Here is a 144,179-nt window from a genome sequence, read left to right as displayed (position 1 = left end):
GTGGCCCACTGTTAAGTGTTCTCTAGTGACACGTATCCACAAGACCCTCAAGACCCTTGAAGACTCGCCCAGCAACGCACTCAGGCCCTCACGAGTCACTCATTCCGATTACATTTATCCTCAAACCTCAGTGCCCTCGTCCCCGTTCTGTCTCTCCTCCATCCCCTCCTGTTCCGAATCCGTGTCATCCTTATTGGTAGCATACGTCAGGTACAGGTCCCAGAAATTTTTCGGTCTACTGACAGGTGGTAGAAGCTCGCTATAGAGCTGTGACTGGGTGCACCCATACAACATATCTCTGGTCCAACCACCTTTAGTCGGGAGAGGTCCCCGCATCCAGCACCGTGCCATCTTCCTCATTTAACTGTCTGTACTCTCCTACCATTTCGCGAATTCCTCTATCATGGCTTCGCTTTCTATCTCCTGTACACTTTCAACTGTATATTCAAACATAGCAACCTCAGGAACCCACCTAGCTGGACCTGCAACAAACATGCATTTCATTTTACTACGGGCCGTCTCCTTGGCTACCTGATCTGAGAATGCATTTCCTCTACCCACGTCATCGGTAACCTTCCTATGGGCACTGCACTTAATATCACCAATTTCTTGGGGAGCGTTAAAGAGGACAAAAGCCGCAATATAATGTGCCCATGTTGGATTTTGGTACCATGGGAGGTAAGTAATCCTCTCTCTGCCCACAGTCACCCAAAGTTATGCGCGACCCCGAATACGTACTGGCTGTCTGTATAGATATTGACAACAAGCTCTTCACTCATTTCACAAGCTCTGATAAGGGCAGCAAGCTCATCAGCTTGAGCCAACTGATAGGAGACCTGTGATGTCTCTACCACAGTCCGCAATATGGTAATAGCATAGGCTGCTGTAGTAGTGTCATCTGATAATTTAAAACAAGAGCCATCAACATATATTTCCCTTGGGGGGGTCAGATAAGGGAAAATCGGTCAGGTTTACCCGTCCTTTTGTCTTCATCCGTCCGGAAAATGCAGTCATGTTTGTCAACTGCATCGTTCTCAGAAGGGAGGGGAAGTAACGTGGCTGGGTTCAGAGTGGCACATCTTTTGATCGGAATATGTTTCGCAAACAATGTCAATTCATAACCAGTAAGACGTGCACTGGTGAGGTGCTGTGTCTTTGTCTTATTCAAAAGTGTATCCACAGCATGGGGTACCATAACTGTGAGTTCTGTATCAAGTATGAGTCCAGCCTATTGCCTGATTGACACAGCCGCGACAGCGCTGACAGCTCGGAAGGTCCCTAGCAACAGGATAAAGCACAGCAGAAAAATATGCACAAGGCCTCTGTTTATCCCCAAATGTCTGTGTTAAAACAGAAAGTGCACAACCAGCCATCTCATGAACATAAAGCACAAACGGTTTCCTATAGCTAGGTGTGCCAAGCACCGGACCCGAGCAAAGCGCAGTTTTTAATTGCTCAAAAGATTGCGGACATTCTGGCGTCCAAGGCAAAGGTTCATGCACTGCTTTCATTGTTAATGCAAGCAAAGGTTTAATAAGAAAAATAATGATTTGGGAACCAATGGCGACAGTAGGAAGTAATACCTATAAAAGCGGGTACATCTTTTTGAGTTTGCGGTATGGCCATTTTAATAATGATACTGATGCGCTCAGGTGTCAACCTCCTACCCTCCTTCGAAAGTAGGTGACCTAAATAGGCAGGTAACCTCCTGTTAACAATACTGAAATTTCAAGAGACCTTATGTCCATTATGTGCCAAATGCAACAACAATTTCACTGTACTGTCCTTGCAACCTTGTTCTGTATCAGAAGCAATTAACGAGTCATCGACATACTGCTCCAATACATTACCTGGGAAAAGCAATAGTGAATCCAACTGATTCTTTAAGGCTTGACTATAAATACTAGGACTCTCCGTATAGCCTTGAGGAGCACGACATTCTAAAGCTTCTGCAGGCCAGTGTAGATCTAAACAAATACCTACTGTCCGGGTGTATAGGAATACTGAAGAATGCATTTTTCAAATCAATAACATAAAAGAACTTAGCACTAGATGGGATCATCGTTAAAAACCTAGTGATGTCAAAAACCACTGGAAATTGCGGAACTACAATTTTATTAACCTCTCGCAAATCAATCACAAAGCGAAAGACATCATCAATAGTTTCAGAGGAACCTAAGGGGGTCCTCTTAAGGACTGGAGGAATAGGACTATAGCAAATGTTGGCACACGTTTCTTCAACTACTCTCTTCCGTATCAAATCCTGAATAATCTGAAGGGCCTGTTCCCCTGCCTGCGGTATTTTATACTGAGGAATACGGGGCAAAATAGCATTATCTTTGACATGTATAGAAACTGATGGTATATGCAACAGACCCACATCTGTATCACCTGTGGCCTATAGTGTGGGTACCTGAGCAAACTCATCTGGAAGGGGCGCATCCTGAGACAAACACAGTCTGGTGCTCACATCCGGACCCATAGTAATATAGACACCAGCAGAAGAACAATAGATAGTAGAATGCAGCTTCTTCAACAAGTCCAAAGCCATCACATTTTTGTCAACAATTAGATGTTGATAACCGGTACACCAGAAAATCCTACTGAAACATTAGTTTGGCCAGACAGGGCTGCCCCAGGAACAACATGTCGAGAAACAGAACTTTTTTGTCACACCTGTATCCACCAATAATTCCTTAGTTAAACCTTGCAAATCTACTGTGACATAAGGATCACTCTGATCTACAGCTTTCTGAACTGGTCACTCACCCTGTCCCTGGCTGTCCTAGCTGTAAGACATACCTGTCACATCATCAATATCATACTCATCATGATAATACTGTCCATCTCTGGAGTCACCGAAATAATTATTATCAGAGCGGCCCACAGGAGCCACAGCACTCAGATTTATTTCAGTCCCACTTGCCTCTAACACCAGAACCACAACTTCTAGGGGACGAAACCTTCTGTAAAAGCATAAGGCACTGGATACGCCAATGTCCTTCCTCCTTACAGTACGCACACTGAGTTTGTCCGAAAGGTGTCATGGTAGGCTGCTTAGTAAGTGGGAGTTGTCAAGAAGGACCGCGCCATCCCCTATTATTTCCCCGAAATGCCTGCTTCAATAACACTTTCTTCTTTAAATCCTTATGTTTTTTAATCAATTTTACCCTTTTCCTCTTGATCTCGATGCTCATAATATTGAGCCATGTTCAAAATAACAGAGGGAGAAGACGTAGACCAAGTACTTTCAGATGCCTGCAAACGAGTCATTATCTCAAACAAACTCCTCCCTCTGTGGACATATCCTGCCCACTATAATCCAAAAACGTATCTTCAAACCTAGTAAAGAAATCAGATACACTCTAATCCTTCTTCTGTCAACGGGCCGTCAATCTATCCCAACTTACTCTTAGGTGGAATAAGGGTATGCGTATATGCAATAATACGACCAGGCAAAGCGAGTACCTCCGCACGTGGCTTATCTCCAGGCTTCCTTTCTTGATCTCATCCCTTACTCACATCCCATGTACCACCCAACTCAGCAACATGATCTTGAGTGTGCACCTGCCGCCAAATATAAAATGGAACAAGAAGACCAAAAAACATTTCAATATCAGCAAGAGTCATTACGGTAGAATGGGCAGCTTCTGTTAATTCCTTATAATAGGCTGGGGGATTTTTCCTAGGATCGGGCAGAGTAGCCTTAAGGACTAAAATCTCACTTCTTTTCCATGGAGAATAAACCCAGAGCTCCTGGAAACGGGGAGCCACGGCCGGTCTAGTGGTTACACCATGCGGATCCGTCAGTGCAGGTGTTTCTGGATGATAAATTGGGTGGACTTCATGCATAGGGAACTGGGTTATATGAGTAGGGCTCTTACCATACAACCGACCTCTATAAGAAACTATGGTAGAAATATTACCAAACACCTGTTCCGGCGCCAAATCAGTAACATTAAAGAGGTCTCTAATACCAAATATTATTTGGGGAGCCTCCGACTCAATGTGTTTATGCCAAAAATCAATCAATGCAGCAGACATATGTTGAAGAGCATACTGTTGTAAAAAGGGCTCAAAATCGTGTATAACTCGCCAAATATCTTCCACGCTATAAACTGCATTACGAGCCCAGCGCATTGCCTGACTCACTATTGTCCTCTTCTCATCCTCTCAAACTTCAGATCACATCAATGGACCGTATAACTCGGCAAATATCTTCCACACTATGAACTGCATTACGAGCTTACTGCATTGCCTGACTCACTATTCTGCTCTTCTCATCCTTCCAAACTCCACATCACATCAACGGACCGGCTAGTTCCCTAAATCTCGCCAAATAACTATTTTCAAAACTGCCTTTGCTTAGCCTCCTTCTGCCAAGTTCGAAGAGTGTCAAGCATTAACTGTCTACTTCATCTCTTAAACAGCTGTTCCTATAAAATTTCTGTTCATCAAAAGAGCCTGTCAAAGGCCACTGCAACTCAGCATTGTCCCTTGTATATTTGTGCCATAATGTACTAAACATAATAGGGCCAAGACCATGTTTTACATACATATCAATGTTAGGGCTGCCTTCAGGAGGCAGAGGCTGGGCTTCTTCCAACCGAGCATCTACAGAACGACAACAGAAACTCCAAAGTTTACTTAGGCCAGGCATTGCAAAGTGAAAAGCAAAATTGTTATAGTTACCTGGCAAAGTATTTGCAAACACTTTTTATCAACACAGTCCTTAGACTATAACAAACTCAAACCACTATGGTACAATATCCACATTGAACCAAAACAAACTCACCTGATATCAGTAGTACAAACGAACCAGTTCTCCACTGCCAACTCCTCAGATCAATGACCACTGGGTGAGACACCGTCCGACGGGACAGAAGGAGCAGCTGCGAGTAACAAACTCTTTGAGCAGGGATGCCTGAGCCGTCAGTCTGACACGACGATGTACTCGTCCTCCCCCCTTCTAGGAAAGGGGATGGATTAATCACTCAAGAGAGTACCTGTTCGGGTGCCAACTGAAGGAAGTGACCTGCTTGGGGCCACCCGGGTCACCTTGGCCCACCTTTCCGCCCTCCATACCAAATGAAAAGTTGGAAGAACAGTGGAGACTTGTATTGGATTGTAAATGCATTTATATAGCGCTTACAACCCATGATGAGGCTTCTAAGTGCTTTTTCGGCGAGTAGCACGCTACTCCAGAACCCATAAAGGAGGAATGTTGAATTAGTATAGTGAAATATGAAAGTAAGAGAATATACCAATAATTGTTTTATTTGGATACACTCAGAGTGGAGCCCCGTCTGCACAATCTCCATGAGTGGTACAGAGGGAACTGAAATCAACAAGCTTAGAGATACATTATGTACATCTCATTGCCAGGCAAAAACATGTCCACAAGGGAATTTTCCAGGCAGATGCATCTGGGCAGTGAAATACAAAGAAAATAGGTTTTGGTTCTCGTATCTCACACAACCTACCACAATCCAAGGTCCTTTCACTCTGTGACCGCCACAGACAAGTGGCAGAGGGCCTCTATCTAGTGAGAAAGGTATGCGTTAATATGAACAGTCTATTCATTACTGAGGCAAAAATTCAACATTTCAGAAACAAAACTTAACAGAGGCTTTTCTCGTAAAAGGCAAAGGATCAGTTTCAATCGTCATGCAAAATGGCGTCTGGACAGAAAATGGTGCCGCGAATGCTAACTTACATAGGGTACTGAGTAGGCAGTCTCGGGTCTATTCTAAACGGGTCTATTCTAACAACAGTACCCAGACAGGCTGCTGCCATGAATTATTGACTGCACCAGTACTTCAAGAAAAGCCCCCACACAAAGTAATTCCACAAAAAGAACAAAAGCATTCCTTACTCTTGGGCTCAAAAGGCACATATGTAATCTGGAGGGACGCAGCAGCTTGCCTGGGTCAGTGGCAATCAGCATGCATGGCTGATGGGAGACAATGAATAAGCCACTTGCACAGGAAGGCTGAACCATCGTAGCTCTGCTTCCTCATCTCCTGCCTTTGAAAAGGGTCATCTTTAAAGCTTGGCAGTGGCAGATACAACCTATTGAGACAATTCTCCAACTCAGGATATGCAATTAGCTATTAGAATCAGACTGGCTGAAAATAAGTATACAATTTTTCAATTTCCTTATTTCAAAGACATACACAGATACTGAACATGCTTCAGACTTGGGTGTTAGGGCAGAATTATACAAACATTTCAGAATTTGAGTTATTGAAACTTTCCTTTATTGCGCATATGCTACAGCAAAGGTCGTTATCCAATATGGCAGTCTAGGTAAAACAAATATATTCACTTACCTATTCCAATAATTACCCTCACTTTACGCACATATTTAACTGGGCACAGCAGTCTGTATTTGCATAGCTACATTAAAGTGTCTCATTTATGAATGTATTTCACCTCCCAGTTTCAATTTCTTATTCTAAATTCAAATCATTACAATTTCACAATGGCTCTGCCACACTGAGAGTGAAATGCTACTGTGCAAGACAGATACTTTGTCCAGTTGCACAGTAGTGGCCCGTAAAATTTCCTGCAGCACCTCAATCAATGACAGCCACGTCTCCAGTGTCATTTCTGTTGTACCACAAAAAGCAATAACCATTAGGAATTGTTGTTTGGAGAGTTAGTACGAAGTAGTAATTGACATGAGTTCTAGAATGCTTGGGTGGTTCTTGTTTCACATGCTGCATGTTTATTTTTTATATTTGTGAAAAGAACATCTTTTGATACACTTTGAGGAAGTGCATTCTGAATGCTCAATTTCTTCTCCATAGAAGACTACACATGGGAAAAAAACATTAGCTCTGGAGTGCAGGGAGAAATAACAAACAGTATGTAGTGTACGGCTTAGTAGGCCAAGTTCTGTTTTTTTTACTGTTCTGTTTTAACCCAGCCTTTGATCAATTTTAATACCAATAAAATTGGAACACTTGGGTTTCTTTTCAGCTTGAACCAGTTCAGCCTTTAGTTTGTACCATAAACTACACTGAATATTGACTTATTGTCAATATAAGTATCAAGGTTAATACTCAAACCACCTGTTACTTCCCTTAAAGCTAATAGTTAATTCTCCACATTTAAAGATGGCATTACTCATCCAATGGCCTTGATGAAGCTATTAAGCAATCCATAATAATTCAAAGTTGATTAGCTTGAGCTAAGAGAAAGATCAGCCAAGTTGTGACAATACCTGCAAAATGACTCAATACGTTACTGAATTTGCTGTGATTACTAATGAAGGCTGCACGTTGGTTTGAGATCTGAAACTTGCGCTGCAAAAAGGATTGGACATTCTTCAGACTTTCCCCCATCTCCTTCTGGTGGTGAGTGTAACCACAGAAGAGGTCCTTCGTTTCTGAAGAGTATTTCTCATATTTTTAAGTAGTATCTCCATGAACCTCTACCTCTAAGACTTAGTGTGAGAAATTCCCTCAGCTCGTGGTTGGCTCCCGGTGTTTTTTGTTGCTGTTGTACCTCTTGGTATTGGTCCACAACTATGCCTTGAGACCCCCTGAAAAGGTCTCAGTCACTTCTTGCTATATGCAAATGGAGCCATTCCTTCACAAACTGAACCAAAGACAAATATTTTATCCTATAACATACTAGTCTAGTCTTCTGAAAAGGATTTATATAATGTTGAGTAAAAAAAGAGCGTCTTGTTTGCAAAGAAGCTTCAAGAAAATGGAGACACCATCTTAAAGGGGTCAAATACCATTAAGGATCATAAACATTTTACCTATGAGCAGTCAAGTACATATTTATTTAGGTCTAGCTGTCTGTTGTGAAAGCTCTTGTCAGCAATACATCAAAATGAAGTATAGTGATGAGAAAGATAGAGTGGAATTTGGGACAACCCTATTCAACTACTGTCTTCCATGAGTTATCTAAGGGTCTTCATTGCTTTGATGGGTGGTCTGTTAAGGCAATGGCAGTTTGAGAATGATTACTTTGTTCCACTTGTATTCAGACTGACTAGGAGATCAAGTAGTTATTTTCTTAAACTGCAGATGCAATATGACATGAAGTTTGCAATTGTGTGTTTTTGATTGATTTACGGTTGTAACAAAAAGATTTATGCATTTACTGCTTGAATGACTAAGTCTGCCATAAAATTAAGGCACAGTACTAGTCTTTAATTGCCATTGAGCGTTCATTTGTTTTAATTTCTGTCAGCTTCTTTTAGTTCTTAAAGTAAAGATGTACTAGAAAGCTTTTATTAAAAAGCAACACAATGCTGGTCCTTTGTCAAATGTGTCAACTATGTAATAGTGTGCCATGTATGCCCTTTAAGTACATCAATTTCAATGCGAACTACAACTTCTGTCTCAATTTGATAGCAGTTTTGTTTCAAGGATGAAACCTAACTATGCTAATGCAGCGATAAGTCTTTTTCATCGCCTACCGGACTTGATTTTTTTTACATTCTATGCTGTGAATTACAAGAAACAACCAGTTTACATCATTGAAATAAAAGAAAAAAACAATCAATCAGCAAAAATATGTGTTAAATAACTACACACTGGTCTACACACACGCTATTCACATTTCAACTTGTACTTAGTATAAACTCATTCGTCAGTATACCCAATAAAAGGAAATGGCTGAATGAGCTCTTTAAATAATCAAAAGTCGTTCTGATGTTCTCGTGTTCTTTAATTCTAACGATTTTGCCCAGCCAACAAGAATAGGAAAGTTATCAGAAAGCTTAAATAATATGGTTGACGATGATATATGTTTATTCATTTAAATACCAACATCGGGCCATTTGTAACCTGGGCCCTTAAGATGTTGAAGATGTTATAAGGCTAATCACACAAACTAGGATATATGTACACATTGACAAAAATATGTGAACTTTTCATCTGCCCACCCTTATGAATGTGATCGTAATGCTACAGTACCCTAAAATCTGAAATCCCATTAATTACCCCGCTTTTCCGGAGACCTTCATGGTTATATGCAGGAGGAGAACCTCACAACATTCCTATTTATTACAATAGGACCTAACATAGACCACAATAGATTTCTAGAATGTATGTAGACATGGGTGCAATTGTGTGCAACTACAAAGTGAAGGGGTAACTCAGATACATAAGGGAGTAAACCTTACAACACACCTTTAGCACTATAAATAGTACGTCACATGATCTTACAATTTGATATTAACATGTGTTATTATTTCTGTGGTACAATTGAGTTATCACATAATTCACAACCAGGCATCAGTATTAAACACACTTTCGTTTTTCTCAGCTCGACCTACGTTATTGTAGGATCGTGCTCTACAGATTGGATTGGCCCTGACAAATAGGAAGTGATTTTAGCACGACCCATATATTCTGTAGGTTCGCGCTCTAGTGTTGTATACTGAGCTTTACTCCTATAGACCGGAGGATTTGTTTTGCCTCTGACAAACAGGAAGTAACTTTTAGCACGACCCACGTACTCTGTAGGTTCACGCTCTAGTGGTTTTGGATCGAGCTTTACTCTTATAGACCGGAAGATCCACAATGGAACACTTCCAGGTTATACGGGTGCTAGTGAAGACGGGAGAAGGAACAGAGCGTACTCGCCAAGTCAAGAACGCTTGAAAGTAGATTTGGAATTTTAAACATGGGTGGTGGAAATGGGGAACAGATCAGTGCCCAGGATTTAGACTAAAACATAATTATTTTATCGCCAGATTCTAATAATACGCAAAATCAACTGGAAGCAAATTTCAACATTGAAGGGAGAGATGCCAAAATAGAGAGCAGCCAAACGAATATGAATATACAGTTAAGGTAAGAACCGGGTCAGTCTGTATAATAAGGACCATTTGGGAGTTCTCAGTATTCCCAAAGAATTAGACGAGATATACTCAATGATATTATCCTCTATCAACGCAGGTTGATCGGCTGACAGAAGATAAAAATTAGCAGAGTATAAAAGGAATAGCTCAGTAACAGCTGGGACGGAAGTAGAACCGGCGGGGAGGCGAGTGACCCACTCACCTGGTCTCTGTTCTAATTGAATACTATAATCTCTAAGAGATCCATATACTGACATATATATCCCTTTATATTCCCTTTCTCGGAAAGCACAAGAGTCTATATTTTGCGACGGGTACTGCACTGTCCCATGTCCATTTTTCATCACCATTGGCACTAGATGAATAAGCACATTTATAAACATGAATGTTCAGCTTGACTAATGGAAATTTTGAGGTGTGAAATCTTTGTTTTGCACCGTCTAGCCTCCCCACACTGATGCATGATATATTTTGCATATCGCATCAACTTTTGTGAGTAGAGTATTGAGAATAACTATGCTCTTGACGCAGTTGTGATTCAAGAATTGGAGATTTTTTTCACATGATGTAGTACAGTCTTGCATGTCACCCTGATCCCACCACAATGTTCTGACATTTTAAGGTTGTTACAGTGCACATAATCTCAATAAAAATATTTTTTTTTAAAGAAAGACTTTGAAATTTTAAACTAGTGGGCATTCCATCGAGATTTGTCTAGTTGGGCAGTCACAAAATGTTCACTATTGGGTGAAATTGGTGATCACCTATGGAGAAATGTTGGATTGACTGATCCCTTGCATACGATTGTTTTATAGCCCTGAAGAAGTCAAGTGGGTAAGTCCCTATGACAAAATATGTGTTGGCTGGGCAAAATCGTTAGAATTAAAGAACACGAGAACATCAGAAATTAATTGATTATTTGAAGAACTCATTCAACTATGTCCTTTTATTGTATATACTGACAAATGAATTTATACTAAGTACAAGTTGAAATGTGAATAGCATGTGCGTAGACCAGTGTGTAGATTAGAATTGTGGGCTTTTGGGGTCCACCTAGAGGGCTCAGGGTGTTTTTCCCTCATCTACTGCACCGCTCAAACAAGACTAGTGTTACGATTACGCTTAATCGAGAGGCGCCAGCACCCCACAGTAAAGAAGTTATGTGTTTCATAACAGTGCACATTTGTACTCGTCATTAAGCCTGCCAGGATTTGAAGCAAGAAGTCCAGAAAGTGTTTTAACAGTGCACACCTTTAAATATTGGACACAAATGTTATACTACACATAATGTTTTTAATCTACTATACCTGACCTGCCTCCGCAGCTATACTGCGTATATGTTGCACCTGCCTAAGGGGTCAGTTTTGTGAAAAACAGACTACTTATAGTCATGGGACCTCTACCTTAAAGTATTGCAGCCTACTAGAGAAAGCACTTATGTCTAACTTGGGGGCCCCTATTAACAGTCTAAGGTAATGGGAACTTGCCTCTGGAAAGCGTTGATTGCACTTTTGAAGGACATGAAATTGTGAATGCCATTAGTTCTTTAAAAAGAAAATAAAGTGAAACCTATTGGCCTTGTCCATGTTTGCCCCTTCATTTTCACCAGCCATGCAAGTTGCTTAAACAACATGTGAATCCTGTTTTGACTGACCAATACCAAAGAAAACTCATTGTTATTTCCCGCATGTGAATGACCTAAGAATTGCTAGACCTTGATAACTCTGTAAATTTGAAGAACAATGGCATGAAGGACTCCAGTTTTTTCAATTATAAGCTCATTTAAGCACTAATTTGTGCATGAAAAAAAGATTTGATGGGGTTAATGATGTAAATTTCTGGACAATATGGAGATAAAAACAAGTTACACTTTCTGGACAAAGCTGTAATCTTACAGTCACTATGCCCTGCAGAAGCAATGCACACATTATGGTTTAAGCAATAGTTGGTAGCAATGTCTAGCGATAAATATAATTTGCTTTCTAGTCTTAGTAAGAGAAAAATAGGTAGATCTGTGCTTCTTTGGAGGACTTTTGAATATCGGAGCTATGGTGGCCTCTAGAGGGATTGAGAACGCTGTGGGCATTCACCTGATTGGTTAAAGATAGGTGCTCTTCAGAGAGGTATGTGCTACTAAAAAACACTATTCATGGCATAGCAGTGATTAATTGTGATTTAAACTACAAGAGGTTCACAGCCTGGCAGCAACAAATAATTAAAGCAATTGAATCTTTGAGAGAATCCATGCTGCTGGAGATGTATAGTATGTTCGAAGTGTTCTCTTTAGGTTGCTGGTGGTGCTTTTTTGTAGCTGGCTTGATGACAATGAGGTACATGTCTTATGTGCACTAGTACAGTGGTTTAAGAAGCACTAGCTGTTGCTATCTGGTGTGATTTTCGGTTACGAGTTCAAGTCCTATCAACCTTTCACTAAATGCCAAAAGCTGTGGTACAAATTGAGACAAAAACAAGTTACAATAAAGTCCCATCTTTGCTCTGAATCCAAAATAAACAATGCACAACGGCCTCCCTTTCACCGACATGCTTGTCACAAGACACTGAGAGCACCATTGTCTGCATGCTGAATCACAACAGGACAAATTAATAATACACAGAATGTTGCAATATATAATTTCAATATACAACAAAGTTCGGACTGTGCTTTCCAGTGATGTTTTGCATATCAATGTGTTCGAAGCAGGACTCTCATCCTTTCATCTACAATACACTTTTCAGCAAAACAAAAGGGCTTAAAGATACCCACATGGAAACTTGGACGATTTGCATTATTTTAAATTGGCCACAAACGAACAATTTGATCAGTAAACTTTAGTTGTCTTTCATCTTCTGCGCAGTTTCCTCATTCCTTACCAGCACCCTACATTCCCTTATCTTGAAATTCTCTTCAAATATTTTCTCATATTAATTGTGCAGGAGTATTGCAGAGACAAGACAAGAATGGGTGCCTTCAGAGATGCCTGCCTCATTAGCTTATCACCAATGAATATTTGGAGCTGAAGAAGGGGCGTTAAAAATCTAAGAACCTCACGGGTAAATATTCTGTAAAAAAATGCACAAAAATCATAAACTGCACTAAAAGACAATGGAGGCTGTGCACAGAAAGCACTTTATACATCCTCGTGGGGCTGGTGTTTTTCTTCGTAACCCTGGCACAGAAGCCAGCCTGAAGAACAAGTTACTTACCTTTGGGAATGGTTTATCTGTAAGAGACATATGTAGTTATAAAGTCCTTACTTTTAGAATTACCCCCAGGTGTCAGACAGGATACAAAGATTTTTCTTTAGCAGTACCCCTTGCGCATCGGTAGGTGTCGTCGGTCGACTTCGCTTCTGTCGTTGGCATTGTGGTCACCGGAATGACGTTGCTGTGTCTACTTAGACACCGCCTCGCAGCACGGACGTCAGTTCTGACACGACTTTCCACGCCAGAAGCGTAGAGCCATGCACAACACTGACAACTGGTGCACATGACTAGGGCCCTGGAAGTGAGAAGGGAGTCCTTATCCCTAGAAGTCAGTTCCCAAGACAGGGAGGATGGGTGGGGTGGTAAGGAAGCTATAACTACATACGAAGGTAACTTGTTCTTCTGAAAGAGACTGTAGTTATAAATTCCTCATCCTTAAAAATGGATATCCCCGCAACGCCAACCCCCGGGATGGGTCTGCGAACTAAGTTCGCAACAGAAAGTCCTGGACAACAGAATGGACAAAGTAGCCGTCACTCCGGACTTGGCAGTCCAGGCAATTATGTTTGCTTAACATGTGCAGGGATGACCATATGGCCATCTGACAGAGGTCAAGGAGTGAGACTCCACACCCCAAGGCAATAGTACCTGCCGCCGCCCTGGTGGAGTGGGCACGCAGTCCCACTTCGGCTTCCTTCTTTGCCAAGGAGTAGCAGATGTTAATGCATAGGACAACCCATGGAGACATGGTGCGTTTTTGCCCGGCCTGACCTTTCTTGGCACCCACACAGCCAACGAAGAGTTGATCTTCCACCTGGAAATCTTTTGTGCTGTCTACATAGAAAGACTGCGCACGTTTTGAGTCCACACGGTAGAGTCTCTTATTCTCCTAGTAAGGATATGGAGGCGTGAAAAAGGTGGGCAGAGTGATGGTCTGTTCTATGTAGAACCAGGTAACCAATTTGGGAAGAAAAGAGGCCCTTGTGCGAAGGTCTAGTTTGTTTGGATGAAGTGCAAGAAAAGTAGGTTTTGAGGACAGAGCTTGAAGCTCACTCACTGCGAGCAGTGGTGATGACGCCAAGGAAGGCAGTCTTCAGAGTAAGGAGTCTGACAGTGCAGTTATGTAGAGGTTCAAAGGGAGCACACATAAGGAATGTCAAGACCAGGTTCAAGCCCAACTGGGGCAATACAAAAGGAGAAGGAGGAAAGAGAAGAGTAATGCCCTTTCGAAATCTATTTACAATAGGGGTCTTGAAAAGAGAAGGCTGATCAGGAAGGCGAAGAAGGGCAGAAATGGCCGCAAGGTAGTTTTTAAGAGTGCCCAGGGAAGAGCCATGCTGGGCTAAAGAGAGGAAGAACAAGAGTACCTCCGAAAAGGGGGCAGAAAGGGGATCCACAGCCTTTGTTGTGCACCATGCCACAAACTTGCTCCTTCTACAGGCCTATACAGACTTGGTGGAGAGACGCTTGGCTGCCAAGATGACATTACATACTTTAGGCGGAAGGACAAAAGCTGTCAACTGCTGCGGCTCAATCTCCACAGAAGGAGGTGGAGGCCAGACAGGTTAGAGTGGAGGACCGTCCCCTGCTGTTGCGACAGAAGATACTCCCGAAGAGGCAGTCTGATCTGAGGATCTATGGTCATGCTCAAGAGCTCAGGGTTCCACACTCCTCTTGCCCGGTCCGGAGCCACAAGAATGACTTGGGCCCGGTCGTGCTTGATCTTCTTCAGCACTCTTGGCAGAAGTGGTACCAGCGGAAAGGCGTACAGGAGGCCGCAAGTCCACTTGTGACAAAAAGCGTTGCCGAGCAAGTGCCGCCTTGGAAATTCCAGCACGCAGAACTGCTGACATTGCGCATTCCCTTCAGTGGCGAACAGATCTAACCAAGGCTCTCTTCACTGCTGAAAGACAATTTGCACCACCTCCGAGTGAAGACGCCATTAATGATCCATCATGCACCAATGGCTGAGCTTGTCTGCCATGGTGTTCAGATAACCTGCCAGGTGTTGAAACACCAGAGACATGCCCTGATGTTCCAGCCATGTCCAAAGGCGAAGAGCCTCTTGACATATGGACTCCGAACCCACCCTGCCCTGTTTGTTGCAGTACCACAGGGGTGATGTTGTCAGTGAACACCTGCAGTACACTTACTTTGATAGGAGGGAAGCAATGCCTTCAGTGCCAGACGAATCGCCCAGAGCACTAAAAGGTTTATGTGGAGGCCGGACTCCGCCGGAGACCAGAGTCCTCTGATCTCCGCCTCTCCCATGTGGGCACCCCATCCCAGGAGTGACACATCGGTCACCACTGTTAGCTCTGGTTGGGGAAGGGAGAGGGATCTGCCACCTACCCAATCTTGGTTTGTTAACCACCACTGCAAGTGACGTGAAGTCCCCTCCGGGAACTGGACAATATTGGGAAGATTGCCCCGGTGCTGCGCCCACTGGAACTTCAGGTCCTACTGCAGAGTCTGCATATGCCACCTGGCATGATCCACCAGCAGGATGCAGGAGGCCATGAGGCCATGAGGTGTAGCAGCATCAGGGGAATTCTCACCAAAATCCAGGATAGAGGTTGAAGCATCGGTATCATTGCCTGAATATCCTGGACTCGCTGTTCGGGGGGATAAACCCAAAACTGCGCTGTATCCAGAACCGCTCCCATAAATGGAGCTTCTGAGAGGGAGTCAGGTGTAACTTTGGCACGTTGATAGTGAACCCCAGCGAATGCAGGAAGTCTACCGTATGGGGAGGTCCGCCGTATTCTTTAGGAGGGAGAAGACAGTCTGGGGCGAACTTGCCTTTAACAGCCAGTCATCGAGATAGGGGAAGACTGGGACCCCTAATCTGTGCAGATAAGCTGCGACCACCGTCATCACTTTCGTGAACACCCGAGGGGCACTGGCAAGGCCAAAGGGGAGCACTGTGAACTAAAAATGCTCGTGGCTCACCACGAACCGTAGGTAACGCCTGTGGGCCGGCAGGACAGGAATACAAAAATAGGCGTCCTGCAAGCCCAACACTACCATCTAGTCTCCGGGGTCGAGGGAAGACAGGACCGGAGTCAACACGAGCATTTGAACGTCTCCTTCCAGAGGAACTGGTTGAGGGCCCAGAGGTCTAAGATAGAACACAGGCCTTTGTCCTTCTTGGGTACCAGAAAATAGTGGGAGTAGCAACCACGACCTACTTCTGGCACAGGAACCCTTTCGATAGCTCCCTTGGCCAAGAGAGCTGCAACTTCCTGGTGGAGAAGAGTCTAATGATCCTCCGACATGCGATGGAAGGACGGTGGCATGGAGTGTGGGGTAGTCTTGAAAGGGAGGGAGTAGCCCCTTCGGACTATCTGCAGAACCCACCTGTGTTTGTGTGCCAGAGGGGGAGATGATGACGAATCCTGTTGCCCACTGGCTGCTGGTGGTCCTGAAAGGGCAGACTAGGATGGTTTGGAGGCTGCTGCAGGGGCGTTATGGGTGGACTAGCCCGCCCACTGGCCCCACATCCGCGACCACGCACAGGCTGGGCAGCTTGCGTGAACCGGTGGTTAGACTGGGCCGATCGTGGTGGGCACCCCTTCTGTAGCCACGAAAGGGGCAAAAAGCAGACTGCGTTGGGCGAGAGGTAGCTGCGAGGCCCAAGGATCTGGCCGTAGCCCTAGTATCCTTAAAGCGTGCAAGCGCGGAGTCTGCCTTATCACCAAAAAGGCGGCGGCCATGGAAAGGCATGTCCAGTAAGGTGGATTGGACATCCCCAGAAAATCCAGACATCCTCAACCAGGTGTAGCGCCTCAGGGCTACTGATGTGGAAACCGTTCTGCCCAGTGAGCTGCAGTATCCAGCCCACATCTAATTGAGCATCTGTGTCTCTACCCTCTGCTACTGCGTAGGTGAGAACGGCCAGGGCTTCCTCTGGGCACTGTGGGAGTACTTGCGCAACCGCATCTCACACTGTATGGGTAGAACTGCCCAAGATGCATGCGGTATTCACAGACTGCAGCACTAAGCTGGTGGAAGAAAACATCTTCCCAAGATGGTCCAGCTTCTTGAAATCTCTACCTAGTGGAGCAGTAGGGAATGCGCCCTTAGACGACGAGGATTGGACCACCAAGCTCTCAGGGGTCGGGTGTTGGGAGAGGAAAAGTGGGTCGCCCAGAGCCAGGCGGTGGCATCGGGCAATCATCCTGTCCACAGGAGACCCTGAGCTGGGCTTGGACCAAGTGCCCAGAAGGACGTCTGTGATGTCCTCATTGAAAGGCCGAAGGGGTTCCGCAGAAACCACTGCCAGGTGAAGCACCTCTGTAAGGAGGTTAGTCCTGACTGCCACTGCAGGAAGCTCCAGGACCAAGGCCTCAGCTGATGTACGCAACACCACTGCATAGGACGACCCCTCCTCCGTAGCCAAGGTAGGGGCAGAAAGCATGCCAAGGTCTGGGGAGGTATCCAGACCACATGGCGTAACCCAGGTTCTCTTGCCAGTGCGGCTCATCAAGCTGATCAGCTAAAGGGTCCACAGACCCCTCCCAGTCCTCCTCACCCTCCTCTGGTTGCCATTCAGGCCTATAAAAGGAACACCAGGGATGAAAAGCGGCACAAAAGTGCCCTCCGGCACTGGTGCCGATGTCGGTCAGGCGCCGTGTCCAAGTCGGGGTGGGGCTTGGGTCGTTGCCGGCCGGGGCACCACCAGCACCAAGTGAGTCGTTGTCGGGCTCGGCACCGGGGAAGGTATCATGAGGTCGACTGGCATCAATCTGGATCCAGGCCGGGATCCTCGAGGGCCACCGGCATAAAAATCCCAGGTCCCTCAGTCCGTGGGGCACAAAGGCGCTTCAGCGGAGTTGGGCTGTCCAAAGATGCTGTGGAGCGCCTCGTAGAAAGCTCTAAGCTGATCAGGGGATAATACGGCAATGGGAAAAGGAAGGAAGCGCAGAGTCGTCCCAGAAGCAGGCTCCGAAGACTGAGTTGGAGAGCGACGATGCTCCGGGTCCCAAGTCACGTCGGCCACGAAGAAGGCGAAGGTCGATGCTGCTTCTTCGCCGCCTTCTTGTGCATCGACTTACCCAAAGACTTGGAAGAGGAATGATGGTGGTGGCGCTGTGACCGATCCAGAGACCCTCCTTTCGACCGGGACCTCGAATGACGTGGAGCAGACTGCCGTGTCTCCAAGACCTTTCGGGACCGCTCTGGCAAACACTTCGGATTCATAGCCCGGCAGTCGGGGCACGACTTCGGGTCGTGCTCCAGGCACCAGAGCAACACTAGGTGGGGGTCCGTAACTGACATCAGCCGGTTACAGCCGGTTACAGGTCTTGCATGGCTGGAACCCGGTCCGTCGGTGGGACATCCCTCGTACACCAGGCGTTGAAAGACTAAAAAAAGAATTCAACAAAAGTCAATAAAAGCTTAGTCAAACAAGCATTGAAAATTCAATAGGTCACGCCTTTGATTAAGTTAAAGCCATTTGCTTGCTAATGGTATTGTATAGCAAAGCAAATGGCTTTAAGTTAATAAAAGGCGAGACCTATTGCATTTTTAATGCTTGTTTTTCCTTGCTTGCACCAAAGCACTGTTTGGCTCGGGAACCCCTCTCTCTAGTATCAGAGACCCCATATTTAGAAACAACATGTTTTTGCGGTTTCCTATATTTTCTTCAGGATGAGAGTGAGTTTCGCCTCCTTGCTGTTTCTAGGAAACCGTTCCTTTCCTAAGCACAACACACGTTTCCCAAATTAAGGCAATGCAGTGTAGAATACAGAGCCTGGGTCCCCACTTCTCCCTGTCCAGGCTGTTGGCAGATTCGGATGTATCAGGGACTGTGGTCTGAAATATGTAGGAGGGCCAGTCTTTGATTCCGGCCTTTGGTCACTCATCCTGAACTTGGCTAGCTTATGTCCAAGAACTGTATCTAATGAGTGATATCACAATAGCTTTAACAAGCCAAAAGAGGCATCAGGGAAACAGAGACGGTCCAGAACCCTTATGGTTGGTGACCGCTGATGATGCAAGACTGAGTAAATGAACAGTAGTTTTTTTTTTATTTCAATGGATGGCCCCTATAAGAACATTTTGATATTTTGCAGCTTTCTAATCTTGTGCCTTTTATTCGAAGTAGCCGGGCTTGTTCCAAGACCCTCTGTCCCTAGCAGGAGGGCTGTACACCTCTGCCCCCAGGTGTGACCGCTAGAAGACTACTTAATTTCCCAGCAGGGTCCCGCAGTCAGCCCAACAACACCCTTGGTGTGTCTCGCAGAAAGCTAAATAATTGTATTTTGGGGTTTTCTGGGCAATTTCTATTAATTTATTTGGGTTTCTTGATGTAATTCTGGCTGACAGCTTCTACGGTGGGAGGTCATTTGTTGGCTCAGTGGGCAGCAAGCGGTGCTGTTGTGAATGGTTGGTTGTTGGTATTGGGGATTCTAATTAATGCTGCAGTGGGGTGCCAGGGCTGTCGTGCGGTGATGCTTGGAGGTTTCCAGCGGTACTCCTGAGCTGGTGGTCACAGAGGAGGGGGTCAGGTCTGTTTCCAAAGACCTCTGCAGTGCGCTGTCAGGCTGCACTGCTACTGGGCCATGCTGGGCTGTCCTGGCTAAGGACGCGGTAGATGTAGCTGCACTTGGAAGAGGTTGCGCTGGAATATAGGACTCCAGACAGTCCTTAATGACACTGATTATATGAGCACGTAGCGTTTGGTAGTAGAAGTTATTTGGGTCACTCTTCTTAATAAAGCCCCAGCACATGAATAGGTGTGGCGCTAATCCCTGGCGCAGAGGGCCCCTCCCTGGTTCGGATCTGGATGTGACCTTTCTGATCCGTGTTTGTGGACAGTCTGACCCTACAGATGTTCCCGTCAAAGACGGTCGACTTCTATGTCTGCATACCACACCCATGCTATTACTGAGCTGTCTAGCACAAGCCTGTCACCTTCCCTTCCATCTTACAAGCACCGCGATCACCCCCCTTCTTTTGCCATGTTCCATCTTTAACTTACCTTTGTTTATTTTCTCTTTCCAATTGTCCATTCGTTTTCCTACTTCCCCTCTCCACACTTGCCTCAATTTCCAATGCAACACAAGGCACTTTGTCAGCATGGTAAGCCGATATCCTCAGGGGAATTGCACCCAATATTATTGTTAATTTATTAAATTTTGGCGCACATATTAATGAGAATATAGCAAGCTACAGGTGATGGAATGATACAAATTAAATACTGCGTCGAATTTACAAATCGACATCGTGGGAGAATGTCTATAGGAAGAGCATATTAAAAGTCATGACTGTCCGCAGAAGTTATATTTGCTGTTCAGAATAATGGAGATCGTAGCTGCTTAGTGAGTTAAGAGCCCTTATTCCAGGAGTATACATTCTTTCATTCCTCTTTTAAAGTCGAGGTTTGAGGGGGCTGTTGGCTCTTTGGAAGGTTATGCAACCTGTTGTGACTATCCCGCGCTTCTCTACACGGAAGAACTTCCGGGAATGTGAGATTATAAATACAGTAGTGGAATTAGTACTTCACCCCTAGTTTCCAAATAATTGTTCTCCACTGGAACATCTCTGAGCCTGCTTGCATCACTGCCATCCCCCAGTACGTAACGAAACAACGTATTTCACTGGCAAGAAAAGTCAAGCAAGTATTGGCAAAGTAAATGCGCGCAGTACACAAAGTAATACATTGAGTATCGAGGATGCTTCTGAACTAGGCCGCATTTCTTTCAGGCTATTCGCTCTCTGGTCCACGCTGTTTATGGCATCACCCCGACGACACGAAGACAGCGCCTACCTTGTGGCTCTCTTGTGCCTGCCTTTCCACCACCTCCCGACTTCCCTCCCCCTTCCTCACTCATTTCGAGCAGTTTGCTCCACCCCTTCAAACAGACAGGTTATCAGTATGGATAGGGTTCCAACAGGAAACAGATGTGGGTGAGAGGTTGGAAGAAGCAGAACAACAAGACACAGCACATGCTGAGTCAGCACAGAGAGCGCGGGCTGCTGCGTCAGTGTAGGCGCGAGCTGTCTCAACAGATCCACGCCCGCTCTCCCACGCCAGGCCAGGCCTGTGAGCTCGAGCTGTGTTGGTGATGAGCTGTGCCGGGCATGTGCTGTGCTTAGTTCTGCTGGGCCTGGGAGACCATAGACATTGACGGGCTGTGTTAAAAGCAGCTCTGTTTCTGTATCTTAGTCCTGCTAGTCCTCTCTCGGTCATTATTTGTGAAGTGACTCCCACCCAGAAATAGCAACATCAGAAGTGCTGAAAATATACGCCCCTCAAAACTAAAGCGTGGGAGTTTTTACCCTTTCAATAGAAATTACTTGCAAAATAAAAAATAAAAAAAACTAGCATCTTCTGCACATTAGATGGATGCAACCAGACCTGGAAAGCCCTCCTTTTTTTCAAGTGCTGCTCAGTGCTCACCGCCAGGATGTGTGAGGTTGTCGGTGCCTTTGCAAAACAGTTTGGGATTAGGTGGAATGCTGTGCGCAAAACAGGCGCACAGCACCATAAGTGGACATTCCCCCGACTGATTTATGCTCACGTTTGAATCCGAGCAAACCACCTCTGCACAAATATTGAGTGCTTCAGAGTATTTGCAGTCACAGTTTGTCCTGGCTGCTTGGCAAAGAGCTGTGGCACCAGCAAAATAGACAAGAAATGCCTCGCTCGTTCATATTTACAAGCACAATACCAGCAAAAAAACCAAGCTGAGAACGGAGAAATAAAAAGCGCATCAGCCATTGTTGAAGGCAAACGCGCAATACGAAATAAAAAGTGCTTTGCGGCTAATTGAGAGACACCGTCTCCAACCGCAAGTAAAAGATCAAACCCCGGTGCGCGGGCCAAAAGAGGACAGGGTGGCAACCCTCAGTGTAATGATTGCCTCCGGTGCAATCATTACACTGTGTTTTGCCTAATCTATGATGCAAAACGACGCGCACAAATCAAAACTGGAGGCGGAGCCGCGACGCGACACAACACTACTTCTGGAATCATATCTATTCCAAGAAGCCCTCATATGACGAGAGCAGCGCATGTGCTGCTTTCACCAGGCCGAGACCTAAAGATTACTAAAGGTGTAGCTCTCTCCGGATATGTGCAAGGTTGGCACGGAAAAAGAAAGAACAGATGTAAGCGCGCAGGGGCGGTGTTCTAAGTAGACACCGCAACATCATTCCGGCAACCACAACGCCAGCGACAGACGTGGAGTCGACCGATGCCACCTACCGACGCACAGGGGTACTGCTAAAGAAAAATCTCCGGATTCAGTCTGACGCCTGGGGGTAATTCTAAAGGTAAAGAATCTATGACTACAGTCTCTTTCAGATAACTCTCGTTATGCACCGCAAATACAAAGTCTGAGCCCTGAACAGAATCTCCTTAGGTTTTTAGAAACCTGTGTTCTGCTATCAGAGTACAACAAGATGGATTCTAGTCACAGCAAGAGAGCACAAACAGATGAAAGGGGATTATTCAATGCCAGAAAAACAAGAATGACTCGTACATATGAAAACATGTTATTTACATTAATACATATTTTTTTCATAGCTGTGCAGTTATTTACAGCGAACTGCTTCTGAAGGGTGCATTTTAAAGTCAATTGCATACATCTAGACACACTACAATTGTTTTTATGCCCCATGAGAGAAACTGTAGTAAATACAGACATGGCATTTTCTACATGACCTTTTCAAAGTAAGGAAGCAGGCGCAAGTTACACATTACGAAAAAAGACTGTGCGAGCACGTGCGCTCTCCTAAAAAGAAGAACATTAGAGAGCCCAGCATGGAGAAAATATTGAACTTCAAAACTACAACCCGTTAAGTTAAACCCTTGCAAAAGATTTATTTTTCTATCTGCCAAACAGAGCTTGAGGGAGGAGGAGCCTTGCTGAAAGGTGTTCCACTCAGTGCATGAGGTGCAAAATTATTTAAGCTAGTCCGGACCATTAAGAAATGAATCTGATTACGTAGAACCAATTATACGCTATGAATAGATAACCGATGTATGGCTCTCAACATGTAAGCAGTTTTCTCCTACTGCACTATTTTCTAATGAATTCTAGGAAAAGGTAACATTAACATATGTCCAAGTTTTAAAACCTCCTTATTGTTGTTGGTAAAACTGTTCTTCAAAGGAGTCAAAATCTCAAGAATTTTGGTATGCAGATTGTCTTGGTAATTGAAAGTTAAATATATTCCTTCTTATTAATGCTCATAAAGGTAATAGCTGGAGTGAACTCTGATCCGTTCTAGACAGTTGCTGTTCAAAGGAAAGCAAGGTGCTAAAGGTTTAATTTGTAACAGATTGCATTTAAAAATCTGACTTTTAAATAGAAGAAGCAAGAATATATAGAATGGTCACATTGTGCTTTGATGCATCGCAAATATGTGTTTGGAAACATGTTGCTTTTTAACTCTGCCCAATTAGCTCACCGACTAATTTTGTATATTGATGTTCAGGGTCCAAATAGATCTATTGAATCCATAGGTTAACCTCAAGAGAAAGTTGGCAATAAAAGTTTTGTTTTTTTATTGATCCAACGTGCTCCCAAACTATCTGACTTCTTTAAAACTGACTAACATGAAAATTGATTGTGTTATGGATTGTATTGTCAGTAATTGAGACAACAAGATTTATTGATTGACACTGATAAAGCTGAATGATTATTGGAAATTTACATTTTCTTATATGTTTGCCATTATTCTGATTTGGATGTATGACGGTACAACGCGCGCTTTCACAACGCGTACCGTTACCACACAGGTTTTACAACGCAAGTCGTTACAACGTCTTGCGTTTGGGGGGCGCTGGATAGTGAATAGTTTAATTTACTATTCCAACACCAGTCCCTGTGGAAAGTAGGGAAGGTGTTGGATAGTAAATTAAACTATTCCCTATCCTACAGCGCCTTCCAGCGCATGTCGTTGTAACGACTTGCGTTGTAAAACCTGTGTGGTAATGGTACCGCGTTGTGAAAGTTTCGTTCTAAAGGATGTTTCCCTTCTGATTTAGAATACAAGCTAATACATATACCTGAATAGAAATGTACATATTTTTGTCATAGAAAATGTTACTATTTCATTCTGGGACATTTCTTCCAACTGTCATCAAGTAATACTGCTTTGTACAAACAGAGCTGAGTAGGTGTGGGCAAAAATTAAATTACGCCAGAATAATTCATATAATTTTGCACTATACTTGTTATGTGAAATTCCACCATTATCCTGGGGCACATAACTACCTGCCATTTATAACAAAATGTTACAACGGATGCAGGGGAATAATGCTAACGGCCAGAACACAAGCGGAAGTTGCTTGCACCACTTGTGTTATTTACTTTTTTTTTTTTTTACTGCAAACTCAGTCTTTACCTCACAAACTGACATGAGGACACATTATGAGCTAAAATATAGAGCTAATTGACAATTTGCATTTCATGTGATTTTACCCAAATTTTGCATAATTACGCTAATGCACATTACGAACATTTCATAAATACCGCATTGCAGAGTCATGCTTATGTAGGTTAAGTGTATGAACTTTGGAAAATATTAAAGGCTGTGCTATCCTGATAAGTAAACTGAATATCTAAACCGAATTCTAGAGGAATGGCTGACTCTGGCCCAAATCCACCCCCATTTTCTACATACATATTTCTTACATCTCATCCCGGTATTTTACTCTTCTCAGAAATCTATCAGCGTCCTTTCCTGTCTTCTGACAGATTTGTACTCCTACCTCATTTAAATAAATCTGATCCATCTCTGATTATTCATGACATCAAACATTTTTCCACAGAACATAAAACACCAAACACAAATTGTTGAATTCTGCTGCTAGCTCTGTGCTACAGCTCTTTTGAATGCCAAAAATTAACAGACAAGAATACACCATCTGAATAACCAAAGGGATTTATTTAGAGCATACATGGGCATTCAAAACGTGCAGGGTTAAAAAATAATGGCTTGAGGATCGAGGAGTGCTCAGTCTTACAGGATCTCTTTTAGGAGCCCCCACTCCCCTGCATTGAAATGTTAAAGAAAACAACAAAAATCAAAACTCAAGTGTTTACAATTTTTGGAAGCCAAGGACTGCTTACAATAAACCTTCTGGTGGTACACTACATAATAAACGGATTCACAGGAAGAAGCCAGCTTAACTCTAAAAGTGTACTTTTTTAATGAAATGAATGTGGTAAGTAACAATGAAATAAATAAGCTCGCTCCCATTAAGCTGAACTACAACAGAAATATTTACAGAGCACTTTAATGACAGAAGAATACGCTTAGCATGAAAAAAAAGTCATACAAGTCGCTTTCATTACAAACTCAAGTTTTGTAATAAGTCCATCTTTGCTTGACTATATCCTTTGTCCATTTACAGAGCATGAGCTCAATTTTAAGTAAAGAAAACGTTTGCATAGGAAATTAATTAGTAGCCGCTTCATGTTCTGAACACTTTGGGAGTAAACAGCACACACATGCAACGCTGTAACTTAAATAGAACAAGCACAACTCCTATGTAATGTACACATAGATCTGCAGTTCAATGCCCAATGCTATATTTCAGGCAATGAACTCAGCCTGTCCTAGCAATTTATCTAAAGTCTTCTACAATTCTCTTTAAACACTGGAACGTTACACTTCAGATATCAGTGAACCAATTTCAGTGAATTACATTTTAACCTAGAAGATACTTTGTCTCTGTAGGAAAGGGGCCCATTTTGACATGGTCACCCCCACTTTTTGCCTGGTACATGATGTGATTTTGACTGCAAATGCATTGGGTTCCTGCTTACCAGGTCCTCAGTGCAAGGGCTCTTTCCAAAAACTGTACAATTGTTTCCACAATTGGCAAAACCTTTAGCACCATCTGCAAGTCCCCAGTAAAGTCCCCAGAAAATGGAACCCTTGTACCTAGGGCCGGAGGTAATAAAGAGGGTCCCCAAAGGCTGTAGAACAAATTGTGCCACCCTAAGGAATCCCTCACCACGCACATGCAAGACTGCCATTGCAGGCTGCTTGTCTTGGTGCAGACAAAAGTGAAAACACAACATGTCACACATCCCTGTGTGCCATGTCCCCTACCACTGCATGTAATATTTTTAAGTCACCCTGACAGCAGGCCTAACAACCCTAAGGCAGGGTGTTGAATATTACATGTGAGGGCATACTTGCTTGAGCAGATATGACCGTGTGCTGGTCAGTTCTAGTGCTGCCAGAACAAGTGACAAGGGAAGCCATTTTAAAACATGTGCTGAACACTGGTGAAAATGAGTTCCCCAGCTACATGATGACTTCACTGAAAATAGGGATGTTTGGTATCAAACATCTCATATTGGTAAAGCCACACTGATGCCAGTGTCAGATTTACCAACACATGCACCCATAGAGCACCTTAGAGATGCCCCTGAATACCTAGCAGCCTCCGATGTCCTTGCTGACTGGTTTCTGCCAGCCTGCCACCCAAGACACTGTTCTGATCTCCTAGGGTGATAGAGTTTGCTCTCAGGAGACCCAGAACAAAAACCTGTTCAGGAAGAGGGTCTAATACCTCCTCTGACAGGATGATCTGCTGATTAGCCTCCTTGGGCTGGCGAACTTTAAAGAACCTGCTGCTTTGGAACTTGAATCTGGTTCACCTAATAGGAGAGGACGCCTCCCCCTGTACAGAGCTCCCTTGGCACCTGGACAGGTGATACAATTAGTTAGTCAAGCAGGTGTGCCACCACCAGGCTAGTACCACCCCAAAGGTGGGCTACTGTGAGGTGGGCATGATTTTTCATAAGTAGCCATCTTTGTGATGGCATGCTTAGGAATTCTGGGACAGGGTTATGCCCACTTCCCACAGGAAGTGTTCATATAGGGGGCGTAGTGACCCAAAGGGTCAGTAGCCCATTGGCTACTACCCTACACTCCGCTAATGTCCCTAAATTCAGTATTTAGGGGAGCCACTGGCACCAAAGAAGCAGATCCTGATAACCTAAGAAGAGAGAGAGGACACTTAAGACCTGTGAAAGCAGAGACGTGAGAAGAAGCAGCTGCTGACTCCAGGAACTTGGGAGGACTGCCTGCCTTTGAAAAAGACTCAAGACCTCCTGTGAACAGCAGACCTGTTCTGAAGAACCTCCACAAGAGGAGACTCTGAGGCTCTGGATCTGCCAAAACCAGATACCTGAAGTCACCTCTGCACCAGTCGTCTATGGTCAGAGTCCAAGTGGGCCAACAAGGTTTCCTGGCCCTCCAGAGCTAGAGTCCATTGTAGTTTCACCCCTCCTCGACTCCCCGACGTCACCTGCAGCCTATGCACACCAACCCCCTTGACTGCTCCGGTAAGGAAAAACCTGGTGCCTAAGGACACATCTGCACCTGTCGCCCCTGGGTCTTGGAGAAGAGGACCAACAGTGTTAGCCCTTTCCAGAGCATCGCAAGGCTTGAGCCCACTTGCTAGTTCAGCCCGGCTGACTTCCTAGCCAGAACCTGCAGACTCTTTTCACAGTGACCAATCCCCATTGAAACGCATTGGGCTCCAGACGCAGTTTACACCCTGCGCCCAGCCGCCCTCATACCGGTGATGGTGTACTGCTGGAGCTGCCTTGGACCTTTCCCACCACTCACCTTAACTCCTGGAGATTGGTCCTGTAAGTCGATGTACTGAACCTGTCTGCAGAACAAGTTCTTCCTTCAAGAAGTATCCACATTTTAAAGTGAAAAGAATTTATATTTTAAAGCCTACTTACCTGAACGATTTTTCTCTGATGCCTAAACATACATAAAGGTACTTGGTATTTTTATAAATTGGTATGGATCTCCTTCTTGAGTTGTGTGTCTCATTTATTAATCACTGTGTTTATCTGCAAAAGTCTTGCACTCCTCTGTGTGAAGCCTAAGGCTGCTTGATCACACTACCCCCTAACAGAGCACTTTGGGATTGCACAGTAAGCCCAAAGCCACTCATAAGGTAACCCCTGGACCTTTTACATGGTATATCAGATTTGATATATCACATGAAGAGCCAGCTTCTTACAGTCTCAAATAATGACAAGCAAAGTGTAGTAAGGCCTATTCCTGGGCTATGTGACAGAACCGATTGGAAGCTAAAAAACTCCTCAACTATGAAGAGATGAAGGTGGAGGGAAGATTAGTGGACCAATGGCAATGGCAGGTGACAGTGGTGATAAGCAGTTGTATGTCTAATGTATTATTGTCATCTGTAAACAGGGCCAGAAAGGGGACCCAAAGCGACCCTGGCAATTTTCTCCAACCAGCCCCTGGGGAAGCACTGCTTGGCCCCAGGAAGTTGGAAACGCTTGCTTGCTGCTTTTGTTACTGGAGGCCAATATTGCAGCACTGCAGCAAAACCGTCACCCAATAACAAAACCAGTGTTGCAAACCGGCCCCCACCCTTCAGCCACCAAGTGAAATGCCCGATGCCCTGTACAGCCAGTACGGCCCCATCAGCAAATAGGGCTATATAAAATGAGGTTACGGTTATTGACATAATAAATTCATAGGATCAATAAGCTTTCATGGTGGCCTCATGAAACATTGTTTCTAAAGTAATTCTTGTAATTTCACCATAGATGAAAGCCATTGTTCAAACTTGGGTCCAAAAGATGGTCAACCACAGTCCTTGATTTTAATGAATTACTCTAGCATTACATACATTCTAGAGAACTAACCATGATACCATGCTTTTTGAACCTACATTGATGCCTATGTGCACAGCATCAAATCAATACAATACTTACTCTGTTCATTCAGTTGAGACATGGGAGATTTGATCGATAGATCTTTGTAGATATATTATGCCCAGTGTAAAAACAGAATTACAAAGCAGAACAGATCAAATACAACATACATTTATTCCAGGGTATAAAACTGAAATGATTTCAGGAAAAGACAGTATGGAAAGCAATAGTGCATTATTATATAACAAGAATGATTTCTGGTGTTACCATAAACATGGGATTGCCTAGAACGGTCATCTTCAGCCTGTAATTTCAACATGTTATTTGGGAGGTTGAGTGATTTGGGTGACATCATCCACTGACAGTAATGATCAATATACAGACTTGGACAGTATTTTCACTGGCTGTCCTACTTTTCTTAATTCACATATTTTGCGGACAAATAGAATAAGAACCACAATGGAGCATGATCAACTACACCCCACAAAAAGAAAAACAAAGTAATATCCTGAACGCAGGTACATTCAAACATACAGCTACATAAAAGAGTGCATCAACAATTGGCATAGATTTTCTATTTACAGGAGTATGCAAAAATACATTATAAAAACAGAACACGCTCCCCTTTCCAGATTTATCTTTGTAACCAGACTACATATACTTCATTAGAGAAAAACAGTTTGCTCTTAAGTATCAAAGTCACAGTAATACTGAAATGCAGAAAGAATAGGATGTACCAGATTTAAGGACCGGTGAATGTAAACCAGCAAAACAACATCCTGCTTCAATGTGCCCCAACACGGTGATGGTGCAGCCATTTGCTGAACTGCAATAAGACTTTTCACAGGCAACTGAAAAACACATTCCAGTTTCGAGTTGATGCTAAATCGTAGGCTGCAGAAATACTATCCTCATGGTAGTGTAGGTGGATAGTCTTAAAACAGTGGTCACTGGACATGAGGCCTTGGTTTTAAAATAAGCTTCCCCGTCTGCAAAATATAAAAGTCAAGAAAACAAAAAATGGGATTATTATGTATTTCACAGACAAGCATGCACACACCAATACCAGCATAGAATGATTTACCCTTAAAAAGTCAGTGGATGTGTTGGATGTTGAGCCTTACGGACTGAAAAGCTTCTTTAGATTACCGCAAGGAACCATTCGAGGTCACAGTGTAAAGATCAACCTTAATCCTAAAACAAGTGCTTTTTGCACTTTAAAAAGCTAAATATGGTGAAAGATTTTGTCTGGCAGTCATGTGAAGGTTAGGCACATAGTGAAACCCAAATTAGTTAAACACAGGCCACAATGTCCAGTGTGGAGTCTTTATTGACTTTTGTTCTAGTTTGCCATCATGGAAATTTTAAATGCAATAAACAGTAATTGTCTCTGCCAACGTGCAAGATACCGAAGATATGTCCTGTAGCTAAAATGAAGGGTTGTATGTGATTTCATAGTAAAATGATTTAATGGAAAAATTATTTCATGGAATACCATTACTGAGAAACCATTTCATCGAAACTTTTTAATGGAAATTTTCAGTATGAATTGCATTTACCTTTTTGAAGAAACCTATTCATAGAAAGTATTTTTGGTCGAAATTGGCTTTTGAATCTTTATTTAGTTCACGTAAATGCAATGGTTAAAGGTCTTCACTTTAGACACATTTTTGTCAGAGATATTTATTTCAGTGCTTTACTTCAGCGGATATTTCATATTTATATTGTCTACATTGTCAGACAATGACTTCAGATGCTTTTAATTTTCTGACCTATCACCACCAGTAAACAACATCCATTGCTGACCCCTCAATACCACCCCCCCCCTAAAGCGCCTCACCACACCTAAACAACAATCATCCATAAAGTCTAAAAGGCCATTCCCCACAAAAAAAGTCACCATCATTGAATCCAAAATGACTCACTACCCTTAACCCCACCCATTCCAGAACCCTAAAACCCCTTTCTACGTCTAAACCCCACCAATCCCATACCCCTTAAAACAGCTCAGAATACCCAAACTCCACCCTTTTTTACCTCTAAAAACCCCTCACCATCTTTAAACACCAGCCATCCATGGCCCATAAGAACTCATCACTCTAAACTACTCTTCCTTGAACCCTAAAAACCCCTTACTACATCTAAATTGCACCCCATCCCTGAATCCTTAAACCCCCTCACCACCCTAAACATCACCCCATTCTGAACCATAATAATTCTTCACCACCCCAGCCGCTACACATAATTGAACCTTAAAAACTCACCAACCCTAAATTCTGCCTATCCATGAACCCTAAAAGCTCTTGACACCCATACACTACACCCGTCCCTGAAACCTAAAAACCTCACACACCTAAACACCACTCATCTGTGAACCTTCAAAAGCCCTCCCCACCACTGCACTCCACCGAACTCTGAACCCTAAAAACCCAATTCTATGTCCCAACTTCAATTATTTCTGACCTCTAAAAACACCATTATTACCCTCAACAGGATCCATCCATCACTGTGCCCAAAAACCCCACAGTAGTTGTAGACTCCACCCACGTTTAATATAATTTTGGATTTTCATTAAAGGAATATGCTACTTACCAGTATGCATCTGTTCTTGGCATGTAGGGCTGCTGACATTTATATCTATGCATAGATCGCCGCCTAGTGTTGGGTCCGGATGATTGCACATTGTTGTCCTGGAAGAGTCTTCGAAGTATCACGAGATAGGTGGCTCCTCCCTGGACTACAGTGCGCATGGGCATCCCCTCCATGCTCAGATTGTTTTTCGCCATTGTGGCAGAGATGGAGTGTGATATAGTGAGTGATGGCCATGCGTGAGAATAAGTATGTAAATTTTGAATGCTACAGCTGCGACAGGCACCGGGGAGGAGGGCGGGCGATATAAATGTCAGCAGCCCTACATGCCAAGAACAGATGCCTACTGGTAAGTAGCATATTCCGTTCGAGGCATGTGGGCTGCTGAATTTATATCTATGCATAGAATAAATAGTAGTACCCTCCTTAGCGGCGGTTGCCCGTGCCAGCTGCAGCAGTCTGAAAAAGAGTTTTGAGAACAGCCTAACCTACAGCAGCTTGCTGTTTGGAGTGTACATCCACGCAGTAGTGTTTGGTGAATGTGTGTATGGTGGTCCATGTGGCTGCTCTACATATGTCCTCTAGAGGGATGTTACCTAGGAAAGCCATGGATGCCCCCAACTTGCGTGTGGAATGCGCTCTTGGGGGAACTGTTAATGTGCGTTTAGCCTTTTGATAACAGATTGGGATGCATTCAACAATCCACCTGGCTATGCCGGTTTTAGAAATTGGGTTGCCCTTGTGCTGTGGCGAGAAGGCAACGAACAGTTGTTTAGTTTTTGTGAAATCTTTAGTCCCGTCTATGTAATACAGGAGAGCCCTTTTGACGTCTAGTGTGTGCAGTGCTCTGTCGGCCACTGAATCAGGATTTGGGAAGAATACAGGTAGTTCAATAGTTTGGTTGATGTGGAACTGTGACACTAGCTTGGGCATGAATTTAGGGTTGGTGCGCAGCACAACCCTATTAGCATGTATCTGAATGAAAGGTTCCTGAATAGTGAGGGCTTGCAGCTCGCTAACTCGTCTTAGCGACGTAATTGCCACCAGGAAAGCCACCTTCCATGTAAGAAATTGTATCTCACAAGAGTGAAGAGGCTCAAATGGTGGGCCCATGAGCCAGGTGAGGACTATGTTTAGGTTCCAGACAGGCGAAGGCGGGTGTCTTGGAGGAATAACCCTTTTAAGTCCCTCCATAAAAGCTTTAATGGCCGGCACTCTGAAAAGGGATAGATGCTGTCTATTCTGAAGATAAGCTGCCATTGCTGCCAAATGTATCCTGATGGAACTATACGCTAGATTACACTTGTATAGGTGCAGCAAGTAACCTATGATGTTTTGTGTGGAAGCATCAAGTGGATTTATGTTATTATTGGAGCAATAGATAACAAAGCGCTTCCATTTTGCTGCGTAGCATGCCCTGGTGGTAGGTCGCCTAGCCTCCTTTATGATGTCCATGCAGTCAGGAGGCAGATTTAAGTAGCCAAACTCTATGACTTCAGGAGCCATATTGCAAGGCTCAACTGCTGCGGATCTGGGTGCTGAATGTCTCCATGGCTCTGAGTGAAGAGACTGGGAGTGAGTCTGAGGCGCTCGTGGGGAACCACGGAGAGTTCGAGGAACGTGGAGTACCACGTTTGCCTTGCCCACGTTGGAGCAACTAGGATGAGTGTCATGGAGTGTTGCCTCAGTTTGCGTGCCACTAGCGGTATGAGTGGAGCTGGAGGAAAGCCGTACACAAATCTGTTCGACCAGTTCATCCATATCGCATTGCCCTGAGACTGCGGGTATGGGAACCTGGCGGCGAAGGTGCGGCATTTTGCGTTTTTGTGTGTGGCGAAGAGGTCTATCTCTGGATGACCCCACCGTTGGAAGTAAGGCTGGAGCACTGAGGGGTGCATCTCCCACTCGTGCATCTGATGGCTGTGCCTGCTGAGCAAGTCCGCTATTTGGTTGTCCTGCCCTGGGAGGTGTTCCGCCATGAGGAACATGTTCCTTTGAATGGCCCACTTCCACATGCATTGCGCTAGGTGTGACAATTGTGGAGAGTGTCCCCCCCCTTGCTTCTGGATGTAGTACATCGCAGTCATGTTGTCCGTCCGGATCAACACAACTTTGTTGCAGAGATGCAATTTGAACGCCTTCATCGCTTTAAGATCGCCATCAGTTCTAGCAGGTTGATGTGCATCTTTTGCTGTTTCGGTGTCCAGAGTCCCTGCACTGTGTAATGGAAGACATGCGCTCCCCAGCCCTGGAGGGATGCGTCCGTCGTCAGTACTATTTGTGTTACAGGTTTTTGGAACAGTCGTCCCCAGCAAAGATTTTGTGTGTTCCACCAATGCAGAGTTGTATGCACGACCGGTCACCAACACTAGGTCTTTTAGTTGTCCTTGAGCCTGGTTCCACTGACGCGCTAAGAATTCCTGGAGCGGACGCATGTGTAGCCTGGAGTGCGGGACTATAAAGATGCAAGAGGCCATCATGCCTATCAGCTGCATGAACACTTGCGCTGTGAGGTAGTGTTGTGGCCTGAATCTCTGAATCAGCACCTGCATGCTGTTGACTCCCGCCAAGTTGGGGCACGCTGTGGCAGCGAGCGTGTTTATTTCTGCTCCCAGGTACTGCTGCACTTGTGCGGGCTGTAAATGGGACTTTTGGTAGTTGAGCGAAAATCCCAGACTGTGTAGGAGGTGGATTGTGCGTGACATGTGGTCGGCACACTGCTGGGCTGACTGTGCTTGCACTAGCCAGTCGTCTAGATACGGATAGACATGGATGTGCTGTCTCCAAAGATGCGCGGCCACTGTCGTTAGACACTTTGTAAACACTCTGGGGGCTGTAGTGACCCCGAAAGGCAGGACCTTGAACTGGTAATGCTGATCGTTGATGGTGAACCTGAGATATTTCCCGTGACTGGTGTGAATGGGAATGTGGAAATAGGCATCCTTTAGATCTAAGGTTGCTAGGAAATCTCCTTGCCTGAGCAACGGCAGAACTTGCTGTAACGTGAGCATGTGAAAGTGTTCTGATAGGATATAGTGGTTTAGGGTCCTGAGGTCTAGCATGGGCCTGAGGGAGCCGTCCTTTTTTGGGATAAAAAAGTACAGAGAGTACACTCCTGTTCCTTGTTGTTCCACAGGCACGAGCTCCATGGCCCCTTTTTGCAGCATGGAGATGACTTCTTGCAGCAATAAGGGCATGCGCTCTGCGGACATAGGACGGTGCCGTGGTGGTATGTTGGGTGGAGAGGAAGTGAGCTCTAGACAATAGCCGTGTTGAATAAGTTGTCTCACCCACCTGTCCGTGGTTATGCTCTCCCAGACTGGCAGGAACTGCTGGAGTCTCCCTCCGACCGGTGTTATATGGGCGGGGGGCAGTGACAAGACGTCACTGTTTGTTAGTGGCGGAGGACCTGGTGCTATTATTTCCACGTCCTCTGCCTTTGGTGCTGTTACCACGGTATCCACCCCTATTGTTTTTGTTATAGGAGGTCTGCGAGCCTCCTTTGTTGTACTGTGCTTGTTGTGACGCTTGTCCTCTTGAGGCTCCCCTGTTACCGGAGCGACGAAAGGAACCGCCCCATAACTGCTGAGACTGCAGAGCCCCCATGGATTTCGCAGTTTCAGTGTCCTTTTTAATGTTCTCAAGAGTGGTGTCTACTTCTGGACCGAAGAGGAAGTCAGGGTTTACTGGCTGATTGAGCAGGTTAGTCTGGATTTCTGATTGAAAACCAGAGATGCGGAGCCAGGCATGCCTCCTTAGCATAACACTAGTGTTAATGGCCCTAGCTGCTGTGTCTCCTGCATCTAACGCGCACTTAATTGACGCGTTGGAAATTAGCTTGCCCTCCTGTATAAGCATTTCTGCTCCCTCCTTATAAGTATCCGGCAGGTGTTGAAGGAGCTGCTCTAAAGTGTCGTAGTGTGCCCTGTCATATCTTGCTAACAGGGCTTGTGTATTGGAGATCCTCCAAATATTAGCAGCTTGAGCAGCCACACGTTTCCCAGAGGCTTCGAAGATCTTGGATTTTTTGTCTGGGGGAGGAGCATCACCCGTTGTTGGCGAGTTTGCCCTTTTGCGAGCATTAGCCACCACTAAGGAGTCCAGGGGGAGTTGGCCCTTGATGTAGGTAGGGTCCATGGGCGCTGGCCGGTACTTCAGTTCGATTCTTGGGTTCACCACCCCTGCTTTAGTGGGCTCTTTAAAAATGTCACTGGCATGTTTGAGCACACCCTTGAGCATAGGTAGAGTTTTCACTGATCTCTCTGATGTTGAGAAAGGAAGTCCTCTTCCACAGGGTCAGCGTGCATATCTACGTCATGGTTATGTGTCGCCCTTTCAATGAGCGCGTTGAACGCAGCAGTGTCCTCAGCAGGGGAAGTTTTGACTGCATAGGACTGAGTGTCAGGGGTGGTGTGAGGTTCATCGGGGTCAACAGTGTCAGCCCATGGTTGTGACTCATCTTGATCCGTGCCCATAGGGTAGTTAAACTGCTCCTCATTGTCCCCTTCCTCCACATCCTCAGTGACTGCTGTAGGTGAATAGGAATAGCCTTGCTCATATGTGTGTATAGGCTCAAAAAGAATTGGAGAGGTAGTGGAGTCTCTTTTTCTTGAGTGGTATTTTGTAAGGCTCCATAGGTGTTTCAGGCCTTATTTTCCGTTTGTAAACGGTGAGCCTGCCTGATTCTGAGTCAATGTATAACTTGGACTGTTCGTCGTAGCTCGGTGGCTGGAAGTGAACGGTTTCGGTCCGAGGCTTGTCGGGTGCAGCTACTGACGTGGACTTGGATGAGTCCGTAGCTTTTTGGACTTGCACAGCCTTAGGTTTTGCTGTTGGTGGGAGTCCGTATTTGATAGGCGCCAAAGGCATCGGTGACGGATCGACTTGCTTCGAAGACTTAGACTTTGATCCGCCGGACTCCGACTGGTCCGCTTGCTTGTGCTTTTTCGTCGACTCGACACGGTGCTGCGGAGTGGGGACGCTTGTGCTGGTGGCGGAGGTGTGTTCTTTCGAGCCGATGGTGGCTATCGGCTCGAAGGCCTTGAGTAGGTGCGGCTTTTGGACCTTCGGATCGACGGTGTTTTGGGCCTTGAGCCCCCTAGAAGGGTCGCCATCTTTGGAGCTGGGCTTCGACGCCGACGTGAGCGTGACGTGTTTAACGGTAGACAGTGTCTTTGTTGCTCCGATCTTCGGGTCGACGCCCCCTGTCGACTCCGAGGGGTGGAGCACCTGTTTTGACTTGGACGACTCCGAAGTCTTCGAGCCGAAGGCTGTTTCCAACAGTTTCGGTTTCATTTTTGGATCTTTTGATTTAGGTTTCGATTTCTCCACTAGGAGTGGTCGATCGACCGATGGCTCATTAGAAATGTTCTTAGTCGGGCCTTGAAGCGAGACTAGAGAACGGTGTCGAAGATCTTGGCTAAGGCCGTCTGGCGATGCCTCGACCTGAGCCGTGGAAGAGTCCATATGAGGCCCCGCTACTGCGGTTGGGCCTAGCTCCTCGCTTGAGTCGTCATCGACGGCTCCAAGAGGTTGTGCGTCGTCTCCTACCCTCGATGATGCCTTCATCATGGACGTAGAGTTGTTCCTCGTCCTCGTTATAGGTAGAGTCTTGTTCCGACGCGGGGTCCGATTGTTCAGGTTCGTCGTCGTGTACTATGTCGGTGTCATCACCACCGAAGATGTTTTCCGGGTCTGGCGCCAATTCACGCGCCGACTGTCGTGCAGCGCGTCGAAGACGGAGAGTTTTCTTTGACCTGAACTTCGAACAGGCCATGCAGCTGGCCTCGTCGTGATCCGGTGAAAGACATTTGTTGCACACCGGGTGCACGTCGATGTGGGCATATTTAGAGTTACAGACGGGGCATCGCTTGAACGGGCTCCGTTCCATCGCCGATCGTCGACGGGCCTTGGCGTCGAAGACAAAGTCTTCCGAAGTCGAGTTCAAAGAACAGGAAAGCTAAAAGGCATCGAACGAAAGACAATACCGACGCCTCTAAGGCCTTTAGGCCCCGAAAAAGAGTAACTATTACAAATTCCGAACTTGAGCTAAGAAGTACATCCGAACCCAATGGCGGAAAAAACCAATCTGAGCATGGAGGGGATGCCCATGCGCACTGTAGTCCAGGGAGGAGCCACCTATCTCGTGATACTTCGAAGACTCTTCCAGGACAACAATGTGCAATCATCCAGACCCAACACTAGGCGGCGATCTATGCATAGATATAAATTCAGCAGCCCACATGCCTCGAACATTATCTTTCCTTTAAAATGCAAAATGTTTGCTTTCATTTTCGATTTTTTTGCATTTCCTTAAAATTGTTTTTATTATTTAGATTCTTCCAATGTGGTTTCTATGTTTTCGTTTTTCTATTATTTCACCTACTTCAAAAATGAAGAAAAAAAAAATCGGATAGAAAAAAAAATTACTACGCAGTAATATAGATCCGTTTTTTCAGAGAAACTTGGCTCACCTGAGCATCTACCCTGTTGTCAAAGCCCAAACAGTGATATTTCCCGAATGGACTGCTCTCCAAATAGTTGCTCAGGAAATTTTATAGGGACATTGGAGGTTTTCTGTGGATGAGCCCGTTGGCACACTGGACCGGTGATGTAATACGCTGCTCTGAGACGGAGAGGTTGTATAGTAGGAGCTGTATTAATATACTTTCCTAAAGTTTCTGATACCAGAGTGCGTTTGTCAAAGTCAAGGGTGTGGAGCGACTTATCCAGTTGCAAGGAATATTATATAAAGATATTGGAAGCAAAATGTTCCTATTTATATGAAAACATGTTAACACATTTGAGGGGGGGAATAGATATGTTCTTACAACAACTATTCAAATGACATTCTGTTAGGTGTATGAGACATAAAGATTAAACATCAATAACACTAATCATAGGAGTGTAAGTAATATTAAGTATTGAAGCTGCTTGCACAGAAATGTGCTGAAAATCGATTTAGAGGATAGGCCTTAAAGACGTGCTTCTGCAAGACACAGTTATGTCTTAAGTGTGGATAAGACTTTGTGTAAGAGGCTTTCCCAAGGCCCTCTAAAAAAAAACTTTAACACTAGGACAGTGAACAAAATAATTCAAGAAGGACTTTTCTGTGCCCGCACTTGGGTGTCCAAAAGCAAAATATGCCTCTCCGATACGGGTCGGACCAGCAGGAATGAGAGATTGAGAGAGATAGAGAGACGTTGACAGATAAAGAGAGATAGAATGAGAAAAAAATAAAAGCGAGTGAGAGAGCGAGTGAGTATACAAAATATGTGAGGAAAAAAAAATCAGCACTTATGAATGAATATCAATAAAGATTTAATGGAGTAATAAAGTTACAAGCTAGCAACCACAAGGGATTCTATGATGACATTACCCTTATATAAAAGGACCTGCTCTGGATTTTTAATCCCTGCATCAATAAAGGACTAGCAATAGCACACACAAAACAAACATATGTACACCAAGTACCACTGCAGCGAAGCTAACCTCCAGTAATGACCCAGAGGATTTCCTATTCATTTAAATTCTATCTGTTGTGAATTTATCAACAAACCGAAATAAAAGAGCAATAGATAATTAGTAAAGGATTATTGAATATACAGATTAAAAGTCAAGCGCAACCTCTGTGCTCAGCAAACAATGTATAGACTTTCCAATGGCTTGAGACACAAAGTGTAATGAATGAAGGAGAACTCTACCCGGATAAGAACACTAACAAAGGACTATTTAGCTAGACATCCCCAAGAACACAAACAAAGGACTATACTTCTTGACTTCCCTTTTTGTCGGCCATCTTAGTTTTTGTTTTTTTGTTTGTATTTTTTTGGGTTTTTTTCTTCGCTTTTGATCATAACGTCCTCTCACCTACCCCTCCTCATACTAGTTTTTCATTCTCCTCTTCAGTCTCTTTCTTGCCTCACCCCTCCCCTCCCTTCACTCATCCCTTTAGATGCCTCCAAGTATTCCTTTTAACATACTCTTTCAATAAGCCTCGTCCCCCTCCAGACCTGCCTTCCTACTTTTACCTCCCTCCCACCTGTACACTAGGCTCATACCCACCCTACTTCCCACCCCCTCCCTCCAGTCTCCCATTCACCGGACACCTCTCCCCTCCTTTACAGGTCTCTTTCCACCGCCTGTCCTGTCCTCACCTCTTACCTTTCCTCACTCCTCCTCTCCCCTTGCCACTCCTCTCTTACCCCTTTCAGCTTCTTTACATACCTAGCACGCCTCAACACACCCTTCACCTCTCGCCTCACACACCCTACCGGCATCCACCAGTATACTCCCCATCTCCTCTAGTCTCGCCGACCACCCCTTCTCCTCTTGCCCCACTCAATCTTCACTACACCCCCTCTTTCCTCACTTCGTCCCTCCTTCCCCCACTCCACTGTGAGCTGGGTTTAAGATGGAGCGCTCTGGCACTCACACCTACAACATCATCTACCCCCCTACCCTCTCTAAAAAAATCGGCCAAACGATTTAAACACAAGTTCATAAAACTTCACCCAGATACCCTCTTCATTGACCCTTACTTCTCACCGCACAACGGGATTACCACCATGGATTTTATTTTTCACACAAAACGTAGAGCACAATGGAGGAAAGCATTCTTAGACACACTGTCCATCTCCTCCACGAGGAAAACCGCACATGGGCTTATCATTTCTATCTCCCCCTCCCAGCTCTTCCAAGCCACTGGCACTATCACCATTTATAATAACGGTGTAATCCTCATTCAAGCCACGGATCGCAGTCTCAATCTCCTAGACAGCATCTTCCCCAGCATTAAAAGAAGACTGTCCACTCACCAATCCCATGCCCAATCTACTCTTATCCCCAGCACTCCTGATGCTACATCTCCCACCCCTTCTGATAACCTTGCCCCTCCACCACCCCATCCTTTTCTTATACCAATCTCATACTCTCCCTCACCCACCCAATCGATCCTCATTTCCAGCACATCAGGTGCCACATCTCCATCCCTAGCTGATATCCGTATCCCACCAGTACCCTATCTTCTAGCTATATCTGATTCAATTCTCACCCCCACCCAGTCCTCCCCTTCCTCCAACACTCTGCACCTCATACCTCCGAACACACTCACCCTGCTGACCAATTCTTTGGACTCAGATCACACATCTGAAGACAGGGAACCCCCCATGTCCTCGATCTCAGCTCCGCTCCTCACTCCCCCTAACACATTCCCCCCACCGATTAGCTCCTCTAATGCAACGTGCACCCACCCGCTAGATATGAAATCCCCTCAGACCAAGATCCTTGCTTCCCCATCTAACCGACTCCCCCCCAGAATCATCTCTCCCACTACCTCAACCTTGCCACATAATGCTTCACCTCACTCCCCCTCACCCCATCTCGCCCATTCCCTCCCCAGTCAGCTGCTGGCACATAATAATACACCCCTCTGTAACTCTGAAAACTCGCAATTCCCTCTTTTCTCCCCTCTCCCTATACCCCCTCCCACATTTACACCTCAGCCATCCACCCCTAATATAAGGCTATCTACCTCAATAACACCACCTTCCACTCCCTCTAAAGCCCCCCATCAAAATCTACCGCAATAACACCACCTTCCACTCCCTCTAAAGCCCCCCCATCAAAATGTCTTGCTCATCCATCCACACTCATAACTCATCCACCCATTATTACAACTCTTCATTCAACACTAAGCCTACCCACACTCGACCACTCACTCAACCCAATCACTACGCAGCCTTCCACATGCACTCCACATCCACCAACCTCATTTATCACCGCACCAGACCCTAGACTGGATGAGATTATGATTGCACTACATCAAATCAAATTTGAACTCCAATCTTTTAAGGATTTGTTTCTAAAACAATCACGGCACATAACTCCTCCTAGTAGTTTGACTGCTAGTGAACGCCGGAAATTCGCTTCTCTATAATCGAAACCCACCCTATTAAGCTGCAAAACAGTACCCGTACGTAACACAGTAACACGCCCAGCGCGCTGTATCAATCCGCTCTCCGAGAGCGATCTCCTCTTTCTTCTTCACTCGTACGAACCCAATCTCTCGAACACCTTAATTCCTACGCAGATGCACATTCCTACTATCCCTCCCAACCCTAACAGGCCCTCCACTCAAAACAAGAGAGGCATCATCGATAATAACCTTAGAAGAGTCCCTATCACTCATGATCCCACCTCCCCCCTCACCACTCACCTTCTCAAATGCATACTCCTTAATTGTAGATCTGCCTCTAGACACGCTGCAGACATAGCTGACCTCATCATTTCACAAGAGCTTGACTTGATTATATTAACTGAAACGTGGCTAACAGAATCCTCCACCCCACTCCTCGACATCCTAGTGCCCCCCAACTATGACATCATGAGACTAGACTGAGTCGAAAAGATAGGTGGTGGTATCGCCTGCATTCATGGGAGCAATATTACAGTAAACAGGGCCATATCCCCCGTCTTCAGTTCCTGCGAATATTTATGCCTCAACCTTAGCAGTAATGGCAAATCTTTCTGCTCGTTACACATCATCTACCATCCACCTAGAGACAACCTCACCTTCACCGAACACCTCGTGGACATCATCTCCTCGAACACTGGGAGGGAGAATACCCAAATATTCCTGGGCGACTTCAATCGCCATTGGGATGACCACAATGACGTTGTGGTTAATAATCTTAAACAGTTCCTCGACAACGTTACCCTGTCCCAAATCTGTAACAGTCCCACACACAAAAAAGGGTAAATCCTGGATTTAATAATCTCCAAAACTGACGCCATTCAGTTGGTTTCTATCCAACCCTGTGACTGGTCAGACCATTTTATTATTAACTTCTCTATCAATGTAACTCTGCAATTGAACTCAGTTCAATCCAAAAAAACAAAGATTTGGAAAAGAGACCTTAAACAACTTAACCCAATCACTCTACCCGCTGCCTACTCTAACCGTCTTCTGCCCCCCGTAGACTCCCTTGACGTACATGATCTCACCAATCACTACTTCAACTCTATGACCTCTTTAATTGATGAGGTAGCCCCCTTACAATTAAAGAGAGTCTCCACTAAAGATTCTAAGCCCTGGTACAACGGTCTTCTTAACGAGGACAGACGATCTCTCAGATCTCCTGAACGCATTTGGAGAAAAGTTGCATCTTCGTTGCACCTCAAGTCTCTTAGGAGAAAAAGAAAAACGTACTATAGAAAGATCAAGCGCACTAAAGCAGAATTCTTTAGCCACCAACTTGACCAGGCACGAAATCGGCCCAAAAAACTCTCATCAAAACCCAAACCAAGGCTGCTCCCCAACAATCTCAAAACTCAGTTAGCTTGCAACCCAACTGTGAAGAATTCTCTGACTTCTTCAGACAGAAAACTGATAACATTAAGAAGGAGCTTTTAAATGAGTACCTAGTACTTTACACCAGACCGCAGTTGAACATCGCACTTACACCCCCTTCAGCATCACTCCAAATTACCTCAAAACATCACTTGAAAAACAACGCAGCATGGACATCCTTCGATACCTATTCGGAAGAAGCCTTAGACAAGATCCTTTCCACTCTTAAGCCGTTCAATCACTCCTCAGACCCTCTCCCTGCAAACTCTGTCAAAGACTTGACCCCTAATGCTTCATCCTCCCCTGGCTACATGAGTCTACACACTCTTTTTTGCGCGGCCGGCCCCGACATGGGGTTGTAGGCTTATCGCTGTGTTCACAATAAAACAGTTTTGAACAAAAGACTTGACCCCTTGGTTTTTGAGCCTTTAGACCAAAATTATTAACAGTTCTCTACAACAAGGTTGTATCCCAGACTCCCTCAAAATTGGACAGGTCTCTCCTATAGTAAAGAAACCCTCAGCTGACCCGTCTCACCTTAACAACTATCGACCCATCACCAATACCCCTACCCTGGCCAAACTACTGGAAAATGCGTTCATCTCCAACTCATTAAGCATATCGACCACTACGACCTGCTTAACAAACACCAATCAGGCTTCAGGGCAGGTCATAGCACCGAAACTGCCATGACACACATCATTGATGATGTGCTTCATATCCTAGATCAGAACGGAACTTGCCTTCTCATCCTGCTTGACCTATCCTCAGCCTTTGATACGGTTAAACATGAAAACCTGATATCCTTAAACAAAGAATGGGACTATCTGGATCTGTACTAAACTGGTTCACCTCCTTCCTCCATAACAGAACGCAAAAATTCAAGGTCAACAACACTCTCTCTAATCCAGTTCCAGTCGATTTAGGAGTTCCTCAAGGTTCCTCCCTATCTCCGACATTCTTCAACCTCTTCCTGGAACCCCTCACAGAACTGCTTCATGCATCTAACGTCCAATTTCACATGTATGCGGACGACACACAACTCTATCTCAAGATCCACTCTTTAGAAGACATTACTATGCTCAACACAACGCTCAGGAACACTCAGATTTGGCTGGCAGAAAACCATCTCAAATTGAACGCTCAAAAAACTGAATTCCTCCTTATTGCACCACCCGCCAAAGTCCCCATGATGCAAGACATGTTCAAATGTATTACTGCATTCAAAGTCAAACCTAACATTGTAGACTCAACTAAATCCCTAGGAATAACCCTTGACAGCAACCTTACCATGCAAAAACACATCAGTAACGCAATAAAAGGAGCAAACTTCCAGATCAACACGTTGAGGAAGCTGAAACCATTTTTGCCAGCTAATGATTTTAAGCTGGCAGTTCAAGCGCTTGTTATCCCGAGGGTGGAGTACGGAAGTGTTTCCCTATGTGGCCTCCCTAAAGCATCAACATCACCCCTAAGAGCCACTATAAACTCAGCAGCAAGACTCATCACTGGCTCAAAGAAAAGCTCTCATATTTCCCCAGACTTAAAAGCCTTGAACTGGCTTCCGTTTGAAGACAGAATTCACCTTAAGATTGCATGCATGACTCATAAGGCCCTTCACCACAAAGCACCCAGCTACCTCGCACAGAAGTTGACGATCTCGGGTGGATCAAGAGCCTCAAGAAACGCTGAAAACCTGCTACTGAAACCCCAAAGATTCAACAGGAAGAAAACCTTTTTTCTAATAGGGTAAGGAAAATACATCCTACCAATTTGTCACAATAACTCGGTTTTCATAACATTACTAAAGAACGATTAGATTAACAATATACAAATAGTGGAATGAGTAACCTCCAAATAGGACATGACTTCAATCCCACTGATAAAAAAGAAAAGTAAAACACTACTCAAGGTAAGTAGCGCCTAAACTGGATATGAATCACTTCCAGCTAACAAAAAAGGAGCATTCTTCATGCATAGTGCGAAAATGCAAATTCTTTATTTAGAGATGTTAAAACACAGAAGTGCAAATTCTTATCCCACCTACTTGGTTTTAAATTTCGTGTTCCTGCACCCTCCATGTTGCGCTCATCCTGGTGGACTTCACTTCATTGGTTTCTTGCCCGTGCGCTTCTCCCCTGCCTGTTCCACACTGCTTCTGCTCCCCAGCCTCGATATTGCTTCCCCTCACTCATACCCTCCTCTTCTTGCCAGTAGCTTCTCCTATCCCCTCCTTGCATTGCTTCCTTCATCTATGCCCTCTGTGTTGCTTTCCTCCACCATGGTACTCCATGCTGCTCCACAACTCCGTACTAACAAGTTTTAAAAAAAGAAAAGGAATACTGAGTACTTTTATAGGTGCGCATACCTACAAAACAATTTGGCCGCCATGTCATAGCAACTTTTTTTTTTTTTACTTTGTTATTTTTAATATACTGTTGGATAATATGACTTGTATAACTGTTTTCCCTAGTCATGTATCAGACCATGCCCAGGTGTTTTCCTTTTGGGAAAAAGGCATAATTTACATCCCAGATGGACACTTAAAAGGTTTATGCTGTCACATGTTGAGTTAGCGAGGGCTCCTAAATCGGCCACTTAAGACTATTTTACTATGAATATTGGTTCGACTTCCATGGACGACGTCTGGGATGCCTTTAAGGCTAACATAAGTGGCCTATTACATTGTCTTATTTGCAAGAATAGGGCAGAGGCTCGGGAGCTACGGACCCTGGAAGGAAAATCCTTCTACTGGAGGAGGAGAGGTCTCGGCTTATCCATGGGAGCACCGAAAGGCTCTCACAAGTTCACTTGGTACTTGGAAGATGCCAGTCAGGAGCATAGGGGTAGGTTAGATCACAAGTGCAGGGCACAATACATGACTAAAAATATGCAGAACTGAGCATGGCGAGAGGGCAGTCGCCCTCTTGGCATGAAAAGCAAGAGTAGATCGAGCAAAGAATAACATCAATGAACTGATAATAAACGAAAGCGAGGAGAAGTCAAGTAGTCTAGAGGACATGCAAGCCTGCAGTCTCTATTCTCAGAACTATACAAGGAAGAGACGGTGCCTAATACTGAAACCGTTCAAACTTGGCGGAGAGAGAAATCTCTGCTTACTTTAACGAATGAGGGTTGTGAAAGCCTAGACGCTCCAATCACTGAGAATGGAATCAAAGTCCAAATAAGCAAGTGCAAAAACAATAAGGCAGCAGGTACTGATGCGCTTTCCAGTGAGGTTTATAAACTCCTCCCGGATGAATTGGTCCCAATATTGGGTATCCTATTCAACTCAGTCTATAGTTCGGAAGGACAGGCTCTGAGGTCCTGGAAAGAAGCAACCATCGTACTCATCCTGAAGCCTAGGAAGGACCCCCTAAAAGCAGATTCCTATAGACCAATCTACCTGCTGAATGCCGATTATAAGATCTTCATGAGTGTGATTGCAGGGAGATTGGTCAAGTTGGCTCCTCAGCTGATAAATTCTGACCAAAAAGGTTTTATTCCCGGGAGATATATCCAGGAGCAGACGCACCAGCTAATTGGTAACATCAACTTGGCTATGGGGCGATCGGATCCCTTGGCCGTTGTGGCACTAGACGCGGCCAAGTCCTTCGATAGAGTCTGCTGGGTATACCTCTGGGAGGTATGTAGGGAGATGGGTTTTGGTCCTATTTTTGTTCAGACCTTGATAAATTGTTATCAAGGAGCCTCCACAAAAATGTTGTTAAATGGAATGTTAACCTCTAGCTTTTGTTGTGTGTCGATTTAGATACCGTATATAGGTTTCCCGATGTACGCCCTTCCATAGGCACAATACACATTGAAATTCTACTCTTATTGAGGCATTATCCATGCTAACCAAATACAGGCATGGCACCTACATCCGTCCATCCACGTCACAACGAGTTCTTGGAAAACTAGACTCTTAAGCCTTTAGGACTTCCCCTTGCTTGGATTATTGATTTCTCCAAGAACTCCTTTATTATGCATGAACATCTATTCCTTAGGGGTTCATTCATGATGTTCCTCTGCCTGACTTTTACGTCAATACTGGCTTTCCTAAACCTTCAAGGTATAAATATACCTTCACTTGCCATGGCAGGCCACAGCACGGCTCGGCTGTACACTTGCACGGCTCGCCACAGCAAGTTCTGAAGGAATTCAAGTCCCCGCCTGACGCACTGACCAGACGCTGCCATCCTCCTCGCAGAGAATCCAGCTCCAAGGTTTCTGACTCCCCTTGCGGGGTGTTAGGGATCGAGACCCAGAAAGAGATTCCAACCTCTCTCATTTAAGGTATGGAGCGGACTAGAACCTAGAGGGACATTTGGTAAATCTTGGCAACATCAATCTAAACTATAGCTGAACTAGACTATAGACAAGCATTTACAATGCAATGGTCTCGGCATTATTGAAGGTAGAGCTATTGGCATTGCTCATGACATTTTTTTTTTTAAACATAAATAAATGGTATTGTCATTTACAATGGCAATAGGTGAGCATTAGAGAGTAGTAGAGATTATTCGCGAGCACAGAGCCACACACACAGAAAGCCACCCACACACACACACACACACACACAGAGTTACCCTCACACACACAGAGCCCCACACACACAGAGGGCCACAAGAATGCGCCCACTGATTCCTATGGGGCAGAACGCTAAAAGTTTCAAAACAAATCCTTTTCGTCCCTGCCCACCCTCGAGAGTTATCTCCCTGCAAGTAACAAGCACCAGTGTATTAAATAATTGTAGTCACATGTGAAAATTTAACAGTCCGTGTGAAAGGCAAAAGAAAAAAAAAGCCCACTACTGTTTATTGCAGCTGGAGCAATGTTAAAACTGGGAGGGGGTGCAACCACATCAAGTATGAACTGCAAACACAAACTCTCAACAACCACGAGCATGAAGGTGGCTGGAAAACTTAGAGCAAGCTCAACTGCAGTCACCGACTATTTATTCAGTGACTGAGCCTTGTAGTGCTTCAGAGTCCTGTCAGCAAGCGAGGGAGGGAGAACAGGGGTCCATCCTGTCACAAGCAGCAGCTCACTAGGAGGTATACAGTCTTTTAACCAGAACAACTGCCAACTAAAGAGTAGGGAAGCTTCTACCCACCCCATAAAGAATAATAACGCGCACCCATACACAGCCGCGCACACACACACACACACACACACACACACACACACACACAGTCGCGCACACACACAGAGCCGCGCACACACACACACAGACCCACACACACACACAGAGCCACGCACACACAGAGCCACGCACAGACACAGACAGAGCCACGCACAGACACAGACAGAGCCACGCACACACACAGACAGAGCCATGCACACACACAGACAGAGCCATGCACACACACAGACAGAGCCACGCACACACACAGAGGTAGGATGGCGCGGTGGTGCTGTGGAAGGATGGCGCAGTGGTGCTGTGGAAGGATGGCGCGGTGGTGCTGTGGAAGGATGGCGCGGTGGTGCTGTGGAAGGATGGCGCGGTGGTGCTGTGGAAGGATGGCGCGGTGGTGCTGTGGAAGGATGGTGCTGTGGAAGGATGGCGCGGTGGTGCTGTGGAAGGATGGCGCGGTGGTGCTGTGGAAGGATGGAGTGGTGGTGCTGTGGAAGGATGGTGCTGTGGAAGCATGGAGTGGTGGTGCTGTGGAATCCTGGGGGAGTGGAGCTGTGGAAGCATGGGGGAGTGGTACAAACATGTTTGTTGTAATCATATTGGGTTTAAACATTGTATCACTATTCTTTCTAGTATTGCATCTAAGGATAGCTCCACACCCTTTCTTTAAGTGTTAACCCCACCTCCATTGGCTGACCTGTTAGCCCGCTCGCCCCGAAAGCTCTAGTCTAGAACCGCCCATGGATAACCCTTCAATTCGAAGAGTTCCAGCACAACCACATGGTCTGATGGAGGTCCCATTTCCTCTGAAAGAGGTACAGAAATACACACCAGGGCAGAATAATTTATTACTCAAAATACAGTACTTAAATACTTGGGGAAAAGTCTATTTCCAGGAGTTCTTGCCAAAGGGTCAGCAGACAACTAGACTGAACATACAAGAATGTTAGTAAACGTGTGAAATCTGTCTGCATACTCAGTGTGGTTGTTTGGGTCCAGAAATACAGCTTCAACGTGGCAACACCAGTCATGCTACAATTTGCGTATTAAGATTTTGAAATATCAGAAACCTTACTTGCCAAATGGCAAACAGAGAGGAGTCAATTACAAGAGTCACAAAATGCCGAAATTACGAATAATAGAAAACACAAGATTCTGCGGTTAATAACCACCAGGGTAGTGCGGTCTGCAACGGCACATCCAAAGCCGGCGCCCATACCGAATTTTATGCAGCACTCACTGACAAACTGTAAAGTTTAAATCGGGTGTCTTCTAGGCTAGAAATTCTTCCGGAATCTTGAAGACGACTAGAAAACCACGTATACCAAACCTCCTTGAAACGGAAAGAAAAGAAGGAATAAAACAATTGTCACTTGCTCTCGAGTTTTCCAAACAACTCAGTCAATGACAGGTTTCTCACTTGCATTTTGGGACTCGTAGTTGTGTTTAGCAAATCAAATGATAAAATCAGCAAACTAATGTTTGGGTAATTTAAGAGGCCAGAGGCACACAGATGTATAGAGAATGTTCGATGCATGCTAAAGCGAATGGCCAAATAGACTGCCATTTTAGTAGAAAATTGATTTTCTTTTTTTTACAGTGCGTAGTAAAACACTGCTCACGTTTTCCTTTGGGCCGCTGCCCGGGGTGTTCTGCTGCGGCACCGGTTCAGGGTAGACGAACATCTTAGACACCTCGCCATCCTTAACACGGTGCACAAAAGGCCATCGCAGAGCGCCCTGCAGTCCCTCACGCAGCATCAACGGACCACCCTGCAGTCCCAATGAGCAGGGCTTTAAGTGGGCCAGGTCTTGCCGGTGTTCAGCGCGGCAGTTCTAGAAAGCAGATGCTGAGACAGGTCCCTATCTATCCCTCCATTTTTGCCTATACCTTAAGAGGACAAAAATAAAACTTAACTCTGCAGCAGTACCACCCTTCACTGCCTTTGATGTAACTTCAGTGTGACTCCTTATAGTTCTTTCACAGTCTCACCAATTCAGAACTGAAGCCTTTTCAGTACGTTATGCTACAAAGCTATAGTTGTTGCTTATTTATGTTTAGCAACTAACAACCATTGACTTTGCAAATAGTACTTAAAAAAATCAGCTTAAACTATAGTTTGAAAACTCAGCCATTTTTCTTAAACAGTCAGCTGAGGAGTTCTGAAAATTCACACATGTATGTCTTAGAACACAATTCTGTCATACAAACGTTCATTCATCCAAGCAAAATTTTACAATTTAGAAGAGTGGGATACATACAGGAGAGCTACTGGCAGGTAGATAGAGAGGTATCAGTAGCTCACGAGCTTCTGTTTGAAGCCCAGTTGCGCATTTACACTCTGGTTACACCCAAGCTGCCACAGACTTCCATCACACAGAAAGGTTTTCTTCGAAATCTCCCCTCTTCCAATGACATGGGAAAAATACAACGCTTTTTAAAAAAGAAACGATTTTAATAAATAAGCACTTGGAAGCGGACAAAGAGCCTCGTTTCAACCAGAGTGACTGACGGAAAACGGAGAGGAGTCAATTATTACAAGAGTCACAAAATGCCGAAATTACGAATAATAGAAAACACAAAAGATTCTGCGGTTAATAAACACCAGGGTAGTGCGGTCTGCAACGGCACATCCAAAGCCGGCGCCCATACCGAATTTTATGCACCACTCACTGACAAACGATAAAGTTTAAAATCGGGTGTCTTCTAGGCTAGAAATTCTTCCGGAATCTTGAAGAAGACTACAAAACCACGTATACCAAACCTCCTTGAAATGGAAAGAAAAGAAGGAATAAAACAATTGTCACTTGCCCTCGAGTTTTCCAAACAACTCAGTCAATGACAGGTTTTTCACTTGCATTCTGGGACTCGTAGTTGTTAGTGTTGTTAGTTTATTAGAGAATTGATAAGTGCGTAGTAAAACACTGCTCACGTTTTCCTTTGGGCCGCTGCCAGGGGTGTTCTGCTGCGGCACCGGTTCAGGAAAGACGAATATCTTAGACACCTCGCCATTCCGACTTCCAGCGCAAAGACTATGCAATCCATCAAACGCTTCTTGCCGTGCATGCTCTCGGGAGGGAAGACACACTCGAGCCGCAGAGGTAAGGGCAGTAGAAGGGAATTTGGAAGGGGGATCGCGGGGGACCGACGTGAGCCAGAGGTGCGGAAATATGACCCCGAACTGCACCGGAGCCCCAACTGACTGGGGAGTAAAGGAAAGCAGAGATGCAGACTCCTCAACAGGGGAACCAAAATGGCGGCCACAAAGCTTACGAAAATTTCGGATTCGGGGGCCTGGTTTGCTGTCCTGAGTGACGGAAGACGTCACGAGCTAAAGAACAGCAAAACTTACGCCCCCGAATCCGAAAGAGACAGGGCTTGTTTGGAGTGACTCCCTTCTCTTCCAATGGCTGGCCTCCGTTTAGGAAGCCAGACATTGGAAGCGAACAGAGCTGAGAGGCGGGTTTAAACTGCCCTACTCCAAAACATAAGATCTCCGGACCGGAAGCTGCGCTTTGCGCAGCTTATAGGTCCCTCGACCTAAAAAACGGCACCATCTTCTTACCTCGTACTCCACTTAGGTTAGGTACACTGGGGTAGAACTAGCTAGAAGCACCAGATGAGTATTCACATTATAGCCTGTGTTATTTATGTATGTATTTTTATGAATATAAGTCATAGCTACAAACCATGCTATTGCAGTATTTTATCTTACTGCTAACGCTGTACATATTATGCTTCGCATTCTGTCTTACGATTGTAGCAGTTCATATCTCTTGCACGAGAAATAAGACTGTTCAATAACCCTTTTTATTGAAACTCCCGTCCACCTATTTCTGTGTAACCTCTGTAGAAACGAAGCATGCACGATTGACTGAGTGAAACTTATCTATTGTTCCCACGATTCTGAGACTGTTCGATTCTAAGGGAAGCAAAGTAGTCATGTTTATGCAGTTGTCAGAAACAAATCCCTTCTTTTATATTCGAGAAGTTTCTAGTGACCTCTCAGTTAGCTGGCACACACAAGTAATTAAGTTTAATGTACTCAATAGAGGCATACTGACCTCAGTCCTATGCCACAACTATAGTATATATTATTCCAATGCGCAGAGCCTATCAGGGATATAGGAACTACACTACACTTTAACATTTAAAGAGGAACTAGACAGGGCTGTCCCATCTCTCCGTTGTTGTTCGCTGTTTACATAGGGCCATTGGCACAAGCAATAAGATCAGACGACCTGATTTCCCCCTTCAAATCTCAGCAATATTGTAGAAAGTTGGCTCTTGATGCTGAAGATTTGCTGTTGTATACCAACGATCCGTGGGCGGTTATACCTAGGGTTGAAGCATTGTTGGAAGAATTTGGCTCCCTTTCAGGATATCTAGCCAACACCTCTAAAACAGAGGTGATGTGTTGAAATCGGCAATTGAGAGGGTACCACAAGTAATGAGTTTAAATACCTGGGTATTACTATTGTTAAAGATCTTGTTAAAATCCCCCAGATTAATCTGAATAAGACCAGTAAAGAAGTGAACAGTCTATTTGCTAGATGGAAAAATCTCCCCTGAACAATTTTTGGCAGGGTCAACTTGGTAAAAATGGTTATTCTACCCAAGTTGACATATCTGTTTAATGCGATCCCTCTTGATTTCCTTAGTAAAGATATTGTAAATTCCAAAGTAAGATCGGAAGTTTAATCTGGGCAAATAAGGGTGCTAGATTGTCGTGGAAAAAGCTGAGACGCAGGCTCATTAAAGGGGGGCTAGCTCTTCAAGATATTAGCTGGTACTCTGTTGCTTTCAATTTAAAAACATCCGGATGTTACTTGTAAAACTGGAAGAGACATCTTGGGGGAGACTATTGGGGGAAATGGTGAAGGTAGAGGGTGGAGGCGGAGGAGAAGGCTTTCTCTATAAATTTGGGGCATCTAGGTTCTTCCAAAAGGTGCGCTTGAAGGTTCTCAGGGCCGCCCTTAGCCTCTGGTACAAAGTCAGATGTGGATTGGGTACTATTCAGATTTTGCCCTGATCTGGGACTCCCCGGGAACCCCGTTATGTCGGAAGGATGGGCTTGCGATCCCAATTTAAAGGGCAGGCATTACTATTTGGTCAGAGCTTCTATCCTCTGATGGACTGTACCCCTGGAAGGTCTTAAGAGCAAAGGTTGGAAGTAGCCTTTCCAGATTGAAACACTTGCAACTAGCCTCTTGGTTCACAGCGGAAATGGAGGACAAACGAGGAGATTGGGAGACGGAGCAATCTTTGCATGAAGTACATCTCAAAAGAAAGGTGGTTTCTATCTGGTACAAGAAGTTCTTGGAGGTGGAAGATATGGAACATCCTTCGCAGCATGCAGTCTGTAATCAGTCTCCCTTTGAGTCTGAGATTGAAGACCTGTATGAACCCTCCCTGTAGCTCCTCTATAAGTATGTTAAACCGGCTAGCCTAAAAAATAACGATTTCTTTGTTATTAATAGGCCTTACTATACACCTGCAAAGATTGCTAAGTTACCACCACTATCCTCCTCCAAATGTCCAAGACACAACCTTCTTAATGCTAATGACATCCATATTTTCTATGAATGCCTCAAACTTAGAGCTTTTTGGAGGGGTGTGGGGGACGGTTTATGTGGCATTTTAAAATTTAAAATCAAGGTTAATGTCTCCTTGGTAATATTTGGGGATGACGGTGCGCTTTTAAACAATCTTTAGCAGGAACATTGAGGCCTGTTATATCTGTTTTTTATAGCACGAAGAGAAATCTGCATGAAGTGGAAAGAATTGCGCCCCCAACGTGTGAGGACTGATTAAAAGCTGCGTTTGTCATTGCCCGTCTGGACCAGGGGGGAGAGATTGTGAGTGGTGTGAACATCTGGCAGCCCTAGTGTCCTGGGGTAGGGAGCGGAGTCTGGTATAGCTCCTTTTTGGTTTAAACCAGTCCTATGATTACACCAAGCTTTCAACACAGGGGGCTGGCCCGGTCTGGCCTAAGAGAATGCAGCAGGTGTAGGGCGCGCAGTTTCGAACGATGGCTTCTTTTTGAGAATTGCAGACGTTTATTGGTGAGATTAGGACAAATATATGGAATATGCTACTTACCAGTATGCATCTGTTCTTGGCATGTAGAGCTGCAGAGTCGTATACTGTGCATTAGATCGCCACCTGGTGTTGGGCTCGGATGATTGCAGGTTGTTGTCTTCTTGGAAGAAGTCTTTGTAGTCACGAGATAGGTGACTCCTCCCTTGGACAATACTGCGCATGGTCATCGACTCCATCCTCAGATTGTTTTTCGCCATGATGGGAAATGATGGAGTTAGTAGAAGTAGATGTCCATGCATGTGCATCTAATTAAGATGAAAACTGGAACGGATACAAGCCCCGGGGAGGCGGGATGGCGTATACGACTCTGCAGCTCTACATGCCAAGAACAGATGTATACTGGTAAGTAGCATATTCCGTTCGAGGCATATGAGCTGCAGATCGTATACTGTGCATCGATTGTGCAGCAGTGTCTCCCCTAGTGGTGGTCGCCTGTATCCGTTGCAGTATTCTGAAACAGTGTTCTAAGGACAGCTTGGCCTACTGCAGCTTGCTGCTTGGCTTGCACATCAACACAATAGTGTTTCGTGAAGGTGTGTATTGTAGACCATGTGGCTGCCTTGCATATGTCCTCTAGTGGTATAGATCCTAAGAAATCCATAGAGGCTCCTAGTTTGCGAGTAGTGTGCTCTAGGAGGAACTGTTAGTGTACGTTTAGCCTTTTGATAGCATATTTGTATACACTTTACAATCCACCTGGCAAGTCCCCCCTTAGAGATGGGGTTGCCTTTGTGTGGAGGAGAGAAAGATCCAAATAATTGTTTTGTTTTTCTGAAGGTTTTGGTCCTAACAGTGTAGTATAACAGGGCTCTTCTAACATCTAAGGTGTGTAAAGCCCTTTCTGCAACAGAGTCCGGGTTTTGAAAAAACACCGGTAGCTCTACTGATTGGTTTAGGTGAAAAGGAGTAATAACCTTTGGCAGGAATTTTGGATTAGGCCTAAGAACCACTTTGTTAGTGTGTATCTGAAAAAATGGTTCTTGTATTGTGAATGCTTGTATTTCGCTAACTCTTCTGAGAGAGGTGATGGCCACAAGGAAAGCAGTTTTCCATGTTAGGAACTGTAATTCACACTTATGTAAAGGCTCGAAAGGGGGTCCCATAAGTCTAGTCAGGACCACGTTTAGGTTCCATACTGGAGCAGGTGGTAACCTAGGTGGGATTATATGTTTTAATCCTTCCATAAAAGCTTTGATAGCAGGTACTCTGAATAGAGATAGATGTTTTCTAATCTGTAAATAGGCTGCTATTGCTGCCAGATGCAGTCGTATGGAAGAATAAGCTAAATTGGACCTTTGTAGGTGTAGAAGGTAGCAAATGATATTTTGGATGGAAACATCCAGCGGATCAATGTGATTATTGTTGCAATATATTGCAAATCTTTTCCACTTAGCGGCATAACACGCTCTGGTAGTGGGTTTTCTAGTCTCTTTAATTATATTCATACAGTCTGGTGGTAGGTTTAAGTAACCAAACTCTAAGACTTCAGGAGCCAGATTGCCAAATTCAGTTGGCTTGGTTCTGGGTGTCTTATTTCTCCATGGTTCTGTGTTAACAGGGAGGGCGTAAGCTTTAATTTTTGATGTGGAACTAGTGAGAGATCCAGCAGTGTGGTGAACCACAGCTGGCGTGCCCATGTGGACGCTACTAGTATCAGTCTGAGAGACTGTTGTCCGAGTTTGCGCACTACTAGTGGAATGAGTGGGAGAGGCAGAAAAGCGTACGCAAATCTGCCTGACCTGTTCATCCATATTGCATTCCCCTCCGACCTTGGGTGTGGAAACCTGGCGGCGAAGGTTGGGCATTTTGTGTTCTCGTGGGTGGCAAACAGATTATCTGTGGATGCCCCCACATTTGGAAGAATGGCTGAAGAACTTGTGGATGTATCTCCCATTCCTGAATCTGTTGCGACTGTCGACTCAACAGATCTGCTATCGGATTGTGAATTCCTGGAAGGTGCTCTACTGTCAGATGTAGGTTTTGAGGGATGGCCCATCTCCAAATGTTCTGTGCAAGCTGGGACAGTTGTAGAGAGTGTGTCCCCCCCCTGTTTTTGTATATAGTACATGGCTGTCATATTGTCCGTCCGGATCAAGACAGTTTTGTTTTGTACTTGTACTTGAAATGTTTTGAGTGGTGGAAAATTGCTAGCAGCTCTAGATGATTGATATGGAACAGTTTTTGATGGTTGTTCCATTGGCCGTGTGTGGTATAGTGTAGGAGATGGGCTCCCCATCCTGTGAGGGATGCGTCTGTTGTGAGCACTATCTGTGGAACAGGCTCTAGGAACAGCCGCCCCTTTGTCAAATTTTTGGTGTTCCATCATTGCAGAGAGCGATATGTACGGCTGTCCACCAAAACCAGGTCTGTGAGCTGACCTTGAGCCTGATTCCATTGTTGTGCTAGACATTCTTGTAACGGTCGCATTTGCAGTCTTGCATGTGGCACTATAAAGATGCAAGACGCCATCATTCCTATTAGTCTCAGGAACACTTTGGCTTGGAGAGACTGCTGGTGTTGAAAAATGGAGACTAAGGTCTGAATGCTCTGTATCCTGGCTGGACTGGGATACGCTAGAGCTGTAGATGTGTCTATGTTAGCTCCTACATACTGATGAACGTGTGAAGGCTCTAGGTGCGACTTGGTGTAGTTTATGGTAAACCCTAATTCGTGCAGTGTTTGAATTGTTTGCTTTGTGTGATGGACACATTGTCTGTATGATTTTGCTTTTATGAGCCAAACCTCTAGATAAGGGAAGACATGTATCTTGTCTTCTGAGATGTGCCGCTAGTACTGCTAAGCACTTTGTGAACACTCGTTGTGCTGTTGTGACCCTGAATGGAAGGACTTTGAATTGATAGTGCTGTCCTTGTATGACAAACCTTAGGTACTTCCTGTGAGCAGGATGTATAGGAATGTGAAAGTAGGTGTCCTTTAGGTCTAGTGTTGAAAGAAAATCGCCTTGTTGTAGTAGTGGGAGTACTTGCTGCAGAGTGATCATGTGGAAATGATCTGACTGTATGTAATGGTTGAGGGGCCTGAGGTCGAGAATTGGCCTTCGTGTCCCGTCCTCTTTGGGGATTAGGAAGTACAAGGAGTAAACTCCTGTTCCTTGTTCCTCTAAAGGAACTACTTGTATAGCATCCTTTTGTAGAAGTGCTAGAACTTCTTGTTGAAGTAGAGTAACATGGTCTGTGGACATTGGACGCTGCGTGGGTGGTATGTTTGGGGGGGTTGCTGTGAGTTCTAGGCAGTAGCCATGTTGGATAATTTGTCTTACCCACCTGTCTGTTGTGATGGAATTCCAGACAGGTAGGAACTGCGATAATCTGCCCCCCACAGGGGTGGAATGCTGTGGGGGAGGCAGAGGGAAGTCACTGTTTGGGAGTGGAGGAGGAGCGGTTGTTGTTATTACCTCTACCTCTTCCCTTGTTATTATTTCCCCTGTATCCTCCTCTGAAGTAGCTTTTGTTAGAAGAGGTATGTGTATTTGTTTTAAAAGATGACGTTGTATCTGTGCCGGTTTGCTTAGAGCCTCCTCTATAGAAGGAGCGGCGAAAAGAACTTCTAGTCTGTGTGGATTGTAATGCACACATACTTCCGGCCCGAACAATTGGTTTTGATTGAAGGGCTGGTTCAAGATGGTAGTCTGTACCTCGGTTTTAAAACCGGAAATGCGTAACCACGCATGTCGTCTGAGTATGACACAGGTATTGACTGCTCTGGATGCTGTGTCAGCTACATTTAGTGCACATTTAATTGAGGCATTGGATATTAACTTGCCTACCTGTATGAGCTCTGTTGCCTGATCTTTGTACTGATCTGGGAGGTGCTCCATTAGCTTTTCTAGTTGGTCGTAGTGCGCCCTATCATAGCGTGAGAGCAGTGCTTGTGTATTTGCTATTCGCCATATGTTTGTCGCTGGCGCATCAATCTGTTTCCCTGACGCATCAATAACTTTAGATTCTTTGTCAGGCGGGGGCGTGTCACCAGAAGTCTGGGAATTGGCTCTCTTTCGTGCATTAGACACTACTAAAGAGTCTAGTGGCAGATGTCCCTTAATATAGACTGGATCAGATGGTGCTGGTCTGTATTTCTTTTCAATTCTTGGATTTAGTACCCTACAGCGTACCAGGTCTTTAAATATTTCTGGAGCATGTTTAATGACTCCTTTGATCATAGGTAATATTTGTGTAGACCTTTGTGACTGCTCAAATGGATCCAGTAAAAAATCCTCATCAATGGCATCAGAGTGCATTGAAACCCCGTGGTAAAGGGCAGCCCTATTCAATAAATGATTAAACCCAATACTATCCTCTGGAGGGGAAGGTTTTGTTGGGTACGACTGAGGATCAGGAATGTCGGGCACATTGTGTGGTGGGAAGCCATACATGTCATCGTCCTTAGGATATTCAGGATTGACATCCTCATCTAAAGGGTATTCTTGTGGTATGTCATTCCCCCCACCTATATCATACTCCTCATCAGTGTGGTGTGATGACGCAGGAGATTGAGCAGGAGAAACTGTAGATTCAATGTAAGGAGGGATAGAAGAGGAAGAAGGTAAAGGAGAGGAAGGGTGCATTGGAGAAGTTGCACAGTCCTTCTTTTTGGCAGGAACCACAGGTAGAAGTGGTGTTTCTGCTGGTCTCTTCTTATAAGGAATAGCCTCCAGTCTTTGGATTGATATAGACTTTCTTTTGTTTAGGATCTGGCCTAAACAGTTCTTCCTCCTCTGCAACCTTCTTTGGCGTTGATTTTTTCGGTGCCGATATGGGTTGTTTCGTGTGTTTTGCTTTAGGAGGCGTTATTGAGTCCTGTGGCAAAGTTTTCGGTGCCGAAGGTGGTTTCGGCTTGGTAGGAGTTTTTGGTACCGAGGTTGGAGATTTGGGAGTGGAGACAGGTCTCGTTGGCCTTGCGGCGTCGGACTCTGGCTTCCCATCTTTATTTTTGGAACCGGAAGGCTTCGGAGTCGGAGCTTTTTTCGGATCCGGTACAGTTCTAGGCTTCGGCACCGATGTTTTTGGTTTGGGTGCCGAAGGATCTTTATGTTTGGGCACTGAAGGGTGTTTTGGCTTCAGTGTCGAGGAATCCTTCGGTACCGAAGGATGTGTGTGCTTCGGTGCCAATGGAAGAGGTGGAATTGGCACGTGTGGTCTTGTCGGTGCCGAGGCACCGGAAGGCGTAGTTGTTTTCCTCGGAGCCGAGCCCGAAGGCGGGGCGTCGGAGGGGGTATTTCGATCCCGACTGGGCCCCATGGACGGAGTGCTGACAGTTGCCTTTGGTTTGTGTAGTGTCTGTTGTGCAGGGGCAGAGGTACTCACGGGTTGTCAAGATGGGATCGAATCGTCTGAGTCCTCTGCCCCCGATATGATCTGGAGATCAGGCGAGTCTTCCTCGGCGACGAGTGGAGACTCGTCCTTGGAGATATCTGCGGGTGGATCCTCGTCCTCGGAGACGTCTTCTTCGACGATCTCCTCCTCAAAGACGGCCCCGGTGCTGGTGCTGATCTCCTCATCTCGTGTCGACGCGCCCTCCGATCCCGAATGGTCTTCTTCGATCGGAAGGACGCACAAGCTGTGCAGGTCGACTCGTCGTGTTCCAGAGATAGACAGAGGTTGCAGACTTCGTGATGGTCGCTATGAGGGAACTTTGCTCGACATACCGCGCATCTTTTGAATGGAGTTCTGTCCATGAGGCGTAGGCCGTACGGCGCCGATAGGCCCAATGGCCCGCGTCGACGCACCGGAATGTAATTGATGTCGAAAGTTGTTTATTCGATGTCGATGATGTTGTTATAAAGTTGTTTGCGCTTCGAAGTTGCAGAAAAGTCTTTTCTAGCCGGAGCAGAAAACTTTCATCCGAACCCAGTGGCGGAAAAAAACAATCTAAGGATGGAGTCCATGACCATGCGCAGTATTGTCCAAGGGAGGAGTCACCTATCTCGTGACTACAAAGACTTCTTCCAAGAAGACAACAACCTGCAATCATCCGAGCCCAACACCAGGTGGCGATCTAATGCTCAGTATACGATATATGCAGCTCATATGCTGCAAACATATATATATATATATACACACACACATATACATACTTTACCGGGTCTCCGTCTCTGCTGCGACCGAGATTGAGAGGCTGGGAGTGAGGGATATAAACAGCAAAGAAAAGCCCAGAACATGTGCAATTGCTCCTACCTGGTCATGCTGCAAGTTGGGGTTTCATGATGGAAACGTGAACAAAACAACAACAAATGGTACCACCAACCAGCAAGATAGCTACACTGCATGCTGGGGAATGCAGTTCCAATGGTGGAGGCTCCGGTGATTCCAGGCAACAATTTCCAGGTATCCGACTCTACTTCAGTGTTCGGACATTACCTAAGAACTCACTTGGGAGCAGGTTGCACCAGAGGCATCGATCAATACTAAGTGGCATTTGAAAAAGGACTTATCCGAAACGCATCATGCCAATTGAAAGAAATAAAAAGCTGTTTTAAAAAAGCCCCGCTGTGTCGCCTCAAATCGACTTCTACAAGAAGAAGGTTGCCTGGGGGGGGGGGGATATATATATATATATATATATATATAGAGGAAGGCCACTGTGCCGAAATGCATTCGCCGCCACCAGACGGCCATTTGTTTGAATAAAGCCCCTCCTTACACTTCCCCTCTGGGCTGCTGCGTCTTTTCTTCTTTTGAGGAGGGATATATATATATATATATATATATATATATATATATATATATCCCTCCTCAAAAGAAGAAAAGACGCAGCAGCCCAGAGGGGAAGTGTAAGGAGGGGCTTTATTCAAACAAATGGCCGTCTGGTGGCGGCAAATGCATTTCGGCACAGTGGCCTTCCTCAGCGCCCAGCACCTGACGAAATGTCTCGAAAAGCCTGCCTGCCGCTTGTAGATGTAGGCGCCATTCGGCTCCTCCCCCATGCGATTCCGCTCACCTGTTGTGGCGCGTTGAGTATCTGCGTACCACAACTCCCAGAATGCAAGTGAGGCTGGCCAGTGAAGTCCGGACCCAAGTTGTGACAGGGGCTCGCTGCAATGCGCCTCTGGCTGTGCGCTTGGATATGTGCAGAAAAGTCCCTCCTCAAAAGAAGAAAAGACGCAGCAGCCCAGAGGGGAAGTGTAAGGAGGGGCTTTATTCAAACAAATGGCCGTCTGGTGGCGGCGAATGCATTTCGGCACAGTGGCCTTCCTCAGCGCCCAGCACCTGACGAAATGTCTCGAAAAGTGTATATATGTATATATATTCCTTTAAACCAACAAAGGAGCAGAGGCCACGTCGGGGGAGTAACAAGGAAGCAGCTTTATTGGCAGAGTAATGGCGGATGCATTTCGGCAAATCGTGCCTTCTTCAGCGCTGCGGATTGAACCATACGGCTGCGAGGAATTCCACCTGGCTTTGGGTGTCATGCACTGTCATTTCTACCCCCGTAGACATTTGGACTGCAGCACGTAGGTCGAGACGGTGCGGGGACTCGAGGAGCACTTTGCTGACTTTGCTAGAAATCACTTTTTCCATCACCGCAATGCCTACATCCCGCCCATCCTACAGGGACCTCATTCCTATCGCCACTTACCTGGAACTTGCCCGTGCATTCTGGGTGTTGTAGTCTGGCGCTACACGGCAGGCAGCAACAGGTGGTGTTTCATCATGATAGGGGGCGGAGCCGACTTTCTTCTACAAAGAGGGCGGCTGGTTGGAACATTATGCAAAATTGGAAGCTGAGTGAAGTTCTTGGGCGCTGAAGAAGACACGATTTGCCGAAATGCATCCGCCATTACTCTGCCAATAAAGCTGCTTCCTTGCTACTCCCCCGACGTGGCCTCTGCTCCTTTGTTGGTTTAAAAGGAGTTTACTCTCATATTTACCTGCGACTTCCAAAGACGCATCACAGAGTCTCCCGCCTCACAAGTGGCCTGGAGCACTCTGGTTCTGCTACGGCAGCTTCTCTTCTCACCAAGGTGTTGGTACGGCTCCAGTGCACACCACGTTGCTGCGGATTGAACCATACGGCTGCGAGGAATTCCACCTGGCTTTGGGTGTCATGCACTATCATTTCTACCCCCGTAGACATTTGGACTGCAGCACGTAGGTCGAGACGGTGCGGGGACTCGAGGAGCACTTTGCTGACATTGCTAGAAATCACTTTTTCCATCACCGCAATGCCTACATCCCGCCCATCCCACAGGGACCTCATTCCTATCGCCACTTACCTGGAACTTGCCCGTGCATTCTGGGTGTTGTAGTCTGGCGCTACACGGCAGACAGCAACAGGTGGTGTTTCATCATGATAGGGGGCGGAGCCGACTTTCTTCTACAAAGAGGGCGGCTGGTTGGAACATTATGCAAAATTGGAAGCGGAGTGAAGTTCTTGGGCGCTGAAGAAGGCACGATTTGCCGAAATGCATCCGCCATTACTCTGCCAATAAAGCTGCTTCCTTGTTACTCCCCCAACGTGGCCTCTGCTCCTTTGTTGGTTTAAAGGAGTTTACTCTAATATGTAATATATATATATATATATCACTCACAGGCGGGTGCCGGTCGCGGTTGTGACGAACCGCCCAATATTGACGCTCCAATCCTCAATAATTCCTCAAGGAAAATTACCGCACTCACGGGGTGGGTTTCTTCGCTCAGTAAACTTTATTTGGCAGGTAGGAAACAAACGTTTCGGCGTCAAGCCTTCTTCTGTGTTTACAGTTCCTTCAAAGAGGCATGTTAATATAACGTCAACCAAAGAGGCATTGAAACAAAGAAGGGACACAAATCCTTTTACATTCATGGACGTCATCTTATAATATGCATATTATAGCGCATTTCCTATGGCGTAATAATACATCATATAGCTACGATTATTGAGCAGGTTTTTTTTCATAAGCATTTTACCTCTCAACTCAAACTTTTATGCTGTGTTGAATACAATAATCGCAATCTATTGGCCTCCCGTCTGCCTATTACTTTAAAACTGTTGCAGTACTTTAATTCGATCTAGCTGTGGATCGGCAATTGTCCCTTCTAAATAGTCCTAATTCATGCTCTACTGGTATATAGCTTTTATCAATTTATCAAAGAAATCATGCTTGGACACGGTTAACCATTAAAACTTAAACATACATGAGGAGAGAAATCAAATATATACAGTTTTCAGCAAAAAATCCCAAAATGATCAAAAGACTCAAGAATTGTTATATATATATATATATATACATATATATATATATACACATATATATACATACATATATACATATATATACACACACACACATATATATATATATACACACACACATATATATATACACACAAACATATATATATATATATATATATATATATATATATATATATATATACATATATATATACACACACACACATATAACCATCTTCAAAAATTCATACTCCAAAAAACCGTTCAGTTCATTCATATTACTGTTACTACATGGTAATTCAATTGACATCCTGCAGGATTCATTACTTTCACTGTTCCAGATGTACCCCTAATTCTTCCCCACAGTTCATCCCGCTAGGGAATTTAGTAAGGAGATCTAGAATATCTCGACTCTTAACGTCTCAATCTGCGTAGTCTGTCTCCCCCACGCGGATTGATAGTAACAGAATCTAAACCAAAATACTATAATTTATTCCTGTCGCTGTGATGAAATTCAGTGAAATGACGCACCACTGGGTAAGCTGGATCCACTTTATCTATGGCCCTTTGGTGTTCCAATATTCTTATCTTTAATTGGTGAATGGTACTGCCTATATACTTTAGCCCACAAGGGCAAATCAGGCAGTAAACCTCATGAGTGGTACTACAGGTTAGGAATTTGGTAATTTGTTTTATCTTGCCTGTATCTGGGAGTGTATGAGTTAACACTCTTTTACTGTTAGCACAGGCCTTGCCTTTGCTGCATGGAAAGAAACCCCTCATCTCCTTTAGCGTGTTAGTTTGTGTTTGTACAGTATCTAGGTGACTTCTTACAAGAATGTCCTTTAAGGATCTAGCCTTTTTAAACGTTACCCGTTTTCAAAATGGGCCAGTTTTTTTTAAGCATCTTCTTCAGATGATTGGCTTCAGATGAATATGGGGTAACCAATCTGAACTTGCCCTTACTATCTCCTACAAAATGTTCTTTAGTTCTTTGTTCATTTTTCTCAAGCAAGAGGTTTTCCCTAGGAATCCGTCTTACTTTCTGTAGTGTATTCATTAATAGTGTAGGGTCATAACCTCTTACACTGAACCTTGCAATGCTCTCTGAGGCAGCCGCCTCAAAGTCCTGGTCTTTCGTGCTGTTTCTTTTTAGCCTAAGAAGTTCCCTATAGGGGATACTCTAAATGAGTGTGGGTGGATGTTTGCTACTTGCAAATAAGTTCCCGGCAGTGGATTTTCAAAAAAGTGCAGTGTGTAAGCTGTTATTCTCCACAAACACCCTCAGATCCAGATAGTCCACTGCCACTGGACTAACTGTACCCGAGAAGCGTAGGTTTAGATTGTTGTTATTCAGAACATCGATGTATAGATCGGCTGATTCTACCGTGCCTTGCCAGATAATGAATACATCATCGATGTATCTTTGCCATTGCACTACACTGCCCTGCTATATATATATATATATTACCTACTGGCAGTCGCCAGTAGGTATATATAGTTAGGATTTTTTTGAATAGGGTTTTCTGAAAATTCTATGTTGAATAACTTTGGCGTTGATGGACGGAATTGGCTGAAATTTTCAGGAAAATGGCACATTTTGTTTCTGAGCGTCCCCTGAAAGTTTGGGGGGGTTCGTCAAGCGGGGGCCGAGAAAAAAGGGGGTCCCAAAACGTGTTTTTAACATTGAGTTTTCCATAGGGCGGTTGGACTCACTTTTAGCTCGAACGGCTAAATGGATTTCCACAAAACTTGGCAAAATTGTAGGGACTGGTAGCCCGATGTGCCTTTGCTATGTCTCAAGATATATGCTCCAGTGGTTTTTACGAAAATTAACTTTGAAAAATATATATTGGGCTACATTGGGCTATATATATATGTTAGAGCCCAAATGTAGCCCAATGATGGCCACCAGAGACAAAAAAAAACAAATGTAGCCCAAATATCAGCCAGATGTAGCCCAACTATAGCCCAATGACAGAATGTCCCAGAGTGTTCTAAAGAACAACTAGAACGCTAACAGTCTTACTTATGACAAAAGTATGGCACACCTGAAGTCATCTTGATTGGAATAAAGTGGTAACACTTAATACATTTAATTTGAAAAGGAACAAAATGAGGGGTTTCATTTTGCCATAGAAATGTTATATATATATATATATATATATATATATATATATATATATATATATATATATATATATATATATATATATATATATATATATATATATATATATTACCTACTGACAGTCGCCAGTAGGTATATATAGTTAGGATTTTTTTGAATAGGGATTTCTGAAAATTCTATGTTGAATAACTTTGGCGTTGATGGACGGAATTGGCTGAAATTTTCAGGAAAATGGCCCATTTTGTTTCTGAGCGTCCCCTGAAAGGTTGGGGGGGTTCGTCAAGCGGGGGCCGAGAAAAAAGGGGGGGTCCCAAAACGTGTTTTTAACATTGAGTTTTCCATAGGGCGGTTGGACTCACTTTTAGCTCGAACGGCTGAATGGATTTCTATGAAACTTGGCAAAATTGTAGAGACTGTTTGCCCGATGTGCCTTTGCTAGGTCTCAAGATATGTGCTCCAGTGGATTTTGAGAAATTAACGTTCAAAAAAATATATATATCTGTGACAGCGTCCCGGTTGTTGTGTTGTGTGGGTGATGTAAGTACCAACATGTAGGTACCAATGAAGAGTCTAAAATTCAATGTACACCGTCTCCTCTGTAGATATTTTGTATGTTCTAATATGGGTTATTTAAATGTAAATGTGTGGAAAAGCACTTCATGCTTTAAAGCAATTGTATTTTTGAACTGATTGATCTTTCCTCTTAGTCCTCCTCTTTGGGTTTTTTTCCCCACACTCTTCTTCAGCATGATAGTTGATAAATTCGTTCCCTCAAAAAATTTATATACATAAAAAAATTATATTAAATAAATATAAAATATATTTTTCCTTTAAAAGAAGAATACATTTTACAGCTTTTGATATTTGCTATTAAAAAACCATTGAAATTCACTGAAAAAACCATAGGTTATAGACCATATATAGTTAGGAATTAGCATTTACAAAACCTTGAAAATTCACTGAAAAAACCATAGGTTATAGACCATATATAGTTAGGAATTAGCATTTACAAAACCTTATTTTACTCACACAAAACCATTGACATTCGCATATATAGTTAGTTGCACTAACTATATATCGCGCACCCGCAATCCACTGCTGATCATGTCACATATTACATCATTCAGGACATGGTCAGTGACATCACTGATGACATCACTGATGACATCTCAAATGACATCACTGATGACATCTCAAATGACATCACTGATGACATCACTGATGACAACATCCAGTGACTGTATGTTTCTGTAAAGTTAAAATATGTCTTACATATTGAAGAATGAGTGGATGTATAAGTGTCTGGATGAAGGATTTAGTAGGCGCATGACTGACTGTATGAGTAAGTGATTAAATGTGTCTCACTGAGTGCATGGGTTAGTGACTAAACTGTCTTAATTTGTGCATCATTATGTCTGTTGTTCTGTAAACTGCTGCATGTGTTGATCAGTAGCTATATGAGTAGCTATATGGGTTATTGATTGGTTGCCCAAGTATTTGTATGGGAGACTGAGTGTGTGTGTGTGTGGGTGGCTGGGAGGTGTATGACTCTGTGCATAGATGTGTGAGCAGTTGATTCACTAGATGTATGGGTTCAAAAGTGCATGTGGAAACAGCTGTATGGGCGGTTGACTGTGTGCATGAGTGTATTCGTGAGTGAATGGATATCTCAGTGCTACATGTCAAAGTAAGTACATATGTAAAACACAGTACATGTGAGAGTTGACATATATAAATAACTGTGCATAAGAGCCAGTGAATGTGCGAGTGGCTGTATGGATCATTGTGACCTTGTATCAGGGATTGTATAAGAGAGTAAATATGTGTTAGTATATGTTTGAATAAGTAAGGTGTGTATAACTGTATAGTTGAGGAAATGGAGGTGTGATTGATTCTTTGCATGACTGACTAGGTGTGTGAGTAACTCCATGGATGAGTGACAGTCTGTGAGTGTCTGTTTACACTGAGTGTATCTAAGGTTATATTAGAGTCTGAAGAGGTTCATCGTATTATCACATGAATGATGTCATCAGTGATGTGATCAGTAATGTCAAATGAGATGTCATCAGTGATGTCAAATGAGATGTCATCAGTGATGTCATCTGAGATGTCATCTGAGATGTCATCAGTGATGTCATCAGTGATGTCATCAGTGATGTCATCAGTGATGTCATTTGAGAGGTCATCAGTGATGTCATTTGAGAGGTCATCAGTGATGTCATCAGTGATGTCATCAGTGATGTCACTGACCATGTCATGAATGATGTAATATGTGACATGATCAGCAGTGGATTGCGGGTGCGCGATATATAGTTAGTGCAACTAACTATATATGCGAATTTCAATGGCTTTGTGTGAGTAAAATAAGGTTTTGTAAATGCTAATTCCTAACTATATATGGTCTATAACCTATGGTTTTTTCAGTGAATATATATATATATATATATATATATATATATATATATATATATATACACACCACTCCAGAAGCAGGTGATCACGGAGTCACTATGCAAGTGGCTTCAATTGTGGGGCAACAAGGCAGGATAGCAGCACGTCGCTCTCGCTGGGGCTCATTTGAGCTTTTTAATTATGGAGCATCAAATCACACGGACTTCAGCCCCCATAAAGCAATGCACAGCATCATACAGAGCAGCCAATCAGGGGCGTGCAATCTTGCTGAAATTGGAGGTGGGGCCACATGGTGCTCTACGGACTGTTTGCCGCCGAGGAAGGGAGATGCCCGAAACGCGTCCGGATTCACAGTCCAATGCAAACTGGCAAGAGCGGGTGTTTGACCTTAATAAAGCTTTGGGGAGAAGCTTCCTTGCTGCCCGAGTGCTTTCTGATCTTTGGACATTATATATATATATATATATATATATATATATATATATATATACATATATATACACACAACAAGACATTGAATCTAATCCCAATACAGTGGTGAATTTATCTGCAATCCAATTAAACCAGGCCGAAAGGAGAGCAGTTTTAACTATGTTCAAACGCGTGTTGATATCTACAAATTTATCCGCAAAATTAAATTTAAAAAGTATTTTGAAATAAAGAAATAAAGAACTTCAAAAAAAGTGCAGATTCTTCGAAAACAACTGAAAAGAAGCCAGTTTCTAATCTTCTAACCTCGGATATCCCCACTCTTGTAACTATCGGCAGTCTAATCAACACTGACCAGGAGGAATCTATTGGGATCTACACAGGACGTGGTTGCTGAACTGGGCATCAGTTTAACAGGCAGAGTGGAATCCCCTTTTAAACCCAAGTCCACCTTTGTTCCTATTATGCCGCGTGACGCGATAGATATCTACCAGGATATCGTCCTCAATGAAATAAAAAAACTTCGCCTAACCATCAAAAAACGTAAAACCGGCTCTAACTTCAAGTTCAAACAATATCAGGACTTGATGAAAAAATTACAGATACACAATGAGGTGATTATAAAGCAATCAGACAAGGGGGCAATATTGTTCTGTAGCCCAGAGCAGACTATATGTTGGAGGCAAACAAACACCTAAACGATGTTCAGTGTTACGACAAATCCAATATACAACAATTGTCAGCACTGAATGCCTTATGTTTGAAACAACTCTTCAAATGGAAAGAGACAACTTAATCACTAATGATGAATTCAACTATCTGCTAACTGAATTTCCAATAACCCCAGTAATGTATTTCATACCTAAAATACATAAGAGAATTGTACCTGTACCAGGAAGACCAATAATCAATGCAAGAGGAGGAATTCTGGAGAAAATCTCTGAATATGTGGACTTCCATCTGCAAGACTTGGTAGTTGTTAGAATGGATTATTTTTTTTATATCACATGTCTTCCTGATACAAGCAAAAATTCAGACCCATCCTAAACTAATCTCTGATCACAACCCGGTAGCATTGGAATTAAATGTTGAAATGGAGGGTAAAAAAGAATCCCCACGATGGTCTTTTGAGCGCAAACTATTATTGGATCCTCAGTACTGTCAATACTTATCTAAAGTAATAGAGGAATTTTTCACATTTAATAAAGGCACTGCAACCCAGGAAATAATTTGGGATACGTTTAAAGCTGTGGTACGTGGGGAGACTCTTAGTTACTCTGGGTTTAAACGTAAGCAATTTTTAAATGAGCAACGGAAGGACTTTGAGGAAATCACAAGAGCCGAGGAGAAGCTGGCAGAGTTGTTAAGGCAAGGAGTGGAATCTGATTTGAGTAAACTGGCCCAAAAGGATCTTTCAATTAAAAGAGCTAATGCTTACTCCAAAATAGCCGATCTACTTGCTATTAATTATACCCAATACAAGGAAATAGCATACGAGTTCGGGGAAATAACTGGCAGACTGCTAGCAAAGAGAGCTAGGGAGAAGCAGGTGTATAATGACATCCTGAAAATTAGAGATTTAAAGGGGGTTATACAGGAGACTAAAGGAGGTGTGTTGACGGCTTTCCAAGAGTTTTATCAACAACTTTATAGGGAAGAAGGAGACCCCGCCGAACCGAGTGAATATTTAAAGGAAACGAGTTCATTAACTTTATCGGAGGCTCAGCGATTGAATCTCTTGGCTCCCCCTGAGTGGGAAGAGATAGAGACAGCGATTTTAGGGCTAGCCCTGGGCAAGGCCACAGGGCCAGACAATATTCCGCTGGAATTTTATAGAACATTTAGAACCCAACTTAAAAAAGAATTGGTAGAAGTTTGTCATCAGGCCTTTGAGGGGAGAGCTCCACGGTCATGGGCGGAAGTAATAATTGTCATCTTTAAGATGAAAGGAAAAAATCCAGAAGAGATGGGGTCTTATAGGCCAATCTCTTTACTGAATACCGACAGTAAAATCTATTCGAAGCTTACAGCGAACCGGTTAAACGATTTAATGACAGATAACGTCTCGATAAGACAACATGGTTTTATACAGGGTAGAGGTACCACAGACCATATTAGGCGAATAATATCTTTGCTGGATTGGGTGCAGGGGACCGGCTCTTCGGTCGGGGTGGCCCTGTTGGATGCCGAAAAAGTGTTCGACAGGGTCACCTGGGCCTTCCTGTGGGCGGCGGTGGAGAAGATGGGGATTCCCGGGGAGTTCATTAAGGCAATAAGAACACTCTATGCTCAACCGACTGCTGTCATCCGGATCTCAGGTTCTTTGTCGGGGCCGGTGCGGATAGCAAGGGGGACGAGACAGGGTTGCCCCTGCTCCCCCTTGCTGTTCGCTTTATATATTGATCCTTTTATCAGAAATCTGGAAAGGAATTTCGCAATTAAACCAGTACAGCTAAACGGTTGGGAATTAAAAGTCTGCGCTTATGCCGACGATATTGCCGTGGTAACAGCAGCACTTAACACGGCATTACCTAATATTGTAAAATTAGCAGAGGAATTTGGTCGCTATTCTGGTTATAAGTTGAATATTGATAAAACCCAGCTTATACATTCTGTGGCAGGACGTCCAGAGAATATGAAATTAGATAAAGAGGCCATATATCTTGGGATTAAAATCACCGCCAACATTGAGGAAATTATTCCTATTAATTTAGAGCCTGTAATGGCATCCTCCAATAGAATTTTAGAAAGGGTTAATAATTTGAAACTTTCTCTATTAGGTCGAAGTAATCTGATAAAAATGCTCATTTCCCCAAAATTTTTATATATATTTCGAGCCATACCATTGTTAATACCATCAGGATATTATGCCCGTCTAGAGAGAATGTGCTCTAGATTTTTATGGGGGTACCGCCGGGCCAGAAGAGCTGTGAGTTATCTCGAGAAAGAGGAGGATGGGGTATCCCAAATTTTCAATGGTATCATTGGATGGCAATAATGCAATATATGGGTATACTTTTATTGCCGGAAAATTATACAGAGGATTTTTTGTCCCCATCGATCTATGAAATGCTCCTGGGTACGGAGGCGAAACAGTGCTTAAACCGGATTATAGAGCCGAGCTACTATAAAAAGACCAAATTCAAGATATTTGACACAGCCTTTTTATTTGGCGATCTATTAAAAGAAAATTTCGACTTAACATTAATTTAACGAAGTATACACCTCTCCAGAACGGTTCTTTTTTGCCAGCGATATTCCAGGATGGGGTAATGCATAGGTGGAATAATTCTGGCGTTAAGTATTTGGGGGATCTATTTATAGAGAAGGATTTTGTATCATTTGATTATTTAATGGACACTTATCATATACCGCGCTCTGATTTTTTTAAATACCTTCAGGTACGTAGTTTTTGTTTACAGAAGATGTCACAATCCTTAATCTGTCTGGGGAATATTGAAATGTTAGAAGCGATTAAGCAGCGGCAAAGAATTGGGCCTCTGTATCAGCTAATCTTGGAAAAAAGGGAGGATGATCTAGAGGTTGTAGCGATTAAATGGCAGAATAAATTGAACATTTAATGTGTAAACATAGAGAGAAGCTTAGCAATTGCCAGAAATGTTTTGATGAATGGATCACTCATTAGTCAGCATTTTATGTCTGTCTTCAGGCTTTATTACACACCAGGGAAGATAGCCAAATGGAGGGTAGGGCGTGGGACAAGGTGTAGTCGCTGTAATCTACATGGGGCTGACGCCGTACACATGTTTCTGGACTGTCCGAAACTGGTTTATTGTTGATGTAGAGCATTTTCTTATAGCCGAGTTGTCCATCTCAGTCAAATTAACAGCACCTCTGGTTTTGTTCGGGTGCGAAGAAAACGCGGCCAACCGGACCTTGGACAGAGATATTGGATTTGTGTTTATATGTATGTCTGCTTTCCGCTTTTGCATAACATCAGGCTGGCTCGAGGAAGAACCAAAGAACTTCATTATGTGGCGAATAAAGCTTTTATGTATGTATTATCTAGAAACTGCATTATATAAACTGAAGGGTATAAGTAAGAAGACATTTGGTCGCAATTTATGGTCTCCAATCGCTAATTGGATAGGTAACGGAGATGTATTCTGCGTCTAGCTCCTATCTGTGTTCTGCTTTTTTATTCGCTTCTGTTTTTATGATTTACAGCAATTGATTTACTGTCTTGTCAACTTTGTGATATTACGGATCTGAAATGGTTAACCGGTGCTGATGCCCAAAAAAAACCTTAATAAAAAATTTAAAAAATGAAACAACTCTTCAAATGGAAAAGAGACAACTTAATCACTAATGATGAATTCAACTATCTGCTAACTGAATTTCCAATAACCCAGTAATGTATTTCATACCTAAACTACACAAGAGAATTGTACCTGTACCAGGAAGACCAATAATCAATGCAAGAGGAGGAATTCTGGAGAAAATCTCTGAATATGTGGACTTCCATCTGCAAGACTTGGTAGTTGCCCTGCCTTCATACATTAAAGACACTACCCATTTTCTTGAGAAATTTGAAGAAATAATTTGGTCATCTGAATATCTTCTGGTCTCACTTGATGTACGTGCTTTATATACTAATATAAACCATACAGATGGTATTAATGCTGTAAAATTCTTTTTAGAAAGTAGACCGATTGAATTTTATCAACATGGAAAAATGATTGTGGAAATCATCACACTATGTCTTTACAACAACTACTTACTATTCAACAAAGATGTTCACCATCAGATCAGGGGAGTAGCCATGGGGGCCTGCTTCTCCCCCAGCTATGTCTGTTTACACATGGGATGGTGGGAGGAGCAGGTCCTCCAAATACAATATAAGAGCATTTGGGAAGATCGCATCATAGGGTGGATGCGTTTCATTGATGATATATTCTTCATTTGGAAGAGACCTGAGGATTTAGTCAGAGATTGTATCCAAGAACTGAACACAAACAACCTGAATCTTTTTACTGCAGAAGTCAACACAAAATCTATTGACTTCTAAGACGTTCAGGTATGCCTTGGGGAAGCAGGTATTGAAACTACATTACATAGAAAGAGTACTGCCGGAATTTCTATGCTCCATGCATCAAGTTTTCACCCCACCCACTTAATAAGAAGTATCCCACACAGGGAATTATTAAGGCTACGTAGAATCTGTAGCACTGATCATTCCTTTGAAGAATGTATCAAGGAAAGCAAGCTCAGGTTTTTAGCCAGGGGTTACAGTGATCAAGTCATCAATACAGCCTTATCCAAAGTCAGATCCAAATCCAGAAGTGATTTATTAGTCTGCTCCAGAATGACAGGTTTTAAAAGAAAAAAGGAAACACCGCTCTCGAGAATTCAGAGAACACCTCTATGAGATTCATAACAACGTATAGTACTCAACATAAGAAGATCAGGACTATTATAAATAAACACTGGCCAATAATTCAAACAATACGATATTGAGTCAGTTATTTCCGACCCCCCACCACCACTGACATTTAGAAAATCAAAGTCCATGTACAATGACTTAGTCAAGTCCAGTCCTGAATTAACAAACCCAGTCAGACACTCTAGCACTATGTGGTTAGCACCCCGTAACAGCTTTATCCAGTGTAATACACGCAGAGCGTGCAAATTTGGTATAAACACAACCGAGTACACTACCGTTTTTGGTGCATCCATTAACCATATCAAGGCTAGATACACCTGCCACACAGAGTTTGCTGTCTACGTGTTGAGTTGCACATGCTTAAAATATTTGTCATTTACAATACCAATAGCTCAAACTTTCTTAATGCGAGACCTATTGCATTGCAAATGCTTGTTAATCTCATCAACTCTCAAGAAACCTGGATTGTTAAGACTATTCTGATTCAGTATTAGTTTTTAATAATCACAAGATGCAAAATTGTGATTATTTAGCTATTTATTTTTAAGCACGTTATTCACTTTGAACGGTTCTATTAGAAGTACTTTGAAATACACCTCCATATGAAGTTCACAAATAGACAAATGACCAACAAAGTAACAACAATGGCAATACACTAATGGGGGTGAGTAAGACCTAAAGGAAACTGACATGAATTAATCTAAGTTTTCGGTGATTTGTAGATTAGTCAAGTCAAGTATTTCTTTATTCGTTTTTTTTCGTGAACAAAACCATAAAAGCATTATCACAATTAAAATTTCATTATTACATTCTGTGTTAAAAAAAAAATACTGCTAATATATAAAACAGTTATTATAAAACATACGATGTTCTAAAAAATTATTTACAATTCATGCTATATGTTTTAAACAGAATTTGTCAAAAATTCATTACTGTGTGCATGGAGCCTAAATAGGGAAGCATCATCTTACATTTCGCATGCATGGTAAGACTTTTTAACTCTTGTTAATACAGAATTTATTCTAGATTTGGGCGATGGTGGAAGATACATTTCAGAAATTTAACAATATGCTTTGCTATCCATTCCTCACCCAAATACTGTAAGAAAACCATGGCCGGACGGCATCTTCTGATGCCCATAAATTATAGAATAGGAATCAGCAAGATCTTTCTGTGTTCACTGTAATATTTGCAAAAAAAGATGGTGTGAATGGTTGCCGGAGTAGAAATATTGTCACATGGGCATGGTGGTAGGACTAAGTCCCAGTTATTTCTCAATGGAAAGGCAAACAGACGGTGAAAAAAATTTAACCACTCGGAGCTGTGTTAAACGAACGAACGAGCGTTGATAAGGGCACATTTCCAAACTTGATTAAGCAATATATTTTTCATGTTTCTGCCGATTTTAATTGTGGATTAATTAGGTTTTAATACTAATTCAGGTAGTTCAGTTCCACACCCCGGGCATATCATCTGGGATTGTGGATGACAATCCCCCGGCTGGAAACAGACAACTGGACTGTTTATTAATATTGTAGCTATGTAGTGTTCCACTTGAGTAGGAAATAGTGCTCGGTTTTCCGGAGCAAAAATGGGCAGGGGGGCTGGCGCTGAGCACAGGCTGAGCGCGGACAGGCGCAGACGGGCTTGCCTTAGGCGCGCCAGCCTCATTATTCGTATAGCCAGGGGCGTAAAGACGAGCCCACTGACCTGCCTCCTCCCAAGATGCTGTTTCCGCGTTAAACAGCGGGCCCCAGGAGTATGTGAGAGTGTGCAGTATCGCAAATAGGAGCTCAAAGTACAAAATATCGCTGTTAACAGTTTTAAAAGTTTCAACAATAAGAACAGTTAGAAACAATTAAGAACACAGGCAATCACAGCCTCTCTAGGACAGAGGTCCTATTTTCCATCCTTCACCCTCACCTCTCCATGCATTCTCCTGTTGATCTTAAGCCCTTACATTATTGCCATTCACTTGGTCTCTTTTCTACACATATTTCCATTGCTACCACTAACAAATATATTGTTTATCCATAATCTAGTCTTTACTCACATTGTCTTCCTGTAGACATCTTGCATTTCTCTGTCTGCAGAGCATTATAAACATTGCACTCTGCCTCCGAGACAAATTTACATTCACATCATATTTCACGTTACTTAGCTTCCCAGTCCAACCTTATTAGTGTATAGCATAGTCTAGGTCTTTCATTAAAGTACAGTCCTCCTTTATCTTGAGACTTTGTGTCCAGCTTCACAATTTTACTTATTGTTCCTCTTTCTCATGCCTTATCCTCTCAGTTGTCTTAATAATTGCTCTCCTTTGGAACCCTCTTCCATAAAAAAAAAAACTTTGCATGCTACATAATCTGAACTAATTTCATAAACTCCAAAAGTTAATTTTCTTGCCTTACCTTCCCCGATTGTTAATCTTCATCCTCCAAAACATTCAATTCTAAGAGTTTCTATTAGTCTTAATATTGCTTATTGAGCATTTATTTTACCTGCTCGCCTTCAACAATATACTGTCAGCCAGACTTTGTAATCAGTATAATAATATGCATTCCTATGAAGTTCCAGAACAACAGATTTAAAATGACACCTCCTAAATGTGCTGATAAGACATCAAATGAGCAATTCAGAGCGACACAGAAATTCAAAGAACGGAATGATCTGTATTTTAAATATAAAAACCCATGCCTCCATTATCAAACGAGAATCCTTCATTTATTTCGATATACTACACTTACATCATCGCACGACATATTGTATTCCGCCAACACAGTTCGACATCGAGCTGCTATTCTGCATTGACTTTGTCAAGGAAGATTTTCAAATGTATATTTTTTCAAGTTATATATCCAAGCAAATGGAGATAAAGAAAATAAGAACAAGCTTTACAAGTTCAATGGTACAACAATCACAATGTAGATATGTCATTTAAATAAAACATAAGCAGGAAGGGACATATTTGAGAGAAGTATTCCATTGACCAATGATCGAAGTTACTCTTGATAGGATGGTTTAAAAAAAAAAAAAATCTATTGTAAAACAATTCATAACAAAATCTATACTAATAGGTATCGAAATATATGTTTAACAAGCTGTGATAGGTAGTGCGAACGCACAATCAAAAGTGTATATAGTTATGATCTGATTTCATATAGGCCCCAAATGATTTCTTTAGCATCCGGAAAATACATGTTTACCAAATAATCTAACTACAGGTGATGTGCAATGATGCAAAAGGAAGACAAATAAAGTAACTACATAACATATTGGTTTATACCAAAAGTAAAGAAAGCACATGGCGTTGATAAAGGGCTGATTCATACACAAGGACTCGAGGAAGAGATATGAACTGGGCCACCACCCCCTCTCCTACTTCCAGGCGGTCCTTCTGTGCTCTTAACTCATGGAGGTCTATGCATGAGGGACTTTAGAAGGAAGGATTTTATCTTAAGCAGGATGCTTATTTACCCTTTTCAGTTTTGCTCGTGTTTGAAGTGGGCGACATGAGTGCATGTTTGGGGCAAACAAAGTAAAATACAACAGTAGGACATCTTCAGCTGCAAAATGGCTTCAATCAAAACTTCACACTTTTATCATGTTTGATACAACATCAAAAGGATACATTGATGGCGCTACAACGCGCTTGTGTATTCCAGCAAAAAACAAACCTATCAGCGTAATGCAGCTAATAGTGAAAAAGGGATGATTCCAGAGTGATGTGAAAAAAGATACCTGAAAAAGAAAAGTCCCAGATTAAAATTTAAGCGAGGCCATAGACATTCTGCTTCCTTGATCAAAAAGCTCTTAAGTATCCAGATGTAAGCAGGAATTTGGAACACAATACACGATTTAAAAATGTGAAAAGCAGAATTAATTAATTTGATCGCTCAGAAAGAAAACATTTGAACAACTACACACTTGAGCAAAAGACCCGGATATTTACTGATGAATAACTTAGCTGGTGCCAGCAGGCCCCCAAAAGGTGCCATGTGTACAAAGCTGGTATTCATGGGCTCTAATCTAATCTTGAGTCAACACATCTGAAATCACAAATTAATGAACAAAATCAATTAAATGAAGAGTGATTGCACCAACTATGTCTAAAAGGGAGGTGTAACTGCAGAGCATTAAGCTGAACTGAACGTCCACTGAGCGAAAGCATAACCAGGGAAAGAACAGATCATACATCATTGCTCATCCAAATGGGTAAATATGAATATATGCAAAAACGAACTAGTCACGAGTGATACATTTTTTTTTATACTGTTTTTATTGGGTTTTTTTCTGGCACAAAACAATGCACACAGAGCAAGCATATGCGGATACGAACAATACCAAAACGAGATTTCCCACCTACCATTCTCGTCTCGTCTCCGCCGAGGCATGACAATATGAATTTCGGACATGTTTAGTCGTCGTTCTACCAGGAAAGGGGTGGTGATGGGAATATCTAATTGTGGTTAGCATTTGTTAAGTCACGTGTCCTATCATGTAGTCCAAAATATTTTCTCCATTTTCCTCAGAGCTTATCAAATTTGTTGGGGCAACCTCTTCACCTTGCATACCACCCTTTACGCCTCCATACACCGGTTCATGCCCTCCCACATGGCTTTATAGGTGTTTTTGTCTGCCCCCACAATTTGCCCATATCCGTTTTGCAATAATAAAGGCCAGCATAAAAAACAATTGCGGTCTAGGGATGTCTACGTCATTTGGGTTATCCAGTATGACCAGGTGAGGCGTCCTAGGGATATCTATTTCCAATATGGCTTCCAAACGTGTATGACTCCTCCCCTCCCACCCCCACTACAAACCCACCCTGGGACAGCTCCATAGCATATGTAGGAATGCACCATCTTCTGTGACACATCTTTGGCAATATGAATCTGAAGCCCTTCCCATTTTAAATAGTTTGGTTCTGCTGCACAAGTTACTTACCTTTGGTAACATATCTGTAAGAGACATTAGTTAGTGATGGATTCCTTACGAATTACCCCCAGGCGTCAGACTGGATCCGGAAAGTTTTCGTCAGTAGTATCCCTGAGCGTCGGAAGGTGGCGTCGTGCGGCGCCGCGTCCGTCGTAGGAGTCGTGATCGCCGGGATGACGTCACTGCAGCTACTTGGACGCTACCCTTGCACACTGACGTCATGTTTTGTACACGACTTTCCGCGCCAGGAACGCAGAGCCATGCAAGGTACTGACCTCTGGTGCACTGAAACTAGGGCCCTGAAATGGATGAACTTAACCCTAGAAATCAGTTCGCAGAACGGGGAGGATGGGTGGGGCGGTAAGGAATCAATCACTAACTAATGTCTCCTACAGATATGTCGTTACCGAAGGTAAGTGGAAGTCGAAAAGGACTTGACCACATTGAATGGGGATACCTATTTGTAACACTTCACAAATTTGGCCTGCGTAATGATTTTATTGCCAAAGTTAAATGGCTGTATGAGTTTCCCACAGCCCAGGTGAACTGTAGAATTTATTTAATCTGATCCCACCCCTGTGAACCAGGGATCGCGTAAGGGGTGACCATTGCCCCCCGCCCCCCTCCTTTTTCTATTGGCCCTCGAGCCCCTGGTGGCAACTTTTCGCTAGTCACCAGAGATTGTATGCATCCCCATTCCGGGAGGACCCCGATCTGTATTTCGATACACGGATGACTTTTTACCAATGCACACTGCCCTCTATACCTCCCTTCAAGCCCTCATGGAGATAGTTACAGATTTAGCAGGAATAGCCGGATTAAGATTGACTGAGGGGATGAGCCAAGACCTGCCCATGTCGCTGCCACAAAAAAGTCGGCATTCAGTGGATAATAATTTCAATGGAAAGCATCCTGTCTCAAGTACCTAGAGGTATACGAAATAGGGGGCTGCAGCACATGGTCCTGAATGAATCTGAACCACTCATGGCAAGAGCTTAAGCGAACTACGTCAAGTGGTCGCACCTAAACCTGTCACTATGAAGCAGAGAAAAGCAGTAAAAAGCATTTGCAATGCACTAGGTCTCACAATTGCAAGAGTTTGAGCTATTGGCATTGTAAATGAATATGCTTTTTATTTATGCGTTGTAGTTTTTAAAACAGATAAACAAAAGGCATTCTCATTCTTAATGCCAATAGCTTACATTTTCGCAAATGCAAGACCTATTGCATTGTAAATGCGTTTGACGCTTGTGCTGTAACATTTTTTAAAAAAGCGTTAGGAGAGAGCGTGTCCTGATAGCTATTTGAGAAAATAGCACTCTGAGGCTCTAATTAAAGCCTACTGAGAAACAAAATATGTAACGGTGTGTTGCCACAGGAGGTTACAAAATGAGACAAGGTGGTATACTAAGGAGGGACTACTAAGCCTATTGCCCAATGAACTGCCACAGTTTACAGTGGTCAATGACACACTCCAATGGAAAATATGGGCGGAGCTTCAAGTCCCTACCTGAAAACAGCATGCCTAGCAGAGCAACGCATGTGCTGCCCAGGCTCAGCCTAAAACGTTGCATCCTGTGTTTTTTTCAAGATTTCTACAAAGGTTTTAAAACCATTCCACACATCAATACTCAAATCAGTGTATTATCTGTAAAGCATTCCGCATTGGTCTGCTCCCAGTACAGATGCCGAGCAGAAGACTCCTGCAAAACGTGTGCACAAGTCATGGGAGAGGATTATATAAACGCTCTAATTTGGTGCAAGTAGCGGTCAAATGAAAAATGACTATTAACTGTGATTGTTTGATTTTTAATTGCACGCTCAGTATATTAGTAGTAGAGGGTGTGGCTGTTTATTGGGGGTGGGAGAAACAGGCTCCAGCCACTCTTCACACAATCACCCCTAATTCTTCAAGGTGCCCAACTTGATAATACATAGCTCCGCCCCTCAGTGATACTCCAAGGGCCAGCAGTTCCAAATGCGAGGTGAGGAGCAGCCTTATGGTGTCACCAGCAGGAGGTACCAGATTGAAGCTATGTGCAAAAACAGTCCTACAGCAGGAACAAAAGGTGTCAGATCGACAGATGGCAATTTACCAGAAGTACCAAAAAGTCTTGCGCTATTCACGGATACCCCAAGTAGTTCACAAATGGCCTGCAATGAAGACTTTCAATTACAGAGAGCAAGACAGAGTTACAACAAGGGTTTCAGCTATTGGCATTGTAAAAGACAATGCCCTTTTTGAGCTGTTTTAAAAAACAACACATCAACTAAAGACATTGTCATTTACAAAGGCAATAGCTAACAACTCTCGCAAATGCGAGACCTATTGCATTGCAAATGCTGGATCTGTGCCCCATGCAGCTTGCGATATTGTCACGACCATGGAACCAATGAAAGTTAGGAGAAAATACTTCTATAGTTATACACTGCTACAATTAGTAGTGAACGTTTTAATTATAGTAGTGCATAATTACAGTTTTCTTTTCTCCTAACTTTCACAATGCAAAGGGAAGAGGATGTGGCCTCACAACTACAGCTGCTGACTTTGGAGCTGGGGAACGAAGTTGGAGCCTCGGTGTCAGCTCAGCAACCTGGGATCCTGGGCGAATCACTTGATCTGCCCGTGCCAACCAAAAAATAAATGTGTCCTTGTGTAACGTAAGTGGTGCTTATGTAAAGCACAATACCTCATCCTCAATGCATGGAAGAATGGTTTGCTGTCGACATCAACCCGGTATTTGAATCCAAGGGCATTTTGAGAAAGCATCGTAAAATCAACACATCTCGTGCAGTCATTTCCTTATCTGATAACCTGGATACTCGCTAGACAATGACTGTAGGCATACTAAAATCACCATTTCTTATTTAGTGATTCCATCCTCATGATGACATTTTCCTATTGTATTTTGCAATTGTTTCATGCGCTAGCATAAAATTAACACCTTTTCCAAAAACGCACTCCGATCATGCTTCAGACTAGTGGTTGTGAATGAAGATTGGCAGAAACTGAGACGCTACCGGTGGAATTTGGTGAAAATAACATCTCGTGAGCTTCCCTTTACCTAGAGACAACAAGACCGCAAGTGGTGCGCGCGCGCCACAGCGAGACATGTGGTTTCAATTATCGCGCCCGTGTCTGGGCACGATAATTGAAACCACATGGCAGCGGTGCGCGTAATAGACACCAATAGGCCATGGGCGGAGCAATGCGCCCGCCTTTGGCCAATTGCGTGCAGTCTTTGATAAAAAGACTCACGCAAAGGCCAATAGAGTGGTCCAAAAGGTAAAGCACACGCACGAGCGTGTGCTATTCCTAGGGCAGTTTTCAAACCGCCTTCAAGAGGTCTCAGTGCATGAGGAATGCTGCGCACTGCAACGCAGGTGCGAGACCTAAACCAGATTCATGCACATTTTAGGCATGCTACCTTGTTCACACCCTTGAGAACATCGCAGGACTGAGTTTCGCAATGGCCATATTCTTTGCCCACCGGAAGTGCGAAGGTCTGGGTCTCCCCTCAGTGCAACACTAACACAGCACTGCACCCAGCACAGTTAACTTATACGCATTGGTACACCCCAGACCCTCCTCTGTGGGTTAGAATTGAGAGGAACAGCACAGGCAGTCAGTTGCTGTACAAACAAGGAGAGAGGGCAACTGTCACAGACTCCGAATCCTATTTTCCAACCAATTGTTAAAACATAGACATGCGCCAACAGACTCTTATTCAGTAGAGGCTAACATACAGGACAAGGCAGAATGCTAGCATCTGAATTGGAGGAGCCATGCTTCAATGGGAACGATGGCTATCACAACGTTTAATCTGGTTCGGTTGCAAGGCATTCCAAAATCTTTTGAGGAGCTTAGGGAAAAATTCTGACTTCTGCTGAACAGGGGAAATGCCTGCAATTAAGCCATCTGCCTTTTTCATAGACTGGGGACACAACCGTGGGCTGTTCAGCCCCTCCCAGTGGTATCTTACCTTTACAGTCAGACAATTCAAAGGGGTTATGTCAGGTCTTCACAGTAGGCCGATACAGCACCTGTACTGCCAACCCCAGATAACGAGCTCCTTGCCGATGGCAACAATGGCTTCAAATGGACCATGCAGAGGAGGATTGTGCAGAGTTACTGGAGAACTCCGACCGGGAGCAGGGGAGTTGAGAATGAAAATCTGTCTTTTTAAGTCACTTCAAGATTGGTATGGGACACCCATGAAAATAGAAAAATCTGGCTTACTTCATCACACCAAAAAGAGTTGGCATTGCATGTGGCTGCAGTGTTATACTGTTCACTTGCTGCATAACTGCCCTGATATACGTGTTCTGTGGGATGAAGTGGGGTCTAACTTAAGTAGATCAGTCACCATCCTTACACCAACTCTGCACCACATGATAATTTTTCAGGACACTGTTGATGCCCCCACCCTGAATAACCACATATGTCTCTTACTCGCCACAGCGAATGGTTGCGGCCAAGTTATGCACTGTACACCATTGACGTTCCCCACATGATGAATGGATAGCTGAAATGTAGAAGGGCGCTCTTATGAGAGAATGTTTTACACACTTCAAGATAAGTCTGGGTCTTTAAGTCAAGGTACCACTCCTGAGCGATGATACTAAATTGAAACGCTGTCTCATGCCTAGTGCCCCTTACTACGTACAATGGTTACATGATCTCCATCCACCAGAGTCGTGCCGCCACACCCTGACTTAGTCATACTCATACAGGACCGCCCACCAGGGGGATGCACTCTGGGGTGGACTCAGACCGGAATGGTACCTGCCCTTGTTAGACATTATCCGGGGTAGTTCCACAGAAGAGATGTTGTAGGGCATACCTGGGCTGCACGCTGTAACTAGCCGATGGCTTTCTCTTAACACTGCACCTTGTATATTCTCTCTCCCGCCCTCCCTCCATCCCTCCCTCGAAGCACTGAGAAGTCTACTTGTCCAATTAATTCTGGTGATCCCCTTTATCTGCCTTCACTGCGAAATCCCCTTGCCACTCTCCCTCGTAGGAGTCCTGGTGGCCATATATTAACAAAATGTGCACCCTAAGGCCAACATCCAGGGGACACCAAAGTATCAGGGCTTATGCATTGAGGTTAAGAGAAAATGGCCATTGCAACGGAGGAATGACCAGAAGATCTCCGACTCTTCTGGGATCAACTTACTTTCAAGAAAAGGAAATATGCAGGAACTGATCAGTTTATGTAGGGGGTAGTGTCTTTTGCATACACAACTGGAGATATAACTCTCACCACAAAAATCTATGTAGCCTGCATGGTTGGAATCCCACAGAACACAGCACAGGGTATACCCAGCCACAGGTTATAATAAGCAACGTTGCAGCAGCAACTCTCAGCTATCCTCAGAACGCATCTTGGGTACAATGATGGGTCACCGTGTCTTTTACAGAGCATAGGTACTTCTGTAGAGTGCCACAAGGATATCCATAAGATGCGAGCAGCTGACGTTTTTCGGCTCAATCCTGCCATTTCCCACTTCCTCCAATGGCTTTGGTGATTTTGGCTGAAACCTACTGCAGAGCAGGGAGTTCTCCCTGTGGTCAACTGTGAAGGTAACATCTACAGAATCAGTTTTTAGATACCATAGACCCTGCTATGCAGCCCCCCAGGTTTTGCCTGCTTTGTGGGTCTGCAATGAGGTCAAATTTCTTCTGGGGGGGCTCCTTGGGGAATGCGGATTCCTGAGAGTACCACCGATTACAGGTGTGTCTTCTCCATGAATCAGGTCTTGGAGACATTCAGATTAGGATCATATAGCGGAATCAACTGAGGTTATGTGGTGACATCTGTTACAATATGTCAGACACTGTAAGTAACAGGCCATGCCCCCACCCCCAAACTAATGACCTGCTGGCCATGGGCACTCACAATTCTGTTAAAATAATAGGATGCATGTACTGTTCCTGCAAAACACATATCAAGAGCTGCAGCAAAAGAAATCTCAAGTTGCATATTGCTTGAACAGAGTCAGCTCTATAGTAAATCAAAGTGGAAGCATATAGCCTCATAGAAAACCAAGTAGAATAGCAACCAAACAGATCTACTACTGATTTCATCTAACAACTACTTTTCTTCTAGTAGTATATTTTACTAAAGTATACATCCAAGACAACTAACGGAAATGTGTTATAAATTAAGATTCATGCAACACATAGCATACAAATCCGCTTAATGGGAGTTAATAATAGATATCCATCTTAAAATGTAAAACCTACTTTAGAATTATGATACCCATAGGGTGTTACTGGAGAGTGTTTGACGCCTCCCCCCGCTCCTAAATGGTGGTCGCCTAGGAGCCCGTGATTGGGAATTTTATTATTTGTCCACCCAACTACAGTGAGCGGCTGGCTGGAACTGCCTGAGAAAAGTAGGGTCAGATGGATAGATTTACTCCTCAGAAGGCATTATTGGCAAAGCTTCCGATTCAAAAGGCTCACCTCCCGCTACCGGGGGTTCTGTTGTCGGTTGCTTTGGAGAGTTGGAAGCGATATCTGCGTCCAACGGCTGGGAACCCATTATATGCCCCAGCATTACCATTGATGGGGTTCCCACATGGAGACCTGATCATGTTTTATAGAGCCCAACAGTTGTCGACGTGGTCGGAGGCTGGGATACTGACAGTAGGCAACGGTTTTCAGCTGGGAACATTAATTCTACTACAAGATTTATTGGCACACTATGAGCTGCCTCCGGGTCAATTCCTGGTCTAGGAGGCTCTGGCGATGTCGTTCAGAGACTTATGGTCCAGTGTTAGAAAGGAACCCAAAACTCATACGGTGTTGCAGTCACTGACAACCATGGGTGAAGTACGACACCTAGTGAGATGGTTTATACAGCTATGTTGCAAATGGCCAGTAGACCTCTTATGGCTTTAAAGACCAGATAGGAGGCATAACTAGGATGTGACCTGTCAGGCTGCGAATGGTCAAGGGCACTGGCGTATCCAAATAGATATCTAGGAATATGCGGTTGAAGTTTACTCAATGAAACTACTTGCATATGACCTATCTAATGCCTCATAGACTTAAGGCCATATATGGGGTGGGGGGAGAGGGGGACCAGGACTATGCCCTAGTTGTGCTGAATTGGACGCGGGATTTGAACAAATGACCTGGATTTGCCCACGCTGTGCCTGTTTGGGTGGGGTGGGGGGGGGGGGGGGGGGAGTAACAAGTAGGCTAACCTGTACACTGGGATTCCCAGTCGATTGTTCCTTGGAGGTTTGCCTGTTATAACTCTTGCCGAGACCCAGATCGAGGAAGATAGGCTCCAGGTTTTGAGACTGGTCCCTGGCTCTGGCGAAAAGATGCATAGCACTAGTATGGAAGTCGGAAATGGGACCAGAGCTAGAGGTTTGGCAGCAAGATGTGATGACCTGGGCCAGGGCGGAGGAGCGAGCACTCCTTCAAGAGGATAACCAAAGAGTGCGTAGACGCCCTATTGCAGAATTGGGGTTGAAGATATTTAGGACCTGGGACCAACTGTATAAAGACATAGAGAATACCAATAAGGATGGAGAAGGTGGGGTTGGAGGGGGGCAGGGTAGCTCTCCAGGGCTTAAGCAAAAGTAGAGAATATATATTAGTGATAATTCTATGTTGTAGTCGAGGGACTATGGCGGACCCTATATGGTGGATACCGTTCCTATCCCTATTCTGGAGCCCGTGCCTGGAAACACAGATAGGGTGTGTACTGTGCAGCACTACTTGCCTTTCGCTCCCCCTCTCTGGCTCTCCCTGTCTCGGCTGCCCCACCTTACCCTGCAGTGGGAGACGGCCATAGGAGCACAACACTCCTGTACGAGCCTTCATTGGGGAGAGTTGTAGACCCCCCGAAGATAAGAGTTTAATTTTCTTATTATACGTTTACTTTGACTGGCCACAACAATGGTTCCCATTAGAGATATGAGTGGAGCATGGCAAAGTGGTGGGTGACCTTATGCAGTTTCCTGGTACACTGGAAGATTCCTCAGGTGTACTTTATATATGGCGGGTATAAATGAGAGACATTAAGGCATCTGGACTGATGAGACAAACAGATATGGTCAGGGATTTATGGAATCTCCTAGATCTCTTGGGTACTGGTGATTTACTAGAGTGCTTTACGCAGGCAGTTAGGGGTAGGGGGTAAACTGTGGTCCGTTGCTTTTATATATCAGCTGGGAAACATCTGTGGTCATTTCTTATACTTGTGATGACGATCTGAGTACATACATCCTTGTGACGTGCTACGATAATATAACTGAAATGTATATTGTAAAATGCGAATAAAGACATTTATAAGCTTGTTGACAAACAACTACGGCAATAAATAGTATATAAAATATACACACAGTCTTGAAATCAAAGGGTGGAAAGTGGGAGCAGATAAAATAATATCTACAGGGTTGCCTTACTTCCAAATCCTTACTTCAAACTTTCACCACAGAATCACCACAAAGAACTATAGAAAATATTTGCAAAACGCTTTCACTTCTTACTTTAAGGTGGTTTTTAATTTCCATATTATGCAATATTTCTTTTACCTATAAGGCTTGTGCTGTACCATCTATCATTGAAAGGATCACAGAAACACCATTATCCCAAGGGTCCCCAAATAAATTGGGCTCTTTGGACTATACAAGCACTCCCTATGATCCTGCCATTTTAGGTCAGGCTTCTACTTTGACTAGATCGTATTATTAGATATATGTGGGTTCTGTAGCTCCAGCTATTTAATTATATTATCACTAGGAGCACCCCAGTGCACAAAGAATGCACACGACCCACAGCCAACACCCAGAGATCACCGACCCTGCTCTGATCATTGTTTTGTATATTAATGAATACTGCACTTTGACTGTACATGTCTATCTAGATTTGAACTTTTTACCATTTATTAAAAATCCTACTTTAAGTTGGCTTTCATTTTGATTCAAGTATTTTACAGTGATTTCTGGAGGATACATTGTACCAGAGGCGACTCTTGTTTCCTAGATAAAACATATAGTCATCATCACATCCAGTAGCTAATGCTTTCGGGTAACCTCACGGGGATACTCGGCGAATACTGAAATCAGGCAACAAATGCAAGAAGCATTTGCAATGAAATAGGTCTCGCATTTACGAGAGTTTAAGCTATTGTCATTTACAATGGAAATAGCTCAAACTCTCCTAAATGCAAGACCTATTTCACTTCAAAGAAGCAGCCGCCATTGTCCTGGGCTACTTGAAAGTGAAAGCGCACATGGCTAGGAAAGCACATCGTGCCTGCAATAGGAGAAACCCATTAAGGAAAATAGTGCTCACAGACTAAATAAGACATACCGTTTCGCAACAGAAGTAAAAGGGCCAGTCGCCATGGGAGGTTACAATTGCAGACAAGGAGGGACTAACAAGCCTAACAACGACTTGCAAACCAGCGTTTACTAAGGATTATGACACAAGCCAATGACAAATATGGGCGGATAGTAGGTGGGGCTTTAAAGCCATACTCCAATACTGCATGCATCGCAGCTGAGCATGCGCTGCCTGGACTTGACCTTAAAAAAGGAGTCTTTGTTTGTTGCAGACATAAATGCGGTAGAGCCTGCCCTGTGCATAACCATGAAGAAGAGGGCATGGTACCAAGAAAAGATAAGTATACACAACCTGTATTACGTTGCTACTTACCATTTGGGAGAGATTTTTATGCAGTGTGTTCGGGAAGGATGTACGTCATCACAACGCATGCTTTTACTCCGCATGCCATTACAACGCAGTTTTTACAACGCAAGTCGTTACAACGACTTGCGTTGGGGGGTGCTGGATAGTGGAATAGTTAAATTTTCTATTCCAACTCCAGTCCCCGTGGATAGTAGGGAAGGTGTTGTATAGAAAATTAAACTATTCCCTATCCTACAGCGCCCTCCAGCGCAAGTCGTTGCAACGACTTGCGTTGTAATAGCTGCGTCGTAATGGTAGTGCGGAGTAAAAGTTGCGTTGTAAAGGATGTTTCCCGTTCGGGAAAACAGGGACAGTCTGGCACTGCCTGATAAAAGTGGATTTGATAAAAGACGGGGCATTATGTAGATGTTGCTACAGCTATAGATGATTAACGAAAAAGGGGTGACCCGGTGTCCCTCAGAACCTGGGTATATGACAGTTCAAGAAAATGTTGGTTCTGTTGGGTGAGACAGGTTATTTGAACAATGCTCGTAAATGCATATAAAAGTAAATCAACTCTCTGATACAAGGAATAGTGTTTCAATGAGAAATCAATTGCTCAAAACACGAAAAAAAAAACCAAGGTTATATATTCCAAAATATTGTATTATACATATTAACACGTTTGCTCCTTTGTAAAACTGAATTACTTCATTCATAAATTAATTCGTACAAACATAGCAAGACCATGAAAAACAATTTTGTGACTTATTGTGAAATGAGTGCTCAGTGAACAGGATAATATATACAGTGCAGGAAATGAATCTATACAAGTATATATACAGGTACAATTGGGATTTGGTCAGATGATGGTTTGATCTCAACCAAGGATTCCTTTGGTTACTGAGGGAATCCTGGTGATTCTGAACCTTTGGATTCGTCGACGTTTCGACCCAGGTGTGCCCCAGTGGGTGGTCACGGCGGGTCTTTCTCAAGACAGAAGGGGAAGGGAATGGTTTAAAGATCAAGGCAGGGGTATCCTTGGGTTGATCTAATGTGGCTCGGTGGCCTCTCGCATCTGTCGCATGTGTGTCGGGGAAAATCTTTTTGGATCAGACTGATGCCGTTTCCGGGAACAGAAATTGAGATTTTCCCCGACACACATGCGACAGATGCGAGAGGCCACCGAGCCACATTAGATCAACCCAAGGATACCCCTGCCTTGATCTTTAAACCATTCCCTTCCCCTTCTGTCTTGAGAAAGACCCGCCGTGACCACCCACTGGGGCACACCTGGGTCGAAACATCGACGAATCCAAAGGTTCAGAATCACCAGGATTCCCACAGTAACCAAAGGAATCCTTGGTTGAGATCAAACCATCATCTGACCAAATCCCAATTGTACCTGTATATATACTTGTATAGATTCATTTCCTGCACTGTATATATTATCCTGTTCACTGAGCACTCATTTCACAATAAGTCACAAAATTGTTTTTCATGGTCTTGCTATGTTTGTACGAATTAATTTATGAATGAAGTAATTCAGTTTTACAAAGGAGCAAACATGTGTTAATATGTATAATACAATATTTTGGAATATATAACCTTGTTTTTTTTTTCGTGTTTTGAGCAATTGATTTCTCATTGAAACACTATTCCTTGTATCAGAGTTGATTTACTTTTATATGCATTTACGAGCATTGTTCAAATAACCTGTCTCACCCAACAGAACCAAAAATTTCTTGAACTGCTACAGCTATAGAGACATCCCGGTATATAGGAGGCAAGGGAGGTGTAAATTGTTATGACCATAAGGGAGTGGGACAAGAGAAGGAGGCATGATTTAAGAAAAAATGCTGAGGAATGTGGAAGAAGAGAACAGGTTAAGGTGTAGAAGCCTCTATAATGAGGTGAGAGAGAGACAGGTGAGGAAGAAACATAAACAAGACCTTTTGTGGCGAGCTGACACTTGTGGAGTACACTGCACACAAATATTACAGTCTGCATAGATGTCATGGGCACACAATTACAAGTGCACAACACAGCAAAACCGAAAACTTTTAACTGTTACACTACTTGGGCTAGAGAACATTGCAACATGCCAGTAGCTAAGGGCAGCCAAACACGCAACGCTGCTCCATGGCAGTGAACAGGGTGAATTACATATTTTAATGGATAAACTGAAGCTGAAGCCAGCGTCAGGCTTGGTACATAATAAATGTGCACAATATAGAAAGATGGCTATTCGGACGCATGTGACGTCTGCATTGAATCGCTTTTATGGCTCGTGCCCGCACGTGGTTGTCGTACCCTGCCTAGTATTAATGGCAGCCAAACTCAGTAAATTTCCAAGGTGGAAAAATAAGTGCTGATCCCCAAAAATAAGTGCAGGTGGCCTTCGCCGGCAACCAGCCTCTCAAAGTAAGTACTGTGGTAAGACAAAACGTAGCAGTGGTTGCTAAGTAAATGTGAAAGTCAAATAGTAGCAGTCTCACGAGCCACGCCTTCGTATTGCCCAAAATGAGCACTCTCTATAAAAACAATAGGCTGCCCACTGTATCGTCCAGGAACCACTGTCATTCGGAAGGTTCTAACAAAAAACAGTTCGTCAGCACTTACCTGTAAAACTCCCTTGTTGTTTGGTAGACATTCTGACCGGGTTGTTCCGTATCGGACTTCAGACTGTCTTCTTTTTAGGTCGAGCACACGCCGTGAGCCGATCTGTTTGTTGTCTGTACTGTATGGGTGGGGTATGACTCCTCCCACACTTTGGCATGTGTGCCATTCATTTAAAACAGTGGTAGCCTGCTAATCCCTACCAGCAGCAGTTAAAGGTGCTGGCAGCAGGCCCGCACTCGGACACCGCCTCAGATGTGAGAAGCAGCGCAGATTGGAATCAGCTGCTCACAGTGAAGGGGCAGGCAGGGATGCGAGGACAGCCCGCAGCCCGCGGCCCACGGGCGCACGCGCGCTGCCGCCGTCTTAATGCAGTGGGAGGTAGTCGCGGGGTCTTGCTCTGTGTGTGTCGACATCCGGTCACACCGCATGTTTCATAAGTTACTGCCCAGCTCGAGTGCGGAATGCTAACTAACTTCACCTAAAAGCATCGGTGATAACCGAAAATAAAATAAGCCAGAACGTTGCCTCCCTCGTGGTGTTATGGGGCGAGAGGATGGGGCTAGTGTGTTTATGTAGGAGGGTGACCCTTTACCAACTCACAAACATGCTTCCCCCAGCATCACCCGCAGATTTCTCAACCACTCCCCACAATTTCGGCCCTCTTACCCCGGTTCCGATGGAACTCATGTTCGTGGTGAATCTGCACTTTCCGGACACAGGCGATCCCGCACACCAACAGAGTAATAACGTGCTGACTCATTGGCTGGGTATCCACCAATCAGTACGCGTGATGCCAAGAACACGTGACCTCTTGCCAGAAGAAAGCAGGGATTCCGGGAGTGATGGGGTTCCCGGGAGAGAGCAGGCAAGGCATAACGGTGTGAGACACCACGTAGCAGCGCAGCAAGAAAAGAGCCAGGTGAGTGGGGGGTGAGTGGGGAGTGGGGGGGGTGCGTGTGTGGGTGTAGGTGTAGCTGTGTGTGTGGGCGTGTAGCTGTGTGTGTGCGCATGTGTAGCTGTGCGTGTGTATGTATATGTGTGACTGTGTGCCTGTTAGCTGTGCGTGTGTGTGCTGATGCATTGTGCCTGCGTGGGTGTATGTATGTGTGTGTGTGTGTGTGTGTGTGTGTGTGTGTGTGTGTGTGCGCGTGATTTCGAATGCCTGACCTGCTCTGAATGTAGGACAGGGGATGTGCACGGCGCCGGGCTGGGCGTGCGCGCCCCTGAGGTCAAATCGCCAAGGAAAAGCGCGTGCACATCCCCGGTTCTACATTCCCGGCAAACCCACAACAATAGGTCTTTCGCTGGATTCAGCGCTTCGCGCTGCTAACACTAGCGAGACCTAAAAAACGGGTATTGGTTATATGTGCATATTCACTTAGTATACAAAAGTAGACAATACTCACATTTGAGATTAATTCCTTCTATATTCATCACACTTTTGTTTCTGTATAAACAATATCTTAGATACAAGATCGCTACACCCCAATCCACATGAAATATATATCTTGATGTAAATTCTCATTTAAGATGGCAAATATTTCGAGGTATATCAGACTGACATCTTTTATATTCTGCAAAGTGGTCAATTAACAGGACAGCAGGATGAAATTACCAACCTTTTGTGTTTCAGGGTCTATTAACCAGTTCCACGCGCCAGTAGCCGTACAGACCGACACCACTATCAGAAGCACTGTTAAGAATAAAAGATCAAGATTATCATTTCACTCCATTACATTTCTTGTTGTTGCTCTGTACTGTGTGACAAAGTAGTTTCCATATTCTTGGTAGCCAAAACCTGTATCTGTATTAAAACCGGATGATAAACTGAATACATTAGAAATACAATAAACAAAAATCAGAACAATCCAGTCAATGTTGTTACAAGCCAAAAAAAGCTGTAGATTAAAATAAAACTTAACTTGAAAACAGGGAAGGAACAAAATATTCTGTTTCCTGCAAACATTATACGCTTTACAATGGGTGCATCCGTTATGGGTGTAATCTTTGCATATTGAAAATCATAATCTGAGAATGATATTCCAATTAAATATATAAAATTAAGTATATTAAATACTCACTCCTCCAGCGTCCTGTAGCTGGCTGGAGACATGAAATGTATTCGGTAAGTCTCCGCTCAAAAGCTTTGAGATCTGGGAAAACAAAGCAAGGCAAAGCATGTTGGTCTTCAGGTTAGCAACTATGCAGCACATCTGCGGTACACTGCAAACTCCCTGACATAAATGGATTGAGATACCTTTTACACAACCAATTGTACAGCTAAAGGTAAACTGATTCCTAGGCTGCGAGGGAGGGGCATAAGAAGACATATAATCTCAACTTGCAACCTAACACTTCACTGCTCCACGACATTGGTTTATAGCTTCATATCAAGCCACTCAACCACCCCCGACGAAGAGGTTAGAAAGGGAACACTTAACTGGCTGCTTAACCGCATGCGCGCTAGCGGTTTTCCCGCTGCGCGCTGCGTTTTTTAAAAAGCCGCGTTACATGACGAGCTGAGCTCGTCATGAGCGTGCGAGCGGCACAACTCATGACGAGCTCAGCTCATCATGAGCGCGGACGGGGTTAAGTGGTTTGTGTAAAAAGGTCCAAATATATTTAGTTCGACATTTATATGCATTTAAATTTTGCTATTAGATTAATTTTTGATAGACAGTAATTCCGGCAGATGCATGCAAGTATGGATTGCGTATGTCTTTATTGTCCTTACCATTTAGTGAGTATGAAGGGTTGGATGGGACCAGGTAAACCAGTTTTGCATTAGTGTGATAAAAAAGGCCAAAGGATACAGACCGATGTAACGTGCTTTCTGCATAAAGCCCTTGTGCACTAGTTTGTGGCTGCGGCCTGCCACTCCTGGCAGTGAAATGTAAGAACAATGGACAATGCAAGGTCTTCTGTGGCATGCTAGAGAAAGCCTGTGGATGGTTTAGTGGAGTATTAGATTATTCCTCATCACTGAACGGCTTGTGCTTCTGTGCCAGCTTGAGGTTATTTTGACAACCCCAGGTCAGTTTGTTTTGAGTATGAGAGGAAAATCAGAATGGCCATGAATGGGATTCTAAATTCTCTTTGAGAGGTCCACCATTGTCTTTACTACTCACTAGTAAGACGAGGGTAGTGTTATTGAGTGCTTCTTTCACAATAGGTTCAACTGTTCGTTCTAACCTATGTTGCGTGCTATTAAAGGATTTTGTTTCTTTAGAGGCAAAGAGTTAAGAGACCCTAGGGAATTTATTTTCACCACAAGGATGTGTTGTGTTGCCAAGTCTACATTGGTCAAAACTTGTAGATTTCCCTTAGCCCTTCAGGCAGACCAATTTATCACAGAGAGCAGGAAAAAAAACAAGCAAGGCTCCTGTGAATCTCTGCCAACATTACCAGGAAAGGATCCACTTTATGATGGGATTAACCTGCCAAAGACAACACGTATATTGTTCTGGGTGCTCCCTGCCCAATCATCAGTAAAACCACGCACATGACATGTGGGCAAGTGTTATTAGAGTTGCTTATTAGCTAAGCTAGTGCAGAACAGAACATATGCAAAATAACAGGAATAATTACTAGTTCTAGTGGCAATAGAGATTTTAAGAAGCTATATATTTTTGGGGGAAAACAAACTTTATTTGTCACGGCTTATATTGGCTGCATAGCTCCGTAACCCGGAGACTGCTGCATAAATCAATTATGCAACACAAATGACGTTGACTTTTATAAATGACAAAACTATATCAGAACAATCCCCTCCCCCCACCCCCCGATTGTGCTAATGCCACCCAAGAACAAGGATTACGGCACTGGGACCATACACCTAGCCCATCAACCACCCTTCAGAGCCCAGCCTCCACACACCCATCAGTCCGGCAAACAAACATCTTCTTCCGGCGGCAGATCCAGGTCCAATCCGCGGTAGTCATCACACTTTTTCCAAATGTTATAATGTTTGCGGGGGGCACCCCCTGGCAAGGAAGACCGGCTGTTCAAGCCCCATGCAAAAATCCATCCCAGTCCGCCATGCAGCCAATGACGGAGCCCGGGCGCCCTCCAAGCCCTGGCAATGTCCCTCTTCGCCAGCGTGAGACCCAACAACAAGAGGTGTCGCTTATACCCATCCCAACACCTCAGGCAGGCAGGAGAACACCCCCCCTCCAAAATCGATGCAGTGAGAGACATCACCAGACTGTGTGCAGAAAAGCGCCCTCCTCCGACCCACACCGAAGACACTCCGGGGATACAATCATGCCTGCCTTCCACAAGCGCACTCTAGTGAAATAGAGCCCACGGGCTTGCTAGCGCCTTCACCCAATCTTCTTCTTCCATATCGCCCACATCCTTCTCCCATGCGGTCTTGAGCCGCTGCAGGTTTGTGGAACAATGAACAACTAACGTTTGGTATATGCGGGAGATCTTCCGGTCAGGCAATTCCCCCATAAAGACCTTTGCTTCAATGGGACTGAAGTCAGGGAGAGATTCCAGGCCCTCCAGACTAGGCGCCAGCACGTGTCGAAACTGCAGATATCTAAAAAATTGGGACCATGGCATCACATATTCGTCTCGTAATTCCTGGAATGATTTAAGCATCAGATCAGTCATTACGTCCCCTAGAACCGAGATTCCAATGGAGTCCCATCCCTGAAAGCCCTGCAAGGCAGCCAACTGAGGCAAATGCCTGTTGCCCCAGAGAGAAGTCTCCCGGGTTAGGACATTCCACTACCCCATCCTGCTCTGAGCCCGCCTCCAGACATGAAACACCACCTGCGTGACCAAGGGCAGAAGCCTCCGAAGCGGTGCAGAATATAACAGTGTGTGTAGAGGTTTGTTGCCCATAAGGTGCCGCTCAACCGCATAGGCCGGGTTCCCCCTATTTCCGTACCACCAGTTATTGAGGACCAGCAGATGTGAGGCCTGGTAATAAGAGAGGACATCCGACGTAGCAAGACCCCCGGAGTCCGTGGACAGAAAACAGGTGCGTAGGGCCACTCTAACCGTGCCCCCCCGCCCACAAGAACCCTCCCAGCGCCGAATGTACCTGCTGAAACCAGCGGGGTGGAATCTGGTAGGGATGATTTTGCAATTGATATAGGAGACGGGGAAGCACTACCATCTTAAAGATGGCCGACCTGCCGTAGAGCGTCAGGGGCATGCAGGACCACACCTTAAGGTCTTCCCGGGTTCGATCCCACACTGGGGCCAGGTTACGGTCTCTCGATCCACCCCCTAAGATCGACAACGTGGACTTGCTTATGTTCATATAGAACCCAGAGGTCTCGCCGAAAATCTGAAGGATGCGCATCAACCGTGGCCCGACCTATCTAAGTCCGTAAGAAAAAACAGGACATCGTCCGCGTAAATGCTATTTTATCCGTGAGACCCGGCGCCCATCTAAAGCCCCGAAGCTGGGCGTCTATACGCACCCAGGCCGCCAACGGCTCCATAGCAAGCGCAAATAAATAAGGGGAGAGGGGACAGCCCTGGCGCGTACCCCGCCGAATAGAAAAAGAGCGGAATATCGCCCCCCTACCCGCACCGATGCCGTGAGGTCAGTATAAAGCAGCTGCAAATAGGCCAGGAAGCGCGGACCAAGATTGAGTCTCCGCAGCAGAGCACACAAGTACACCCAGCTCAAGGAATCAAAGGCCCTATCCATGTCAGCCAGCAGTAGCGCTGCTGGCTCCCCAAGCCGCCCACTGGCCGACACTGCAACATGCGCATGCCTAATATTATGGCGGGTCGCCCTCTGAGGCATGAACCCGGCCTGATCCGGATGCACTAATGCTGTGATGTGTGGTTTGAGCCGATTAGCCAGTGCCTTGGCTAGCACCTTCGCTTCAACATTAAGAAGGGAAATGGGGCGGTACAATGTATGCTCCTCTGGGGGTCTGCCCGGTTTGAAAAAAAAAAACACCACCTCTGCATGTCTCCAGTCTGGGGGAAGCAAGCCGCGCTCCTGCGCCTCCTCCACCACCGGCCGAAAAGGAGGGGCTAATTGCACAAACAAAACGCTTAAAAAACTCGCTGGGGAAACCATTTGGACCTGGCGCCTTCCCGGGATTCAACTCCCCAAGGGCCGTACCCAGCCCATCGTCAGACAGAGGCCTATCCAATTGCTCCCGAACCCCATCCGAGACGGAAACTTCTCTATAACCTCCGCCGCAAGTCACTGCTTTGGCGCGTACAGGACCTCATAGTATGCCGCAAAGCTCTCCGAAATAGCTGGGGATTCGAGAATCGGTGCCCCTGCCGGGTCCAGGACCTGCGGCAGAGGCTGGGCGTGCAAGGTACCCTGACACAGGCGGTGCAGCATCTTGCTCGACTTATCCCCCCACTGATAGACCCTGCTACGAGTTGTGAGCCAAGCTTGGCGAGCCTCATCTAGCAGTACCGCTGCATATTGTTGCTGAGCCAACACTAGCTGCCGTCTAGCCGGGCCTCCATCCGCCTCCCGACCCCTGCATTCCAGCGCCTCTATGTCTGCCTCCCGACGCACCAGGTCCTTCTGCCGCTCCCTCCGTGCGGTCACACACCAGGAAATATCTACTCCCCGCTACGTGGGTTTCAGCGCCTCCCAGAGCACCGCTGGACACCCAACCGATCCCACATTGAGGACCATGTAATTATCAATCTCTCTGGCCAAGTGTTCCCTGTATACCTCTTTCTGTAGTCGCCATCCGACATCCTCCGCCTGAGCGGCTGCCGCCCCGGCCCCATCTGAAATATGAGAGCAACGGGTGAGTGATCCGACAAAGCTCTAGCATGATAGTCGATAATAAAACTCTATGCGCAAGCACCCGGAGAACAAATATGTAATCTAATCTCGAGAAGGAGTCACGGGAAGCGGAGAAGAAGGTGCATTCCCGGCGAGGGCCATGCAAGGGTCTCCATACATCCATCCAATCTAGCCCCGTTACTTGGGAGTGCAATTTAGTAGGAGATCCCCCACAGCATCACCGCTCCTCCATCTATCTCGATCCAGCTCCATTACATCATTCCAGTCGCCCCCAATAATAGAAAATGTGTCCGGCATATCTCCCCACAATGTCATAATCCGCTCCACCAAGGAACACTGTAGCGGCGGTGGGGCGTACACGCAACCCAGCGTCAAAACATCCCCCCCCCCAATTTTGTCCTGCATAAAGACATACCTTCCTTGCGTGTCCAACCAAAGCTTCTCATGTACATAGGGGACCCTGCAATGGATCAATATTGCTACCCCCCGTGAGCCCCGTGTGAACCCTGAATGGAATATTTGTTGATACCCATACCACTGCAGGCAAAGAGCTTTAGTGCCCAGCAAGTGTGTTTCCTGGAGCAGGAGCACATCGGCCCCAGCCCTCTCGGCATAGTGAAGAATGGCCCCTCACTTGACCTTATCCAGCGCCCCACGAACATTCCAACAAATTATTTGTAGCGAATCAGGGGTTACCCTCCCTCCCACCTCCGTGCCAGACATGTCCAAAAACTTACGCCCTCTTGGCCTGTGTATGTGTTCCCCAGAACGTACAAAGTATTACGAGCAATCAGCATGAGTGCGCAATCAGACAACAAACACGAACCAACCCGCCCCCCCCCAAACAATCCCCCAAACCCCTCCACTCCATACCTCGCAAACATGGAAGCATCTGTCGGGGTCGAATAGGAGCCATGTCCCCAACAGGGAGAAGGGAAACATATCTCCCAATAGATCCCCAACTGGTCACCCAGAACACTTGGGCCTTACCCCTCCCCGCCCACCACTGCGTGACCGGGTTACCAGCCCCATAAGTGTGTCTAACTGGACATCAAACACAGTTACCAGAGTCCCAGTCTCTGTTGGGTCAACAAATCAGTCTGCTGAAGCCTGTTTCGTCAGGAGACAACCCCTTCTGTTGGAGGGCGGATCCAGACAGAGACCACCGCCTGGCCCTCAACCTCCCTGCTGCCACCTCGCCGGCCCTGGGGGCCCCTCCGGGCTGCTTCACTCGACGATGAATCTGAATCCCTGCCAGGCGGTGTGTGAACTCGCACCTTCACAGTCTCATCGGTCCATTTAAAGACTTCCTCAGGAGAATCGAAGAAGAGTGTGCGAGATCGGTAGATCACTCTCAAGCGGGTTGGATAAAGTAGTGCATATTGGAGCTTCAGGTCGCGGGTCGGGTCTTGGCCGCCGTGAAGGACTATCGCTGTTGCTGTACTAGGAGCGTGTAATCCGGAAAGATAAGAATGTTAGCGTTGTCACAGGTGAGGGATTTCTTGGCCCTGGCCTGCTGTAGGATGATTTTGCGGTCCATATAATTTAAGAATTTGGCTATGATCGGCTTTGGGCGAGCGCCTTGGGGAGATTTCTGCATGAGGGCTATATGCGCCCGCTCCACCACCAAGCAGCGAGAGAGAGTATCGGGGGAGCCAGCCCTCTAGTCACCGTGTTAGGAAACGTTCCACTTTGTCCCCTTCGAAGCCCCCCGGGAACCCCACGAAACGAAGGTTGTTTCGCCGAGCCCCTCCTTCGGCATTCTCAACCCGTACCGGCAGCCCTTTCTGTATTTTTTCCATAGCTGCCACTTTCTTCTTCAAGGTCGTGACATCATCCTCCACTTCCGAAATGCGGGTCTCTGTTCCTGCGATGCGCTCAACTGCATTGTGTAAGTCCTGCCTCAGTAGCATGACATCAGAGCCCACCGCCCCGATCTTGGCATCCAGCATGTCCCTGGACTGGGTAATGGCCGCCATGAGTGCCGCGTTGTCGGGGACCTGGCCTTGTGATCCCGAGGCACCTGCCGCAGCCCGGGCTCCTGTAAACTTGTCAATGGTGCCCTGCTTGTTGTTACCTCCGCCGCCCTTATCACGCGTAATCGCCGCTCAGTGGGTGTTATCCCTGGGGACCAAGGGGCGACCTCTCAGGGGGCCAAGCAAGGAAACAGTCCAATATGTAGCCCCTGGCCGATAGCCTCCTCCACCTCCTCCTCCTCCTCCCTCCAGGCACCTCTGCTGATTGCTTCCACCACGAGGTCCCGCAAAATGGCCGCCAGTCCACTCTCACCTCTTTCTCCGGGGCCTCACTGCACGCTGGCTATGGCCCGACCCGACCACCGATGAGCGCCAGGGGCCCAGTCAACGTCTGGGCGGGCCGCTGAAAAATCTGTATTGATCGTGCCCAAGCGTACATGTGCCCCCGACGCTCCCGGGGCTCCACTGGGCAGCAGACCAAGAAATGGCCAACATCTGGCGCGTACCACCACCGCCAAGCTGGCTCAGGGCTTCCGACTACACAGCATGGACCTCTGGACTATCGGTAGCCCCCAGGGCACCATTCCTTTTCCTTCACCTCCCTCGCCGCAGCCAGACTCGGCCGCCGAGCACTGAGGCACCACCGGGGCCGGCAGGAATATTGTTGGAGGGTGGGGGGGCCTATAAATCAGTACCCCCAACGCCACCACTCACACCCCCAGCTGGGCCAACCACTCACCGCCTCCCCGTAACTCCACAACGTGGCCGCTGCTCCGCTATGGCCTCCTCTCCCAAGGGATTCGGCACCACAGCCCAGGGCCTCCACCAGCACAAACTTCTTCCCTCCGCTGGCCGCCTGAATTCAGGTGCCCCCCAGCCTCACTGTCCCGCTCGTGAGGGGCGGGGGAGAGCCCGTGCCAGCATATCGCTCCGGTTGTCATTCGCACAGGCGGCACCTCCCGCCAACGCGCCGTCTCCCGGGCCTCCACCTCCGGCCAGGCAAAGTACTTGAGGCCTCGGCGTCACTCGGGCAGACTCCTGCTAGGCCGCCCCACCGCGCGGGTCAGCAATCACCGCCGTCGCACTGCCCCATGGACTCCCATTCACAGCGGGGAGCCACTCAAGCGTCGTGGGAATCTTCTCCTCACTGGGCACACCACTATCGATGTCCAGAGGCAGGATATTAGGTTAGGATAATGAATGGTTGGTCAGAGCGCTGTTAAGCTGCGACCACCATCTTCGCTGGCCAAGCCAAGCCCCCAAGAAGCTATATTTTAGAGACATTTTTGGCGGTTCATTTTCTACAGCGTGTCAGCTGCTAAGAATTAGGAGGTAAAAGTTCTTCAATAGTAAGGAGGTGGAATATAGTGTTTCGTACATGTTTCACACAACCTGGTCTATGGGAGACACTTAGCTTTTAGAATATCCTTGAAACAGTAGCTCCGTAAGTGGAAGAATCGGCACCCTCTGTCAGATGATGACATCCTATTTGTAGGAATAAGAGACGGACTCATTACACTAAATATGTATGAGCGTATATGTATATAAATAAATAAAACATGGGTAAGCCTTTTCATTCAAAGTTTGGCAGTTGGCAGGCATTCAAAGCTCGTACTTTCCAGAACAAAGGTTCACCTTTGAGGTTTGCCATTAATCACAATACTGGATTAATTTGCAGGTATTCGCTTCTCTAAACAAACAAAAAAATGAAAACACAGCATTTTGTCTTTCTTTTACTACTGGGAAAAAAAAAGACTATCACAATGACAGATGAAGTAAATTGCTGTTACTAAGGAACAACCTGTATTCTTACTTTTACGTTTCTTAAACGTTTACTTTTCCCCAACTCACTTGTATTTCCTACATCCCTGTCCCAGAGTCCCTGTTCCCCTGTACCCATGCATGCAATGGAATGTTCCAAGGGGTTGTTTAGAACTGGAGATGACAGATGAACTTAGGAATGTGGGGTGACTTTGGGGTGTTGTGGATTTTCTAAGAGAATAAAGTTCTTAATACAATTTTTTGTTCCTCTAAACAATTAAACGCAGCATTTCGTCTCTCTTTCAGTTCAAACTCTTATTTCAAAGAACAGAGGTTTAACTGAGTTATTTAGCATTATTCACATTACTGAATAGCAGGATATCTGCTTCTCTAAATAAAAATAAATAAAAACATAGTATTTCGTCTTTCAGTACTGGAACAAAAGACCATTAATCAGCACATCCTTGCAGGCGCATCCTTGATGCCACCATCTGCCAATGAATCATCCCCAGTGTGTGAAAATAAACACTGTATAAGCAAAACTCTGTTAGCAGATAGTTACTGTCCCACATTGCTCTTTATTTTCTTTCTTTACCTGTCTAGTTTAGAGGAGGTCTTCATATAATTGAAAAACAGTCATATCCTCTTGGTGAATACTATTTCTAACAGGAATTGTTCTTTATTTACTGTCTCTTTTTGGCTTTGTTTGCGTCAGACTTTTGTTTTCTAACAGGATTACGCTACCAACATTGATTTCAGTCAAGAGAAATGGATTTGCCCACTAAGGCTGGACATCAAAGGACGTCAACAATGTATACTATTGTACTGAATAGTATGGTATCAGAAAGCTATAGGAGAGTGTTATACGAATATGGCTTAAAGTATTTATTATAAATAATTACTCACTAACCATGACTAGCTTATATCCTTCTCACAGGCTCAGATACTCTTTGACCTCCCATCTGCTTTTCAAATCAGATTTATCTCTTAAACGAACATTATTCTTCAAGCATATCATCATTTCAGATGTGTGCCTTCACCAAATCCTGGAATGGCATGGTGAGCAAAAAAAAACGATGGATTTAGGCCCAGATCTCTGTACTGGGGTGAATGTATGACATTGTTTTGCATTCTGTCTATCAATTGTTTTTGCATTGGTCACCTCGAGTGGGACGGGTATGCCCAGACGTGGTTCCCGTGCTTTCCATGCCACTGGAGTCAAGCTATCCTGACTTATGAGGGCTGAAGGCCCGAAACCGGTCCTAGGATGCTTGTTTCCAGTCCAGGGAGGACCTGGCCTAGCAGTTCGGGCTGAACTGTTCCCATTGGGCGCAGGGTCAAGACTGGTTTGCATATGGCTGGGTTCAAACTGGAATGGCATGGTGAGCAAACGAACGACGGATTTAGGCCCAGATATCTGTACTGGGGTGAATGTATGACATTGTTCTGCATTCTGTCCATCAATTGTTGTTTTTGCATTTGTCACCAAATCCAGCACCCCTCACAAATCTTCCCCGTATTTTGCACACAAATCCAAAGGCCTCCGTTATCTATTCACCTCTACAAAACTCTAGCGATAGAACTAAATCAAGCACGGAGTTAGCATGGGAATCAGACTTATCCACTACTTTCCCTATATCAACTTGGAAACAATTTTGGATTAAAATCAGGAAATCTTCCCAGGCAGCGAACACGACGCAGACACTTTTTCATATATAACCGATTGTTTTTGACAACCCCTTTCCTCCATAAGATGAATCCTGACACTCCGAATATCTGTTGGGATATGTTCTTATCAACATGCAACACTTGTTATTCATGTGCCCTCTCATTTTTACTTTTTGAACACAAGCTTGGGACTAAATGAACTCAAATTTTCATCCTAACATGCCCTTTTCTATTACCAATGTGTTCTTAGGTAGTATTTCTCATGCTTGGGCAAATGTCTAATTTGATATGAAAATACTAGACTGGTTATTAGCAATGTCATTTCAGCAAATAAATCAACATTGGAAAGACATTATACAATTGTCGTTCAAGGCATGGTGGTAAGCAGTCTGCTATAATCATCATCTGGGCACCGCGTACATGCATTCTATACCACTTGTTCCGAAGCAAAAGGCCCTCTGGACACCAATTACACATTTTCTTGACAGTGCTATAAGGTTGTCGTTTGCACCTCCACCATGTGTTCAAGAAGTGTTTCAATCTCCCTGACTTACCAATCTGACCTGCATATTTATTACTATGTATTGTTTTTGTTATGTATCTGTTTATCCTCCGTTATGATCAGACATAACGCATATGCCTTATGTACTTAATTCTTTAGGGTTTTTTTTGCTATTACCTAGCATTATTGTCTCTTTTGTCTGCTTCACAATATTTACAATAAAATTCTTCTTTAAACTAAAAAAATAATGAATTACTCACTTGGCCTTGCGAAGTATGAAATTGAGACTGAGGATTCCCTAGGTATATACTTGACCTCTAGGCAGTTCCACACAGACTACCATTTTCTCATTTTAATATATTGTAACGTCAGATCTGTGCTGTATGAATCCACTCGTTTGAAAATCTGCTTTATATTTATCTAATTTATGGTCATAGCAAATACATTGTTCTTGTGAGGTCCTTTGAAATTGATGTACTAAATGCATAATACTAAGTGAACATTTGGGGTACTGTTTTTATTCGGAGAAGTGTGAGCACACCGAGTGGTATGAATTTTATGCATCTTTACAGACTCCAGAATTTTCCTTAACAGAAATATGAGGAACGTCTGCAATTTAGTCAACGTGTGGTGTTTGCAGAGTATTCTGGGTAAGAAAAAGGTACTGGGGTCCCCTTAAACCACACCACTGTGAACTACCCTAGGTGCCTTGTCTTTCAGAAATGTCTGAGCCTAGCAGGTTTCCCTGAGTGCTGATTGAGCCCTGACCAAAATACCACAGCTATCCACATGGCCATAATGGGTCAATTTGCAAAATCTCGATGTTTCCTTGTTTCGTTTGGGGGCCTATCATTTCACAGGCGATAGCCTAGCCACACAAGTGGGCTATTATTGGGAGAAGTGTGCTATGCAATACAGCAAAAAAGAAATAAAAGAACAGGAAAAAAAGACTCTAGGTAAGCATTTCCCTTACATCCCAAAATTTTGGAAAATGAAGAATCATTTTTGTGTCCGGTACTGTAGACAACCCGTTGAAGTCCACCACACTGAAGGTAGTCCAGCGGACGTCAACAGGTTGTCGTCTGCCCTAAAACAGTTACAGTCCACCAAATTCATGAAGCCTTATTTTCTGTCCAACACCAACAAAAACGGACAACAAATTGCATGGATATGATGTCCTCATTGCGCTAAGTTCTTTGTTCCATGGTCGCTGGGGACTTCTTTTGATCCTAAATGCCACAGGATGTTAGGCTTCCAGGACCGGAGAACAGCAAACACAAGTGGCCAAAGGAAGGTGGAAGCTGCTGCTCATGGCCATGCCCAGGCTAGAGAAAGTTTCAGTTGCCAAACATGGTCTATGGAGAAGAGGGCTAGAAAAAGAATATTTTGAAGTACAGAGAAGATAAAGCAAAGGAGGTTCTAGGACAGGAGAGGAGAAGGAGATAAAGATAAGAGTAAAAAGAAAAAGCAAGATAAAGTAGGAGAAGCAGGAAGGGGAAGAAAGATGCAGCAGCTAACAGAAAGGGGTAGTGGGGAAAAGTGTGAGAGAGGCAGTGAGGACCGTGAATAGGAGATGAGTAAAGAAGGGAGAAAATAAAGCAGAGCCTAAAGCAGCAAAATGAGAGTTAGAAAAACATAGTGAAAAGGTGATTGAAGATTTTAAAAGGAATTGATAGCTGATCATGTTTTTGTCAGTATAAGCGGCCCAATGTGATTTCAATGCACAAATGTGCACTTCTTTTCTATAAAAGAATCTTAGTGTAAGATCCAAAAATCACCTTGCATATGGGATTTGAAGTTCAATTAAGGTCAAGCGTCGCTACTTGGTCCACTCATATGACTCTGTAGCATCCAAACTGGCTGCACCATGCAATCAGCATCAAATAGAGATGTTATCATAGATCAGAATCCTAGAAGCAAGCCATGAAACCACCACTCAGAGCCTTAGAGGCAGTGCAACTGTCTGCTTGTGTATGGCTCCTCTAACTGGAGATTAAACTAGTGTCCTCAGCCAGGCCACAGATGTCAAATGAACCCATCCATGGCTCACAAAATCACCTATCCTCTAGCATGCTTATGTATCTTGCTTATCAATGTCAGTTGAAGGTCTCCTTCTGTACAGCACTTTTTGGACAACCTGCTTTTAAGTATAAGGGGTGTATGCCAATGTTGAAGCCTGCTTTCATATCCCTGCAGTTTTGACTGATGCTTTTGATCAAAAGTAATTGAACTATCATCTTTTGTCACAACATTACCATGATATTCATTGTGGGACCTTCACAAGTTGCCCTGTAACATGACATCTAATAGGTTCCACTATTGTTGCAGCTCCAAAATGTTTAAACCACACTGTTTGCAACTACTTTCCCAAAACGTCCTTACTAGATATAATCCAAGATCTGTAAATTTATTATAAAACAGCGGCAAAGTAAATTAAAACTTCACTTATGATATTGAGTGAAATTAGGAAACTCCGTATTTTAAGAAGTATATTACATTTCCTAACTTTACTTGAGGTAAGGTTTATCCCTTACGGCCTTCCTGGTGTGAGGATTTCCTGTTGCAGAATTTCCTAGGTAAGACATTTTGCAGGCAAAAACATTCTGAGTGGAAGTCTGGACATCCACCACTTCAGGAAAGAGGTGTGGGAGGTATGGCCCTCAGCAAGGCCAGCTTATTTTTTTAAAGAACTTTATGAGCTTTCTATTTCACAAAACGTGAACAGTTTAGCTGACTTTACAACTTAAACTTCCATCTAAATGATGGGATTTAAAGTTGGATTGTGGAAAGTTGACTGATTGTGCTTCAATATGTACCTTTAAAAAATCCATGTATCCCTTCACATGGAATCACATGGTGTGCACCCTGAATCTCGAATCCAGACCATCAATGGTAAACACTATTGAGGACAGAATATTGAATCCAAAATATTGATAGGTACGTAGGTATAGATTATCCCTACATACATTTACCTATGTAGGTAGAGATATTATCTTCAAGGTACACAGGTGTGGAATTAGGAATAGTAAATCTATGCTTCCTGAAATGCGTTTATGTTTTGATATTCTTTCCTCATTATTCTTATACCACGATATTCTGGGGGTTAATATTTAGTAGTATAACCAATAACCTAGGAAAATATATTTTTTCTTTTGGCAGACCATTCATCATTTCATGTTAAAAACAGATTTACTTCATTCCAATACACTTATCATTCAAACACAACTCCCCTTTACAATAGGCAAAGGGGAGTACATCAATGTGTATACGCTTTAAGATATAGTGTGCCACTACGCAAATGCACACAATATACACAACTGAATGACCCTATTGAAAAAATAATGAACATACAAAAACATCTTCTAGTTTTTTGTGTCCTTGCAATGCTGGCAACATCTTCCTGCCTGTTCTAATGCTTGGTTGTTATAGCTTTAGAAGTGTCTGAGGGTGATGGAGTTCACAACGTACTATACAAAAAAAAACATTCTTATTAGCAGCCTACCTGTGGAGACTTATCTAAAATGGAGTGTTTTTGTACTTATAACAGGTAAGGAAAATAATTCTTGGTCCATGCTTAATCACCATGTGAACCTATATATTGATTATTTTTCCTGCCGCAAAGACACACTCAAGAACCATCTTTACTAGTCCAGTGAGTGAGTCACTCCAGGGTCGCAGTTTTCACATTGCTCAATGGCCCCTATTTGGCAGGGATGTGCAATGTTTACAGGTGGTCGCAGTCCGTGACACTGTGGTCTGGTAATCACTGCTATAATACAAATTATAATTAACAGTGTATGTTTTTTCCCACAGGGCATCATCGCCCTAATTTCAAAAGCTCCGTAGCTCACAATTAAGGGACATGCATTAAAACACAAACGCGCCTGAACAATGTAATAGTGCAGCACACAAGACCCACTACTAAGTCTTGAGGCACTTTAGAAAGTTTGAAGCAGAACGGCGGTGCTGGCAGACTTGGTGGACATGTTCATCAACCCTGAGCTGGTGAAAGACGGCAGCGACTTTTTCAACTGTTTTGCTCATTGGTGAGTGGTTTGTTCATCAAGTGCAGGACAAATTTAACTGTGGTAAGACACGCAGGGTGTGTTAAGGAGCAGGCGTCAGCTCCGGGCTCCCAACAGGTAGTGTGGAGGGTGGGAGCGTTAAAGAGTGGGAGGGGCGGGTTCCATTCGCTTTGAGAACAAAGTGTGTAATGCATTGCTTGATAAACAGACCTTCAAGCAACGAGGTCAATGGCAAGAACCCACGCAGCGCTCTCGGCATGCTACACACGAGAAATGTAACTAGCTATTATTTACAGCTCTTAGAACCAGTAAAAGGAGTTTTATGCAGCTCAGAGTAAAATAAAAGTTAAAAAATGTGTTCCTAATAATGTCACTGCATTGTAATGTAAGAGTTTTGTAGCAGGCGCATAAACCGAATGAGCAATCTCACAGGTTGCTGGTAACAGTGCTTGGATACTACCCATCCAAGAGCTACATTAACATGTGCCTAATCGTGCCTGGCATTAACACACATACAATCCAAGGAATTTCGGCAACAGGGGAAGAGACGTGCAACACACCCATACACCTCCAGAGAAATACAAAACAAAACAGCATCCTCACCCCTCCCTCACCTTCCGTACACCCACAATGAACAGATTACAGGTTGGACCACTCATGATTTTATAAATCACATGTAGTGTCACAGCCCACAAACGTGCCTGCCTCATTCCAGCTTGATCCCTGTTCCTCCTATTGCAATGGCGGAGCTAGCAAAAAAAAAAAAAAAAAAAGACAGCAGCATGGTAGACGTGGTTTGGCGAGTGGGAGGTGGTCAACCAATGAAAGATTGTACTGTGGGCGACATAGGTATTGAGGGGTAAGGAGGAAGGCTTCATGCTGGACTTTTTGAAGGCGGAGTAAATGTACTTGTAGCAACACTGACGGCGTAACACAATGGCCAAAGCCTCCCAAGATGACATTTCTAGTTGCTTTTGTGAGGTTCCAGTTAGAGACGGACGTGTGGAGGGAACCTCATGAAGTGACGTTTTCAACGCTGCAAAGGCTGGATGGCTATTGGTGGGGGAGGAGGGAGGATTTGCAGAAATAGCGTTGTTTGAAGTATCAGCCTGTGATGCCCATCATACCCTCTTGGTAACTTATCTTTGCCTGGCTTTCAGGTTGCCTGTGTGCAGGGCCGAGTCAAAAACAAGCCCAGTTGGTGTACTGCAAATAAAGCGGTCACACGCCTTTCTTTTCTGAACATGTGAAATAAGGTAAATGGAAATTTGCATTGGATGTTCAACTGGTAATAAAAAGAAGTGGGGTGGTCTTGGTGCTTGCCAGACACAGGAAGAATCACAACAGAAGCACAAGTGCTTGAAAAGTGCAGACGCAAGCGCAGCAACGCTAATTGCAAACAGATGGCCTCTGCGCTACGATGCTCGCTCCCGCAAGGTGGATGCTGCCACAAGCACGAGTGCTTGAAAAGAGCGGACCAATTTCTAATGGTCATCTCCTAGAGCAGCGCTGCGCACGACCTACAAATATATTTTCTTAGTTGAATGCAGAACCCTATTCCTTTGGTCTCGCCTTTGGGGCCTTATAAGCGTTTAGAGAGCGCTATTGACTTTGTTAATGTTTTTAATATGTGTTGCAGAGCATTGTGAATGTTGTGCAGAATGTTTAAAAGTTATAAGTAATAATTTAAAAAGTGTTATAACCATTTGTCACTTTATATATAACCTAGAAATTATATATAACTGAAGTATCCTAATAAAAACCAGAATTAACACCAAAAATGTTTTCTAGTTTTATTGTTTTTTGCAAGGAAGGGGCAGTGGGGGAGAGGAGGTGTAGAGAGGGAGGGGATGGGGGGAGGGGGAGTGGAGGTGCAGGGAGTGAGGGGGTGGGGGACGGAGGAGTAAAGGTGATGGAAGAGGGTGAGTGAGGGAGGTGGGAGGGAGTGAGGGGGTGGGAGGGGGGTGTGAAGGTGGGAGGGTGGAGGTGGAGGGAGTGGAGGTGGGGATTTATTTATGGTTGATCCAAGTCATGGGGAATCAGGCACCCCACAGCTTGCGTCATTAAAAGCCAGAAAGGTCTAGTTGAAGTGAGAGGAGATTTAAACATTACCAGGCATCCTGAGCTGCACTGTAAGGAAATGCCTAGTTTCAGCACATAGCCATTTCAAAACTATTTGTCATTCCTAGGCAAGATTCTGTTTCCTGATATTGAGGATTCGAGATTTGAAGTTTGAGGTCTTCTGGTAGTTTCTGTCAGAGGGTTTCAAGATGTCACGATGTGTAACTGGCATAAACTTATTCACACAAGTGAATTGCAGCAATTTTTTATGACTTCGGTGCACTTTGATCGTAGTTTTTCATCCAAGATTGAAAAGGAAAATGGATTTTTTAAATAGAGTTAATTGGAAATACATTAACTTTATTCATTTATTTAGCACGCTTGTTATTAACAATACAATTTGCTAACGCAAACAAAAAAACGGCAGACTGCATATCGATCAGTAAATAAAAATAAAAAATTATTTAAATCAACTGGCAAAAGCGATTTTCAGAAATTGAGCGGCCTGGCAGCAAATGATGACAGCTGCTGGCCCTCGATAAAATAGAAAAATATTTTTTTTCCAAGGCCAGCGCCAGGAGAGGTGGGAAGCAACAGAGGAGCGGATGAGGAGTGCACAGAGAGCAGTCACAAGGGGGCACAACAGGAGTTGTGTTGGGACCAACCCAGGAGCTCAGGGCAGGTATAGAATAAAAAAATATATATTACACAAAAAAAGATCGCACGAGGAAGCAATAGATGCATTGGGGAAAGAAGGACCAATACAAGGAGCGCACAGGAGCGGTGCTTGAGGCGGGAAGCAGCCCACGAGAGAGACAGCAAAACAACACGCACTAATGGAAACAACCGGTCTTCACTTTTCAAGCCCAGCACTCATGCTTGTGGCGGCATCCACGGAGCGAGCAGCGGCGCGCAGGGGCCACATGTTTGTAATTAACGAGCTGCGCCGCTGCTCGCTCCCGCAAGGTGGATGCCGCCACAAGCACGAGTGCAGTGCTTGAAAAGTGAGGACCGATTGCTAAAGGCCCTCTCCTAAAGCAACGCATGCGCGCTATCTAGGAGAGACCTAAAAAGAAAGCATCTATAGAGTGCAGCTTTAATATTTGATCAAAGCAAAGGCCCATGCACCCCTAAAAATATACTTTCGGCTATGGGCTTACAGCAACTATTGTCTTAGGTTTGCATGGCTTTCAACCGGAGGGCTTCGACTGGACTCTATTCTCTTAGATGGTAGGCACAGCCAAGAAGCTTATCACTTTATACTGGAAGATTAAGGTTGGACCCTAGGTTTGTTCAGTGGTTTAATAAACAGTGGCAACCCCTGGTGCTGATAAAAACTGTCCTGTGCCCTAAAGCACAAGGACTGCAATCTTAAAGCTAATTAGGCTTCTTTGCTGTGTTCTATCATGAAATTGGTGAACATTCAACACTAGCAACTTTTCTTTATTTTGATTTTGACATGTAATTCCAAACTAGCACTCGACCTGCTTTCCTTAATATGTGGGGAGTCTGTACAGCACATCGTTTAGCTGATATGCTTCTTCTAAAGTCAATACTGTGGCAAGGTGTTTTTTACATATAAGGAAGTTTCCTATGATAATTTACATTATGCATTTGTCTAATACGAAATGCCTTTAAAAAGTGACAAAAAATTTCCAGCTAGCATAATGTTAGCATACACCAAGATAGTACAGACTGCAGGCTACTCTTATTGCGATGCAGACTAAAACACTACAAACTAAACCCACAGCCCTCCCATTAGACATAACCACCCCTCAATACAATCTCGCTCTCTCTCATCCAACGTCATCGTCCAGTCCAGCCACAATAAAACAACTGCAGCAAAAACAAAGTGTGATTAGTAATGCTTGAATTAATCTTAGCCACTGGTGTTGGCTCGGGCCAGATTCCACCCAATCATTTTATGCCCATTGTGCCATTAGCCAATCAGTTTGGGCCCTGTCCCAATAGAAGAGGTCGCCACAAAATACCACGGTACGGCTACTCAAGACACAAACACAAGCCACGCCAGACTGTATTATGCCAACTTGGGCCTCATTAGCAAGATCCAGCAGGAGTTCTGTGGGCGCCATAGTGTGCAAAGGGCTCGTGCCTGGGCATACCAATTTCACTGAGAACATCTACTGCAACAAAGTAAGGGAAGGAATACTTTAAGTATTCACGGCCACTGGCAATCGTTAGATCTGCATTTCAATCCGTTATTTCTCACCCACAGTCGTCAAGTTTAGAGACCTCAAAGATATTGGCAAAAAGCATTTAGAAAGCCATGTTTTCCTTTGATGTGCCATCACATGCATGCACAAACGTGCACAGAACCTTTGTGCAGTTTCTCAGTGCAACCTTCCTCTTTCGGTGCCCATGCCTGTACTGTCTTTTTTATTCCACAACTTTTCAATCCTGTGGTTTCTTTTTATTCCCTACTCTTGTATTGCTGGTGCCATGAAGTGTCACAAACGTGGCAAATAAACAGGGTGCAGACATAAAAGACACATTAAGAGGCAGGTTGAACAGAAACACTGCACAGGAATCTACGCATTTCTGTATTCTAATGTTATACTTTAATCACAAGGAGGGAGTGAGAGGGTTTAAGGGGGTACACCTATATTTACGAGACATGCCTAAAGGACTATACTTGACTTCTATGAAGTGCCTTAGTCTGAAAATTAAACTAGAGTAATTCTTACATATAGAATTGGGACGTCAGCTTGATAGGCCAAAGGCACACCTTTTCTGTAAAAGTGATCTCACTCACCAAACAGTTGTTTGGTGAGATGCTTCATCATTGAACGTGCCCCCTCCCAATATGTAGGTATCGGGGACATGCTGCAAAACTTAAATACAAGGGAGCACGATTACAGTAGTGAGGGAAGTGAGGGAGGGGGGGCATCACCAAGGAAAGATTAGTTATTTTAAAATTGCCTTCAAAGTACCCTGGAATTCCCTTTATTATTGAGGTCTGTTTTGGCACAGTTAACAAGCATTTGCAATGCAATAGGTCTTGCATTACCAAAAGTTTGAGCTACTGGCGTTGCTAATAATAATGCAATGCAAATAGCTCAGACTTTCAGTAATGCGAGAGCTAATGCATTGCAAATCTATCATGGCACACGCGCTTTAGCTTTAAACATCTTAAGCTAAAGTGCGAGTGCCGCGATTGTTTCAAAAGTAAACGGCGGAATATAGACAGGGAAAGATTTGTGATCTGCGGTCTTGTAGGTCTTAAACCAGCCCTAAAAGGCATTAGAAAAAAATACAATACCCACCAGGAGCAAAGAGGAAACATTTTTGTTGAAAGGTATGCTTTTTTCTAATACTCTGTAAACAAGCATTTACAATGCAATGGTTTCGCCTTTGTTAAAGTTAGAGCTATTGGCATTGCTCTTGACATTATTTTTATTTATGTTTTTTTAACATAAATAAATGGCATTGTCATTTACAATGCCACTAGCTTTATCTCTCGCAAATGACACACACAGAGCCCCCCCACACACACACCCACACAGAGCCCCCCCACACACACAGCCACACAAAGCTCTCCACACACACAGCCACAGAGCCCTCCACACACACAGCCACACAGAGCCCTCCACACACACAGCCACACAGAGCCCTCCACACACACCCACATGGCACAAGCAAGCAACAGGGGCACACGGAGGCACAAGCAGGCAACAGGGGCACACGGAGGCACAAGCAGGCGACAGGGGCACGAAAACTGAGGCACAAGCAGGCGACAGGGGCACGAAAACTGAGGCACAAGCAGGCAACAGGGGCACACGGAGGCACAAGCAGGCAACAGGGGCACACGGAGGCACAAGCAGGCAACAGGGGCACACGGAGGCACAAGCAGGCAAAAGGGTCACAAGCAGGAATTGTAATTTAGACGGGGCTGAAATGGAGAACGGTCAGTAGGGAAGTAGTGCGGCTGGTGCAGTGGTACCAAGCCGAAAGGTGAGAGGGGCTGTCTGCACCCCAGTTTGGACAGTTTCCACTACCTAACAGGGATTGGTGGGAGGGGGGGCGTACTTCTTGCTTGCTTTAGGGCTGTTACTTCGGGGACGCAGTGCACGCTCCTGCCTGCTGCCGCCGGGACACTACGACAGGCTGGGAGAGGGCAGGCTGGGAGAGGGCAGGCTGGAAGTGGACAGGCTAGGAAAGGGCATTGAGGGGACAGGCTGGGAGAGGGCAGGCTGGAAGTGGACAGGCTGGGAGAGGGCAGGCCGCGAGTGGGCAGGCCGCGAGTGGGCAGGCCGCGAGTGGGCAGGCCGCGAGAGGGCAGGCCGCGAGAGGGCAGGCCGCGAGAGGGCAGGCCGCGAGAGGTGGGCAGGCCGCGAGAGGTGGGCAGGCCGCGAGTGGGCAGGCCGCGAGTGGGCAGGCCGCGAGAGGGCAGGCCGCGAGAGGGCAGGCCGCGAGAGGGCAGGCCGCGAGAGGGCAGGCCGCGAGAGGGCAGGCCGCGAGAGGGCAGGCCGGGAAGCAGAGAGGGTCTTACCTGAGAAGTCTGCCAGCGCGGAGCTCTCCGGGGCGCAGAGCAGCAGCAGGGCCCAGCAGAGCAGGGCGGGCGAGCCCCAAGCCTCTGGTGGTGGTGCTAGTGCTGCTGCTGGACACGACTTTTACGTAGCTGCTGCTTTGTGTTAAGAGTAATTGTAATAATCTTGTAACTTAATTACGTAATTTGTAAACCCATAAATAGTTTACCCTTGACAAACGAGCAGAGTGGGCGATGCAAGTAAAATGTTAAAAGAGTCGGTGGCCGAGCAAACACTGAGAAGGGAGATGGCGGAAGGGAAAAGAAGTTTGTTAGTCACTTCCCGCAATATTAGCTGACCATGGACGGCACAAGAGGCCTCTGGGGACAGGGGGCTGCTGGGGGTCCTCGTTTTGCTGGCGCAGGACGGTGGGGTCAGGCATGGGCTGGTGGGGGGGTGCCTGCTGGGCGACCTAAGGGCGGGTGGGGAGGGAGGAATGCGATGAAATGCAAGGCCTTGTGGCCTGAGTTGCGGTGCTGTCTGAGGGCAAGAGGTCTCGTGCCACACTCGGGCAAGGGGGCATCGCGTAGTTGACAATGGAGTGGATCCACTCCCGGACTTGACCCGATGCGGGAGGGGGGGGCTCGTAATTAAGGGGTAACAAAGGTTTCGGAAAGTGAAGGGACGAGGCGGTGTCTTGTGGGACAGTGGCGCGCGGCAGGATGGTGCGGGGGCGCCGCGGAGCTCAGCACAACATCAATAGGAGCAGAGGGGAGGGGGCGATGACAAGGAGATCAGGCGCGAAGCAGGGGATAGGCGGGCACATGGCCTGGAAGGACAGGGGAGGGGTGGTCTTTTATGGGGCGGGCAGGTTGGGTTGCGATGGGGATGGACATGCGAGAGATTCATGCGGATGCATTGGGTGCTGTTTATACAAGTTGGTAACAGCATTAGAAGAAGAGAGTGATGTCAACGCGTAACTATGACTCATTCACAATGAGTACGTCCTGAGCAGGCACTGTTACTGTGCTTTCAGTGTACCCCCGCTCACCCTCCCGGCACACAGTGCCCCTGATGTATTCAGAAAGAAGCTGGAACTTAAGATACAACAGCCCCCCTCCCACCCGGGCATGTACCCCTCCGTATGACTAGTTCTGTGGGTAGTGCAGCCCTCTTTCTCTCTCCTCACCAGTACTTGACGATGGCGGTGACCTGGAGCGGGTTGGGCTGCTCAGGGTACAGGCGGCGGCACTCCCCGTAGATGGCCTGCAGGCCGGGGGGTACCAGCGGGTTGAAAGGTAACGAAGGGGTCCCAGCAGCGGGGCTGGACAGCAACTCGGCCATGCCTACGCCCAGGTCCTTGTCTATTCTGCGTTACAACTACGTCGCCGCTTATGAACTTCCAGGCGCCTCCTGAACACTTAGAAAAACTTCACTCGCTTCCCAGCCGGGCTGGAGGATCACTGTAGCCGCTTGTTGCTCCTGTGCCGAGCGACCAGTTCTAGCTCTCCGATTGGATAAGAAGTTGCCAATCAAAGGCGTCGTTAGGCGGAGCTTCACCACGGCTTCCCAAATCCGTGCCCAGAGGCAGGGGCAGACGTACTTTGCATTTTACTGTGCGACACCGACGTCTAACTACGTCATAGAAATAAAAACAGGACATAAGTAAACACAAAAAAGGGACCTGAAAGAAACCACTAAAATCATCCACAAGCGTTAATAGATAATCTTTTAACTACATGCATGATTGGTTAGCAGTCATTTTCCAGGATGTTAAAATGTGAATATGAATTTCGCTTTCTAGCTAATATTGTTCTAACGAGTACACCTGAATACATCAGTCATGTACATATTTCGAGTAATATTTTGTAATAAAAAACGCAGCATAGTACACGGTTCTTCTGAAAAACACGTTTATTTAAATTTTGACAACAGACTAACTCGGGGTGATGGTTTTAAGCAGAATAACTACCATTCCGGGGTGGCCTCTGTGTTTCACAGGACGAGCGGGCAGTGGCGTGCCTGATCAGATAAATGTTAAGTGCTAAAGTTCTGCAGATGGCAACGTGAGTCACCGCGTAGCATTCACATTGGCGGGAGGGGGGCGGGAGAGGACACGAACGGCGGGAGAGGGGCGGGAGAGGACACAGACGGCGGGAGGGGGGCGGGAGAGGACACGAACGGCGGGAGAGGACACGGACGGCGGGAGGGGGGCGGGAGAGGACACGGACGGCGGGAGGGGGGCGGGAGTGGACACGAACGGCGGGAGGGGACACGGACGGCGGGAGGGGACACGGACGGCGGGAGGGGACACGGACGGCGGGAGGGAGGCGGGAAACGTGCACAGGACAGCGAGGGGGGGGCGGGGGCGGGGAGGCACACGGAGGGGGCGGGAATGGACAGCGCATCTGAAATCACTTTCAGTGAAAGGGGAGGGAACGGGAAAAAACGAAACTCCGCCCAGGGAAAAAATCTCGGGAACGCCCCCGAATCTGGTCCGGCCTTGACGGACAGATCCGGCACCCAATGGCTAGCCTCCATTTATGGAGCTAGCCAATGAGAGCCGGGGGACGTTCCCGAAGTCCTTATTGTTAACAAAGGATTTCACCTGCGCCGAAAAGCTGCGCAGAGCGCAGCCTTCGGCAGGCGAAACCCAAAAAAAGTGGCGAATTCTGCATTTGAAACTGGACAACAATTAGAACACACATGAACCCTAACATTACCCCCCTGGCACCTTAAAACTCATACATTCCTTGATCCCTAAAATTAGCCCCCTGGCACCCTAAAACCCATAACCGCCCTGACCCCTAAAATTGTCCCCCTGGCACCCCAAAACCCATACCTAGCCAATGAGAGCCGGGGGACGTTCCCGAAGTCCTTATTGTAAACAAAGGATTTCACCTGCGCCGAAAAGCTGCGCAGAGCGCAGCCTTTGGCAGGCGAAACCCAAAAACAACAACATTCACAGCCAAAAAGTGAAAGTAGAGACCATACCAATGGCGGTTAACTGAACACTTGAGGTGAAACATAGTTGCTGAAACCGAACCTCCGCACCGTCTTCCTCAAATGGAATGTGCTTCCTGTCAAAAATGACAACTGCAAAGACATAATTGACAGCCAAAGCAGAATGACAAGAAATGCCAGTAACAGTCGTGCACGTTTTTTACTGCCATCAATCCAGTCAAAATGTTTTGTCTTTGAGAACGTATTTCCACCAAAATCGGGACTACTGGGGCCCAAAAGTGCATGAGAATTAGACGGAAAGGGATTTGCCCAAAATGTAGCGCCTAAGAAAGGGAAAGACGTGCCCTACTGAAGCTCGAATAAAGCCAAATGTGCTACTCTGACTGGCCAGCCGTGTGCCAGCCATTTCTACGGCGTGACACTCACTTAACGAGTGACACTCTAATTTTGGCAAAAAAACATATTAGTTGCAGGAAATGCGTTTTGATAAACACGCCAGTCTGATGCCTATTTGAGAATCAATAACCCTGAGGTCCAATGCCCTCCTGTAAATACTGTTTTGGTCCTCAAAATAGCATAATTACCTTAAATTGAAATTCATATGCTTTTATTTACGTTTCAAAAGGTTCCTTTAAATATTGTTTCGTAAATGTAATTCTGTCTTCTCTTTATCGAGAGGTGCAAAAGTAAAGCTCTCACATTTCAGGGATAATGAGGTGTCACATCGAAAACTGTAAATAGAATATACATAACATGGCTGTTCTTGTTGCTGCTTTCGAAGTCAGAATCCTGGTAATGCTTCAGAAATGCAGGCTTGTGACATGTAACAGCAAATCTGCAGTTCCACTGACACAAGAAAGATTAGATGGGTGTTAATGATAGATTCATTATATATAGTTTTCTCTTTCTGAATACTCGGAGGTGCTTTCCATCGGTTTTGTTGCCACACTATGCCTTGTGACCACGTCATCTTTCTGCTTTTCAGCAGGGTGTACCATTTGCCTTGGTGTAGGGTTGGTTTACATTCAAATCGCGTGAGCTGTTCTGGTGCCTAAGAACGACAAAGTTTGTATTTTATAAATGGTTGGAATCATGGGCATCCACAGACATTTTTCCGGGGGGGGGGCTATCCTGGCAAATGAAGGGGCGTGGCTAATGTTAATCAATAGGGGCGGGGCTAAAGTGGCAGACAATCAGGGTCGGGTAATGCTCAGGCCAAGCTGAGAACAAGCATTTACAATGCAACGGTTTCGCCTTTGGAAAAGTTAGAGCTATTGTCAATGTAAATGACAATGCCATTTATTTATCTGTTTTCAAAACCAACACATAAATACAAATGTTGTCATTTACAATGCCAATAGCTCAAACTTTTCCAAAGGCGAAACCGTTGCATTGTAAATGCTTGTTGATTACTGTATGTTGGTTTTCTATCGTTTCGGTCTTGTTTGCACAGATAAATATTGCTTATTCTAAAACTGGTGTGGTGTCCTTTTGTAGTGTTTTTTATTTTATTACTGTTGGTTATGTGCGACTGATTTACACACTACTTCCGAGCTAAGCCTCACAGCTCGTGCCAAGCTACAAAAGGGGTGAGCAGTGGTTATTTCAGTAGAGTATCCCCCTTATTCGGACTAGAAGGAAGGGTCCCTACTTGGACAAAGGTGCAAACCATTGCCAACTAGAGACCCCCATTTCTAACAGATAAAAATCAATGTTAACTAGTAAAAGCCTTCTGCAAAGCGTAGTCAAGTCAAGTCAAGTCATAAAATTTATATAGCGCACTACATACCCAGAGGGTTTCAAGGCGCTTAGGAAGGGGAGGAGGATTATTTGTCAAATATCCACGTTTTAAGCTGCTTTCTGAACGCTAGGTGATTCTGGGTGAGGCGAAGGTAAGCGGGGAGTGAGTTCCATGTTTTGGCAGCCAGGTATGAGAAGGATCTGCCTCCCATGGTGGTCTTGTTGATGCGAGGTACAGTGGCGAAGGCTAGGCTGGAAGAGCGAAGTTGGCGGGAGGGGGTGTAGAAGGACAGTCGAGAGTTGAGGCAATCTGGTCCGATGTCGTAGAGTGATTTGTGTGCGTGGGTAAGCAGACGGAAAGTAATCCTCTTATTGACGGGTAGCCAGTGGAGGTCTTTAAGGTGACCAGAGATGTGTTCGTTGCGTGGGATGTCTAATATGAGCCTGGCTGAGGCGTTTTGGATTCGTTGTAGTTTCTTCTGGAGTTTGGCGGTGGTACCTGCGTAGAGGGTGTTTCCGTAGTCCAGTCGGCTCGTGACTAGAGCGTGGGTGACTGTTTTCCTTGTTTCGGAGGGGATCCAGCGAAATGTTTTTCTGAGCATGCGAAGAATGTTAAAGCAGGAAGAGGATACGGCGCTGACTTGTCTGTTCATTGAGAGTGAAGAATCCAGGATGACGCCAAGGTTCCGTGCGTGGTCTGTCGGGATGGGTGCATTTCCGAGGGCTTCCGGCCACCAGGAGTCGTCCCATGCAGAGGGGGATTTACCTAAGATGAGGACTTCTGTTTTGTCTGAGTTCAGTTTCAGACGGCTTTGTTTCATCCATTCGGCGACTTCTTTCATTCCTTCGTGTAGGTTAGTTTTGGCGGTGCTGGGGTCCTTGGTGAGAGATAGGATCAGTTGGGTGTCATCCGCGTAAGAGATGATGTTGAGGTTGTGTTGGCGGGCGATGGCCGCGAGGGGGCTCATGTATACGTTGAAGAGGGTGGGACTGAGTGAGGATCCTTGTGGTACGCCGCAGATGATTTCAGAGGCCTCGGACTTGAATGGTGGGAGGCGGACTCTCTGGGTCCTTCCGGTGAGGAACGAGGTGATCCATTCCAGTGCCTTTCCTTGGATTCCGATGTTTCTGAGGCGTTGTAAAAGGGTGCTGTGGCAGACTGTGTCGAAGGCTGCAGAGAGGTCGAGGAGGATGAGGGCGACTGTGTCTCCATTGTCCAGTAGAGTTCGAATGTCGTCTGTTGCTGCGATGAGGGCGGTCTCAGTGCTGTGTTTGGCTCGGAAGCCAGATTGTGAGGGGTCGAGTGATTTGTTGGCTTCGAGGAAGGCGGCGAGCTGGTTGTATACAGCTTTCTCGATGACTTTGGCCGGGAATGGAAGAAGCGAGATGGGGCGGTAGTTTTTGAGTTCGGTGGGGTCTGCTGTTGGTTTTTTCAGAAGGGCGGTGAGTTCAGCGTGTTTCCAGTCTTCTGGGAAGGTAGCGGAGTTGAAGGAGCAGTTGATGACGTCTCGGAGGTGCGGAGCTATGATGGAGTCTGCTTTGTTGAAGATGTGGTGAGGGCATGGGTCTGTGGGGGATCCAGAGTGGATGGAATTCATCAGGCGTATGGTGTCCTCCGTGGAGATTGGGTTCCAGGCGTTAAGGGTGTTAACGAGGGGAAGATGGTCAGCTGATGGTAGGGTGGGTTGGCTTCCGGGTTGTTTGTCAAAGCTGTTGTGGATGTCAGCAATCTTGTTGTGGAAAAAAGAGGCTAGGGAGTCGCAGAGGGTTTGAGAGGGGGTGATGTCGTTGGAGTTGGCCGAGGGGTTGGAAAATTCCTTGACGATGTTGAAAAGTTCCTTGCTGTTGTGGGCGTTGTTGTCAAGTCGATCCTTGAATGCTGTTTTCTTGGCTTTTCGGATTAGTTGGTGGTGAGTACGGATGGCGCTTTTGAAGGCGTCCTTGGTGCTGGTGGATGGGTCTTTTTTCCAGGCCTTTTCAAGGGAGCGGCACAGTTTCTTGGACTTCTTGAGGTCATCGTTGAACCATGAGGCCTTCTTGATGCCAAGTTTGTGTTGACGTTTTTTCAGTGGTGCTAAGGTGTCGGCGGTGTTGGATAACCAAAGGGTGAGGTTGGAGGCGGCTTCGTTGGCGTTAGAAGAGAGGGCTGGGGAGGTTTGAAGGAGCGATGTGGAGATCTGCTCCGTGGTGATTTTGTTCCAGTTTCTTTGTAGAGTTGGTTGGAGGTGGATGATGGGTTTCGGCTTGTTGTAGGTGAAGTGAACGCAGCTGTGGTCAGTCCAGAGGAGATTCGTAGTGTGGCTGAAGGAGACATGGTTGCTGGAGGTGAAGATGGGGTCAAGTGTGTGACCTGCGATGTGGGTGGGGGAAGTGACCAGTTGTTTAAGTCCGAGGTTGGCGAGGTTGTCCAAGAGGGTGGCGGTGTTGCGGTCGTTGATCTTTTCAAGGTGGAAGTTGAGGTCTCCCAGAAGGATGTAGTCTTTGGAGGGGAGCGCGTGTGGGGTGATGAAGTCCGTGATGTCTTCACTGAATTTTGCGCGGGGTCCTGGTGGTCTGTAGAGGAGGGTGCCTCGGAGTGTGGTTTTGGGGTCGATGTGGATCTGGAAGTGAAGGTGTTCGGAGTTAGCGAGGTTAGCGTCAGAGCTGGTTGAGATGCGGATTGATTTTTTATGGACGATAGCGATTCCTCCTCCTGTATGGTCGGTGCGGTCCTTGCGTGTGATCTTATAGTCATCAGGGATAGCGATGGCGATGTCAGGGGCGGAGGAAGCGTTCATCCATGTTTCCGTTAGGAAGGCGACGTCAGGAGAGATGGTGTCTAGTAGGTTCCAAAGGTCAATGGCGTGCCTGTGGACCGAGCGGGTGTTGAGAAGGATGCATTCTAGGTGGTTGGGGTCGGGAATCTGTGTTGTGGTCGCAGCGGAGATGTTGTCGGTGCCGCTAAATTTGCAGGAGAGGCAGGAGAACGGTCCATGGGTGCGTCCAGGAGCGGCTTGGACGCAGGTGGGGGCGCGACCGGGGTTAAGGGCTAGGAGGGTGGCGGCATCGTAGGTAACGCGGGGGGGCTGGGCAGCGCGAGGGGCAGGGGGACTGGCGCTGGGCGCGGTCCGGGCGCGGACGGGCGTAGACGGGCTTACCTTTGGCGCACCTTCGGCGCGGCCGTAGCGCGTGGACGCTGCGCGTGGGGGCATTGGCCATAAATGGAAGGTGGGGGGGGGAGGGGCGAGGGCGCTTCAGCTGGGAGGCGGGGCGGGCAAAGGAGGACGACAACAACAACAAAATGGAGGTGGAGGGGTCAGGGCGGCAGGAGCGCTAGGGGGGAAACGCAAATATTACAATAGTGTCACGCTACGGAGCAAAATGCTAATGAGATAAAGCGGCGAGATGAAAACACCATATGCAACAGAGTCACGCTAGCAATATCGCACTGTAAATGGGCAAATCGGTAAATTCAGCAATTAAATGGGCAAAGCGGCAGTTCCAGCACGCAGCGGTAATGAGGGCACACAGCAGGCAGTAATTATAATCGCAGACCAGGTTAGAGCGTAAGCGCTGCACAAACGATACCTCAGCAGCAGGGGAGCGACCACTCAGCTTGGAAGCAGAGAGTGAGTCACTTAATACTTTTTTTATAATGCTTGAATTGTACATCAGTGAGTTTAAATATCTACATTGCTGATTAATACAAAGCGCTACATAATTAGATTTTTGGTACTCTGTCGTCCCCTAAAACCTCCCAAATTTGCTGCTATAGGGAACATCAGGATGCAGTACAAAAAAAGCCACACACCAACTCTGCAACCCTAAACAGTTGATTACTTTTCCTCTCAAAGTTTGCGTCGGTCACAGGGGTGGTGTGGACGGGAGAACAACAAAGTTCTTTCTTATTTTCTCTGAATCAAGCATCATAGTACAACAATAGCGCGAAGGAATTTGTAGGCCTGTATAAACGGTCTTCCAAAAAGTCAACTGTAAAGTCGACCCCTTAACTAATTCCTACACATCCCAACCACGAGCTCCGCTAAACCGTACCCCGGTAATTAGTGTCGTACTTAGCTTATAAAGTGTGTACAAAAGGATAGCACGAACCACGTAAAAGCTGCATGATTTCTCAGAAAAATAACGTTTATAGACCAACTAACTACAACTAAGAACCTCAAGAGAACTAACGCAGGTGCGTAAATTACACCGACTAGAAATCTCACTCTAAAGTGTGGACCTCGGGCGACATCTGATAGAAAATAAAACCACGAGACGTAAATTTGCAGGTTTTTCTGGCATGTATGTATATAGTCTATGAAACGCCCTTTATCTTATTTTAGGTCAGGCAATTGATCCTTAAAGCACAGAGCATGTATGTTTTGTTAAAAAGAAACTCCAAAGAAGTCACAGGTTGGAAATCTCCTTCCTCTCTGCCAAACTATGCAAAATGTGTACGTTAGTTAAAGTAATCCGGGTGCATTCTCCGTTCTTTATGTGTTAAAGGTGCAGCCCTTGCCGGCGTTACTCACATTGTCGTCCCCGGAGAGGTCGGGGTTGCTATTTTCATCACTGCTTAGCTTCTGCTTCTTGCCCGGCATCTCGCTGTTTCCCGCCAGAGCCGCCCCCGCTCTCGGACATGTTCCGCTTCCTAGACTGCCTCCCAGACTCCGTCCAACCAATGGCGGCCATGGAGCGGCTGCCGCAAACGCTAACACTCTATCCACATAGGAAATAAGACAAGAACAAGCACCTACGAGGACACAGGGGGCGGGAGAGGACACGGACGGCGGGAGAGGACACGAACGGCGGGAGGGGGGCGGGAGAGGACACGAACGGCGGGAGGGGGGCGGGAGAGGACACGAACGGCGGGAGGGGGGCGGGAGAGGACACGAACGGCGGAAGAGGACACGGACGGCGGGAGAGGACACGGACGGCGGGAGGGAGGCGGGAAACGTGCACAGGACAGGGGGGCGGGGGCGGGGAGGCACACGGAGGGGGGCGGGAATGGACAGCGCATCTGAAATCACTTTCAGTGAAAGGGGAGGGAACGGGAAAAAACGAAACTCCGCCCAGGGAAAAAATCTCGGGAACGCCCCCGAATCTGGTCCGGCCTTGACGGACAGATCCGGCACCCAATGGCTAGCCTCCATTTATGGAGCTAGCCAATGAGAGCCGGGGGACGTTCCCGAAGTCCTTATTGTTAACAAAGGATTTCACCTGCGCCGAAAAGCTGCGCAGAGCGCAGCCTTCGGCAGGCGAAACCCAAAAAAAGTGGCGAATTCTGCATTTGAAACTGGACAACAATTAGAACACACATGAACCCTAACATTACCCCCCTGGCACCTTAAAACTCATACATTCCTTGATCCCTAAAATTAGCCCCCTGGCACCCTAAAACCCATAACCGCCCTGACCCCTAAAATTGTCCCCCTGGCACCCCAAAACCCATACCCGCCCTGAACCCTAAAATGTCCTCCCCTTGCACCCAAAAACCCATACCCACCCTAAACCCTAAAATTACCCCCGTTACCCACAACCCATACCCACCCTGAACCCTAAAATTATCCCCATGGAACCCCTCCTTTAATCCATTTGAATTGGGCCTCTCGTTCGCCCATCTGGCTTTGAGTCTGTCCAGGTCTTTTTGTCTGGGAGCCTTACATATATAGCCACAAGAGTTCCTATTATTCGACCATGAGACACCCATTTTATCAGCCTCATAAGAATGAAATCCTGAGGTGACCATGCTGAGAATAATTAAAGTGTCTTACCTGTTACACGTAGGCAGGGCCACTGGAATTAAGCAGCAGGGGAAGGCTAAATTATGGGTCAGGGTTGACTAAAGAATGCAGCAAGAAAAGGTAAATTGTGTGGCATGATGCTGCACATTTTGTGAGTATTATTGAATTATTTTGACTTCTTTACACTTCTTAACACTGTCTGGGCATGGAATGCACCTTATCGGTACCAGTTTAACACCAAACTATAGCAATAAACAACAGAAAGGTAACCAATCAACCTTTGGAAAGGATCTTCCACTGTGCGCCAGCACATGTTGCTGCTTTTTTAGTAGGTTTTGAGCTAGAATATGCATTTTTTTATTCTGCAGATTATTTAGCAGATTATGGATTATTTGGCAAATCAACAAATATGAGAAAAACACAGCATCGGCACAATCGCATAATTCCAGTAGACCGACCCATAGGTCCCTGCAGAAGGAATCATTCTATCATTTGAAACCATCAACATACATATGAATGTTGTATGAATTAATGCAACGATGCAGAGAATGTTCTTTCATTTAGCCAATGACAAGATAAAACTTTTCTTTTGTTAACTTTTTCCATTAATTTATTTTTCATGTAATGCTGCAAGTTTTTAATAGCCTCCAAGCAGGAAGAAAATAAAGCATACCCCGAATGAATCTGCATTCTAATTATGTACACATTTGTACTCTTTTTAATCCTTTGCAATACGTTTGTTACATCACTGGATTCAGCTCCTAGGAACCTTGTGATGGGAGCCTGCAGCCTGTTCACGGTGTCTGTGATGTTCATTTGTTTATCTAAGCAGCTACTATCCCTGCAGAATTTCTTACCACTCCTCAGGCCTGAAACTAACGTATGACAATGGTATTAATATTTTAATAAACAATGAGGTACAGCCCACAAGACTTCATACCCCCGTGAAACAGAGTGAAAAACTTATTTTTCAATTCTTAATGGCCTGGGGTGGGCCAGGGTATTTCTTGGGTGGGCCTGGCCCACCCTCTAGAACCGGGCCTGGTGGGAGGTATGCTTTAGCAGCTCAAACTGGTCATTGTTATTCTGTATGTGATTATCAGCCACAGACAGAATGACAATGGGCGGGAGGGGCTGAGAGGAGGAGTGTGAGGCGCCCTATCAGGGATTTGAGGCCTCTGGCAGGGAACAGCTCTGCTCCCTGCAGGGCCCAGAATTATGGACAAAAGGCATCCATAAAAGCATGTGAGTCCGCAGTGGGGGCTAGGAGGGGCGCTCCAGGGGGACAAGCGCCCCTCCTTGCCCACCCCCACCCGCGGACACCCATGGTTAGAATCGAGCGCGAAGCCTTCACACACACACATTTCTTGTGATTCATCAACAACGGAGTGGCCAACAACACCACTTCAATGTAGCACACCTGTGGCATATACTGGCAAAATGCATGCTACAGAGAAAAGCAAAGGGTGAGGTTAAAAGAGGATAGATACAACAATGCTCGGTTTTGTGGCAATTCCACAAACGAAATAATGTATGTATAAGATAATACTGCTCCGCCTTTCCCAGCGACATTAAAAACGAGTTGGACGAGCGGGCGCCTGCTGTGAAAATAAAGCTGCGTCCACCATTGTTTGTATTGCGCCCATGTTCACATGAAAGTGGGCTCGGTGCTGAAACCTTAAGCACGGCGCCCTGGCCATGAGGAGCAGAGAGTTGATAAGTGGTCCTCAGGCAAAGAGGAGCAGACAGTCCCCTGCAGGAAACCATGTACTGCTTGCAAGAGGAGAGTCCTAAAAAAAATTGTGTTCACAGACCTAAATGAAACACACCAAGTAATAATAAGAGTAAAAGAACCAGTCCTTACGGGAGGCTAGAAATGCAGACAAGGCGGTACTAAGGAGGGACTAACAAGCCCATTAAGGAATCAGAAGCAACCATTTAGAAAGGATAGTAACAGGAGCCAATTGAAAAGATGGGTGGAGAGTTGGCGGATCTTCAAGTCTAGCCCAGAGTACAGCACTCCTCACAGAGCAGCGGACGTGCTGCCCAGGCACAAACTAAAAACTGGTGCAGGGTTGAATGACAAGAAGAGGAAGGAAAACAATTGATTAAGAAGCAGGCAAACAAGTGACCAAAAAGCCAACACATTGTAGGAATTGGGCCATCTTCAAGCCTACTGTACGTTTTTGGCATGGTCCCCAAGAGGTCTTTCAACAGATAGCTATTAGTGAGACCTAAAAACAAGCATTTACAATGCAATAGGTCTAGCATTTACGCGAGACCTATTGCATTGTAAATGGTTGGCATCGCGGACAACGGTAGGGGGTCAGACGGCACAGACAACGGGAGGGACGGTGGGCGGGGGAAGAAGGCACAGACAATAGGAGTGGATGAGAGGGGATAAAGAAGGCACCAAAGCACTATTTTCTTTAATGAGGAGAACCTCATTAAAAAAATAGTGCTCACAATCTTAAAATATTACGTACCGCATAACAACCGAAGTAAAGGGGCCAGTCGCCATGGGAGGTGACAAATGAAGGGGAGGCGATACTAAGGAGGGACTACCAAGCCTATTTACGAATCAGAAGCCAGCATTCAGGACGGGCAATGACACAAGCCAATGGCAAATATGGGCGGAGATTCTATTTGCTACTCTACTACACAAGTTTGCAGCGCATGCGCGCTGGCTCTAGGCTCGATCTAAATAGTGCTAGCGGTGCACAAGACTATAAATATATACAATAGCAAAGCCTTTGAAGAGTTGAAAATGATGGTGGTTTAAACCTCCTGCAAGAGAAACATAATCAAACTGAATTTTCAGATTGCAGTCTCACATGTTTAGACTCTGTAGTACTTGTCTAACTAAATTTAAATGACAAATGAACCAGGGATCCACTTTATTTACTTTGTTTGAGGGAGTCTATGATGCTTCTGATCATGATCGGCGGGTTGCCTCAAGCCCTGGAACCAGGAATGGTGTAATTACTAGTATTTAGTAGCTAGACCAGCAATTTCCTGCCAGTCTACTATGAAAGAAGCAAAATTTACCAGAGTCTCAGCTCCCTGGTTCACACCTACTCTAAAAATGAGCAAAAGTGTGTGTAAACATCTGGAAAGAGTATGGCGAAGGCACTACAGTCCTTCAGATAAAACCATCTAGAACCAAGCACTAAAAGAACACTATAAGAAAGTTTGAGAGGAGAAAAAAAATCGCTCCTTGCCACCAAAATAGAACAGGCAGCTAACAAAAGTCGAGAACTTTTCACTATTGTAAAAAGTTTCTAGTCTCCTTCATCTATCAGCCACCCTTTCATCCCCACTAGCGACTGGACCAAGAGGGTGGCCAGCTTCTTCCACGAAAAATTTCTAAGTATTCGGGACTCCTTTATGGTTAAACCCTTAGAGGTGGAGGACGTTTGCCACAGCAGGGATGCCCGTCTTCTGCAATTTCCAAATATCAGCCTCAATCAATCTCTTTCTTTTATGAAAAACCTCAAGTCTGGTTCACCCTCAGACCCTTGTGTGGCTATAGTTTTGTCGTCCATAGCGGAAGTGATTAATCCGGCTGTCAATCCAATTTTAAACACCATATTGCGAGAGGGCCTTATGCCTCAAATTTGGAAAAACGCCAAAATCCTCCCTCTTTTAAAAAAACCTACGGCAGATCCTGACGTGATCAGTAATTATAGGCCTATCACCCTCTTGTCCTTTTTTTCTCCAAAGTACTGGAGAAATACGTGAACGAAGTCATCACAAACTTTGTAGAGGCCAATAATCTCCTACACCCCAGTCAATCGGGCTTTAGTGCCAATTTCAGCACTGAAACTGCCTTGCTGGAGGTTGCTGAGACGATTAAAGCCGCATTAGATAGAGGAGGGAGCGCGGTTCTGGTGTTACTCGACCTCTCTGCGGCCTTCGATACTGTCCCCCACAAGCGACTTTTGCAAAGACTTGAGGGGGCGGGTTTGAAGGCTCGGTATTGAAATGGCTGACATCTTTTTCCAGTAACCGCTCTCAAACAGTCTGGGCACCACCTTTTTCAGCAGAAATCCCATCCTTGAATGTGGGGGTCCCACAGGGATCGATTCTCAGACCCACGCTGTTTAGTCTGTACATGGCCCCTCTTACCCTTCTAGTCGAGAAGCATGGCGCTATAATAGTGTCATATGCAGACAACACTCAACTGTTGATCACGTGCGAGAAGGGCTCGGACTTCGATGGGACCTGTATAAAGAACTGCCTCTTTGAGATCTTTTCGTGGTTTAACTGTAATCAATTAAAATGTAACTCTGAAAAATCAGAGATTATTTTTTGGGGCTCTCGCCCACACGAAGCTTGGCACTCTGGGTGGCCACAAGACATGTCTCCCCCATTGTCTGAGGTCACTACTGTGAACAAGCATTGAAAATGCAATAGGTCTCGCATTAGGAAAGTTTGAGATATTGGTATTGTAAATGACACTTTGTATTTATGTTTTGTTTGTGAAAATCGCGAAATTAATAGCTTTGTCATTTACAATGCCAGTAGTTATAACTTTCGCAAATGTGACACCCATAGCATTTGTAATGCAATATGTGTTGTATTTACGTGACTCACATGTATTGATATTACAAATAACAATGGCTTTTAATTTTTTGAAATAATTAATACTTAAATAAAAGTTTTTGTAATTTATAATGGCAATAGCTTAAACTTTTGTAAATAATTTTTGTGAAGATTATGCTCAGTGTATTTTATTGTGACGAAAATACAAGAACAGAAGTGAAATATTGACATCTTTTTGTGACATTTGTAATAAAGCTTGAAACATTGAGAGAACATATTTGAACCAGTTGTTTATGAACGGTTGCACAGATTGATGCTGTGGTGGCGCTGAGTGATGTTGTGGTGGCAAACGAGTGATGCTGTGGCGTTCAGTGATTCTGTGGTAGCGCATAGTGATGTTGTGGTGGTGCTGAGTGATGCTGTATGTTATGCTATGTTTTGTTTTGCTATCCTATGTTTTGTTTTGTTATGCTATGCTATGTTTTGCTATCCTAGGCTTTGATTTGTTAAGCTATGCTATTCTGTGTTTTGTTATGCTATGCTATGGTTTGCTATGCTATGCTTTGTTGTGTTGTGTTTTATTATGCTATGCTTTGTTTTGCTATGCTATGCTATGTTTCGTTAGGCTATGTTTTGTTGTGTTTGGTATGCTATGCAATGTTTTGCTATGCTATTCTATGTTTTGTTATGCTATGCTGGTGAGGGTGTGTGAGGGTGAGTGAAGGTGAGTGAGGGTGGGTGAGGGAGAGGGTGTGAGGGTGTGTGAGGGTGAGAGGGTTGTGAGGGTGAGAGGGTGAGAGGGTGAGAGGGTGAGAGGGTTGTGAGGGTTGTGAGGGTGAGAGGGTTGTGAGGGTTGTGAGGGTGAGAGGGTGAGAGGGTTGTGAGGGTGAGAGGGTTGTGAGGGTGAGAGGGTTGTGAGGGTGAGAGGGTTGTGAGGGTGAGAGGGTTGTGAGGGTGAGAGGGTTGTGAGGGTGAGAGGGTTGTGAGGGTGAGAGGGTTGTGAGGGTGAGAGGGTTGTGAGGGTGAGAGGGTTGTGAGGGTGAGAGGGTTGTGAGGGTGAGAGGGTTGTGAGGGTGAGAGGGTTGTGAGGGTGAGAGGGTTGTGAGGGTGAGAGGGTTGTGAGGGTGAGAGGGTTGTGAGGGTTGTGAGGGTGTGTGAGGGTGTGTGAGGGTGTGTGAGGGTGTGTGAGGGTGTGTGAGGGTGTGTGAGGGTGTGTGAGGGTGTGTGAGGGTGTGTGAGGGTGTGTGAGGGTGTGTGAGGGTGAGGGGGAGGAGGTGTGAGGGTGAGGGGTGAGGGTGAGAGGGTGATGGGGTGAGGGTGTGAGGGTGTGAGAGGGTGTGAGGGTGAGTGAGGGTGAGATGGTGTGAGGGGGTGGGTGAGGGGTGTTAAGGCGAGGGGGTGAGAGTGTGTGAGGGTGAGTGTGGGGGTGTGAGGGTGAGTGAGAGTGTGTGAGGGTGAGTGAGAGTGTGTGAGGGTGAGAGGAGTGTGATGGTGTGAGGGTGAGGGGGTGTAAGGTGGTGAGGGGGTGTGAGGTGGTGAGGGGGTGTGAGGTGGTGAGGGGGTGTGAGGGTGGGGGGGTGTGTGAGGGTGAGGGGGTGTGTGAGGGTGAGGTAGTGTGAGGGTGTGGGAGGGTGAGGGGGGCTTCAAGACCAACCAGCCTTGGTAACTGGTGCATCAGCATTAAATACCAGTAGGCCTCGATCTTCAAAACAGAGCTTTGGCAACTGCACTCAGCACTGTGGACTAATTACTCTGACCTATCCGCCTTACTTCAAGTGCATTATATCCTGGCACTGTTAAGACATACAAGATATCTGCCGCATTTGTGACAGAGTAATCCACCCGTCAGACTTCTAATCATGCCCTGAGCTTGTGTAGTGCTTGCAGCACTTTGAACTGTAGCCCTTACTGAGATGTCGCCAGGGTGCCATTGGCCCAAATGCAAACAAAGACATTCAACTAAACACAACGCCAGCTTCTACCATGAACAAATGACACAAATAGGTAACTGAAGCATGCAAACAGCACAGAAGAAACCTACAAATGCCATATGAGATGAGCCACCGCGTTAGGAGAGGAAGTGGTAGCTTTCTGATGCTTTTACACATAAAAAGACTTACCTTGCGAGTCCGGAGAGATCTGAATATGCACCGAAGGCGGGCAGTAACAAGCATAAGCCGGAGGAAGGGGGTGGGGGGGATACTTTTAAACACGCGCACACACACGCTACCTTGCCCTTTTCGGATGTAAATAAATTAATTTATAAAACAAATCGAAAGGGTTTTAAAATATATAATGCACACCTTTACTAAACAAGACCAGCTGCAGGCGGGGAGGGCATGCACTTCTCAGTGCCTCATAGAGCTGAAAGGGGGGCAAAGCGCTAGATCTGCGGCTCACCTGGAGGGTACAGGCGAGGACGGCTGAGCACAGGCGGAGTCATGAGGGCCAGTCAGATCTATACTTCAAGGGCAGAATCGAGGCTGGTAGGGCTGGGGCAGAGTTGGTGCTATGTGAGGTTGGGACAGAGTCGGCTGGGGCACAGCCAGTGATCGTGTGAGGCTGGGGCAAAGCCATCAGGCATGCACGGCCGGTCGGGGTGAACGCGCAAGGGGCGGGGGAGGGGCGGGAGTGAGCGTGGAGGAATGGTGAACTCGCTATCTAACCTAAGAAGCAGCACAGAGGAAAACTAGAGAGATGGCACAGCAACAACATTTGAGTAGCAAACTTAATCTCCCCGTGCCTAACAAAATGAATGTGTGTACTATATAAAAACTCTACAGAAAGAAAAAAACAAGTAAATACATGTAATATACGCAGGCAACATGTTTGCATGTAAAACAATGATCGAGTTTGTGCGAGTACATGTAAAAGGAAGTACGTAACTCCATGGAAGCTGAGAGACGCGTGGGTGGAGAGGAGCAATTGAGAACGTGCGGCGGAGATCAAAGAAAACTCTATCGACCATATGGAGAGGGAGGGGGTGTTGTGCTTCGTGAGTTCGTTTTGGGCTCAATAGTAAGGTTAATCCCCTGGATACCATTGGTAAAAGGTTCCTCTTGTTAAAGTCTGAGCCCAAAGTCCCCACACATGGCTTCCCAGTATTGCAGTTCCAAAGTTTGTAGCTATTAAACGCGAATGTTATTTTTTTTCCACATGGCTCCATGTTGCCAGTGATTTCATTAGAGGTGGAGAAGGAAATAAAGGGGGAGGGAGAGAAAGAGACCAGGAAATAAAAAGGGAGACTGACCTAGGAAGGAAGACTCAGAGAATGTGGAGTTGAAGACAAGAACGGTAGAGAAAGGTTAAACATTACACAGAGAGCGAGTGCATGTCTGAATAGTAGTAAATGTGTGGTGGTATGATTAACGAGTAAGGCTGTGTGCGGGGAGAAAGAGGGGAGGTGCTGGAGCTGGGGAACAGATGGCCGTGAAGCAGGGGGAGGGCAGCGGAACCCTTTGATGTGGCCTGGCGGCCGTGAAAGGAGAAATGCTGCTGGCAGGGGGAAGGCTCGTGGTGGGAGGGTGAGGGGGGCTTCAAGACCAACCAGCCTTGGTAACTGGTGCATCAGCATTAAATACCAGTAGGACTCGATCTTCAAAACAGAGCTTTGGCAACTGCACTCAGCACTGTGGACTAATTACTCTGACCTATCCGCCTTACTTCAAGTGCATTATATCCTGGCACTGTTAATAAGACATACAAGATATCTGCCGCATTTGTGACACCCGTCAGACTTCTAAACATGCCCTGAGCTTGTGTAGTGCTTGCAGCACTTTGAACTGTAGCCCTTACTGAGATGTCGCCAGGTTGCCATTGGCCCAAATGCAAACAAGGACATTCAACTAAACACAACGCCAGCTTCTACCATGAACAAATGACACAAATAGGTAACTGAAGCACGCAAACAGCACAGAAGAAACCTACAAATGCCATATGAGACGAGCCACCGCGTTAGGAGAGGAAGTGGTAGCTTTCAGATGCTTTTACACATACCTTGCGAGTCCAGAGAGATCTGAATATGCACCGAAGGCGGGCAGTAACAAGCATAAGCCGGAAGAAGGGGGTGGGGGGATACTTTGAAACACGCGCACACACACGCTACCTTGCCCTTTTCGGATGCCGGCCGTGAAAGTGAAAGTACGGCCGGCCGGCCGTGAATAATTAGGGGAGGAGCAGCCAGGAGAGAGCAGGAGCGGAGGCGCCAAGCTGGGGTACAGATGGCTGGCGATTTGCTGCTGTGCACGCGCATTTTAGGTCAATGCGCTTGCGCATTGACCTAAAAGCGCACGGGCACAGCAGCAAATCGCCAGTCTAGGTAAAGTCTGTTTAAGCCCCTATAGTCTCGCTCCGCTCAATGCGCATGCGCATTGAGAGGCGAGACCTAAAAATCTGGGGGTCAAATTGGATTCTGCACTCTCTATGAAGGTGCAAATCCAATCAGTGGCAGGTACCTGTTTTGGGACATTGAAAATGCTGAAAAACGTCCTCCCACTTCTACCAGTCTCTCACCGTAAAACAGTTGCCCAGGCCTTAGTGATAGAGACTGGATTATGTCAATTCTTTGTTTCTGGGACTTCTAGAGTCCCTACTGGATCGTCTGCAGATCATTCAGAACATGGCAGCCAAGGCCATCTTCCTAACTAGGCCCAGAACACATACCTCTCATCTCTTGTCCTCACTTCACTGGCTTCCAGTGCAAAAAAGAATTCACTTCAAAGCCTTAGTCCTGGTCTTTAAGGCTTTCCATGGGATCGGGCCCCATATCTAAAGAAAGGATTACAGCCTTACATGCCTCAGCACCCTTTAAGGTCTTCTACCCTGTGCTTGATCTTGACTCTGAAGGTCAGGCTCTCACGGGTAGGGGGAAGATCTTTCCAAGTAGTAGCATCCCAACTCTGGAATAGCTTCCCCCCCTGCTGTGACAAATTCCGGACCTTCTGACTTTTAGGCGGAATCTGAAGACGTGGCTTTTCCAGCTTTAGGCTTTTCTTGTACTGTGGTTGGGGGCGTTTGTCTGTCAGTGGTTATGGTGGTCTTTTCCTTGGCGCTGGGACACTCTTTAGAGTAGCCACGCGCTCTACAAATTCCAGATAACATAACACAGACTTGTGCCTCAGTTTCAGACAGTCTAGTGGGTCGCAACAGGGTCACTAAATAATAGGAAGGGGGCACATTTCAACAGATTTAGAAATAATAATCACTGGTGAAGCCAAGTAATAATATAATGTTAATAACTTGTTTTTTTGCAATATTAAGTTGATTGTAATGAAGGTTACAGTTTAACAAACATTTGCAATGCAATAGGTCTCGCATTTACACAAGTTTGAGCTATTGGCATTGTAAATGAAAATGACATTTACTTATGTTTTGGTTTTTAAAACGTAAATAAAAGGCATTGTCATTTACAGTGCCAATAGCTTAAACTTGCATAAATGCGAGACCTATTGCATTGCAAATGCTTTTTTCCCCCCCACAGGCGCACATATCTACAAAGATACCCTTCAAGATAAAAGTCCAGAGCTGGGCTGACCCCTAAAGCCGGAAGCAGTTACTAAAGCGTTTCATGATAAAATCAGGTTTCCCCAGACTAAGCATCTCGATTTCGAAACATTTCCCGAGGTCATACCCCTGCTTACAAGGTTATGGTGGCTGACAGCTCTAAGTACCTGGTCTGACCGAACAAATTCAATGTAAAGGATGCAGTCAAACTCAGATAGCTCAGTTGGGGTAAACACCCCCGGCAGAGGTCTGTGTTAAACGTAGGCGCCCAAAATAGGTAAAACGCATAGCCGATTTCCACTGTTTAGAATAATATATATGTGAAAACAATGAACCCGAACCGAGCATATATATATATTAGTCAGTTACAGAGATACTCACACACCAAGTCTAGACATAATGCAGTCCTCCAAAACCTACATTGGACGCCCCTGGAGTACACTTTGCAAGTTACATTGGTCGAACCCACAATAACACCTCAGTAGGTTTAAGCTAGTTGTAGAGCTTTCTATGTAACGTGTTGGTTACATGAACTAATTTAGGAGCGTAACACAGCCCCGCCAACTCTTCAAGGGCCCCCCCATCAACCGAATGTTAATTAACATCTGTGAGACAGTGGAGACTCGGGCACCTCATCACATTCTGCAGGGGAAGGGGGGTTAATTTTGCAATACGCCGCCAACCCAATTCTAATAGGACAGCCCAGTGGGTTGAGCCTGCTGCAAACATCTATGCAGCCAAGTTGGAGGCTACGTGTTCACATCTTCCAACAAATATGGGCAGGGGTGTGGAATTTATTATAATATCTACTTGTCCATGGGGCAGGTTGCTTCATGAATCTACTTGTCCTGTAACAAAATCCACTTGTCCCTCTGGTGCCATGTAGTGCCAGCAACAAATTATGGCACCAATCTCATTATGATGGAGCTCTTATATAGCCTCTCGGATTATGCAGGGCTCATACCATAGTAGTGTTTAAATACTAGCAATCCCTATATGTTGCCGTGTTTCCGCAGATGTACATACTGGGACTGAAGGTAGTGGCAAGCAATAGATCCAGGGTTGGAATGCCCTTTTGAATCTGTGCAAACCAACTAACTTGCATGTTTTAAGAATTTTCAACAACTCTTCTCTAATATTTTCCTGTACTGAGAAATGTTGGAAATTTACTCCTGACAATGGCAGAGGTAAACCTTCTTCCAGAGTTTGGGGTAAAAGTGGTTGGAGGGAAAACGAACTTGAAAACACTCAGGTTTTCGCATTAGCAAATCTATACATGTATATTTGCTCATGCTAAAATGCAGTTCACAAATATTTTCTAGGAGTACAATTTCTTGCCCTACTTCTGTAAATTCTTGTGAATTCACGAAAGACATATAGCTGCACTTAATGCATGGGTGCACTTTTGAGACTTTCTTTAATAATTGGCCCCCTAATTTGGTCTGGCGTTAACCATGACCGTTTGTGTTTATTAAAATTCTCTCTCTCTCTCTGTATCGGCTGGCTTCACTGCGGTGACAGAATTCTGTCTTTTACAAGGAGCATATCAGCACACAGAGGAGTTTTGTTCAGTACCAATACTAATGTGGCAGTGTGTGCTTTTTTGAGAACAAAAACTATTTTTTGCTTTTGCCAGTGTTTGTTATAATGGTGAGGGCCTGGAAGCTCTCACAGCAATAAGGTTTTACAAAATCCATGCCAAAACAAGTCCCGCATTGCCAAAACTAAAAGGCCCACCACCAATTTCAGAACTACTGGCTTTGCCAATGCTTATTTAATTTTATGTTTCCCATAACCTTATTGAAACTGGTTACACTGATTTTGCAATGTGAATATTTTTGTGAAATACTAGCATGCATCAACACATTTTGCTAAATGATTCTGCTAAGAAAGGGTACCTGAAATTTTACAGTAGTTTAGCTAAATGTTTTTTTCCCAACTTTCATTTGTTTAGGAACATTTTATATTGAAAGCAAAGAATCATTAATGTTGCTTTCAAACTTCTGCAAATATGCGCATCTAATCATAACATTCTGGGAGCATTATGCATAGCCTCATATTGCTAAACTTTGAAACCGTGTGTACACATTTTTATACTAGAACCACTGTCAGTAGTACAGTCAGAACTTACATTTACTTAGAGCGCTCACCCTAATAATAAAGGCTTTCAATTAATGAACCATTAATACAAGTTTAAACAACATTAACATATGCACACAAACATTAACTTAACTGCAGGCAGTGTCCTTCCCTGACCCTTAATGTGGTACTGCAAACTGGCAGCCAAAGGGTTTGTGCTGCAAGGGGTTGGGCCTACTTGTCCCAAGGTCAAAATACACATTAAAACGAGTTGACCTTGACCCCAAACAATATGTCCTGGGCGTCGGGCTATAGGAGTTCCACATCCCTGCCCAGGGACCTGAATAACATTCCTAGAGCATAGGGTAAGAGCTTGTCCTTCTATGGCAATACTCTCAAATACCTTATCATAGGTTAGTCTATATAGTACTTCACATTATGTTGCAACAACTATGATCTAGACTTGAGCATTTGAATCGACTGCTGTAACCAGCACAGAAAGTAGTCCATTGGTTTTGACTATCACCGAACAGAATCCTACAGAGAACTGTAAATAATGTTTTAACAACCTATTTATATAAACCAGGGCACTATCTCTCGCTAATCTTCCCACTACTACATTATTAGGTGCTGAGAACCATAACAGGTTAAGGACGCCATTCTGGTCACTCCAGCACAACATCAAAAATTCTTCCGACACAGACCACAGTAATTATCACTCTCCCACAGTGTAGACTGCTACCCGTCAAATAAAGTACTTTGGTATCTCATCAGTGGCATGAAGCCCTGCAATTGCAATGCAGTATAATGCCACACATTTATTCTACGATTCAGAAAAGGGGGTGGTGATGAACAGAGTGTCTGAATTAAGCAGACCACTCTTACCCAGTCCAAAGATCAGGGTTTGATCCATCACCGTTATTTAGCTCACTGCCCCATCCCAGCTCAGAACCTGGCTATATGCAAAGTAGTCTGTCCCTGGCCCAGTGCATCATGGGAACAGGGCAGACCAAACTACCAAGCCAATTCTTCACCAGAAAGGAGACAAGCTTCCGGGGACCGGTTTCTGGCATTTCAGCCGTCTTCGGCCCGGCTTGCTTGAATCCTGAAGGAGCAGTGAGCAAGGGACTCATGTCTGGGTATACCCTGCCACACCTATAGTGGCTAAAAACGATTCAGAAAAGGGGGTGGTGATGAACAGAGTGTCTGAATTAAGCAGACCACTCTTACCCAGTCCAAAGATCAGGGTTTGATCCATCACCGTTATTTAGCTCACTGCCCCATCCCAGCTCAGAACCTGGCTATATGCAAAGTAGTCTGTCCCTGGCCCAGTGCATCATGGGAACAGGGCAGACCAAACTACCAAGCCAATTCTTCACCAGAAAGGAGACAAGCTTCCGGGGACCGGTTTCTGGCATTTCAGCCGTCTTCGGCTCGGCTTGCTTGAATCCTGATGGAGCAGTGGGCAAGGGACTCATGTCTGAGTATACCCTGCCACACCTATAGTGGCCAAAAACGATTCAGAAAAGGGGGTGGTGATGAACAGAGTGTCTGAATTAAGCAGACCACTCTTACCCAGTCCAAAGATCAGGGTTTGATCCATAACAGGTTAAGGACGCCATTCTGGTCACTCCAGCACAACATCAAAAATGCTTCCGACACAGACCACAGTAATTATCACTCTCCCACAGTGTAGACTGCTACCCGTCAAATAAAGTACTTTGGTATCTCATCAGTGGCATGAAGCCCTGCAATTGCAATGCAGTATAATGCCACACATTTCTTCTACAGCAAAATATAAAGGCGGTCCTTTACAGTTTTCTTCTTCATGTAACAGACATTTAAACTTTTAGCTGTGTATAATAGATGCAAAGTAGCGGAAATTGTATTCAACATGCTTAGCTCTTTCGAAGTCACAAAGCTGTGCTTTTTGTATCCTTAGGTTCTATGGATTCTACTACAAAGGTTCCCCTCCGTGCAGTGTTGTGCTAATGCAAATCGATAATAGTTGTAGATTCAGCTACTTCTGACAGCCTATGTGGCAATACAGACAAACGCCCCTTCAGCCACCCCTCTGTATACTGCAGTGTACCGCCATTTCGATAAATGCATTACAGAGCGGATGAGTTTCACAACCTTTCACCTGTATGGTTCTATGGACGTCGACTGCTCATAGACAACAAACGTGCATTACTTTGTTCTATATTAAATGAGCTAAACCTTATTGGGCTTCATACTGCAGTACCACATTTACTGTCATTTCAACTTTGAAAATATTTATCTCTAAGAATTGCATGGGTGCTCGCCTATATGGGTTCTTCCACTTTGCTCTACGAACCTTAAAGTAAATCGTTCTACAGAGTCACATTTCCTGCTAGGTTGACTTTGAAAATGGCAAGTGACATTGTTTGTGGTGGTTAAATATATAACATGGCCAGCCAGTGCAATATATAGCAAAACTTCATTTAGCTACCAACTTTAAAGGTAAACAGTAATATCAAAAAGGCATTATAAACATATTAATGTGTATATTTGCGTACAATGAACAGGCAAACAGGTTATTAGATCAAGGGATAGGCTTTATGGAAAACCAGGTCATAAGAACATAAGAACTGCAAAATGAATAAACCGGTCATGAGGACTGCAATCCAGGGGTCTCAGAAAGAAGAGTCCCTCCTTCCTCGCTTGAAAGGTGTCCCTGGACTTGCCCGACACAAAAGCTAATCCTCTGGTGATGTCCCACGGAAATCCAGGGATAGCGTTAATCTAATTTATTTAAGGCAACAAATCAAAACTAAAACATCTAGAATCCACTACGTTGTCAAACAAGAGGTCAGGTCTGGACACTAGGGGTCCATGATATCTTGAAGCGACATCCAAATCTCTACTTTGCCCCTTGGTTCAGCCCCCCACTCCTCAGGGGGAGGGGGATAGTGGCTGGACCGTGGGTCTCAGTGGAGGCCGCCCCCGGGAAGCGGAGCCCGAGCACCAATAGAGGATTGGCTGGAGATAAGGAAGGGAGACAAGGAAGGAGAAAGAGCTTGCTCACCAGAGAATAGGGCTGGGCCAGCTCAGCTGTAAATCTAGGGTTAGGAATGTGACAGGGAGGTAGGGGCATTTGAAGGTGGGCACCGGGCACAAGGCCCTCTTTCTCCGGGGAATTGTGTCAGGAGGGAGGCGGCTGTGGAGCCTGCGACAGGAGCAGGGAGAAAGCGGGGAGGTGGCCGGAGCCAAAGGAGGCCATGACGCACTGAGCAGCCACCAGGGCTACAAAGCGATCCAAGAGGAATACTAAAAGCAGGCTGTGAAGCGGGTACAGACCGCAAATGGGGCAGGCAGGACCCAGGGGGTCACTGGCAAGCTCCCCGAGCCCCACTGGGTTCAGGTGAACCGGAGGTAAACAATAAATGACGCAACAGAGGGCAGAGCCTGTGGCATGGAGGAAGTTGGGATACCGGTTACCGGTCACCTCGCAGAGATGGGTGGGGGAACAGTCAACCAGGCTTGGCGGGCGGGAAGCACATCGGCTTGCCCAGGTAACAAAGAGGGTACACACCGGAAGGAAGAGGCACCGGGCTGGGGTGGGAACAAACGCTTACCCGGAAGGAAATTTGAGGACACCTAAAGTGAAAGGTCACCCGGCCGGGTAAGAACCTGATGGTTACCCGGGAGTGAGTGGACACCGGAAGCAAAAGGGCCGTCCGGTTGGGTTAAAGCAGACGCTTACCCAAGGAGTGCATGGCAACCGGATGTAAAAGGTTACCCAGTCTGACTGGAAGCAGAAGCTTGCCCGGAGTGAAAGGAAAGGGTGTATCCACTGGGGATGGGTTACCTGGGCAAAGATAGCTGCACTGAATGTAGGGCACAGTGCAGAGCAAATGGGGTCAAGGACGGTGATAGGTCATCTTGGCGAAGATAGCTGCACTGGATGTAGGGCACAGTGCAGAGTTGATGGGATAAGGACACAGGCTCGCCAGACAAAATAATGGTGTGTAAAGGATCGCTTGTAAGATGGAAATGCCTAATAAACTGCTGCCTCAATTCTTCCATAAAACTGAAACTTGTGTGGTCTGAAGTTATTGGGATTCGGGTGGTGCCTCTGCTGTGAGCTATGGTTGCCAGGCTCACCTCTGTAACCCGGCCTCACTCTTGGTAAGCCCAACATTCCATTTACTTTTAATGAGTTACATGTGAAAACCATTGTTACGATCTTCGAATGTGAAATATCTGGTTCAATATCCACGTGGGTGGGTCTGTGGTTCTAAACAGATGTCAAGGTGCATTTACACTGGTTTGGTACTAACTAATTTGGCTCTTTAAGGGGCACCCCTCGCAAGCAAATGAAATCTCATACATCAGTATGTTTGCGGCAGTCCATGTCGACTTCTGCACGTTCCCCCAACGATGGCATTTCTATAAAGGACAGGATTCCGAAAGTCCAAGGTGGCATGCCGACTACTAACGTATTCATGGCTGATATTTTTTTATATATATATATAGAGATGGAATACAGTAACTCCAAAGTAAGGGGTACTCGTTTGAGACTTCACATACACACACACACAAAGTGTGAACCTTTACTCTTTGAAGATTCCTTAATGAAAGGAACAGTTATTTACCTTCCGCTTGCTCCAGAGAGTTCATGTCGTCTCCCCCGAGCACACACTTCACAAGTCCCCACATTCGATCACCGGTAGACAGACAGCCAATGCCCGAGCTTGCAGCAGCTACTTCCTGTCTTAAACATCTACTTCCGTTCCGTCTCACGTAAAGTTCTTTAGGACTATGTTTTCCAGGAAAGACCATAAAAGCCTACACAGCACATTTTGTTTTCGGTCGGCAGATAGACTCTGATTGGTTACTTCAGTTAAATATTAATTGTGCTGACTATATGTTTTCTCCTCTCATTGGCTAGTTGCGAAAACAAAACAGAAAAGGGACAACATACAAGAGCTAGTTGCTTAAAAGACCAGTGTTTGAGTCAAATGCGTCGGCCATCTTAAAATGGTGCCGTATTACCTGCCATACGCGGGGCCCTACGGATGATAATGACATTCTGGATTGGTGCTCGCCTTATGTCCTTTGCCTACAAGCAAACACTTCTTCCGGGAACATCTTGGCAGAAATTAATGAACGAATTCATGAAATGCAACAGTGCCGTTTCTAGTAGCTGGGGGACCTTACACCTGGTCGGCTCCCGGATACCACAACCTCAAACCACACCTGAGATTTAAGACAAGGATTGGTAAAGCAGTAGGTCTTGCCAAAGCAAGAGATAATAGCATTTCCAATGTCTTTTAGGCATGTTGTACAACAGTGTGACTGATATTAAGCATGGATAAATGTTAGTGGTGTGGCATGGCGTAGAGAGGAGCGAAGTACAGTGGCATAGAGTAGAGCAGAGTGGCGTAATGGTCAGTGGAGCTGCGTAGAGTGGTGTAAAGTAGAGTATAGTGGTATAGAGTACAGTGCAGTAAAGTGGCATATAGTAGAGTGGCACAGAGTAGAGTGCCCTAGAATGGAATGGAGAGGCAAAGTAGAGTAACTGGCGTAGAGTAGAGTGGCATAGTGTGGAGTGGAGTCACAGAGCACAGTAGTTTAGAATGAAATGGCGTAGAGTGGTACTGAATTTAGTGATGTAGAGTGGAATGGAGTAGAGCGGAATGGCGTAAAGTAGACTGTATGAATGTTCAATGCTGTTGTGATAAAAGCATTTTTAGCTCGAGGTTGCTTGTCCCAGGGGCTGATGCATCTGTGTCCTGGATTTTGTTTCCTGTGAGGAGTCAATAATTATCATTCATGCTAGACAGGGGCATAAACCTGTCACTGAGTGGTAAGGCATAATTAGGTAGGGATATGTTACAAGGATAACTGCTACCCTTGAACCTGTAATTCTTTGGGACCCCTGATTGTAATTGCCTGTAAAAATAACGTAGCGGCAGTAACTTCATAGGACTGGATTTCATCCTGCCCTCTCTTGCATGAGCCAAAATGTCTCTAGCAGCATTTGGGTTACGCACATTTATGATGACAGTATCTCCCAAATAATTTCTTGGTAGGGGTCAATGCCGCCAACTCTCTATACCAATATGATTTCTTTACTTAAAACTCACTGTGAATTGACAGAACCTTTTAACCAAAACAAAACCTTATTCCTGAGAGGCCATTATGATTCATTTCAAATCTTTATTTCGGCATTACGCCATAAAAGAACAAATTAAACATTACAATTCAGTAAAAATTAATAACATTCAGTTGAAATGTAAAACACATTCTATATAACTGTGCAACATATGTTAGAAACACTTGGAGCGTAACAATAAAATCATATGAGACAGGAGGACACCACAATAATTCTAAAAGCAGTTTCAGTTAAAGAATGCTATTGCAAACAGATTCAAGTCCATAGTTCAGGACCATAGATTGAGGAAACTTGGTTCACAGCTGATAGCCCATTTTTTTCCTACGGTAGCAAATAGAAAGTAAAAATCTACTAACACTAAATATTATCTGTTGCGAAGTGTTTGTAGTTAAAATTCTCAGAGCCTGAGGGCAGGACCTCAAGCCTAATAATAGGCATATTGGTTTAATCCATCTTTTCCTTTCTTGACCGTAGATAGGACAGAAGAAAAGAATATGCTGCTCATTCTCTTTTTGGTTATTTTCACAAAGTGAGCAAACTTCGTCCAATACCTCGGAATATGGATCACGGTTCCTTGCCCAACGTGCCAAAGTTGATTTTATTAAAAGATTGCCATATCTAAACTTTAAAAATAGTGTTTTGGCAAGTGGGGGCTCTATTTCATCCATAAAGGCCTCATATAAAGGTTCATCCTTAAAATGTAGAAATTTTGAAACTAATGAGCCACTAGTTATGGTATTTACAGTCACATTTGCTACGTAGGACCAAAAAGCTTTTTTCAGGACTAATTTGGGATTAGATGGTAACAGCTCAGGGTACTCCCAGAAATGTTTCAGGCCTATATTGTTAAACCAAGTGCTAACATGCCTAAGCCATGGGATTTTTTTCTGGCTGTCCAGCGCCATGATCTCTATCAGCCCTTCTCTATATGCTTGAAGTTCGGGGACATGCCACAGTCTTACCCAGAGCATAAGCGGCCTAATAAGAACGTGGTGATCTGTTCTTTTAAAATTAAGGTCCAATTGCAGAGGAACTAATGGAGTTCCTCTCGGAACCCTTACCAAGCTTCGCATGAAATTATTATCTTGGATACTAAAGGTCTCCTTGGACCCTGGCCCCCACAATTCGGCACCGTAAAGCACTGATGATTGAACTTTAAATCTAAAAAGTTCCATTACTGGAAGCACCGCTTTACTAGTGCTTAAGCTTTGCTCTCTAAGTATTGGTTTGACATTCTGAGCAAATAGCAATTTGCTTTTTTCCAATTGTGCTTTCCAAGTAAAGTTGGAATCTAGTGTCACCCCTAAATATGAAAAGTGAGGCACTGACTCCAACTTTATTCCTTTTAAGGTTAGGCAACCCTTGTCCGGTTTGGTTGGGTTTAGGGCCATGTATTTCGTTTTCTTTACATTAATCTCTAGCCCCTTTTGACTACAATAATCATTAAAAGTATTCAATAAAGTCTGCAAGCCATTTTTTGTTTGGGATATCAGAATAGTATCGTCAGCAAATAATAGAGATGCTACCCTTTCGCCATTCAATTTAGGTGCGTCATTTTTACATCTTTCTAAGTATGAGGGAATATCATTCA

General features: G+C 45.1%; 1 protein-coding gene across 1 annotated transcript; it reads right to left on the bottom strand.

The window, feature by feature from the left end:
• Positions 1-28,868: 28,868 nt before the first annotated feature.
• CNEP1R1 (CTD nuclear envelope phosphatase 1 regulatory subunit 1) lies at positions 28,869-141,293 on the bottom strand. Its single transcript, XM_078670871.1, has 6 exons — positions 141,066-141,293; positions 92,744-92,815; positions 92,282-92,355; positions 77,076-77,185; positions 76,192-76,246; positions 28,869-29,702 (listed from the first exon to the last, which is right to left on the bottom strand). Exons 1-6 carry the CDS (start codon positions 141,250-141,252, stop codon positions 29,661-29,663), a joined length of 540 nt encoding a protein of 179 aa, XP_078526997.1. The 5' UTR covers positions 141,253-141,293; the 3' UTR covers positions 28,869-29,660.
• Between the last annotated feature and the right edge of the window lie 2,886 nt (positions 141,294-144,179).

Source organism: Lissotriton helveticus, chromosome 12 (assembly GCF_964261635.1).
Source record: "Lissotriton helveticus chromosome 12, aLisHel1.1, whole genome shotgun sequence".
In the NCBI taxonomy this organism is placed as follows: domain Eukaryota; kingdom Metazoa; phylum Chordata; class Amphibia; order Caudata; family Salamandridae; genus Lissotriton; species Lissotriton helveticus.
Note: the sequence above shows the minus strand (reverse complement) of the source record. Positions and strands in the feature narration are given on the sequence as shown.

What these genes read in the sequence shown, in the direction of transcription:
- CNEP1R1 (XM_078670871.1), bottom strand. Translation starts at nt 141,252, where the DNA reads ATGGTCTTTCCTGGAAAACATAGTCCTAAAGAACTTTACGTGAGACGG. An exon ending in AGCTACAGGACGCTGGAGGA is followed by an intron (nt 92,356 to 92,743) that starts GTGAGTATTTAA and finishes TATTCTTAACAG; the next exon opens with TGCTTCTGATAGTGGTGTCG. An exon ending in ACAATATGTCGTGCGATGAT is followed by an intron (nt 29,703 to 76,191) that starts GTAAGTGTAGTA and finishes TATATTTTGCAG; the next exon opens with ACGGGGAAGCTTATTTTAAA.